This window comes from Patiria miniata, unplaced genomic scaffold (genome assembly GCF_015706575.1).
Source record: "Patiria miniata isolate m_02_andy unplaced genomic scaffold, ASM1570657v1 HiC_scaffold_13, whole genome shotgun sequence".
Lineage (NCBI taxonomy): Eukaryota > Metazoa > Echinodermata > Asteroidea > Valvatida > Asterinidae > Patiria > Patiria miniata.
Genome location: NW_024037051.1, coordinates 16,205,276 through 16,327,171, shown reverse-complemented (window position 1 = coordinate 16,327,171; position 121,896 = coordinate 16,205,276). Strand labels below are relative to the sequence as shown.

At 39.9% G+C, this 121,896-nt stretch overlaps 4 protein-coding genes and 2 long non-coding RNA genes across 9 annotated transcripts; 2 read left to right on the top strand and 4 right to left on the bottom strand.

The window, feature by feature from the left end:
• Positions 1-240: 240 nt before the first annotated feature.
• On the top strand, positions 241-8,806 carry LOC119721405 (eukaryotic translation initiation factor 3 subunit I-like). The gene is made up of 9 exons (XM_038191477.1): positions 241-357; positions 1,213-1,393; positions 2,527-2,592; positions 3,431-3,580; positions 4,871-4,998; positions 6,180-6,290; positions 7,268-7,357; positions 7,617-7,783; positions 8,073-8,806. The coding sequence occupies exons 1-9, from the start codon at positions 304-306 to the stop codon at positions 8,152-8,154; spliced, it is 1,029 nt and encodes a 342-aa protein (XP_038047405.1). The 5' UTR covers positions 241-303; the 3' UTR covers positions 8,155-8,806.
• A 71-nt stretch (positions 8,807-8,877) lies between these two features.
• LOC119721406 (armadillo repeat-containing protein 1-like) lies at positions 8,878-16,698 on the bottom strand. Its single transcript, XM_038191478.1, has 8 exons — positions 16,580-16,698; positions 15,022-15,184; positions 13,922-13,996; positions 13,607-13,698; positions 13,231-13,441; positions 12,462-12,578; positions 11,824-11,898; positions 8,878-10,972 (listed from the first exon to the last, which is right to left on the bottom strand). The coding sequence occupies exons 2-8, from the start codon at positions 15,094-15,096 to the stop codon at positions 10,775-10,777; spliced, it is 843 nt and encodes a 280-aa protein (XP_038047406.1). The 5' UTR covers positions 15,097-15,184; positions 16,580-16,698; the 3' UTR covers positions 8,878-10,774.
• A 29-nt stretch (positions 16,699-16,727) lies between these two features.
• Positions 16,728-23,174, top strand: LOC119721403 (mitochondrial fission regulator 2-like). Of its 3 annotated transcripts, none has more exons than XM_038191474.1 (9): positions 16,728-16,797; positions 18,042-18,168; positions 18,526-18,627; positions 19,209-19,354; positions 19,816-20,105; positions 20,804-20,958; positions 21,111-21,226; positions 21,719-21,911; positions 22,166-23,174. In XM_038191474.1, exons 2-9 carry the CDS (start codon positions 18,091-18,093, stop codon positions 22,244-22,246), a joined length of 1,161 nt encoding a protein of 386 aa, XP_038047402.1. In that variant the 5' UTR covers positions 16,728-16,797; positions 18,042-18,090; the 3' UTR covers positions 22,247-23,174. The 3 variants fall into 3 exon arrangements, with proteins under 3 accessions (XP_038047402.1, XP_038047401.1, XP_038047404.1); XM_038191473.1 differs by having other exon boundaries at positions 16,729-16,830; XM_038191476.1 differs by having other exon boundaries at positions 16,771-16,793.
• LOC119721407 lies at positions 23,121-23,563 on the bottom strand. The gene is made up of 2 exons (XR_005270188.1): positions 23,520-23,563; positions 23,121-23,213 (listed from the first exon to the last, which is right to left on the bottom strand). It is a non-coding gene; the product is annotated as an uncharacterized LOC119721407 (long non-coding RNA).
• A 2,554-nt stretch (positions 23,564-26,117) lies between these two features.
• LOC119721402 lies at positions 26,118-28,631 on the bottom strand. Its single transcript, XR_005270187.1, has 2 exons — positions 27,401-28,631; positions 26,118-27,348 (listed from the first exon to the last, which is right to left on the bottom strand). It is a non-coding gene; the product is annotated as an uncharacterized LOC119721402 (long non-coding RNA).
• A 2,433-nt stretch (positions 28,632-31,064) lies between these two features.
• On the bottom strand, positions 31,065-60,844 carry LOC119721400 (calcium/calmodulin-dependent 3',5'-cyclic nucleotide phosphodiesterase 1C-like). 2 transcript variants are annotated; one of them, XM_038191471.1, is made up of 14 exons: positions 60,788-60,844; positions 47,897-47,986; positions 45,614-45,771; positions 42,212-42,275; positions 40,640-40,735; positions 39,620-39,720; positions 39,243-39,374; positions 39,034-39,125; positions 37,786-37,867; positions 36,952-37,014; positions 36,078-36,174; positions 34,899-34,979; positions 33,012-34,385; positions 31,065-31,613 (listed from the first exon to the last, which is right to left on the bottom strand). In XM_038191471.1, the coding sequence occupies exons 1-14, from the start codon at positions 60,792-60,794 to the stop codon at positions 31,399-31,401; spliced, it is 2,652 nt and encodes an 883-aa protein (XP_038047399.1). In that variant the 5' UTR covers positions 60,795-60,844; the 3' UTR covers positions 31,065-31,398. The 2 variants fall into 2 exon arrangements, with proteins under 2 accessions (XP_038047399.1, XP_038047400.1); XM_038191472.1 differs by having other exon boundaries at positions 31,477-31,613; positions 33,004-34,385.
• Between the last annotated feature and the right edge of the window lie 61,052 nt (positions 60,845-121,896).

Sequence of the window (121,896 nt, the reverse complement as noted above, 5' to 3'; positions counted from 1 at the left end):
AAATGGGTAAACTTTTTTCAGATTTTTCCCCACATCACTGCACATCGTGCGCAACCTCCTCTGATCGTGGAAATATAAAATTCCAAATAATTCATGTCACCCCTCTTTTAACCCTGACCCCGCCCCTTTGTATAGTAACGTAGAAAAACCCTTTACCAAAGTGGGGCGAATTTTACCTTGTAATTGGGGGCGAAGTGTCACGTTGAATGGCGGGTGCTAAAGGAACGAGTTCCTGCAGCGTGGTGCATCGTGTACATACACTGTGTACACAGGCTAGGCGCTCAGGGCACCATACCTTTGTACATGTGCAATCTTTGGCGAACGCGAATTTCTCTTTCATCACGACTCAACAATATGGTGAGAATTCCTGTCTTATTTTAAGGGATCTTGAAACGTTTGTGGGGCGGATATGTTCTTAAACTATTTGTACATTCCTTGAGATTAAAAAAATCGTTGTGTTGCTTCTGTTTAAGTAGAAAAACTGCAGATTCGAAACTGTATCATGCCGGCAATTTGGAAATGGCCACCACTGACATTGACTGACTACAGTCTGACAATCATGACAATTAATACAATGTTTTTTGTACAAATCTGCCCGTCTAGCTCGGGCGTCTGCCTGATCGCGCGTGCTGAAATGAAAAATGTGACTAGGTCCCCTAATCCTACCAAATTTACTTGGGAATAAGGCCTAATCCTTCCTGGTATTCTCTTTGGCAAAGTGGACATGGTGGAAAGAATGTTGCAACCTGAAGCCACTTTTTTCTTCATGTCATCCCAATAATCATATTGACTTTTAATATAATAATAGGCAATATTAAAACTAGGTCAGTCATCGGTCATTTGCAAAAATGTTTGCCAAAAATTTGCAAAACATGAATCTGGCATGTCTGGGACTGAGAAACAGTTACAATTTTGTTAGGAAAATTCTTAGAAAATGTTCTTGCCTCTCCATCATGTCCATAGACTTTGTAAGATGTCTGGATGTCACATGATTTCCTTCTCTTTCCCCATAATTCTGACATTCAAATAGGCCTAGTTTGGGAGCTAGTCATACAAAATGTAAGTCAGCTAGTGAAGTTTTTATTTTACTCACCAACACGACAAATTTGACAATTTTTCACTTAATTTTCAATTCAGAGATCACCTTTTCTAGCACATTGGTCATTGGTTAATCATTTATTTTCATGTTTCTGCTTAATTTTTTTCCTTCAGAAACCGATAGCACTGAACGGCCATGAGCGCGCAATCACTCGTGTGCGATACAACCCAGAGGGCGACCTTCTGTTCTCCTGCGCAAAGGACATACACCCTACCGTATGGTTTGCATTGAATGGGGAGCGCCTCGGCACATATGAAGGACACACGGGGGCGGTGTGGTGTTTGGATGTCAACTGTATCCTTTTGAAAAGTTGGAACTTGCATCAGATTCTGTCATCTTTAAAGATATAGTCTATCATTTGTAATTTGTGCATTTTGTTCGTTTGAAGCAACAATCTAATGAAGGATACTGAACAACTAACCTGATGAAGCTCAGCTCAGCTTCAGCTGTATATTCCGAGAAAAACAGCATTCTAGGATCTCAATTTCAGATCAAAAGTTGCTGAGTCATATATTGAATTGGGCCTGAATTCAGCGTCCGAGACACGTTCTCACTGAGCCGATTGCAGCTATACGCGATGACGTGCACTGATCCGACGAATTATAGCAACCCGCGCGCGCGTGTGCGTCGTGCCAATGCTTGCGCGCACTTCGCCGAAGAACAAAACGAACTACTAATTTAAATTTTCCTACGGTGCATCTTAAGACGCACTGTTGGAAAGGCCTTCTTTCGTAGATAACTTCAAAATGACAGCTCCCAAGAAAGAATAATTTCACAGGGAGTTTAGTCCACTTACTAATACTATCTTGCAACCAAGTATGTTTTTCAACAATAATGACGCCAGTTATTCTTCGGATTGCTGCAAATGATGGACTATAGCTTCAAGAGTTGAAAACAGAAACAGTGTTATGCAACCATACATTTTTAAAAGTTTATGCTAGGGGTTTGTTAGCCCGTCTGCCTCTGGCCATACACTACTATCACAAGCTCTGTAGTACGGCCAGACAGACGATGCTCCCCCAAACGCTAAAAAGTGATGTAGCGATTTTGCTACCAACTTTAATCGAGAATATCTTCTCATCCAGGACAGAAATTTCCAAAGTAAGGGTACCTAGTCGTAAAGGAACTCATACCTGTTTGAAAACACGTTCCTTTATCTAGAAATCTTCATCCATCTGGCCAAAATACGACAATCAGCCATCAGCTCTCACTAATATCGTCTGAAAAATGTTCCTTCCTTGGGATTTCAAAATGGCGGACGCGTTGTAATGAAGTGGTCAGTCAGTGATTTCGAACGACAAATTGTTTTTTTTGTACTTAGCCTATTAGAGGAAGAGAACTTAATTTTGTTGGTATTTGGCCTGAGAAGACTAATGGTCCAGCAAAGAATGAAGGGTTTTGAATTAATTCCTTGACTTGAGATACAGGGGACACGTCCAAAGTGTTGACCGGTGCTGGTGATAATAGCTGCAGACTATGGGACTGTGAAACAGGTGCAATTCTAATCAGTCAATCAATTAAAGGGAATATACATCATTTGCTGTAAGTTTCAGAAATGGATGGAATTGGGGGGTTGGAAATATATAGCAAATATAGTTACACTGACTTTTTTGAGGTTTTGGGTTCGAAAATGCTATAAAAACCAAGAACAACAATCATTTTCCTGTAGTCTGGTTCCCTGACTCCATATAAGAAGAAACAGAGCAGTTTACATACATTGGGGAATTGTAAGGTCAGGGAACCAGTCTAGCTGGCTCGTACCCGTTCATAGGTTTGTAATCGATTGCAAACAAGTGCGATGGTCAATTGGGGCCAGTATTTGAAAAAAAGCCAGTTTTTTCCAACGCTGATCGGCCGATCAGCGTTGGAAATTGATACAAAAATACCACTTTTCTTGAAAATGACAGTATACCAGGTGCCATGATTTTACAGGATGCTTTTCACTGTAATTCACTAACAGTCCAGGAAGGTATTTCAAAATGATTTGGTAGTTTTATTTTTTGATGTTTGCAAATGTTGTATTTTCCCTTTAAGAAGTCGACAAAGGGCTAGTCGTTTGTCTTAGCAAATTTCCTTTTTAGCTAAGCATGAATCCATTTTTCGCTACTTTGGGAAATTTGTAAGTCTATAAATTTATATAAAAAAACAAGCACAAAAATGTTGGATTCCTGTTGAAAAAAAAAGAAGCAATTGGATAATTCCTCAAATTTTAGTCTTGAAAAATTATCCGTCCACCCTCCTACCATCCTACCTCTCCCCTCGACAAATAAAAAAAATGTTTCGTTGCCATTGACTGGACATAACTGTTGATTTTGAAATGTTTGTGTACAGGAAAATGCATCAACACGTTCGACACAAAGTCTGCTGTGAGGACTTGTGGTTTCACGTACAGCGGAAACACGCTGTTCTACTCCACCGACAAAGCCATGGGTAACATGTGCCAGATCTTCCTGTATGATGTCCGTGACCCCCAACAAATGAGTAAGTCTAAAAATAAAAAAAAAGATGTTGGGGAAAAATGGTTTTGAAACGAAACTGCCAATGTTTTGAGAAAAAAATCCTTGCTCAAAGTGAAGATAGGGATCGCACCAAATGCCCTGTGAAAGTAGTCCACTTGAAATGGTCATGTTCAGAAGAAACCAATCATTAACCCTAACTCCCTAGGCCTTTTTGCTAGGAAGTAGCCTCAATCCTGCAAAATCCTCCAATTGGCCTCATGGAAAAATAGCATATAACCTCTATCCTGCAAATTCCTCCGCTATTTCTTGAATATGGTCCATGGAGGGGTGACCACTGCCTGAATCCTGCAAAATCCTCCGGCTATGACTGTCAATAGGCTGAGGCAGAGGCAGTGACATCCTGGAGCAGTGCGGAGGATGTCAAGTATAATCAAGGACTAAATTTATGCACGGCTGAGCATAAACAACACAAGGTCGGGCCCAAGACCTTGACACAGTGCGTACTCCGAAATCAGCTACGCACTTTTGCCATGTAACCTCAATCCTGCGAATTCCTCCAATTTGCAAAAAGGATTTTGGAGGATTCAGGGCGGTTAGGGTTAACCCTAACCTCTTGGCCCTTTTGGCTAGGAACCATCCTCAATCCTGCAACATCCTCCAATTGCCGCCATGTAAACTTTGGATTCAGCCTCAATCCTCCAAAATCATGTTATTTCTTGAATTTGTTCAGTGGAGGGGTGACCATTGCCTCAATCCTTCAAAGTCCTCCAACAGTCACTGTTAATGGGTTGAAGCAGTGCCGATGACATTAAGAAGCAGTGCGGATGATTTCGAGCATAATGCAGGGCTCAATTATGCATGGCTGGACAAAAACAAGGCAGGGTACAGCCTACAAACTCGACACAATGCATCCTCCAAAATCAGCCGACACTTTTTGTCATTTATCCTTAGTCCTCCAAATCCTCCAAAACCATGAGGATTTTGGAGGATTGAGGAGGGTTAAGGTCATAGGTGGTTTTAAAAAAGTGTGTCCACTGGCAACTTTTTTTCAATTTGATGATATTCGTTTAATACTGTCCCAATAATTTTGGACCTCGACATCATGTACATCAACCAGCATTTGAGAGTCAATCACATGTCAATAACAAGTGCGGTCACAAAGTAAATCACAAGTCATCAGTAACAGCGGGTAACATTGACAAAGCAATGCTTGTGATGGACTTGTGATGGACTGGACGACGACACTGTACCCCACCGACATTGTTCTGGACGGCTGTAAAATTTAGTCCAATTTCATACTTTGATACAACAGAAGATAACGACCCGTACCTGAAGATTCCTGTCACAACGCCCAAGGTGACAAGTGCGATTGCCAGCGGTCTAGACAAATACATCCTGACTGGACACGAAGATGGATCGTTGGTAAAATGGCAAATGGAGGTAAGTTGTCTTTAACCCTAACTCCCTAGCGTCTTTTACTACGAACTGGACCAAGTCCATCAAAATCCATCAATCACTGTGCGTCCAATACAAAACTGTACATGTGACATAATGGAATCCACCACTGATGCACTGGTTGACATTCATGGACTTGCTACACATGGCTTTTATCACAATAGCTGTACAGGAAGCTAGGCAGAATCAATCGGATACCCCTAGCACTGCTTCAGGCCATTAGGCCCAAGTCCATCACACTCTATTAGTCACGCCAGGCCTTCTGGACCAAGTCCCCCAAAATCCACCAAAATGGGGGGATGGATTTTGATGGAGTTGGGGTGGTTAGGGTCAATGGAAGTCACTCATAACAAGTGTTTTGATTGAGGTACTTGTTCACAAGTCCAGTCACAAGAAACAAAGGGATGAACGATAACAAAGGAAGGCCTTTGCCATAGGTCATTTGAATGGCTTGTGAGTTGACTTGGGACTGGAGGACTTGTGATGGATGTGATTAAAGGGAATATACAACATTTGCAAACATCGAAAAATAAAACTACCAAATCATTTTGAAATACCTTGCTGGACTGTTAGTGAATGACAGTCTAAAGCATCCTGTAAAATCATGGCACCTGGTATACTGTCATTTTCAAGAAAGAGGTATTTTCGTATCAATTTCCAACGCTGGTCGGCCGACCAGCGTTGGAAAAAAACTGGCTTTTTTTCAAATACTGGCCCCAATTGACCATCGCCCTTGTTTGCAATCGATTACACACCTATTAACGGGTACAAGCCAGCTAGACTGGTTCCCTGACCTTACAATTCCCAAATGTATGTAAACTGCTCTGTTTCTTCTTATATGGAGTCAGGGAACCAGACTACAGGAAAATGATTGTTTTTCTTGGTTTTTATAGCATTTTCGAACCCAAAACCTCACAAAAGTCAGTGTAACTATATTTGCTATATATTTCCAACCCCCCAATTCCATCCATTTCTGAAAATTACAGCAAAAGCAAATGGTGTATATTCCCTTTAAATTCTGATGAAATGTGATCTGTCAGAAGTACATAGAGAGAGGCAATTGTAGTAAAGTGTCTTGCCCAAGGACACAGCACCTTGTTACTCGAACCCATGCACCTACAGTGTTCCATAGACGGCCCACTTCAATTTTCTAATTTTCTTTTCAGACGGGGGAGAAGATTCACAGCGTGCAGGAGCACAGTCGTCAAGTCATTGATGTCCAACCCTCCAAGAATAGCAAGATGGTGATCACGGCCTCTAAGGATAACACTGCAAAGGTGAAGAAGAAACTAAGAAATTCCTTAACCCTACCCCTCCTGAATCCACCAAAATCCTCCTGCCGGTTGTGGATGATTTTAGAGGATTGAGGATGAACGGCAAAGATGTATCGCTTTTTTTGTGTGGAGGATGCATTACGTCAAGCCAGTAGGCCATATCCTGCATTGGTTATGTTCAGCCATGCATAAATCAGCCCTGTGTTTGTCTCGTATTTCATCCGCACTGCTTCTAAATGCCATTCACACTGCCTCAAACCATAGCAGTAATTGGCATTTTGGAGGATTGAGGCAGTGGTCACACTCCACAGACTAAATTCAAGAAATAACGGATGATTTTGGAGGATTGAGGCTGAATCAAATTTTTCTTGGTGGCAATTGGAGGATTTTGCAGGATTGAGGTTGCATCCTAGCCAGAGGGACTAGGGGGTTAGGGTTAAAGGCATATAGGGTCATTTGCATTTATCCCAAAGTAACCGACCAAATTATTATCAAAATAATAATAATAATGAATATTTATAAGATGCCGGTGTCCGCCAAGCAAGACGCACACAACACAGAAAATACAAAATTAAAATTGTAACTGATATTTAATTTGATTAACAGAAATTAGTGGCAGAAATATTTGAACACCAACTCATTAAACACAAAAAAAACGCGAGGTAAACATGTCTACTTGGAAAACAAGCCTACTTGGATGAAAGATCAAACTGATTGTAAAGGCCCCGTGAAATGATTTCGTCTGGCTTGCTGTCAATTTTATAGAAGAAATCAAGAAATGTAGGTGATTTCCAAGGATCAGTCAATTGACTGATTTTTTTGGGGGAAAAAAAGTGCCATAAACCAAATCATGTGTCTTGATTGAAAGGTTGTGTGTTGTTTTTCCTCATTTTCTCAAAAAGTGTTCCCCAATTTGCTATTAAAACTCTGTATTTTTTAACAAGAACATTTTGTTTATTTTCTATTTATTTTTATGTTAGATGTTTGATGCAGACACACTGGAGTTACTGAAGACGTACAAGACAGAAAGACCGGTGAATTCGGCGGCGATATCACCAAATAAAGACCATGTGAGTTATCTGCAACCAGAATTCATTGTCCGACTAGTGTCACCGGATAACGACACCGTTATCACTGTAACAGTACTGCTATACAAAAACTGCTATACATGTACTTAATAATCTTGTGTGGACCCCATTATGTTTGTTATAATGAATTTTTTTCTTGTAAGTTCTAAGAAAGTGCTAAGCATAGATTGAGTACAACAATACGTTTGGGCAAAGGCAAAACCTTAGTATTAAAAAGTTTTCTGGACGTATTTTGCGACAGGTTGTTCTCGGTGGAGGCCAAGAAGCCATGGACGTCACGACCACTTCGTCCAGAATCGGCAAATTTGACGCCCGCTTCTTCCACCTCATCTTTGAGGAAGAGTTTGGCCGTGTCAAAGGTCATTTTGGACCAATCAACAGCCTGGCCTATTCCCCCGACGGAATGGGGTAAGTTTTATGAGTAATTGGGTTGATTTCTTTTCTATTATAATTGTCATTCGTAAAATATATATTTCGTAATGAATGAGACATTTCTCAGTACATTCACAATTCGGTATAATGTTAAAAAGTAAGTTTCTGTAACTGAAAGAGTATCTCTGTTTTTTTCTTTCCCAACAAAGTTTTAAGTACAACAGCAATATTCATTTCGTCAACTGCAGTTTATAATTCACTTTTTAAAATTCACTTTTTAAAACTTTCTTCTATTCATCATTTTTCTTCTTTTATTTCCGTACAGATACACCAGTGGTGGCGAGGACGGCTATGTCAGAATACACACGTTCGATGCACAATTCCACGAATTTGAATTCGAGTATTAAAACTAGGGTCTGAATTCATGTAAATGTAAATCACTGTAGAAACTTGAATGTCAATTTCTTTATCTTACAATGGACCTCGTACTAAATATTGGAAACAGATTGGATCAAACTTTATTTTTGTTAGCAGTTGTTATCCCCCTACTTTCCATGTATTGATAAGAAGCATCTTACAATGTCTGTCTTGTCGACTCAAAGTTGGCATTGCTCATTTGAGAAAAAAAGTGACTCATAACACATGAAGAGTGTTCTACTCTGTGGGACTGTTGCGCAAGTCTTGAGCCATTCAAAGATAAACTCACTGCGCTAATCAATCCAGAATAGAACGAAGATATTACGATGTCTCTCTGTTAGAGTGATCGACATAACAACGTCTCTCTGTTAGAGTGATCGACGTGATGGTACATGATCTGTTCTTTTGTATCAATTTTAAAGCATATTTCGATTTTCGTTTACAAGAGACTTGTTTTTGTGGGTACATGTAGCTACAGTTTACTTCTGAAAAAACGGGCCACAAGTTTACGAACGTCGCATACACCTATTTTGGGGTAAATATCCAAACAATATTCCAGATATTTTAGAAAACATGAAAAGCAGTATTTATATAAAGAAAAGTTGTGGTCAGTGTGAATAAAGAGACATTTTCAAGTCAAAATAGTTGATACTTTAAAGTTTATTATGCCTACTTGGTTAATAACCTTACTTGTATTTACAATTTGAAACTCCTGAAAATAATTAACATCTATTTACAAGTTTTTTTCCATTTCTTAGACAATAATATCAAAACTGTTAACAATATAAACAAAACAAAAAACTAAATCTTACAAACACAAGGAATACAGTCGACTCTCATTAATACAAACACTGTTAATGCAAATTCTAGATATAGCAAACATAATGCCGTGGTCCCGACTGTGCATTTAATGTATGCACAATGAATGGGATGGGCACTCTTAATACAAAATTCAGATATAACAAACATTTTGGCTAGGTCCGGCCGAGTTTGTAGTAACAAGAGGTGAATAAAGAATGTGTTTATTTCTCAAGCAAATCATGTAACGTCATTTGCAGTTAATGAAACACATTTTTAACGTTACCGTTTTCAATTACAAAAAAACTCCCAAACTTTGGACAGTGCAGCTTTGATACTCTTCAAACTTTACGCTCTCCTTCAATAGAATGATCCGTTAGGCCCCCTCCACTGCACACAAGCAACAACATGTGCGTCTCTTCAATGCTACACTGCACGTTCAAGATGCGTGTGTGTCATACGAAAATGCACGCATGTCGGACATTAACCCTAACTACCCAGCCTAATTTACTAGGAACCAAACCCATTCTGGCAAATTCCAACACCCACATGGGAAATCATACACACGCACTGTTGGACGTAGTTTCTGGAGGTATGCCAACCCCAGTGTAAAAGACCATCAGTTTAGGGGAACTGTACCTATCCCAACAGATTTAAACAAAACCTGCTGTTGAACTTTGTTGGGTTGAGTTTGGTTAGGGTTAATCACCGCTGCGGTTGGTCAAACCACCATGGGGCGGACCTTTATAGTGGACTGGTCCATTGTAAAAAAAAGGCTTTTGATTTCTTTCAAAAATGCCCATTTTAGTTTCAAAACTGTGAATGCTTTTCCTCATTCAAATGGACATATTCGCTGTCCCATCTTTACCAAAACTGCTCGTCAATGACAGCATGACAACTTTGCTTCAGTGAACTGAGGCCACCCTCAGGTCGACCTTGCGACGAGACAGAACAGTCGGTGACCGACTTTTCAGGATCAACCTGCGCCAAAGCTACCACCTTCGGGAACATGTAAGCTGCCGATTTTTTTGTGACCTGAGTTTAACTGCGGCGATATTGAGATGATCAGCATCGGTCTCAAGAGAAGAAAAACTTCTGCACCACGACTGAACGTGTTCCTGACAGGCAGGAAGCAATTGCGGTCAACCGGTGTGAAGTTTCGACATCGTGGGCGCATCCGGATTATCGCATTTCATTTTGTAAACCAATCAGCATTCAGCAAAAACGGTCGAATGAACAGGCGTGGCTGTGGATGATTGTCGGACAGCTATCACCATGCGCACCGACATTTTGAAGACGTCACATGACCACGTCTGTGCTGAGGAATCGTCATTACGTCGTGGATGACATGAGCATGGTTGCGATTATTTTGTGTCGAGATGCAGCTTCTTCCACAAGGTTAGTATCAAACAATTTCTCAGTTTTGAGACCCGAGCATTACTTTTCTGCTTGATGCCGACGGCTCCGTCGCGGCGCAAGCAAATCACAGGTCAACCCGAGGCTGTGCTCAGGTTGGACACCCGTTCTTTTGGGAACAGATTTTCATCCTTGCAATGGCTTTACAATGTAATAGATGGGGAAACACAGAAAAAAAAACATCTTACAAAATCACTCATTTACAAACATGTACAATAATACAGTCATCTAGAGGCGGACCCAGAAATTAGACCAAACGGGGCTGCATGACAATATCAAACACCAGACAGTCGGCTTAAAGGTGTACATTTGCCCGTGCCCCCCCATTTTTTTTTGGGGGGGGGGGGTGCTTCAGCCCAACAGCCTTTTCCTGGATCCACCCACTTTAATCCATGATCACCAGTAGAAGCTAGTTGAGATGAAGGATGCTGCGGTACTCAGCCAGCTAGATTTCTGTTGCTGGTCCATCTGTCCTTGACGCACCATCGCCTTGTCTAGTCCCTTGACTGGGCTGTCGTCTTCCGGTAGGTAGTCAGGTCGGGACCTGTTCTCTTTGTCGGCTGTCCCAGGGTCCGCACCGAAGGACAGCAAGACCTGTGGATGGAGATGTAATGAAATGGTAATTCACACTGAAATTACAGCCATATCTTAATGGTGTGTGTTGATGAAAAAAAATACTAGCCCCCCCCCCCCCCCCCTCCCCGAGTGGCTACGCGGATACAAATTGGGAGTAAGGTTTACTGAGGGCAACCAACCGCAACTCCGTTTATTTTGGGTAATCAAGCGTGACTCTGTTGCCGGCTACGAGGTAGAGAGATCAACTGGCGGGGTATTCTGCAATTGTGCCAAAGCATGCCTTCATAAGCGTTAGTGATGTAGCCGCGGAACCTGCGATGGTGGATCACAAGTTCAGTCACAAGTCAATTCACAAGTAACATGGAATGAACATGGAATGAACAATGACAAAGACTGTTTTTTTTTTCACAGTTCATTTGAATAGCTTGCAAGTTGACTTGGGACTGGAAGACTTGTGATTGACTTGTGATTGACTTGTGTTGGACTTGTGATGGACTTGTGTTTGACTTGTGATGGACTTGTGTTGGACTTGTGATGGACTTGTGTTGGACTTGTGCTGGACTTGTGCTGGACTTGTGCTGGACTTGTGATGGACTTGTGATGGACTTGTGATGGACTTGTGATGGACTTGTGATTGACTTGTGATTGACTTCTGTTGGACTTGTGATTGACTTGTGTTGGACTTGTGTTGGACTTGAAATGGACTTGTGATGGAATCGTGATTGACTTGTGATGGACTTGTGATGCACTTGAAATGGACTTGTGGCCTCTCACGAGTATCCTACTACAACACTGATCCTACATGTAGTGCTAGAGTTTGTGCCCCTCTTAAAATGTTTCTTCCAACTTTAGCTAATTTTTATACTTACTTCTTCTCCATATTCATTCCGGATAATTTGTTTAGCTGATACAGTCTCAGTCCGTGCAACTGCTGCAACAAGGAGCTATTGGGGGGAAACCATAAACATCTCAATCTTTTAAAATTCATCTGAGCAGTCAAGAAGTTTTTAAGAAACAGATTTTTTTTTTTCATCTGAAACATTTTTGTGAAACCGAACCTTTACATGATACAATTTATATTTCATAATTTCTGGAAGTTCTTTGCTTATGAGTGTCGGCAAAATGTGGGTCTTTTTTTCAAATTGCAAATGACCCGTAAGATTGAAGAAACTTGACGCTTGAAAAATGTCCAGTCAGGGGCTCAATTTGATCACATTTCTGGTGTTTTACCTGCATGTCCAAAGTGTGACATTTTTCCTGTCCCTGTTTTTGGTACTTAGGAATTTGCCATTCAAGTATCATTAAGAATGACTTCAAACAATTTTTTTTCGTTTGTTGGCTATAGGTAGCTTGCTTTTCATAATCAGTCTTTGAGGACAACTGCATCAGAATTATAAAATCAAAGATGTCATGGAACAGGGACAGGAAGAAAAAGTGGACTACAGTTTTATATAATGATCCGTGTACAAATTTCACATCCTCTTGTTGAACAGTTGAAGCTTATTACCTCCGGTCTGAGTTCAGCTTTGGTTCTCAGGATGCATCTCTTTTTGAAAAGGTCAAAGGTGAAACTGATGACCCCTTTGACCTTAAGAAGTTCTTCTTCGCAGGCTTTCCTTTGAGCCTATTTGGTAAAAAAAGGGGGAAATAAGTGTCTGTGCTATTTTTGAGTTTCACCTCCCAAAAATAAAAACAATATGAATTGCTATAATTCTAGCAATACAAAAGTTCGTCAATTCAAATTAGACGTTGAACGCACACACACACCAATACTCGTTGCGCAGTTGTTGGGACTACACATGAATTGTCCCATGGTACTATGGAGACGCTGTGGGGACAGCAGAAAATCCTCATAACTTGGTCCTAATTTGCCTAACAATAAAAAAACTTCCCCACAACGCGGTGACGGCCCGAGCCGCCCACACACACCGAGACAAAACATGGCCCACGTTAAATTGTGGTTACTTCAACGAATTTCAAATTATTTGCAGCCCAACAAAAACTCAGTTTGCGCAGGGTAGACTGGTTCCAATCCCTGTCGGAAGCAATAATGTAGAGTCCGAGAACCAGTCTATTCACAAGGCAGTTCAGTTTGTGTGCAAAAGCAACCAAAATAAATGCCTTGTTTAGAGAGTTGTAGACACCTGAAATAAAGTTTATTATTAAAATAAATCAAGTTGGAAATTCATTACGAGAAAAAAACAATGAATTTTCTGAAGAGCGCCGACAGTACATCTTGAAGAAAGTGTCCAGAGAGAGTTCCTTTAAGATCTTACCTGATCATTCAGCCCGTTCAATTGTAACATGACGACTTTTCCTTTCTTGTTGTTGGAACCCAGGAAGAATGCTTTATTATCTTTTGGTTTGGTCGAGGGTTTGTGCTGGGTTGTGTTCTGGGTTTCCTTCAGGGGGCTGGGGCTGGGCGGGGTCGTCAATGTGCCGTAAATGTCTCTGGCTAAGTTTTGAGCCCTCACGCCATACTTTGATCTGAGAAAAAAAAAATGAGTAATTTTCTAATAACTTGTTTGTGATAACATTTTAAATTGTGCGAAATTTTAATACATGTACTTATATAGAAACCGGAAAAAGGCCTCAAAACAAACACTAAACTAAATCTTTAATAGGACGAAAAAGCAAAACATTCAGAAATACTTGTCCATGATATCCTGAAGGCTGATGAGCATGCCCAGTTCCTTCTTCATGATTGGACGATTGCTGGGGCAATCAGCCAATAGCTGTAGAGTCTGCAGTGAGAAACAAAGTTTGAGTTGAAATTTACATCAACACGAAGGGACTGAAATAAAAATGAAATACGTGATTTTTGAACAACCACTGATGAAAATGAGTCTAGTTAAAAAAATTAACCATTATACTGAAACTAGATGCTGAAACAAAGACAACATTTCTGTCTTTTTTTTTGCAAGAGACCTAAAAATTGATTGAAATTTTTGACAAGCGTTAACTAACCTCCAATGCTGTAACCACCACACTGACATCATCATTGTCTAGGAATAGAACTAATCCCGGTAAACATCCTTGGTCCTGAGAAAAAGATAAGAATTTAATAAGCAAAATGGACATAATTTTGTAAATAGGAATCTGCATTAGAAAACGTGAAAAAAACTTATAAGCATGGACAGTCATGCCAAATCTTCCACACAGAACAAAGAGCCATGGACACCAGAGTTGTAGTGAAGTCAGTCACAATTCAATCGCAAATCCATCACAAGTAAATCGTAAGTCACCACAAGTCAATCACAAGTCAATCACAAGTCATCACAAGTCTATCACAACTGATAAGTCACCACAAATCACCACAAATCAATCACAAGTCAATCACAAGGCAATCACAAATCACTCACAAGTCACCACAAGTCAATCACAAGACAATCACAAGTCAATCACAAGTCAATCACAAGGCAATCACAAGTCAATCACAAAGCAATCACAAGTCAATCACAAGACAATCACAAGGCAATCACAAGTCAATCACAACTCCATCACAAGTCACCACAAATAAATCACAAGTCCATCACAATTCAATCGTACGTCCATCACAAGTCATCACAAGTCTATCACAACTGATAAGTCACCACAAATCACTCACAAGTCACCACAAATCAATCACAAGTCAATCACAAGGCAATCACAAATCACTCACAAGTCACCACAAATCAGTCACAAGACAATCACAAGTCAATCACAAAGCAATCACAAGTCAATCACAAGTCAATCACAAGGCAATCACAAGTCAATCACAACTCCATCACAAGTCACCACAAATAAATCACAAGTCCATCACAATTCAATCGTACGTCCATCACAAATCTTTCACAAGTCATCACAAGACTCGATCACGACAGTCACAAGTCCATCGCAAGTTGTTATACATGGATCACAAGTCAAATTACATGTCGCAGAGGATGAACACAAATTAAGGAATGTCTTCATCACAGTTCGTTGAAATACCTTGTGACTTCACTAAAGACTATATGACTTGTAATTAATTTGTGACTTGTGATAAACTTTATTACATATGTACATGTACATATCTCTGATGAACTAACCTTCACAATAGCTTCTCTGTTCTTTTGATCTGATGCCAGCTGACGGAGTTGTCGAACTACAGCACACACGTCCATTGTTTTCAGACCAAATATGTTTATAATGCAGTTGGAAGTTGTGCGCTGTTGAACAGCTACAATACCTGGTGCAGCAGCAGACTGGGACCTTGGGTGCAGAAAAACATGCAAAAAATATCAGACCAACTTTACTCACTCTAAGCTGACAAAATTCTCTAAAAATTTTATGAGGCAAAATCGAACCGGCAAAAACAAGGTCCTCAGTATTTCACCAGCCAAGTTTGAGGTCTCAATTAAATTTTTAAAAGAGCCTTATCTTCAACATTTTGCACCTAAGTAAAAGTGAAGTCAAGTTATTTCAAAGCCTACAGATGATCAGATTAACGTTAGACTGTACATGTCCAATTCACGCTTAAATAAATTAACACTATGAAAATCAAAAGAAAATTGCATTCGTGAATCATTCATACTAGGCCTATCGTCAGACCCCCTCTAGAACGACGTGGTCCTACAGTCCTATTTATGCTATTTCGATGGTTTGGTTTGGTTGGGTTTGGTTTTATTTATATAAATCTCGTGGCCTGACAGCCAAATTACATGTATCATGTTACAAATAAAACAAAAATATAAAATTAAAATAGGCCTACATCAACAAAAAAATGATTATTATGGCGACTCGATACATAAAAAAATTACCAAAGGCCTAATGCTAAGGAGTAGTAAGGCCGGCCCAACATGCCCAAGGCCCACTCCAAGATAACAGAAACCTGTTTGCATTAAACATGTTAAACTAGTATAGGCCAGCAATTATATTAACAGCAAAACAATGGACACCATCCTTTTTCTGTATTTTGTAAATGTCGCCCTCTACGACCAAAAAAACCCACCCCTTCTAAAATTCCCGTCATATTTTCACCCTTAAAAACACGTAAAAGATCCATATACTAACACGAACCCAGACACACATTTTACTCAGTATGTTGTAGCTGACTCAACTTTTACTCAAATCCTCTAATTTGTCCTACAGTCCTATTTATGCTATTTCGATGGTTTGGTTTGGTTGGGTTTGGTTTTATTTATATAAATCTCGTGGCCTGACAGCCAAATTACATGTATCATGTTACAAATAAAACAAAAATATAAAATTAAAATAGGCCTACATCAACAAAAAATGATTATTATGGCGACTCGATACATAAAAAAATTACCAAAGGCCTAATGCTAAGGAGTAGTAAGGCCGGCCCAACATGCCCAAGGCCCACTCCAAGATAACAGAAACCTGTTTGCATTAAACATGTTAAACTAGTATAGGCCAGCAATTATATTAACAGCAAAACAATGGACACCATCCTTTTTCTGTATTTTGTAAATGTCGCCCTCTACGACCAAAAAAACCCACCCCTTCTAAAATTCCCGTCATATTTTCACCCTTAAAAACACGTAAAAGATCCATATACTAACACGAACCCAGACACACATTTTACTCAGTATGTTGTAGCTGACTCAACTTTTACTCAAATCCTCTAATTTGTAAGAAACTCACCTAAATACGAGGCTCCAAAACTTCCGAAAAAGCACACGCACACACTCTATGCCAAGTTGCAGTCGCTTATGGCATTTAAAAATGGCCACCTCCAGAAAAATCAAACGCTGATTGGCTGATATTTATCTTAATCGCGTTTGATTGGCTGGCTGGCTTCCACACGGTCACTCATTTGCATAATATAACACAAGTCAACGGTGGAAGGCGAAGGAGAGTGCGTGAGTTTTGTCGACTTTTTCTTCATCAAAAGGGTGAACGATTACTTTGATTTTTGACAGAAGTATTCATTACGTTATTGTGCATTAATGTGTAAGTTTTTAAGCATTTATATTGAAAACAAATGAAATAATCTTCGCTTATTTGTTGTGTTTTGTGCGGAGTTCAGAACCGAGCCTCAACGTATTACGAACAGGCGTTGGGGGCGTATTTGCGCCGTGGTGGTGGTGGGGGGGGGGGGGGGGGGGGGGGGGAGGGAAGGTTGAGGGTGGGCGGGATTAGTGTAGGAATGGGGGTGTAGAACGGGATGTAAAAACAAGTAAAACAAAAAAAAACGGGGGCTAAAGTAAAGCCCCCCCCCCCCAACAGCCCAAAGAAATTGAGCAGCATGCATTATGGCAGCGGTTTCCAACCCAGATCCCCGTTATAATATTAAACATGTAGGCCCATAAAAAAAAGTATAATACTGAAGCGTTGTGGTTGGACTGGTTATAAAGATTCACAATGGTGATTTTGTAATACCGTTAGGGTAGCAGTTGAAAATCGCGTTACGGCTAGGCTGCCGTAACGATAGCCACTACGGTTAAAAAAAAACGAAGTGGCTATCGTTACGGCAGCCGTTGTTTAGCGCCCTCTACGATACTTTTTTGATACGCACGCAGGTACATAATTATTTGTTTCCCCACGTTTTAGCGAGCAGTGCGACAGCTCAGTCGATAGAGGGTAGGATTTTGCACCGCAAGGTTGCGCGTTCGAATCTCAGTTTTGCACTCAATTTTTTTTCCTTTTCTAACCTGAGGCTTTGAAGGATTTTTTTAAAAAGGGAAATAAAGTCCGAATTTCATAACATTCAAATTCACTTTTTTTCTTCAAATTTTATATTTTCTTCTCATGTTTTTATAAAAGTTGCAGTACTAACCACTGCGGAAAAAAAGGTAGGACTAGGCCTGAGTAGCCTAGCCTTGGTCATAGAACTTTACGATTCACTAGCATTATTTTATAGAGCAATGTTAGATCCAGTGGGCGCTAGAACTTATAGAAGAACTCCTTTATCCTTTTTATTTTATTTTTTTGCAAGCCAAAATTTCAAAAAAGGAGTTCTATACGTTAGCATCCCAGTTTAATGGGTCTAACGAATCACCTATTATTTACATTTGGCACTTTTTTTGGACATGATTTCAGCAGAAACATACCAGCTTACTATTCATTTGTAAACCAGTTTTGTGTCAAATTCCCTTAATTTCAGGACAAAGAAAGAACGAGAATACTTTTTCAGAGGACCAAAGTTGAGGCCAATGTCAGCCCGTTCTGTGGACTTGCTGGCGTACATCAGAATGGTGCTAAACTACATAGGACTAGACTCCAACTTCATGGTAAGATAAACAAAACAGTTTTCCCTAACCCTCCCAAATCCTTCAAAATCTATGAGAAGATTTTGTAGGATTTTACATAGGAATGAGGAAGGTAAAGACAAGCCTAGCTACATGTATGCTACTCTAAGACATTGTATAAATGTTGTAAGATTGATTATGTTGCCCCTCGATAGGTTGACCTAGTACTGGTATAGAAAATGTTCCACTAGTTTCCTATTATGATTACCAAGCGATGGATTTTATGGGATTTGGGAGCATCCCTTTCCCAAGCAAAAGTGCCTAGGGGTTACGTTTAACAAGTTTATCGTGTTTCTAACTCAGGAATGTTTCTCACTCACAATGACTTTGTTTTTTCAGGAGCATGTGAGCGATCATGGCAAGAAAGGACGACACCGAAGTATAGTGCGTCAAATTGGCACATCGCTGCCGCTCAAACCAGTACGAAGATCTCACTTCCAGGTAACTATAACTCTTAACACTGCTTGAAATAAGACTACCCTGATACACATACATGTACTTGTATCTTCGTCCCAGAATTTTTTTTTTTAATGCCCTCCAGAATTTTCAGTGAGGAAACTTTAATAAAGATGTAGTGTCAGTGGTATTTTTGACTTTCATCCCGAAAAATAGATTCCGTTTTTTGTTTTTTATTACTATTTTCTAGCAATTTAACAGTTATTCACTTTTGCACGTGACACCAACTGAAAAAAAAATGGGCCCAAGTTCAATTATGGAACAATTAATTCAAAAGTTCATATAATTTGTGCATCAACAATAAAGCAGTTCTCACAATGTAGACTGGTTCCCAACCACTTGATTTAATAATGTGGAAAATGGGAACCAGTTGATTCGCAGCACGTAGCTGTTTGTGCGCAAAAGCAACCCAAAAATAAAAGTGTTTTTTTTTTGCAGGATTTTTAGAAACAGAAAAAACCCCAGTTTTTTGGGTAAAAATAAAACACTCACAGGTCAAAATTTGTTGAGGGAAAAAGTTGAATTTGTTGAAGAGATCAGACATATATTTCTGAATTTTTATGCAGATTATCAGCAGCAAGCAACACGCTAGAAGGAGACAAAGCCGGGCTCCTCAGTTCATCGATGATGAGTGCGAGCCGGTGTTTATAGCCAGCCTGGCGGACGTACCATGGATCGAGGTCTCTAGTCCTGACAAGAACGTGCGTGGAAGGTAAGCTCAAAATAAACAAAATAAATAATGGGGGCTAATCAGCTTTACTCGCAACAAAAGCTGAATTGGGAAGGAGGCGGCTACAGCGTGGTTGAGCCGAAGGCATGTAAAGGCAACTCAGGCAGCCGCCATATGACCCATGCCTGACCACGGAGCACAACCAGATCGGACGTGTTGATATGTACATAGGAGAGAAAACCCTTGTGGTACATGAGAGAATTATTTGGGTTCACAATTTTAAACAGTAAACCCCTAAAACTGAAGAATGTGCGCCTTAAATGGCATCACAGCAACAGCACCGTTGGTTGTCAGAGAAAGCATGTAAATGTTACGTATAAAAGCACTTTAAAAAACTTTTTCACAAAAAAAGGAATTCTCTCATAGACTTGCGTCGTTAGTTTTCAGAAACTCTAAATTTAACTCCTTACTGAAACTTTTTGTTTCCTTATTTGTGTTGACAGATCTGAGTATCGACCTTTCATCAATCGGAGAAAATCCCTCCGAACGCCGCGCAGGAGGACGTGTTTCATACGTCGGCCGCGAGAGCCCGACATCAGCGAGCTGTCAGATGAACTGCATGCTACGCCGAGCGCCGAATCCTTTTCTTTTTCGCTGTCGACGTTAGACGCGTCGACTCCCGCCTACGACCCGACGGCTCTGGCCAAGATAGGCCAACTGGAGGACGAGTTGTCCAAACTCCGAGCACAAATTGCACAGATTGTGACCATACAATCCCAGCTACCACTACCAGGTACACAAATCTCTAACCCTAGGGTGAAAATCACGGGCACTTTACACAGAAGTATGAAAAGTGGCTTTCAGCGCAGTAGAGCAAACATTTATACATGTGTGGAAAACCTTGTGCAATTATGCAAATTAATGCAAATTTATGTAACGCAGTTACATTACGAGAAGCAATTGTGGCAAATTGTCCAGGATTTGAGGTTTGAGTTTAAACATCACAATTGAAGAGAAGCAATTGTGGCAAATTGTCCTGCTTAGGGACAAAGTTATCAGGATTTGAGGTTTGAGTTTGAACCTCACTCTTGAAGAGATGCAACTGTGGCAAATTGCCCTGCTTAGATACAAAGTTGTCAGAATTTGAGGTTTGAGTTTAAACCTCACAATTGAAGAGAAGTAATTGTGGCAAATTGTCCTGCTTATGGACAAAGCTATCAGGTTTTGAGGTGGGAATTTAAACCTCACACTTGAGGAGAAGCAATTGTGGCAAATTATGCTGCTTAGTGACAAAGTTATCAGGATTTGAGGTTTGAGTTTAAACTTGACCTCACAATTGAAGAGAAGAAATTGTGGCAAATTGTCCTGCTTAGGGACAATGCTTTCAGGAATTGAGGTTTGAGTTTATACCTCACATATGAGTCGACTACTGCATCAGATAAGTATGTTGCACCATCTAATCTCTTTGTTCAACCATTATCGTTACTGCAGGTGCTATGCAGGCTACCCCTGTCCCTCCCCCACCCCAACCGTCTGGGGGTCCGCCACCCCCTCCATGTGGGGGTCCGCCACCACCCCCACCACCCCCTCCTCCACCCGTGGCTAGCTCAACTCAGTGCATCAGTGTTGCTGAACAAATCAAAAAAGTAAGTTTCATCATTTTTTAACACCCACTTATGTAACAACTTTCTTCATTTCAAAAGTAGTGTAACTGCTAAACCTTACTGGCAGACCTTAGATATTAAGAAATGTTAAGCTTATTATCAAAGTACGCTATCCTCTTCTTTTTTCTTCTCAGAATCGTGCAAAAAAGGGGAAAGATGTTTCAAGTTCGTCCGTTGTGGATGGGAGCAAACCGGACATGGCTGAAGTTCTGAAGGGGATCGGGTCAGTCAAGTTGCGAACTGTGGCAAGGTAGTTTACAGCATTTTGATGGCCTGCATAATCGAGTGTCCTAGATAAAGCAACTGTAGTACGGTGTTGCCCATGTCACACAAAGCAATGTTCATGTGACTGTTCCAGGCTATCCCTAGAAGAAAACGACACGCAATCTTCAATTTTCTCTAATATTTGAGAGAATTGTCATACACGGTCGGGTAAATGTTCTTTCAGTTGCCTCCGAGTTGCGTGTGAAACTTTTCTTGTGAAAATTGTGGCTTGGCCCTTGTCCACATGTTTATTCAGATTAGCACCTGTACTACATTGTAATGCATTGTGTATATTCCCTGATGAACATGTGCAACCATGCACCATTATTAGGGTGGTTTGGGGCGGTACAGGTCATATGAACTGTCCATGTTGCAGATTATAATATAGCTTCGCCTGCATTGCGATATCATGTACTTTTCACAGCTACTGTAATAGATTAAAACTCAGAACCGGGAATCTCGTATTTTTATTGACCAGATCGCCTGGAGGAACTCCAATCCGTCAAAAACCGCGTCCCGCCACGGCCAACGACGCGGCGGCCTTGATTGCCCAGGCACTGAAGAGAAAGTTTGCGCGTCAACGAGCGGAAGATAGCCCTGACAACAAGGAGAACAGAGCTTGGGGAACCCCGTCGCCGAAGACAAACAGCCCAAGACATGCAAGCCCCAAGGTAGCCATTATTGAACATCATTCATTTGTCTAAAAAGAAGAATGTTTCAAAGCTAACCTGTTAAAGTTTCAGCTCAGAGGACATTACATTTTTGAGAAAACACCATGCACAACCTTTTGATCACGAAACACAATTTTGTTAATATTACACTTTGTTTCCAACGATGAGTCGGCTGACTGATCGTTGTATTAGTCGCATGGCATTTGGACTAGTAGAGTTTCATGTGTTTTATGTTTCTTCTTTTTATTCTGCAGTTTGGGCAGCATCTTCTGAAACCATCCAAGTTGGGTCAGGGTACCAGACCGAGCCGTCCTCTGGCTGAGATAAACGTATAACAGTCACTGACGCGACAGATCTATGTCAACCCATAGAGAGCTTGCACAATACAATGTATATCTAAACCTATGTATTGGGCTATGACTATGGATGTGCACACTGGCGAGTCAGTGTAAATGAACTTAAGCCACAGCCGCTCAACAGCTGATTTGGATGCAGCCGTAACAGTGCCTTCCCTTCATTCATGATAGACATTTTGATCATCAAAATCAGCTTATATTGGCTAAGATTTAAAGAGTGTTTAAGAACTACGGTGGACCTAAATTGCAGTTTTACTCAGTACATGTACATATTCTTTTAACCACCAGATATTGACTCATGATAGGGCAGTGTTGTAGATAAGCACATTCATGAGTACGAGGCCACAAGTATGAGTACAGTTACCATGCCATTAGTATGAGTGCGTGTATGAGTACTTTGCCATGAGTAAAATATAAGTTATCCCGCGAGTGCGAGTGGAACACGGAATAATGTAGTGCGTCTGTGTCCCACATACCACGAGGCCGAATGTGGGACACAGACACACTACATTTTTCGTGTTCCACGAGCGCGATAACGAATTTATCTTCAAGCAAACTTGACGCACACATGGAACACGCACGCTGTACACGATCTTTTCAGCGGTAATGCGGTTATCCTATTACACGTGCGTGTTGTACGGAATGGCGCTCGCATCTTAGAAAAGCGCGGAGTGCGGTATGGACCAAGGCCATGCTACATGGTTATATGTAGCACGGCTTGTTGCCATGGATCGACCAATCAGGATCGAGGATTCAAGTTTACTTGAAGATACGTACGAGTACCTTGCAGTGAAAGGTCATGTTCAAGGCATTATTTTCCATGAGTACGAGTACATTTCCATGAGTAAAGAGCACATTTCCACGACTAAAATTACCAGTACTTTCTACGAGTATGAGCACATTTCAGTGGGTACACTTTTTTCCCCAAGGACATTTTGCTGTCAAACTAGGCCAAGTTCGCGCAAGGACTATAGTTAACCATAGTCCGACTAACGCTTGCCCGAACTCTGTCTAGTCGACGGTGGTTGACTTCGCTAGTCGACTATTTGGAACCAGCCTACTGGGGTTGGTTGCTTCGCTGGTAACCAATAGCCGCGCGCATTCATAACGCTAGCAGAGAGCCAGGATCCAGACATGTTGCGATGACATTTTGACCAGCGTTTGACTAGAGACGTTCGCACGTCGCTATCAGTGCGCAGGCGTAAGGTACGTCACAAATCAACCACTAGTCGATTAATGGTCCTTGCATGACCTAGGCATTAATCCATTGGCACCTGTGCTCTGTTGTATTTTATACAACGCCTGAATACATCCTCGTCATCTGATTGGTAGATCGTTTATCATGTCATTGAAATATTCGTCCCAACCCACGGCCCGGCTGATGCAGTGTATAAAGTCCATGTACATAGATGTAAAATTGTTGTAACTGCGTAATTTTTTTTGTAACTACTTTGTTTATAATATTGATTTCTATAAGATTTGCTTACTTAATTTGTGGGACGTTTACTTAAAGTTGTCAGTCCTTGTTATTGTAAGATAGGAAGTACATGTAGAATATTTTAACCCTAACTCCCTGGGCCTTTTTGCTAGGATGTAGCCTCAATCCTGCAAAATCCTCCAATTGGCCTCATGGAAAAATGGCATACATGTATAGCCTCAATCCTGCAAATTCCTCAATTTTTTCTTGAATATGGTCCGTGGAGAGGTGACCACTGCCTGAATGCTGCAAAATCTTCCGGCTACGACTGTCAATAGGCTGAGGCAGTGGCATCCTGGAGCAGTGCGGAGGATGTAAAGTATAATCAAGGGCTAAATTTATGCACGGCTGAGCATAAACAACACAAGGTCGGGCCCAAGACCTTGACACAGTGCGTCCTCCGAAATCAGCAACGCACTTTTGCCATGTAACCTCAATCTTGCACATTCCTCCAATTGGCAAAAAGGATTTTGGAGGATTTGGGATGGTTAGCACTGGGAGGGAAAGGCAAAGTTGTTGCACACCGCCCCCGAAACTAGAAATTAAAAGGGGTTAATATCATGCATGCAACTGCTGATTTCCTGGTTTTTTTAACTTCTCATGAATGCCATTACACATCGCAAAATGCTGTACAAAGTTTCAGTGGTTTTGGAATGTTCTCGTTTCTTCTAAATTCCCAGTTGCATGCCTATAATAGTGGACAAAACGTTTCTTCTGATGATCCACTCACATGAAAACAATAATTTGGTGGATTTCAATTATTTTATTTCTCAGAATAACCTTTTTTTTCCAATCGATTTTTATTTTAAATAGAATATTAAGACATTCATAGTAACATTAATAAAAGAAATAATTCCATATACAAAAGACTTTGGCGGCCTGGTGAAGTTTTTATCGTCAAAAAAATTCTCTATTTGTACAAATGTGTCAACACACCAATACTCTCATAAATACACGTAATAAAATTTGAATGAAACACCTAAATACACTGAACTCAACGGAAACTTCTCTGAAATAAAAGAGGAAAAAGTTAGCACGTTGTTTAAACACTTGACGCCCAGATGGGAGAAAAAAAAACTTTGTACAAAAATTGAATGGCAAATTATTCAGTTTTTACTATACAAATACTGCAGTTAGAAGTTTCCATTTTTCTGTAAATTTTGTTTTGCCAACAGAAAGAAAACTTATTGCGAATTAAGAATAGGGAAAAACTCAATTCAGTTCTTTTCGTTTAGCTTAATTAACCCCCAAAATTGGGTACTGTTTTTTTCTTAAAGATAGTTATTGCAATACGTGTAAAGCACTTTACAAAAAATGAAATCTTAAAACAGTCAGCAGATACCTTATAGGGAAATTCTACACGTTATTAAAATGATACACATACAAAGTGGACCAGTTGAATTTTTGTTTTTTCTCTATAAATGCATGCAGAAAATACTAAAAAGAATCTGAATTTGAATCTGAGCAAATGAGGGCGCTTTAACTGCCATGTTGGGGGATAATGCTGCGTTCCAATCACGTCGTGTTTCTCATCGTGAACTCGAGAAACAAAATCCATCTCCAGTTCACCACTGGTGAATACGAGTTACCAGTGAACTCGTGAATGCGAGAAACACGACGTGATTGGAACGCAGCATAAACCGTGGTGAATCAGAGGTTATTGATGTACATTAATACACACTGCTAAAGCTCAGAAGTTATATTTTCACTATCTCTCATTTTTCTATGTAAGTGTTACAGCGCCCTCTTTTGTCAAAAATACGGTCAATTGCTACTGGCTCGCTCACCTTTCTCGACGTTTATTCTTAAAGGTATGAAAGGTAATATACAACATTTGCAAACATAAAAAAAAACTACCAAATTATTATGAAATGCCTTACTTGACTGTAAGTGAATAATATTTTGAAGCATCCTGTGAAATCGTGGCACCTTGTGACTGCTGTCATTTTCAAGAAAAGTGAAACTTTTTGTATCAATTTCAAACGATGGTTGCCGACCATCGTTGGAAAAAAAATGACTTTTTTCTCAAATACTGCCCCCAATTTACTAAATTTAGTTAGTCCACATTTTGTTTGCAATCGATTATGCACCCGTGAACAGGTGCAAGCCAGCTAGTCTGGTTCCCTGACCTGACAATTCCCCGACATCTATAAATTGCTCTGTTTCGTTGAACTTGACGCGTCTGAAGCAGGGTCAGTGATCCAGACTACAAGAACAGCATTTTTATTTCTTGGTGTTTCCAGCATCTATGAACACAAAACTTTAAACAGGTCAGTGTAACAATATTTGCTATAAAATACTAACCCCCAATTCCAAAAATTACAGCAAGAGCAAATGTTGTATATTATCTTTAACACACTGACAGCCATTTTCGAAAACATGTTTTTGTCTTCAGCTTTGACTCTCCAAGCAGTAGTGTTTGATCCAAATGGACAAAACTCCAAACTGGAGTTATGTAGGACATGGTCCCACGTTAAATTGATATCCCAAAGCCTTAAACAAAGTTTCAGAAATGGCTGCCAGTTATCCACAAACCAAACATGCTTGCATGCAATTAAAATCAATATACACGTACGCCTCATTTATAATGAAATTAAAACTTTCAGATTTTTGGGATATATCAATACATAAATTTAAAAAAAAAAATCATAAAAAAATATAATTAAAAACAAAAGTCCAGATTTCTTTGTAGTTCCTGGACAACTTTGCAGCTTACTGCAGCAATAATTCACGTTTCATTTATATTCGTCAAGAAAAAAATCAAAGTGAGGCTCACATTGCATTTATATTGTAAATGGACTTGCACTTTAAAAGAAAATGCCCGGGTCCCAATGGTTACCATTTGACATTCATGTCACTTGGACTCAAGGGGCCTGATTAAAATGGCAACTCAAACTGGCCATTTCTCGAACCACAACTCAGCAAAAATGAAAAGAAAAGAATTCCCAAACATTTTCTTATCTACAATGTGATGTCCCCGAAGACAAAAACGGACTCACATTGTACATTTGTTATATTAAACCGGAGTCATTATCTTGCCAGTTTTCTTTTACATAAAAAAAAATGTTTGCACGCTCTTAAGCCGATCTTTAAAAGAAATACTGCCGTGAGAATATGACATGGAAATATTTTATAAAGCATAAATAATTAAAGCAATTTCTTTTAGTGAATGCTGCATGCTTGAAAATGCTTAATTTACATGTAATCCATCACGGAAGGTGGTATTGTTCACAAGTTCTTTAATGCTGGCCAAAAAATGCTGAAATCTCAATTTATTAATTTTTTATAAATTTTATCTTTGCACTTTACAAGTTTCTTGGCAGTGATAAACTGAAACAAGAAATCATAAATACCTAAGACAGTTCACCCATTCCTACTGGTCGAGAGCCCGTCAGGTGGGATGGTTTTAAATGGTTGATAAAACACTAATTGGTTTGAAACACTTTTTTTCCCGGTGTCACATGAAATTTGGACTCCTATGAAATCTGGCCCCCTTTACCCTTTCATTAGTTGATCCCTCACACGTGACCAGTTACTCTCCTAAATTATCTTCACCTAGGCATGCGCCGTCAGTATTTCATCGAGTCCTAAATTCACACTACACCTGCACCGCTGCATTCTGTGCCACACCTGCACCGCTGCATTCTGCGCCACACCTGCACCGCTGCATTCTGCGCCACTCAGCGCAGTACGTGCAAGCCAGGCACATACCGTAAACAGCTAGAGTTGGTGTTTTACAAAACATGAAGTACAATTGTTGAACAAAATCGTTGGAAATTTGTAAGTTTGACTTGCTTGACTCTTTGACAGAAAGGTATTTATGAATGGGAATAAATATGTGCTAATGGCCGTTATTAAACAAGTACGTTTAAAACCAGCCGAGGGGCCTGGATGAGGATAGTGACCTTCGCCTTTGGCTCAGGCCATTATTCTTGTCCAAACCCCTAGGCCCTTGAAATTGACTCCTCATGCAAAAAAGGACTTCAAAGATAAAACATGCTAGAAATTTCCTAAGCTCGTTATTGGACAAATAATACGGCAGCATTTTTTTGAGCGATAGAAAATAGTCATTAGGATCTTAAACTTTTCAGGGAAAAACCTTGATCCATCTTGTTTTTGTTTCCGACAAGCTTACAAGATTTTACGGTATTGGTAATCAAATACTTAAGAAATAAATAACTCTAGCAGTGTTTATATACAAGGGCAGGTTTTTTTTAGTAAATTGAAAAGACAGTCTTGTAGCATCGGTCATTTCGATTACAAATATTACTTCTGCGATCTCGAATGATACACCACACACTTTTACAGCATGACAATCAGCAAAACCACTGTTGAAAAAGTGCATGAACTTGTAATACTAAAAAGGTATAATACCTCACCCAAAGACTATATATAATACTTATTACCAATTTTTCAATATTTACAATTTTTTTTGTCGATACAAAATGCCAAATATTAATTGTCAAAAAATTCCATGGAATGTATGCGATTGCGTTGCCCTGGGCAACAACCAGCCAGACGTTGTATAAAACAGTACAATCTATTACAAATAGTTCTCAGATTGTTTTTTTTTTCGTTCTAAAACAGCAAAAGATTGTTTTTGATTACACCAAACATTCAAAATCTGAGAAACGAGGCATCTACAACTTGCGTTAGTTTCAATATTCTATGAAGGTCTATGCATATTTTTGATGTTGCACTTTCAGATGCAATAGGGATATTTTCCCTAGAGTTTCAGTCAAGCCGATCGTGTTTCAAAGGCATTTCTTCCTTACCTGTGTTGTACATGTAATTAAAGGTACAGCAGATCATCTGTCGTTTGTGCATTTTTTTTCCCGTTTGGAGCAACAAAAATGCTCAAAATCTAAAGCAGGGTGCTTAACAACTAACCTGATGAAGTTTTAGCTCTGTGAATGCTGTATACTCCGAGAAAACAATATTCCAGGATCTCAATTTCAATTCAAAAGTTGCAGAGTCACATTTTGAATTGCGCCCGAAATCAGCATCCGGGAACACGTTCTCATTTAGCCGATAGCAGCTACGGGATGTCACGCACTGAACCGATGAATAATAGCAACCGCGCATGCGTGTGCTCCGTGTCAACGCTCGCCCAATCACAAACCAAATGCTAATGGAAATTCCAAAGATGTGTCACTTGACTCATCTTTGGAAATGACCTTCTTTTGTTTTCTTCGAAATGACAGCAGACAGGAAGGAATAATTTCACAGGGAGTTTAGTGTCATGACTATCGTTAAAACCAAGTAAGTTTTTTACAATGATTTGGTCAGTCACTTTTTGGATAGCTGCAAATGATCTACTCCACCTTTAAACTTTCAAGTTATTCTATGACCACTTTCTACCAGGTCTATGGATCCAACAAATACAAACATACAAAGCAGCAACTGAAGCGAAAATATAAAAAAAGTATTTTTCTTTTCATCAACAACACACAAGGCAGGTTTGTTACAAGGACTAAAATGAAATTATACCATCAATGACATTGAAAGCATCTGACCAAATCTCGCTTTTCAGAAACAAGAACTGAGGCAGTGTATCGAACTGGAAAGTTTCTGTCAATAGGGGGCCCCGTACACACAAAATCCCCTGCAGAGCTCAAAGTTTATTTGAATCTGACAAACTCTGTTCGATGTTTGATATCAAACAGAACAAAATGTGCTCCGACAATGGTTGACAGGCAGTTTTGACTTAAGGTGCACTTCAGTTTCAGGGTGCCATTTGTTTGTTGTGGGGAGTGTGGCCTAATGGTTAGGGTTCGTGACTCATGATCAGAAGGTCAGGGGTTTGAATCCAGCTGATGGCCATATGTTGTGTCCTTGGGCAAGCCACTTCACCCCAACTTGCCTCTCTCCACCCAGGAGTATAAATGGGTACTGGCATTAGCTGGGGAGTAACCTGCGATGGAACTAGCATCCCATTCAGGGGAGTAGAAATATTCTCTGTCCTTTCATGCTACTGAAACCGGAGATAAACGCTGGCCTGATGGGCCACATTGGCTTGTGACAGACTTTACTTTCTTTTTCTCTTTGCTTGTTGCTTGTTAAGTTGAGACTCAGACAAAAAAAATGTAGGACAATTAAATTTTCCATTAGAATTTGAAAATTTGAGCAATCACAAAAAAATTGGCTAGAAATGGGTTGATACCTTGAGTTTTCAAAACTCACAACAAATTCCGGAACTTCACAATAAACTGAATGAACCACAAGAGGATTAGACTTGAGCTCAATTCTGTGCATGTAGCATATAATATTAACAGACTTGAGTTCAAGTCTACCGCTGGACTCACATGTATTTTCCATTCAAAGGCTACGTTACTTAAGCAGTAAATCTCTTGAAACAAACACAGCTAAAAGTTTGAGACAAAATCTTCAAATTACTCGAGAGACACCACTGGAAACAAGCTTATGTCACTTTTGTTAACGACACACATGCTACTTCAAAATCAGTCTTTTAAAAAAACCGATACAAAAAAGCAAAGGAAAAAAACCACAAAAACTGCAACACTTTTTTTAACCTGTCGAGGGGAGGGGGAGAGAAATGTTTACAAATGTTATTTTTGTTTGCACGCAGTCGCAGTAATGTTTTGTGTAGCCATACATGCAGAATGAAAAGATGAAATATATTTGGCACAATGCAGATTGCTTTTTCATGAGAATCCCAGTTGTGTTTCTTTCCTTGGAGTAATACTACAGTGGAACGTCACTATACCGAACACTGCTGTACCGAATATTTGGCTATACCGAACATCATTCTTGGCTCCTACTTTTTGTGTACAAAACATACTGAACATTTATAATATGGAATTTTGCGTCAAAGTGATATAAATCTGCACTAGAAAGCAGGAGGTCGTGGGTTCGAGTCCCACCCAAGTGATTTTTTCCAACTTTCACTCGGGAGGTAACACACTGAGTATACAGTGTTTAAACGTCGGTGAAGGGCAAAACCTAATTTGATACTGAACATTGTTGTTAAAATGTGTCAACAGAAGAGTGACAAGTGGCTATTATTTCCCCAAGGAATAGAAGGGGAAAGCCACGCATTGCCGTATGTAGTAAGCTCAAAAACTGTGTAATTACATAATTCAATAGTCGGCACGTGTTCAAAGTCGTCTTTCAGTAACTACCAGGGCGTACAGGGTGAAGTTCTGAAGGGCGCTTTGTATTGAAATGTGAGTACCGGAGCACAGACAGCTTAAAATCGCTATACCGAACGATCGCTATTATGAACAATTTCTGTGGATCCTGCAATGTTCATTATAGCGGCATTCCACTGTAGTAACTTCAGATATATACCAATGATTGTTTTTTGTCTCCTATTTTTCTTTTCTTCGTTGATTGAAGGTTTCCGCGGCAATTACAGAATAAGTCGCCACCTTGACGACTATTTGTCAAGGAATGCCTCCTGTTCAACGGTACCCTGCTTTTTGGACACAGTTTGGCATTACAAGTGGCTACTGATAACCAGTGAAGTCTGGTCCCCAATGACTAACTTTGAAGTCAAATCTTCGAGATTCAGTGACTTTTAAGTCATTTGCACCACAGGGCAGTGTTCTAGGACTTCTGCGCAAATACTGAACAGCGCCCTCGTGCATGAAGCAAAACTCCTCCTAGCGAGAATACCAACAGCAAGATGGCATCATCCTAAAAATGTGTCTCCTTTCGTCGTCGGCTTCACCACAGTTTTGGACTGTATCTCCTTCGATTGCTTCTTGTGCTGTGCTATGGAGGCTAGCTGCGAGGACGTGAAATCCTGTATGACTGGGCCCAGCGCCGGTGGTACCGAGTACCAGCTACTGGTGGCATGGCCTGTCATACGGGGCGGGGGCCGTGGCGATAGACTCGGGGGTACACCTGGTGGGAGAAAGGGAAAGGATGTTCACTTCTTCAACTGTCATGGTTGAGCCCATTTTATGGCATTTTTTGTTGTATAGCGACAGTCTCATAATTCTTGGTTTCTTGTTTTTAGCCTTTTAAAAAAAAATGTCCATAGTTGTGTTTTACTGTAAACCAAAATTCAGCCATTGCCTGCAAATCATGGTGTTTTAAAAAAAAAAGGATTGAATTGAATTTATTTACTGTGACCATTAATTTTCATTGCGCAAAAAAAGTTTAATGGTGGTTTGTAATTCTAAAGCAGAATAATACCGGAGTCTTATATAGCGCACGTATCTACCAACAATTAGGTACTCAAGGCGCTGGAAATTATGTCTATATTATTAAAGACAGGTAAATGAAGTTGATGAGAAATGTGAGACCCATTATGTAGCACCTTATAAGGGTATACAAGGCGCTGCGGCGCATATTGCAGCCACTGCCAAAAACATTGGGGCAAACCCCTTCTCTTAGCGAGAATCGATACTGGGTTTGTTAACATGCATTACACAACACACGGGACCTACGGCTTTACGCCCCATCAGAAGGACGAAGCAATAATGGTAAAGTGCCTTGCTCAAGAGCACAAGCACCATGTTCCCACGGTCAGGATTCGAACCAATGTACCACGACACATGAGTCAAACACGTAACCACTGGACCACAGCACCCCACTCACAAATATGAAACTTGTGCGATTGACACCCAAATTCATGCCACTATATGCATACATTATTATTCTCCATGCAATAGAAAACTGGGCCCAATTTCATCGCAGTGCCTCTGTCTACATGTATTTCATGGAGACCGTAAGCAGTAAGCACAGCCAAAGCACGCTTAACCCTTTGAGATAAAAGTTGCTTAAATCAGTGACGTAACAATAGAAATCTCCATGTGCACGTAACTGTTAGCACGTCCACGCCATAAAATAGTATGTAAGCAGCCGCATGATTTTGTACTATAGTGAGCACAGCTTTTCTCCTAACTGTTAAGCAGCGTTATGAAATTGCGCACTGGTTTTATTCATCGACTACTGTATGCGCTAAATGTTAATAACTACATGACTTTCTCTTGCAACTGAAAAATCATAGTACGGCATTTCGGCCAATCAAAACACTGCACAGTGATATCATGAACATGCTTGGCTAATTTCATGATATGTGCTCTACTGTGTAATACTCTTGTTTCATTTGTTGAGTCTGAAAAACCGTTTAAATAGTGATTTAGTTCACTTATAGGCAATCCTCGGGCTTGTCGTTTTACGTAATGGTATTTTAAGTGTTGTTTAACTGTATAACTGAAAATTAATCAATAAATAAATCTGATGGATTCTCCGAACAAAACAAAAAGAAAAGGGGTCTGTACAGTACCTACTTACTCGAACTCTTGCTAATCTGTCGACGTTGATCTCTCTCTTCCATTCTTTTTCGTATCCATGGCGACCCCATCTCGGCTAAACTCCTGCCCGCCAACGGACCCCTTCCCGGTTCGCGATGGGGCACCTCCTCTCGTCGCGACACACGAGGGCTCACTCCGTGCCCACGATCCGTGGCAGAGCCGTAGTCATGGGTGACTTGTAACTGATGCGTGGAATGACTGAACTTGGAACTTGTGGAGGATGTCGCTAGTCGGCTGTGAGCGCCCAAACGATTACTTGGCGATGGCGACGGTGTCGGTGACGGAACCGAATAAAGACTATGCCCTCGCAGGGTGGTGGTTTCCAACCGCGGGGAACCAGGGATATGTACACTCAGATTGTTATTAATACCTGTGGTGAGCTCGTATCCCTTTGGGTTTGATCTGTCCTTCAACGTCCTTCCCCTATCGGAGCTAAATGGTTGAGTCCTGGGACTACCCAACTCCATAGGCATTGCACTCGACTCGGATGCTTCTATTTCCTGGCGGGGGCGACTGTTCATTGATGAAGAGGGACTAGTTCTATTGGTGTCGATACTCCTCAACAACCATGGATCTTCGTAGTTAGTGGGTTTCTTAACGGTCTGCTGGGGCGACCGGTATAAACGTAAACTAAACTGTCTGACAGTTTGCGTTCTGGGAACCATTGGAGAGGCGGGGTTACTATGCATTCTGGAGGAGGCACCGAGTCCGTGTTTAACATCTCGCGAAAGTGAAACTTCTTCTAGGTTTCCAACCGACAGCGGTCTCTGCCTCCGGTAATCTGATGATATCACACTCCTTGAGGGCGTCTCGGATTCTGGGGGATTCACTCTTGATACGACCCCCCTACTTGATCTATTCTGCGCCCCGCCGATAGCTTGACTGTCCCTATTTCCCTGAGTTAGGCTTGCCAAAGTCGGCTCCTCTGCAATACTACTAGTGGCACACGACGACGTTTTATGTCTGGTGTCCACATCCATTGCACTTGATAACTGTAAGTCTCTGACCACGGCGCCAGTTGAGCTGAGCACATTGGTGGCCGTGGTTAACCCAGCCGTAGTGGCATTGTTATTGTTGTTCAACTGCGCGTCTTTCGCGGCCGCGTCCGATTTGGCCGGCGCGGTCTCTTTCGCGACCACCACTCCTGTTTGGCCCTCCACTTTCCGCAGCTTGTTCCCCACTTTCTGATTGGTCAGTTTGCGGTCGTTCTCGGCGGCCGCCTTCTCCTGCTCCCCGAAGGCTTTCCACGACGCCTTGTTCTTGACGACGTTGCGGAGCATGCCTTCCGAGAGTTGGGTGGGCATGAAACGTTGCCACTCCGTGAAGAGTGGTTCCACTACAAACTGCATGAAGCCTGCGGGCAAGCGTGCGAAGGAAACAAAAGTTATCATTTATTAAGGATCTAAAATAGACATGTAAACAGATTTTGGAAAGTAAATCAAATTTAAGGGCACATTCTTAATAAAACAATATCTCCATTACAAGTTGTGATTGACAATGGGCGCAATCTGTACCCTACATTTGAAGATGCAAGTACGCGACATTGGGGGAAAAAAGAAGGAATATTTAAACCCCTATGCAGGATTGCCATGACACTGTGAGGGCCCAAAACTGTGGAACAACAGCGCACGCATGGCAGACACAAGGCAATCCATAATTGATCACTAGCGTCTTGAATAAAGACCAGGTCCTGATGGAAGAGTCAATTATCTTCTGAATGGTACAGTTGACAGGTGTTACTGAGCGCACACTCGGCCCAACTCTCGGCCCAAGAAAAATTCTTGTGTTTTCAGGCTACTCCCAGAGAGAGTACAGCCTACACATTCCTGATTTGAACAGATGAAATCACTTGTACTTTCTTCCTGACCTGCTTGTATTTGTTGAATGGTGTTCTTGTAACGATCACAGTTCATTGTCAGAGGTAGTTTCAGTCCCCGTTCGCGATCACCTAAAGAGGGCGAGACCAAAAAACAAACAGAAAAATGGAAAAAAAAAAAAACAGTTAGAAAAAGGAGCAAATATAGAAGTACAAGTGAAGTCTCCTAGTTTAAATTCTGATCGAAAGGCATATATAGGATCATTTGCTTTTCATGCATTTTCTTCATCTCCAATAATAACACCACTCAAAATCCAAAGAAGAATGCTCAAAGCCTTAAGCCTGTTGAAGTTTTAGCTCAGCGGATATTACACTTTCATGAGAAAACAGTGAAAAAGCACACAAGCTTTTGATCACGAAACACGATTTTGTCAATGGAACTCTTCATTTCCAACGATCAGTCCATTGACTGATCATTAAATCACCTACTTTTCTTGATTTCTTCTAAACGACAGCAAGCCAGACGGAATAATTTCACTGTTTTTGTTATTACCAGTATGATCTTCCATCCAAGTAAGCTTCATTATAATTTGGTAAGTCACTATTGTGATGAATGCAAATGATCCTTTATGCCTTTATTACAAACATTTTTCTTATTACTGAAAGCATAGCATGTTAAAGGGAATATACATCATTTGCTTTTGCTGTAATTTTCAGAAATGGATGGAATTGGGGGGTTGGAAATATATATCAAATATAGTTACACTGACTTTTTTGAGGTTTTGGGTTCGAAAATGCTATAAAAACCAAGAAAAACAATCATTTTCCTACAGTCTGGTTCCCTGACTCCATATAAGAAGAAACAGAGCAGTTTACATACATTGGGGAATTGTAAGGTCAGGGAACCAGTCTCGCTGGCTTGTACCTGTTCATAGGTGTGTAATCGATTGCAAACAAGTGCGATGGTCAATTGGGGCCAGTATTTGCAAAAAAGCCAGTTTTTTCCAACGTTCATCGGCCGATCAGCGTTGGAAATTGATACAAAAATACCACTTTTCTTGAAAATGACAGTATACCAGGTGCCATGATTTTACAGGATGCTTTACACTGTCATTCACTAACAGTCCAGCAAGGTATTTCAAAATGATTTGGTAGTTTTATTTTTTGATGTTTGCATATGTTGTATTTTCCCTTTAAATACATGTAGATTGGATCAGCAATTGAACGAACCCTGATTGTAAAATTCCTCGGTCACCATTTCGCTCCACCTTCTACTGATATTCCATGGTCTACACGGATTGCAGATGTCGGCACACTTTAACGCGATCTAGAAAGACAACAAAAAAGCCATAATAGGCCTTATTCTTGCACCATTGAGGGCGCTGTAGGGACCAATATTGAGGTATAAACAGACGTGGTTCAAAGGTTTACTTGAGTGAAGTTTACACATTGTACAGCTCAAAATTCACATTTGTTTTTAAACAATCTGTAGTTTTTTTAATTTAAAGGGCTCATGACATGAATTTTATTTGGGAACATATTTTGTGCAACTTTCTACTCCTCTCAAACGTATGAAAAATATTTGACATCCCTATTAGGTTAATCTTATTGAAAAGTGCAGTTCTTTGAATAGGAAGACACTGTTCAGTTTAGGGGTTTTCTGTTCAAATTTTGAACCTAAACTTTGCTCATTGAAAACATTTGTGAGAAAACTTTGCCCATAGGCCCGTGCCATGTACTGAAACAACTACAAATCCCCAAAGAACAGAACATTTACAACAGCGCTAAACAATATCCAAAATTCTGGCAAGTTTTTGGTGCTGAAATAGCTGTAAGATTGATGTTTTTGCCTGAAATGACATCACACTTTTGCTCATGAATACATGTGAAAATTTTCAATAGCATAACAAACCAAAAAGGCACCAAAAATGCCCTGAAATGGCACAGTGAAAATTGAAAATAAGGTTCAATGGGACACAAAGGTGCATTTAACAAGGACTGCATAAATAAACTATTTTTTTTTCTTCTAGTGTTGGTTCTCCATTATTTGATTTTTTTTTCATCCATTTTAGGGGCGGGGCTTAAGTGAGGGTGGTAACCTCACCTGTAGGATGAAGTTCTTGTGTGATGCGTCGTTCATATCAAAGTCACTGGCACTCAGGTGATTCTAGAAATTGAGAGGAATTGAAATTTAAAAATGTGTTCGTCCCAAATATTTTATCAAATAAAAATATATAATATAAAGTGAAGTCACAATTCCAAAAATGATTTCTTGAATGTCATCACTTTAACAATCATACCTGAATTCATTTAAAATATATACATATAATTGCTGACTTTTTATTTTGGGCTGTGAAGATTTTGGCTATATTTTTCGTATTAAAAGTACCGTAAGTAAAGTCTGTCATGAGCCAATGTGGCCCATCAGGCCAGCGTTTATCTCCGGTTTCAGAAGCATGAAACGACTGATAATATTTCTATTCTCCCTGGATGGGATGCCAGTCCATCGCAGGTTACTCCCCAGCTAATGCCAGTACCCATTTATACTCCTGGGTGGAGAGAGGCAAGTGGGGGTGAAGTGGCTTGCCCAAGGACACAACATATGACCAGCAGCTGGATTCGAACCCCAGACCCTCTGATCACGAGTCACGAACCCTAACCACTAGGCCACACACTCCACATTATTCGTATTAAAAGTACCTTTTTTTTTTCATCATTGTTCATTTTCTTTTTTTTCTTTTAGGTTGCTTTTAAAAAATTTGCAAAAATATGAGTTATCATTTAGTTGCAAAAAAGTATTCATTATGGAGTATAAGTAGGTTTATATTTAATGATCACTAAACTTGTTTTTGAGTTGAAGCAAAACGCCTGGCCAGGAAAGACTAAGAAAAATGTGAAAACAAAAGTGACGACAAAGTAAAAGGAAAACGATAAATACCTTGAAATTCTGCAAGAATTCCTGTTGTCTGGCAATGTCTGTAGCTAGAATGAGTGAACTGATCTGTCCAACGATGAAGTCCCTACATATCGGGTTAAAAAAAACAAGAGGATGTTTTACATGTACTTGAAATACAGCAACACTGAAAAAAATTAAAAATTTTCCCAGAAAATTCGGCCTGCTGGTCCCAGAGAGCCAGCCTGGTGTCCTCTTCGTATCGAACTGACAGACTTACTGACCGAGTGTCACTTTGAGCCGGGCAGTGCTATTGTATAGGATCCCCGGTAACGCCAATGAATGGGCTGAATCTGGGCCACTGTGTAGACCAGACGCCATTCTGAATCAAGTGAGTAGAATCTTGTGACCTCTTTGTCCCTATCTCACTGATTGACTCACTCCCTGACTGACTGACTGTCACTTGTGAGCCGGGCAGTGCTATTGTATAGGATCCCTGGTAACGCCAATGAATGGGCTGAATCTGGGCCATTATGTAGACCACATGCCATTCTGAATCAAGTGAGTAGAATCTTGTGTCCTCTCTGCACCTATCTGACCGATTAACTCACTCCCTGACTGACTGACTCCCCGTCACTTGTGAGCCGGGCAGTGCTATTGTATAGGATCCCTGGTAACGCCAATGAATGGGCTTAATCCGGCCCATTGTGTAGACCAGATGCATGATTAGACTTCCAGTGAATAGCCATTCTGAATCAATTGCATAGAATTTTGAACACTCTAACTTAAACTGGTCTAGGGCCATTTTTACTAATTTTTAGGTACATGTTGACTGTTATGTTGTGTCCTTTTACTAGTTTTGTTTTATCGACACTTAGAAAAACTTCTTTGCAGTGCCATAAAAGAGGCATTCGGGGCTGAAATCCCCAAACATTTTATGTTTTGGATTGTTTACTCATCCTATTTCAAAGGTCTGCTTGAAAGGAAACTAACCTAATGTCTTTCCGTTCCCAAGAAAAGACGGAAAAACCTGGTTGTTTACATCGGACACGGCAGACATTTTGTGGCATGTATTTCCAGCCGTGTCCATTCAATGTACGGCACACGTTGCGTGTGTGTCACATTAATACCCACAGCACCAATACATAAATGTTGTTTGTCGCACATCTGCAGAATGCGATGCACTGGTGGAACATGTACGGCAGGTTAACAACTAGCACTCAACAGCTCGATTTTTGAGTGTCAAAATTTTGAACCTCCCCCCCCCCACCCCGAAATTTTTTCTTCGTTTACCATAATTTCTTGTCCAGATGATCCATCAGCTTGGACTCCCTGAGCACTGATATCGCCGCACGCCAATGGTGGTTCTCAAGCACCGAGGAATTCTGCAAAACAAAAATTAGTAGGGTAAACATTTCTTGTCTAAAATTATCGAAAAATCAAAGATCATAAATTATCATTAATAAATAAAAAGAATGACAGCATATATGCCAGAAACTCACCCCATACAACCCTGCTAAATGATTACTGGTTGCTATTAGAAACACCTGGTTGACTCCTGGGTGATCGAGGTCATGGGTCGCAGAGGCCAAGATGGCCGACATGACCTCAATAGGTGTCAGAGCCTCACGAAGCTGTTGAAGATTGGGGGGGGAAATTTTGAAATGAGAAAATAAATGGAGTACGGTAAATGGGGACAAATTTGGCAGGTCAAATCCTAGTCACTCATACCGTGTACATGTAGGTAAAATCACTAGTCAATCACAGGACAAATCACTTTTCAATCACAGGTCAAATCACTATTCAATCACAGGTCAAATCATTATTCAATCACAAGTCAAATTATCACATCACTGACCAGTTGCCAACGAAGGCTTACCTTCTTTTCTTGAAGATAACAAAACATAGCTTGTGTGACGTCTGCAGCATGTAATGCATTATGGTAGGGATTCCCATTGTGGTAACCAGTTTCAATTGCAACTGTCCGGGGAAAAAAGGGTTTACTCACTGTTACCAAAATGTTCTTTTTAATAAGCCACACTGTCCAGGCTACTCTACAGAAATAACATGTCATATATATGTAAGAGGTACATGTACAAGTTCTAAATGTATAGAAAAATAAAGAAAATGTGAAATAACTTCACTAACGTCATGTTGTACTGTGCTTGCAGGGTTTAAAGCTATAGTCCATCATTTGCAGCTATCCGAAAAGTAGCTGGCGTAATTATTGTTGAAAAACATACTTGGTTGAAAGATAGTAAGGGGACTAAACTCCCTGTGAAATTATTCTTTCTGGCAAGCTGTCATTTTGAAGTAATCAACGAAAGAAGGCCTTTCCAACGGTGCTTCTTAAGACGCACCGTAGGAAAATTTAAATTAGTAGTTCGTTATTGCTATTCGGCGAAGCGCGCGCAAGCATTGGCACGACGCACACGCACCCCTGGTTGCTATAATTCGTCGGATCAGTGCGCGACATCGCGTAGCTGTAATTGGCTGAGCGAGAACGTGTCTCGAACGCTGAATTCAGGCGCAATTCAAAACATGATTCAGCAACTTTTGATTTGAAATTGAGATCCTAGAATGCTGTTTTTCTCAGAATATACAGCTGTATTGCATGATGTCGTGCAGAATGCAGCTGTCGTGGTGCGTTGTGAATTTAGGACTATGAAATACTGACTAACTGGTAGTAGTGCGCATGCGTATGTGAGGATTATGAACATTCAACCGGTAAAAGGCACTGGATTTCATAGGAGTCCAAATTTCATGTGACACTGGAATAAGTGTTTAAGACCAGCCAGCCATGTCTTTATCATCCATTTAAGACCGGCCACGTGACGAACTCTTGACCAATGAATCAGAATTTATGTGTCCAAAAATATGTCATTTTATTTGTACTTACCTAAACATTTGTACAAATTTGTAGGGTCTAACTGGAACGTGTTGATCAAATCGTACTTCTGAAAGAGCTGCATGCCCAAAAACCTCAAAGAATGACCTAAACAAAAGTTTCGAAAAACAAACAAAGATGAGAAAATACCTGTGAAACAAAAGGAGAGTGCATGTTTAAACAAAATGCATGTCGGGGAAAAAAAATGCTTAAGTCCAAGAAGAGTTTTTCCATGAAATATCTCTAATAAGTTGCATCAATTTTATCCGCGACATACCCACTGTATCCGTCACTAGTTGCAAGATTCCAAACAACTTCCCTGGAATCGGCACCCACTGGGGATAAATTTGCCAATTGCGGGAAAGAAAACTGTCCTCGACTGTTCCAGAATTTTTTAATGAGACTTTACTCATATAAACCAAATAATTGTATAGTGGATTCCTTAAAAGGTTTACATAAAGACAAAGATCAGCCTCATCCAAAAATAATGTCCTGCATAAAGTAGGAAAATTGCAACATCCCGGCATGGACAAAAAATCATAAAAATAGAAGAGGAAAAATTGAAAGTGGTAGGCCTATTGATTATTCCCCAGAGCCCAGCGGCTAAATTCCTTAAATGCGGGCAGCACTTTACCTGCCGTCATTTTTTTCTATTCCATTCCATTATATCACCTGTCCGCGTGAGTTTAATTTGGCCCGGTGCGCCTGTTTTACCAGCTGCTACGCATGGCTGAGCCCGACGCGGCAAATCGGGAGGAAATTAAAAGACGAAGATGTCAAGTTGGCATCCCGCTAAATGAAACTCGACAAGCCAGCCGTAAATTGCAATTCCGGAAGAGGGGTTTATTTTTTTTATTCTCTGCTGTGCCACTAAAGATTCCGGCATTTTTTGGGTTTTGAAATGCACGGCGGGGTTCTGTTCTGACATTTTCTTTCTTTTTTTTAAGAACCTTCAACCCACTTTTGCTGAAAGCTGTTAAATATGCATGTATGTATTTAGTAGAAAAATGGTGAAATTGTGCCAACATTTTTTGGCTTTTAAAGGTAGAATACATAATCATTTGTGCATTTTCTTTGTTTGAAGCAACACAAGTGCTCCAACTCTAAAGACGGGTGCTTAACAACTAACCTGATGAAGTTTCAGGCACGCAACTGGGAATTTAGAAAAAAACGTGGAAACTCTAAACCACACAAGACTTTGAACAGTATTTGTAATTGCTAATTCAATTCAAATTTTAATGGCATTCGTGAGAAAAAAACAAAAAAAACCAAGCATATCAGCGGATCATGGAAAAGTTGCATGCCTGATTAAACCATACTAAATCAAATGAAATGATCTGAAGTGGCCATAAATTGTGGCAAATACTCGTAATTAATGGATTTTAGTCGTAAAAGCACAGCACAGACTTCCAACACTTTCAACTTGATTACACTTTCAAGATAATCTGTTCGAGTCAATAACCTGAAAATGTGATCTCTCCCTACGCCGTAAGGTATAAAAATTGCAGTTGAATTAAGTACGTTCGTTTTGTTCTTGCACAATAGAAGAAGAAAAAAGAGCAGAAATGTTCTTCATTATCTTACCTCCTGTGACTTGCTCTAAGTGGAAAATGTTGAAATCCCAACTAGATAGTCTGTTCAGAAGTTGCTGTAACAAAACAAAAAAGGGAAAAACAAAAAGGAACAATTCAATAACAGATAGCACAGCTAATGTCAACGGGGTTTACTCAAAGAAAAAAAAATGCCGACGGCAGTGTCTCTCACTAGTCTGGTGCAAATTGGTGGAGAGAGTTAATGGAGAAATTCCCAGGTGTTTCAGAAGGTGGAAAACCCCACGACAGATCTCGCGATCTTGCGAGTTTGTCAGGGAATTGTGTGAGTCTTACTAAGGCTGAAATGTCATATCCGTGTACACAAAAAAGCCAAAGTTGTTTTGAAAGTCAGGTTACTGAGGTGGGAGAGAAAATGAAAATGTCACTGTCCTCACTTGATCCTCAGAAGTCCCGACATTTTTCCCAATTAGCCCACGGAAATTGACCCAAAATGATAGCTTTAATTCTGTCTCTCTATGGGCTCCGTGCACAAGTACCCCTTCAACGGCCAGAAAAGGAGAGTTGGGGGAGACCTAGACTGGTTCCTGGTCCATCCACTGCGTATTTCCAATGATGCAAAGTTATTGGGGGCAGGGATTAGTCTGGGAGACCCATCACATATTAATTCCGAATGTATTCGAGCGCCAACGACGCCTGATGCTTGCGTGCGAAGACACTATGTGCACTATCAGGATAAATAAGTCGCACGTACTTTGCGTGCGAACCAGTACAGTATGCACACGCTATGTCCCGTCCAAGGGGCTCTCAAAAGTGGTAAAAACGCGCCCTCTTTTGTTGGCGCACAGTGCCCATAGACCAATCTACATGTAGATACATGTACACTAGCCCTTCTATCACGAAGGCCCCCTTCAATGGCGAGAGCATTGTGCTAGCTATTGTTCAGATAATCTGCCACTGGGCAGTTGCTTTGTACAATAGCGTGCACAATGGTTTCTCCATTGAAGGGGGCTTCGTGCGTAGGTACAGAGATCTTGTGCCTGGATTTTATTCACAAAGTTTTGGCTCCGTTCCATCAAAATTCCATCAAAATTGCAGACGTGTCAGAAACCACGAACTCCCGGTATGAGGCATTTCTCAATATTGATTGATAAAGATTCCAAACCGCTGTACCGTAATTCAAGTCGCGTTATCAACTTCAACTATCGTTCTCAAGGCCATCTCTCTCTTCTGCAGGGAAAAATATTTCCAAGTAAAAAGATAAAACAACTCTTCGGTTTCCATTGTTACCCCCAAAAAATTCACCCAGGAGGTCTGTGGGACTGACTGGAAGAAAGCAAGCCGTAGAAGTAAGAACTCATAACAAAAACATTGTGTAAAAGAGATGCTGCAACTGGATAATGATTGTTACAATCAATTTTTTTCAGGGTTGAGGGGGGGGGTGGTTAGAGAATCAAAATTTCACATCATCAAAACAACTTGATGCCTTTTTTTTTTTTTTTCCCCGTCGTAAACACAGATTTCATTATTCATAACAACATTACAAAACTGCGCTAGTAGCAAGCTCTGCAACTGATTGTTGCAGAGCTTGTTATTCTTTCTTGGGGGAAGGGTGTCCACAAAACAGAAATTCATAATATTTGAGGAAAGAAATGCCTTGTTTTAAGATCTTGAACACAGATTTTTTGAAAAATGCATAACATATTTAAACAAATGTTACATTGTTTGGCCGAGTAAAAAAACAAATTAAAGTAGTTTCTTGTCCTGGTTTTTTGAAAAAATGAAGGAGGCAGGTGCTTTTTTTGGTTCTCTTCTTTTTGCCCAAGATGGCGGATTTTCCAAGATGGCGAACGGATTCTTCAATTTTCTTGACAATTTTGCTGATACAAAAGGAGCCATAACCCTTTCTACATTGTAACTACAAGTTTGTTGGAAACAAATAAAAAGATAATATTTTGACAAAATATACGTGCAATATATACCGGGTATTGCAAATGTATGATTTTGTTACTCGGCCTTATATTTTTGAGTTATGAATAACAAAACAATGAACATGCTAATACAACGACAATGTACAAGTACATTTGTTCACAAACATGTACCGGTGCATGTATGTAATTCACGATCCATGGAATGTTTTACATTTTGCAAAAGAACAAGTAAACACTTCTGGTGTCCTTCACGCATCAATCTACGTCTTTTTGCATTGCCAAGAAAAAACAAAAGACCCACTTAATGGGCAATTTGACTAGCGGGTCTATGTCGCACGTGCAAACACCTCGCAGCCAATTTGCAACGGTCCAACAACATTCTAGTTACCGTCAGAAATTGATTTTTGTGTGTTTTGACTTCTGCTGTTTTTACGGTCTGGCGCCTAAGAATCACATTGCCGCGGGGTCAGACAAAACAAGACGTGAACGCAAGCACAACAGCGCCGGGCGTACATGCCCGGTAAATGAAGGAACAAATAGTGCTGCAAATACTCAGGAGATTCGGGGAATGAAATGCCTAAAGAGGGGCCCTAGAATGTGATATTTACTTATGTTGTGGACCTAAGCTACTAAACGGTTTAAATACAAACAGATATCCAGTGATTTGTTTGAAGGGAGGGGGAGGGGGAAAACAGGAGAAACAGGCATATTTTGGGGCTAAACTGTTTTTCCAAAGGGAAAAGAATTGCCTAAGTCGAAGAAATTTCTCGGAACAAAAGAGATTGAGTACCATACAGAAAACAGGCACTTGTTATCCCAACTGAATATAACTTGTGTGACTTTAATTAAAGAGGTTGTGGAATGCTCAAAGACATTTCCGTCATTTTTCGGGTATATATGTAGCCTAAGGTGTGATGAAATAAAAACGACTATTGTGTCTGTCATGAAATGAGTACAAAAGGTACTTTTGAGAGCTGTTTTCAGGTCCTGTTTCGACCCGAACGTGCAATTCGTGTAAAAGTCGTCGTTGGGGGGCAGCGAACAGAACATAGTAAATCGTGACGTAATAAACAGGACTCACTTATACTACGCTGCACCTCTTTAAAATACAGTCAGAGAACACGATCAAAAAGTACTTCCTCATGAATAAGGTCTATAAGACGAAAGTGGCATTATCCTGACCCAGGCGCATTTGGTGGACAAGTTGTAAGACATCTGCACCGGCATGAAGGTTGTGCGTTTTAAGTCACAAACCAAACAATTGCGAGTGCACAGTAAGCTCTGGCCGTGTTGCAAGAAGTCTTGCATGAAAGTCTTGCAATGAAATCGATCAAAATGATCCCTGCCAGAGCTTAAAAATGTGACGCCCAAAAATGTGACGCTGATGGCACATATGGAACACCATACTTTTGGTCAATTTTCGGGACAGACAGACAGACAGACAGACCAAGTGACATGTAGAAGCTGCCAGAGCTTAACAAAAAAAATTTCAAAAACTAACTTACGTTTGCCTGTCCGCAGTACCAGGTATCCAGATGTGACGAGGATTCTGGTACGATCGATCGACGTGACCTGGTGTTGGTTGGTTGAAGGTACGATACCCTTGGCAAGCTCAATCCTCTGGAATGCTGCAAACTGGTCCGTCTTATATTGTTGTCAATTGCTGGCAAATCAAACAAAATCAAATAAAAACAGATGAATGAATAGATGAGTTTCAAGTTAGCATTGACATTGAGTGCATCTTTAATTTTTGTTTTTGTTTTTAAGGGACTGCGCCATTATCAAAATGCTTACTTGGATTAAAGATTGTACTGGTATACAAATAATGAATGTTTGTGAGTGCAATGGTAAGAATAATTTCATGAGGTGACAGATGAAATGTTCGCCTCGTGTGGAATGAAACATTTCATCTGTCACCGAATGAAATTGTTCTTTCCATTGCATGAACGTGAAACATTCATTATTTGTTTTATATAACACCTGAATAAATCCTCGTCATCTGATTGGTTGACTTTTAATAGCCAATTTATTCAAGTTAAAAATTGTTTACAAGTTTGACGAGTTCAGAGTTATCATATTCAATTTTTCTCAATTTAAAACTTTTCCATAAGTTTAGAACTCAAACAGTTCAATAAGTTCAGAACTTTTATTGCCAATTTAAACACCACAGCACCACCATCGGCAACATGTGCAGTGACAGTGCAATGGTACTTCTAATCACAGTGCAATAGTTCTTCCATTGCACTGTGCGCTGCGCGCCACGCGCATGCCGTGCATTGGTACGAATAATTCAATGACATGTGATCAACGATCCACCAATCAGATGACGGGGATTTATTCAGGTGTTGTATAATACTAAACATTCCGTGAAATGATTCCATCTGGACTGCTGAAATTTAGTACAAATCACGAAATGTAGGTGATTTCCAATGGTCAGTCAATTGACTAATTTTTGGAATTTAAGAATGCTATCATGGCTATAGGTAAACTTGTGTTTCGTGATCAAAAGGTTGTGCATGGTTTTTCACTGTTTGCTCAAAAAGTGTATTACATTTTGTGTATATATTCACCGAGCTGAAACTTCAGCAGGTTAGGTTTTGAACAGTCTTCTTTGGATTTTCAGTGACGTTTTTACAAGAAACAAACAAAATGCATGAAAAGCAAATGGGCAATTCCACGGTTACTCACGTTACATTTTTGATGTACTTTTGAGTTTCCTTGGGCTGTAATTACCTTACGGAAAGTTTTTAATAACTGTTACCCCCATGGTAGATAGAGTAGACCTAGACCTACCTAAGCACCAAAGATGACATCCAGAAAAATGTGTTATGTATGATAAACAAGACGCACAAAATCGGTTACTCACGTTACATTTTCGTAACATGAGTAACCGTGGAATTGCCCAAATGATCCTATATGCCTTGTAATCTACATGTAAGTGTTATTTTTGCTGGTCCCAGAGGGCCAGCCTAGTAAGCTGGTGAAAAGAGCCGGGCAGTGCTATCGTATAGGACTACCTCATTACACCAATGAATGGGCTCAATCCGGCCCATTATGTAGACCAGATGCACAAACGGACTTCCAGTGAATAGCCATTCTGAATTAATTGAACGGAATTTTTTGCACTCTGGGACCAGTTTGTCTAGCCTTTCCTGGTCTAGTTTAGATTGTCACATTTGAGTTGGTTATGGCTATGCTGACTTCCTGTTTTTATTATCTTCAAGCAAACTTGAATCCTAGATCCTGATTTGTCGATCCATGGCAACAAAACATGCTACATTATCATATGGAGTGCCGAAGTGAATACGTCACGTGCACAAAATGAGTGTGAAAGACATTAGCGCGTGATTCAGACCGCGAACCAACACGCGCGCGTACTCCATTCGTTTGCACTACACCTTCCTATTATTATTCCGTGTCTCACCAAGGGCGGATCCAGAACACAATTTTTTGGGGGGGCCAAAAAAAAATTGGACCCCCAAAAAAGTGGGCCAAAAAAATTACGACGTGGGTTTCGGGGCCCGCTTAAGGGCCCCGAAATTTTTTTGGATTCTAGATGCTCTGTGGTGCGATCTGAGGCAATTTCTGACCACTTTATCCAATGTTTTTTTGAGGAAAAGATGGTGGTGTACTCATTGCCTGCCTTTATTGCGATGTCACATAAAAAAAATTAAAAAAATTTGTCTCGTTTTGGGTGGGGGGGGGGCATGGCCCCCTTTGGCCCCCCCCCCCCCTGGATCCGCCCTTGTGTCTCACTCGCATTCGTGGGATAACTAATAACATCTTACCTTCAATTATTTTGTATTCATTGTCGGGAAGGGAACTTCTCCTGCCATCAGCACGCGACACCAGCTGCTTGGATTTAACACGGACATCCCCTGCAAACCAGAAAGAAAAAAACACACACAGATTTCCTTGTTAGCTACAATATCACCGGAAACTGTTGCTATAGCAATGGCAAAATACTGTTAACCCTATAGAGGCATCCAAGTAATTGGTGTCTCGCTCCATCAAAAAATAAAAAATGTCCTTGCCGAAGCTGTTTTGAGAAATATCTTGGACTCCGCGAATCTCTGGAAAATTGTACAGCACAAAATCGAACTGAGCTCAATCAATGCTGTTCAGACAAACATGACAAAGATCGTTATGAAAAAGTGTTCGATGTCTCACTGCTAACATCAAATTCTCTGTCTTGTCATATTAAAAAAAACTTGGAACAGCAAACTAAAAAAAAGGGAGACTAGCGTTCACTCACAAGAAGAAAGATATACAGAGATTGTATCATGACCTGCGGCAGAATTCCTGGAAAAGACTTGGCCAATTTCTTGGCTTCCCTGGCCAAAATCGATCGCGATTGATTTCAAGGAATTCCGACGTGCATACGCAGGGAAACATTGAACAGTTTCAGAAGGTAGCACGCAAAGTACCTAGAGGCGTATGAATATTTAAAACCCTCTCAATCCGAATTAAAGTGATGACATGTTTCGTTTTCACCCATTAGTTTTTTTTGGGTTTTTTTTTTGTAGATACAATATTCACAGCTTTGCTTTTTAACACAATGCAGGTACCACTTTCAGAATCATGATTGGTCTGTGTACATGTTAAACAACCTTCACACATTTCTTCATGTCCTTCGCACGTTTCGTAATTAAGAAATAATCCAACCAACATGGACTTCTGCATATAATTTAATATTTTAACAAGTTCAGTACATGTACATGTACATGTACATGTAGCTCTCCTTGCAAATGTGTTAAAGCACACATGTCCATGCATGTATTTCACACGCACATGTATGGGGGTGTTTCTTTTCTCAGACTGAAACTCACAACGTATTATAAGTCTGAACAGAATGAATTAAATATAAATTTTAAACAAGATGTTGTCAAGTCAATATTTAAGCTGTAATACCGTATCTACTCTTTAAAGGGAAGATACAACATTTGCAAACATCAAAAAATGAAATGATCAAATTATCACAAAATACCTTACTGAATTGTTAGGGACTGACAGTCTAAAGCATCCTGTAAAATCGTGGCTCCTGGTGGGCTGACATTTTCAAGAAAAACTGTATTTTTCCAACGTTGGTCGGCCGACCAGCGTTGGAGAAAACTGGCTTTTTTCAAAAACTGTTCATAATTTTTCATATTTAGTTATTCTGACTTTTCTTTGCATTGATCACACACCTGTGAAGGGGTACAAGCCTGCTAGACTGATTCTCTGACCTTACAATTCCCTAAAGTGTATTAATTGCTTCGTTTCATCTTAAGTGGGGTCAGGGAACCAGACTACAAGAACATGATAGGTTTTCTTGGTTTTTCCAGCATCAACAAGCCCAAAACATGAAACAAGTCAGTTTAACAATATTTTACATAACATACTAATCCTCCAAATCCATTTATTTCTGAAAATCGCAGCAAAAGCAAATGTTGTACATTCCCTTTAAAGGTAATATACTGGTACATTTGTTTTTGCGTGAACTACATGTAAACTATGTCGGGCAACAAATAATTTGAAATTTTTGTAAAAGTGTTTAGTCCATAACTACATTGTAACCTTGTGTAGATTTGTTGTTCAATGTCTCATGCTGTATGTAAGTGAATAACTTTTGTTTTGCTTAAAAAACAGCTATTTTAGCCACAAAAAAAATAAGTTGGTCTCTGGTCAGCGCGCGCATCTATTTTAATCATGCGCGTCAATCTTTTTTTTCCCCAAAATGTTCCGCGGTGGCTCCAACAGCGCCCTCTATTGCCGCACCTCCTCATTTTCTTTCACCAAAGAGCACCAAGGAATGGGAAATTGCACCAAGGCAAATGATCGAGAGCACCAAGGCAAATTATGGAGGACACCAATGTACATGAGGACACCAAAAAAGCAAAATAGTACCCCACCTTGTCTGTACAATCCAAGCTTGAAGGGAAAAAAAAAAAAACCAAAAAAAAAAATTTGTTTTTTGCCTTAATGAATTTTTTTTTTTTTTTCAGAATAAAACTCGAAAATAGTATGGAGAGTACATCTTTAAACGAGCATCTGCATAAAGCAAACAAGTCGGCCCTTCTCAACTCACTTTTGAAATCTATTCTATATTATTACGGGAGGGGCAGACGAAGCATACGCAAACATACAATGTATGACTGTGTGCATTAAGGAACACCTGCGCGACAGAGTACGACAGGAACTAACACTTTCCTTGTTTGGATTGGACCAGGAAAAAGTGACAGCTGCAGCCTGCAAATTATGAAAATCATCTGCAAATTTATATTAAAAAAAAAATTCATCAAAATTATATGTATTTGGAATGAACATGTACATTTTCTGATACAATATTCATAAAACTCTATGAATTCATTAGTATTCATGTTTTGAAAGATATTGTGGAGACCCGGGCATGATACGGAACAAAAGATTGTTAAGGTCTCCACAAGGCAATTTCTAAAGGTGAATATCGGTGGGTCTCCACAAGGATTTCACAAAATAGATACTGTATATTGATTTACTCAAAAACTAAGAATTTTTAAGGTATAGGCCTACTTATCTGTTGCAAATTAAAGTAATGTATTTTATGTAAGGAATATCTGGTCAGAATTTCAAACCAGGAAAGTAATTCTGGTTAAAATAGGAGCATTTTGAAAATAGCTTTCGACTCTCTCAGGATTTTGTACACGAGAACAAAGCGATGTCTCGCTGATACAAATTTGAGTATGGGTGTATACACATAGAGTTTGTATGGTACAGTGCCTAAAACAGGCACTCATAGAAACTGCACTGCAATTCTAATTCTTCCATATAAACTTTTGAACTGAAAAGGAAAAAATAAAGAGTGATATTATAATAGCTTCTCATTTAGGATTTGAAAATATCTACGAATCTGAAAAAAATACAGAAATATCCAACCTCTAATATGTACCGGTACATGTACCATTTGATGTACCTGCAGTACCGATACATTGTACACATGTACATGTACAATTGTAACTATTTTAAAACCAAAATCTACATGAAACTTGGTATGAATATAGTTCTCAATTTTTTCCTCTTTTTTTTGGCACACTGCCACTTTAAATGACACAAAATATATGTAGGAAGTGCTTGATTCTAATTACTACTCTATTAGGAGGTTTGACAACCCGTGGACATGCAAAACCACCAATTGGACTCCAAGAAACCAAACCAGGAAAAGAGGGAGACAAAACAGAAGATGGAGGGATGAACTAAGAACACATAGTGGCACTGCATGGCAACAGACAGCTCAAGATAGAGTGAGATGGACAATTGGTGAAGAGGCTTTTCTCCTGCAGTGGAGCGAAATAGGCTAGACAGACAGACAGACAGACATGTATACGGACGTTCCAGCCAGACGGAATTGTGGGGTGATAGCATTGTGTTCCCATTATCCCTTTTTCTAAAGATTCTCTTCTGGGGTGATGTTTTTCTGTTGTGAAAATAGTGGGGTGATGTGTCCTGAAAGGAACATCACCCCACAAGGGTGGTATGATCAGAACGGACACACCGACCGACAGACAGACAGACAGACAGACAGAATTATTACAAATCTAAAATGCCGATGTAGAATTCTGAGGAAAACGTGATTATAGGAATCCCTTGTACGGGTTCATGCAGCTTGAAAAATCCACCTGACACATGTACATACAGCGTTCCCTCTTTTTGACGATTCTCTACCCTACAGGTATGTCTACGTGTAAAAAGCAGAGCGGAGAATCAATTCGGATCCGCACAAATAAGGACAGTGCCTGTGTTGCCATGGAAACATCCCCAGTGAAATAACAGGAAACGGCGGAGCGGGCAAAACGGGGCAAATGAAGCAATTAAAGCGGGCGCGTTCGACGATGGATTCTATTCGGAAATTCTATTCCGATCAAAAGGGTTGGTTGCGTAGTCCTGTATCTGTCCGTCGGACTGCCGAATGGAGACAACTTCGGGTACTGCGTCCATGACCAGGGGATGTAATATAAAACTCAGTGTGCATACATATAAATGGACGTTTTAGAATTTCTAAGGAAAAAAAACACGCTGCACAAAAAGGCTCGTACACGTACCGGCACACCATGTGCATGTACATGTACATGTACAAATTTATAAGTGGGTTATTCCCGACTATAAAAGGGATACAAATGTGTGACATGGAAAACTTTGGGAAAGGTACCAGTATCATGTTGTTTGTCCTCTTTTCCCCATGTACATTCCCACCCCGTTGTTGAGGATTGTGCTCACCAAGAATTTAAGACTTTCCAGGCAGATTTTACAAAATATGTACCGGGTATTCTCAGAATGTTACGTATAACATCAATGCAAAAAAGTCTGTTAATGTTGATAGCAAGTTGTAATGAAAATAAACTGCAAAATACTGTGCCTTTTCATTCTTATCCCTAAAGCATTTTTAACTGTAAAAACCAAGATAATCTACTGTGTATTTAAGATGTCACAGGGTATTATGTTCAGAATGTACGAGTGTAAATGGACAGAAATTTGTCACAAAGTTTCTGTCCACGTTACGAACATTACATGTATTAAGTATCTTAAAGACCAAGAAAATTGTGTTTATTTTGGCTGTAATAGCAATCCTACATGTACATGTAAAAGGGTTATGAATATATACATGTACATGTAGATGAGATGACATTTGGGTAAATTCATGTAACGGTAACTGTACAAAATTAACGTCCTCACAATTTATAGTGAAAATGCTGTCCATGTTTAAATACAGTCGGTATACTTCCGTAATGATTTACAATGATCCCTGTAATTTATGAAGAACACAGACAGTCCTCTACATTTTTTGTATGCATGATCTCTGAGGCCGCACAAATGAACAGGGAAAAATTGAACAAAGTGTCTTGCTTTGTTTCCATGGTTTTACCTTCCATGTCTCACTCTTAAACCCCAAATTTGCTGTCACTTGTAGGCCATTATAGTGTACCTGTAGAAAGACCTAAGGTTGCAGACCAGTAAATCGGTCCGAAATTGCCTACGCCGGCCAAATCACGATTTGCATGCCCTCAAAATCTTCAGTATTTGAGCATGCTGTGGGCCATGAACTTGAGGGTTTGTACAAAATATGGGTGGAAGCCGTGCACAGGGCTGTGAACTTGTAGCTCCATTCAATTTGGATGAAATTGGGGCCCTTAAAGCGCTCTATTTTGCAATGGAGTGTAGGCATCGTTTTTCAAATGGCGATGGGCTTCAGGACTATTTTCAGGGGTGATCATCTTCGGATGGAAATTTCTCCTAAAAGTCATCAGTTGACCCCCCGAAAATTGAAAAGAAAATGAAAGATGATGAAATAAGCTTTAATTTGATGTGTGTCTCGAACACCTTGGAGAGTTGTGAGTATTTTTCCCGAATTTCTAAAGTGGAAGCATTTACCATTGGGGTCTATGGAAGTTTATTTATTGGTCTGTAACCCTAAGTAAATGTACACAGTCTCACCATAGTCTCACCAAATACTTGATCCATTTTATGTGCAGTACATGGTTTAATAGGATAATGTCTAATCAATTGTAATGTTTATTTAGTTTCTGTGGGCCAGTGTGTACAGTTTAACTGTTAACAGTTCGGACCAGCCCTCTAAAAGGATAACAAGAGTATGATTTGCTCTTCTCATTTGTAGCTATTGGCGACCAGCAGTGGAGTGAATAGGGTGTCAATGTTGACAGAGTGGCCAAGTTGATAATCTGAATCAATACAGGGGGGTTTGGGTATGGGCTGGCCTGACACTTCATCAGTTATTTCCCATGGGATTAGTTTCAGGATGGGGCTGCTGTGTGATATGCTTTTAAAAATTTATTGAAGAATGAACAAGAAGTTGTTGACAATCTTATACAATATTTTGACTGGACAATGATCTTGTATTCAAAAAAGAAGAAGCCATTTTAACAAAGGTATACTGGCAGCCTGTACCGTACATGTACAAACAAAAAATGTTGCAGCTCATGTTACACAATCTAACACTACAAAAATGTTTTAGGCAAATGTGAATCTTTTTTTTATGATTCGAGGAGCATATTTGTGAAGCATTCTGGCAAAAATGAGACAGAACTGGGCAGAGATCAAAATGAGAGTTTGAGGTTACTATGAAAGAGAATATAATTTCCTTTTACAATACTGTTTGTTGCACTTCAATCGAACATTCCGTTGACAAGTTACGACTCTTTAAAGTGCGCATTTATCGACATGTCCAAAAGTAAAACACCGAGAAAACGGCCTTAAAGTTTCAAGTTCTGAATTCATTCGCGACAAATGACAGATGCCAATTGCTTTTCCTTACAAACAATTTCATTCCACAATTTTTATATTATTTCTTTGAAATATATGTGTAGTACATATCAGAGATTATATCAAAAACTTGAAAATCCAAAGAAAAAAAACCACTTCAGATTTTTAGCAATTTTCTCTACTACGGCCTGTGCCCAGTTCTGTCGCATTTTGCCAGTGCGCCTCACATTTAGGGTCTCTTGTTGAGACTTTAAATAAAAATTTTAAAAACATTGGTGTATTTTCATTCATTCTTTCCATGTTGAAAGTTAGAAGTTTATAAGTTCCTCATTATTTTATCACCTAACAGACCACATGTATTGTTTACACACCTTTACTGATTTGTGTATTTAAAAGCAACACTGTTCCTTTTTCCTCTTTTGTTTTCACTTATTTATCAGTATTACAGACGGAGAGCTAGACAGTGTTTTGACGATAACATCCCCAGCAAACATTCGAAATATTTCTTGTTTCCAAATGTTACACACATGAACGTGTAATGTGTCGCATTCTTGCCATGGCATCCGAGCCACCACCATCGCGCACCGGTCGCGTGAATGCGGACCACATGTGCCTACACAAATGAAAAGAAAGTCTAGCAATGTCCAATTGGCCGGCGCGTTACAAGCTTCGTTAAACCAATCACTGACAGCAGCTCCCGAGCAATTACACGATATTGAACACGACGCGGTCGGCGTGCCAAAGGCTTTATACCCGGCAAGAAAAAAAAAATAAATTGTCTATCCAAACGAACTTGAGAACCTTGGGCACGAGAACGTGAGACACCGGCAAATATTCTCCAAGAATTCCTGGAAGGTTTTTTTTTTTATTTTTTATTGGTGGGTTGAGCGGGACTTCTAAGCATGGTCCTGTTTTGATCTGACGAGAGTGGTAGGGGGTGGGGATTTCTGTTTGGGGTAGGGGTAGGGGTAGGGGGTCACTCAGGAGGGGTAAGGGTGGGGTAAGGGTGGGGTAAGGGGGTAGGGATAGCGGTAGGGGGTAGGGATAGGGGTAGGGGATAGGGCTTGGGACAACATTACAATTACATACAAGTAGTAGAATGTTTCACAAAATTATCGTAGATGTCCAATATTTTTTTCAATTGAATACAGGATGCTACCGGTATACATTTTGTAAACTGCCATACTGGTATACGGTATGTGCATATTTTAATTGGCCTTTCCATTTTCCCCCCGTTATTTTACATGTTAAGACAACTACTGGAGAACATTACATGTACCGGTACATGCATGTACTGCTGAATCAAAAATATTGTCTATGAAAATGCATAGTTGTTTTTTCAATAAAAACATTGTTACTTCAAAGTTATATAGGACAGAAGATTGAAAGTGATAATAAATTAAAATAGAAAGGTTCAACTAATACGTACATGCATCACAGATTCTCTGTAATTCTCAAAATACACTGCTGTAACATTGTGCACATATCCACAAACGCACAAAGGCGGTTCACAATTGATTGATATCCTGGTTGATTCTAGCATACTGGAATTCACCAAACAAACTTAGATGCCATTTCTGAGGTGGCACGATGCTCTCACGCATGCCGCATGTGTTCTTAGAGACGAGGCAAACGCGCATCTTGGTTACCCAATCGGTCTAAGGAGTCCGGAGTGCATGTGTACTACAAGTGTGCAACTCATGCGAGCCTGGTGTCACCGCGGAAGAACTAAACCGGTCACTTATCAGTAGCAAAATTTCTGAGGCTGTTTGGTGTACACATGCATAAATTCGCAAATCAAAAGTTCAAGTTAACCAATGATAACTGGCAGTGCAAAGTTCATGTACCGGTAACACATGAATTATCCTAGAAACACTGACCCTGAGTTTATTAATAAATACGTACTTGGCTTTGTTTTCATTAAGGATTTCACCGGCATTCAATTATTGAAAACGTTTTCCCCATGAATCCTATGCCTTTACATAGGTAACGTCCTAAATGTATTTTAAGGTGTTGTCTTCATTCATAAATACCTTAGACGGTTGACTCATTCCTATTGGTCAAGAGCCCGTCATGTGGCCGGTTTTAACCGGTTGATAAAGCCATGGCAGGGTGGTCTTAAACACTTTTCCAGCGTCACATGAAATTTTGACTACTGTGAAGCCCAGTGCCTTTTACCGTTTTATTGGTTGAACGTTCACAATCCTCACATACCGGTAGGCATGCGCAGTACTACCACTTTGAGTCAGTATTTTATAGTCCTAAATTTACACTACACCGGTACATCTGCGTTGTGCGCCACATTACGCAGTACGCGCGAAGCGCGCGCCAATCTCCATAAATAAGGAGTTGTTTACCAGAGTGCCTTACCATTGTACAGCTAGAGGGGTGTATTATTGATTAAAATTGAGTAATTTTTTACTTTTGGACTGAAGAGTTTGTTTTTTTTTACCGCTCGGGTACATGTAATTATCAGCATCAAGACTCCAACCGGTCTTAAAAAGAGTGTTTAATACCTCCCAAGCATACATTTATTCCCTTGTAAAAAGTCAAAAGTAATTACCGGTACATGTATACACAATGTATGTTTGCAGCAGTTTTTCATGTTGTCCTGGCCAAAAGCCATGAAGAAGAAAAAGCATCAGGGATTTTTGCAAAGTTGCATCACTGTTCAAAAAGACACAAATTTCAGACAAAAGAGGTGACTTACCAAACACTTTCATACCTGCGACAAGCTGTCCCGTCGGAACACACACGCACAACATTAGCGTAGAGGAAAAATGGTAAAGTTTTACGGGTTCACTGTATCCAATTCATTCAGCAACAAGCGGGTTTTTTTTGGTGTCAACGAAGAGTCGACCTTTCCTATTGTGCACAGACACACACAATTCAGAAAAACCTGCCAAGAGATTGTCCCGTGTCTATGGAAAATCCAACGCTTTGCAACTCCCATAGAATCTGTGTTGCACAACTGCTCTAACAATGTCCATAGACTGTGCACAGTGCCTGCAACTACGCATGTACACTGCAATGTAAATTTAAGTACACGTACATTCGTACCCTGCACAGTGTGTAATTTCTATGGGTCTAAACGTGTACTCTTGATATATTTCTTCCACCTATTAGGGGAAAAGCGTGTTTCTCCAAGATGTGGAAAAATCAATGCTGTGCTGTCATTTCCGCATGCTCATTTTTCCAAGAAACCGTAGCAGAAACGGCAAACAGTCATGACCAGCACGTAGACGAGCGCATCGGCTTAGAAGTAATTACACCTGCTCCTCAGAATTCTTTGCCTGTGTTGGCTAAAAACCATCAGCGTGTTCCCCAGTTGATGCGATCGTTAGAATACTCCTCTGGAGATAAATACAAGTCGTTATAATCTTTTGTTTCAGAGTATCGGTGTGACGAAGTTCAGGTTGATAATGTCCGGAGCGGAATAGTTGGCACAACTCTGAAATGGTTTGGCATTTAGTGTTGTCTTTTCCCGAAAGAGAATGTTGATTACGAACGGGAGTGGGCGGACTCTCGGGGTGCGTATGCCGCTGAGAGAGATCTCATTCACTGCTCACCGATGAAAGCCTTGTAAAAGGTCGAGTCCACAGAATTGCATCTGCACAGTATGACATCACAGCCTGAACAGAACAAGTCCAATCTGATACCATCTGACACACTGAACCATAGATCCCAAACCGATTTCTCACTAAACCCCTGCCGTTGCCGGAAACCAGTGCGACGTCAGTCATGCATTGAGAAGTCACTTTCCATCCATTATAGAAAGAAAAAAAAGGGCCCGCCTTTTTAAAACGTGTCGCGGATGATCGCACCTGTGGCCTACTTTTTTATCGCTGTTGATCACGGCTGCTCCCTTACCTTGCCCACAGGTGTAGCACGACCGGATTCATTGTGTTGTCAGCGATCACCTATCTTTGTCATTTTGCGATACAGTTATCACGGTTTGTGCCATTCACATGTAGAATCTAAGGAACTGAGACTGCAGCGATATTGGCAAACCTTTAGCAAACACTTGATGGTCGACTGAGAGTCTGTAAAGTGCGAATCTGTTGGCACAGAAGTACAATTACGTGCATGGTTCCACGCCACTTTTGTGTAAAATGCCAAGTTGTTGCGCTCAACTGATCCGTCCAGTATTCTTGATTACGTCAGCGGTGATATCCAATCGCAGCGGCCATTGTTGCCAGTGTGCGTGCAAGCCTTTGTGAGTTGTAACGCGATTCCGGGGTAAACGATCGCAACTTGATGGAGGCCGCAGCCCTTCAGATATGTGCTGTCCCTTCTCAAAAAGAAAAGTCTGCATTCAGATGCCTCTGATGCAACGGATACCCGTACACTTTCTCGGGAATTTGTCCTGTAAACACGTCACTTGCTCGAATGGGGTTTGAAGCACTGGATACTTTGTTTTCGCTAGCACGCTTACATGTCGTGACACACGTCTACTTCAGACTGTCCCATTGTCACCGCCACAAGCTAACTTATTGCAAAACCGCACTCGGCAATACCCTCCTAAACAGACTTGAACCTTTGTCCAGTCCAACAACGATTAAGTCAATATGTTTATTGCGAAACTATGCAGATTTTGGTAATTGGTTGACAATGGCGCGACCTCACAGTCTTTCCCAGTGATGACGCCATACGGTGTTTCCCATCCAGCGCGTGGGCAGGAGGCAGATATATAGCACAGGCGCAAACTCATATTGATCTGCGCCCCGCCGTGTTTTTCTAACCCAAATATCAACGGTTACAAGTTTCTGACGGGTTTCGAGAACTGCGCTTGAAGCGCCAGCGTGTTCGTCACTACAAGCCAAACAAACGGGAACAGTGGAAATTGTATTGTCAGACAGACATGAAAAATGAATACATGCGGGAAAGGACCTCCCATTCCAATAGGAAGCAGAAAATGAGGGGGGGGGGGCCAGGAATTTGTAAACAAAATCATTAAAAAGCTTGAACAAATATACATGTATTATTTAATGCATCCACTTTCAGAAATGTCTGTCTGTTCCCTTGGTTTTTTTTTTCATTATTTAGTAGAGGAATCTTCCCAAATCCTCCAAAATCCATTACTGTGTACATGTAGAAAACCAATGGCACATGCTTTGTACTTGAAACTTTCAAGGTGCATCGAGCCACATTCCAAACTTTACACGACCTCATAAAGTGTTTTTCAATTTTTTAATAGCTAAGAGGCCATTCAGAATAGTCAATATTTAAAAATTTTCGATCTAATTAGCCCCATGTTTTTTTAATATTGATACATCTGTCGGACCAAAAAGGAAAATACAACAATTTGTTCAGGATCCAATTTGTGAAATTGACTCCAGTAACCGACACCGCCAATTGATGTCATAATGTCGTCAATGTGCTATCAATTCACCAAGTAAAACATACAAATTATTAAATTCAGGCTTTTTCCAATTCATTTCTGTGGTTGGCATAAGAAATTAATCGGCAAAGGGGATGGGTGCAAGTGAGCATGACGGACTCGAACGTACACAAAACCGATACCGTTATGCAAATTTGCTTCTAATGTTACATATCAATATGAGTCATTCGATACATTTTGGGTCCAAAGTGTGACATTTTCCTGTCAATGTTACCTCGACATGTACTTTGTAATTTGCCATTCAAGTACATGTATCATTAAAAAAAAATGATTTCAAATGATTTTCTCGTTTAATAATAATAAATAGCACTTATACAGCGCACAGTATCTGACAAAATGCCATTCAAAGGCGCTTTTTTGTTGGGTAGGTATAGTATTTGCTATTCATAATCACTCTTGGAGGACGACTGCAGTGTGCATCAAAACTACATGTATAACATCACATGTCAGACGTAACAAGGACAGGAAAAAAAGTGGACCCCGAATTTATAGAATGACCCACGTAAATTGTGACCTGTTCTGTCAAAAGCAGACGCTTCTGGGCTGAGGTTGAAATTAAGATAGGGCCAAAAAAAACGCTGTGGGGGTGATTTTTTTCGATTTTCAAATGTTTGCATATTTGTAATCCTAAACATGTCTAAAATATATTATAAAAGTTTGAAACCCTAATTTGAACTCTAAATATAGTATTTTTGATGATTTGTAAAGGTATATCAGTTTTAAAAATTACTGTTTTGTGACGTTCGTGGCCATTTTCTCCGTTTTTTACTTTTCAACACAATGAACTTCAAAATAGCATAACTCTGCCCAGGAATGACCGGTTTCGAAAATTGAATCACCTATTAAAAGGAAAAAGAACATATTTTAACAATATGCAAAAATCTCATTTTTGACATGATGCCCAGAAAAGTCTGATTTTGACAGAACAGGTCACAATTATGCATGGTATGGCGCGCGCACCTTAACATACGGTACGCTATGACATCCTCACATAAAGATGAAGTATGCTGCATTTATTGAACTAAGTACAATTCTAAACACTTACCGAGCATCCGAACATAGATAGCCGCTTTGTCCGTCCGATCAAACGATATGCCTCCCCTCCTCTGTAAAAACAAAAACAAAACACAAAAAAGAGAAATAAATCTTTTGAATTGTCACAATTAAACCGTGAAATCTGAGAAGCACATGACTCTCAAGTGTAGTGGACAGTTTCCATTATTGAAATCCAAGCTGAAAATATATGCCCAAGTTTCCACCTTTACTTTAAAAGTTGAAAAATTCAATACAAGTACATGCACATCCAGCGGACCTCAACATAACATTATTTCTTACCCTACTTAATCCAAAGGGATCGAACTATTCTAGAATTTTGGAGGATTGAGGATGAATGGTGTTTGAAGAAGAGGAGGATGATTGAGGATGAATCCATTTTTTTAAGGGAAGAAGTGTCTGATGATTTTGAAGGATTAAGGCGTTGGGTATCCTTCACTTGAACATAAGTGCAACATTTTGGAGGATTGACGATGGTTCCTATAGGGGTTAGGGTTAAGCAGAGTAGTCCTGGGAAACAATTACATGTAGGAGGTATCCGCTCCGTTCACAAGTACCCCCTCACCGGCAAAGGAAGTACAGTTGGGGGTGCGCGGCCACTGCGTGTACATGTACAAATCCCCTGGTGTACGCGCGTCACACACAAGGAACGGTGCGTGTCAACCAGCTAAATGTACATGTACCGCCCATGGGACGTCGTTGCTAGGTAAAAGGGCGCCCTCTTTTGGTAGCGCACGGAGCTCATAGAATTAGGCATGTACACATTTTCATAAGCAAAAACAGCACAGCAATAACATCTGAAGTTCATCACAGTGTACTGCCATTAAAATTAAATATTTTCCCAGTGAAACTAAAACTTCTTTAGCACTTGTCAAATTATTTCAAGTGTCCATCGGGCAGCTTGAATAACTTAAGGTCACCGATCCATACTCCACTGTCGGATCCATTTTGAAGTGGTTGACACTAAATACGCCAAATGCATTTCCCATTTACAATGCAAGCACTTCTCATTGATTAATCAATTCTGTCCCCAACGATATCGTCGTGTCTTACGTAGCCTCTCGACTGTCGCCTTTCGTTCTGTTGAGAATTGAGTCAGTTTCAGGGACGCTGGCTTTATCAAAACTGCCACAAAGTTGGTCGGCGATCACAATCAGACTTTCCCAATGACAAAGGGAAACCGAAGGTCACTCAAATCCTGGCTTTAATGATGTTGTTAAGCTTGATAAATCCTTCCGAAGGGCTAAGTAATTACGATAAATGTACATTTTATACCATCATGTCTCCATTTGGAATGATTTCGGAGTTCAGAAAGTTACGGATTATAAGCAAGTGCTTGGGACTGCAGACACAGCTTCCGAAGTATGAATTTGAGACACAGGATCCTCAAAATGTCACCATGTTTCGGATCCTTTAGAATTTTAAGGTTATAACGCCGGGAAACTGACTTTGTGAATCCTCACTCTCTGGCTGGCAAATTCAACAAAGCCATCCCAGCAGTCAAACTAAATCAAGTGACTGTTTTTAACAGTTATGAGAGCCCCCTGCTCATAGCATAAAGCATGATTGACTTGCAATGAATGTTTATGTATAAAACTTGATGCATCTTTGCTTGACATTGTACTTACAAGTACTGTACCAGTTACTTGCTTTTGTCTGTTGATGGAATTTGACTAGTCACAGTGTTTACAAGAAATACGATCTGACTGTTAAAGGCTAACGGTAGCTTGTGTAAAAACGCATGGCAGGGCAAAACGGATTGGTGTTGTGATTGTCTGTGACTGCTCTGACAGCAGGAGGGACAAATTTATGTGTTTGAACATAGAATTAGAAAGTGTGGATAATCTTCACATTTTTTTTTTTTTTCCCTTAGGCATCAACTAAGTTTTTTTTTTCAGTGCATGTCAAGAACATGAAACTTACAAGGACAAGATACAACATACAATGTATCACTATTGTACATAAATCACACCACACATCTAATACTAGGCTTGGACTACATTGTCTCATTGTACTTTGATGACATTAAATGTTCCACTCAGAAAAGGACTTGATACCGAAAACCGTGATATTTTGGCAACGGTAAACCGTGGACTCTCAAACTCCAATATACCGCTGCAAAAGTATACATGTACAAATGTAGGCCTACTACTATGATCCGGTACATGCAACTCATTTTAATATAAATATGCAGGTCAGGTCATTCATGTACTTAAGTGTGAACTCGATAATATCGAGCTGGCTCTAAATGAACATCACGAGGCAGTATATGGCCTAAATACAACAAGGGCTGAGAATGTTTTGCATCTAGCGTCTATGTGCAGTCAGTCTGTGAACATCATCGATGATTCCAATCACGTTTGAGTGTATCGGGGACCCCTATTCCAAAAAGAACATGATCACGGCCGCGCCGGTGCACGCTGCTAGAATAAAAACTCGAATGTTGGAGCTCCGGAGGGGAAAGCTGGTATGAGATTACAACTGCAGCTACTTGGATGGCAATCAATGCGCCACAGGTACCGCAATCAATGCCAGGTAATAACCAGAGACAACGGCCGGGCGGAAAGTGGGGCTTCACGAAGTGAATATTAAGCAATCGTTTGAGGGCAATAATTGGCTTTGCCTTAAAATGAAAGCTAACACCGTAGGGTGGTACATAGATAGGAAGGTGTAGGGTTGAAAAAAGGTTGACGTTACAAGACAAGACCGGACAAGACGAAACAAGATGAGACAAAAAAGAGACAAATCAAAAAGACAAACTGACTATCTTCTAAAGAAAATGCAATGCATTCTGGGTACATATGTTGATGTGTTGACCTCGGGTAATACTGGAAATAGTCTAATTCGTCGATCGCACCACGAAGTGACGTATCGTGGCACAAATTCCATAGACGATACCGGTACGTCACTTCGTGGTGCAGCCCACAAATTTATCCATTGAAATCTCCAACTTAAAAAAAAATAATCAAAAGTGCTCTTCGATAACAAGGTTGGTATACAAGTATTTAGGGCTCTGGATTTTTCTAATAATTTCATATTCGATTATTGGAACTTGGATTTGATCAAAAATGTGAACATTTGAAGTTAACATTGACATTGTATTTGACAGAATATTTGAATATTAACATTGAGGTAAAAACTTTTCATTAATGTCGTGTATGTACCCGCAGCTGGTTTTTTTAGATTGCTGATTAGCTGAAATTTAACTGATTGTAAAGATGTAAATTTGGGCTATAAAATCACTCAACTGATACCATGGATACAGTTAAATTTACATCACAGACTTTTTTGGTCATCTTTCGAGACGGCTCTCATCTTTCAAATACATTTTATTTGGTAAAATACTATTCGGATGTTAATTGGGTAGATGATCAAATATTCAAATACAGCTCTACAACTATTTCAGATGTGTACATGTACATGTACATGTACCGGTATATACTTTAAAAAAATTCCTAATTACTGTGACACCAAAAGAATGTTATCCACCATCACTTTCTAACACCGCCCTCTATAGTTGACGCATAAGGCCAATGATCTACCAGTGAGAGTATCAAGGCTATGGATATCATCCAGACACGCAGCTGATGAAATCTTTAATTGCCACTTCTCCCTGCACTTGAAGGAAATACATCTGTCACCGAGGTCGTTAGCGAACAGAAAACAGCCGCTGATGTTGATGATAGCAATGAGAGTGATCATTGAGCTTGTTTTATGATGTTTTCATTACACGAGGGCTCAGGGGGGAATTAGTCTTGTTTCCAGCAGTTTATTGGGTCCTCAATCACAAGATGGCTACTTGCGCTGTACTTGTATTACATGTATCGGTCCGGTGCCTGGCTCTTTACATGTCATTGCATACCGGTCGGTACATGTACATGTAGTACATTTGGAATACCGGTACAGAGAGAAGACAGCCTATTTCACAAGGAAAGGCTCATAGGGAGTTAACCTTATTTCCAGCAGTTTATTGGGTCCTCAAAAGCTCAAGCACAAAAAGTTACATGTACGTGTACATGTGCGTGTACATGTGCATGAATGTTTCATTGGGCCAATGAAACATTCCGAAGACAATCTCAGCTCCCTGGGGAGTGTACCGCTGGATGCTGCCATTTTGGGGCAACACAACTAAAACCGACCACAAAAAAAACATCTCTGCCTCCCTCACAGGTACCCATTTACTCCTGGGTGGAGAGAAGCAATGAGTGACAAAGTGCCTTGCTCAAGGGCACACTGTATGCACCATGTACATTGTAGCCCTAGGCTGGACTCGAACCCACAACCTGCAGAATTAACCCACAGACCACAAATTCAACGTTCCAGAAACATAGGTTCCAAGGAAGTACCGATACACGTATGCAGTGACCCTTAATTTTAAACAACCCCTATTTCAATTACAAATGTATGATCAATGATTTTTTATTTGCTTATTTATGTACAAAATACATGCAAACAGAATTTTTACACTGAGTGATAAACCACACAATCACGGGTTATCATAATGACTACATGCCACAAAGCACGACCTTAAGTGTGCAAATAGTCCCAGCTATGTTTGTACCGTACTTTGTAGGTCGGCCTTTATTCAACACAAATGTTACTCAAGCGTAGACAATCATAGTGATTTTATTCATTGAATAAAACAGAATGAAATACTTTTTCTGGGAACAGCTGAAGTTTTTCCAAAAAGTTGCTTTAAGTTTCACTGACTCTTTCACAGTTTTGCTTTCTGTAGTGTGCGTCAATGCTAATACATACATGTACAAGTACACTGGTATACTTATGTAGACGCAACTTCAATACTTGGAATCAATTCTTTAGTTAATTTATTATGTACACGATAAGTAGTACCTGTTTTTGCTTGCACGGTGACCGTACTTTTACTCCGCATGTCATTACTATTCATAACGGACAATTTATAATCTATTACCGGTAATACTGCAGATTTTAAGTATTTCCAAAACACAAGGCTTGCAACTGGGATTTAAAAAAAAAAAAAAAAAAAAACGAGGAAATTCTAAACCAGACAAGAGTTTGGTAAATTGCACAGTGTTTTTCAATTTGTAACATTTGGCATTCATGAGAAGTAAAAAAAGGAGGAAATCAGCGGATCAGATGATAAAGTTGCATGCCTGATGAGTGTGGTTAATCTTGATTGATGTGGTTTGAATTGTACAGTACAGAGTACATGTTCTTGAGTTTGAATTTCAATAATTAAAGCTATAGTCCATCATTTGCAGCCATCCGAAAAGTAACTGGCGTAATAATTATTGTTGAAAAACATACTTGGTTGAAAGATAGTAAGGGGACTAAACTCCCTGTGAAATTATTCTTTCTGGCAAGCTGTCATTTTGAAGTAATCAACGAAAGAAGGCCTTTCCAATGGTGCGTCTTAAGACGCACCGTAGGAAAATTTAAATTAGTAGTTCGTTTTGTTATTCGGCGAAGCCCGCGCAAGCATTGGCACGACGCACACGCGCGCGCGGTTGCTCATAATTCGTCGGATGAGTGCGCGACATCGCGTATAGCTGCAATCGGCTCAGTGAAAACGCGTCTCGGACGCTGAATTCACAACATGATTCAGCAACTTTTGATTTGAAATTGAGATCCTAGAATGCTGTTTTTCTCGGAATGTAAAGCTGAAGCTGAGCTGAAACTTCATCAGGTTAGTTGTTCAGTATCCTTCATTAGATTTTGAACACTTTTGTTGCTTCAAATGAACAAAATGCACAAATTACAAATGATGGACTACATGTATATCTTTAATGTCAATAATCTGGCAATAATTTCAGTCGATAATTTGCACAAAACTGAAACAGGAACATGACAAAATTAATACATGTAAGTCCACATGTTTAATGCACAGATGTTTACAGATCCCGGGATTAAAGTTCAGGAACTGGTTTATAAATTTATCTTGTTCAAACTGTTGTCATTTATATACAAGTATGTTTGTAAGTTACTGGTACATGTAGACTTTTTAAAGTAAAACAGATTAAAGATATAGTCCATCATTTGTAATTTGTGCATTTTGTTCGTTTGAAGCAACAAAAGTGTTCAAAATCTAATGAAGGATACTGAACAACTAACCTGATGAAGTTTCAGCTCAGCTTCAGCTGTATATTCCGAGAAAAACAGCATTCTAGGATCTCAACTTCAAATCAAAAGTTGCTGAATCATGTTTTGAATTGGGCCTGAATTCAGCTCAGCGTCCGACACACGTTCTCACTGAGCCGATTGCAGCTACGCGATGTTGCGCACTGATCCGACGAATCATAGCGACCGCGCGCATGTGTGCATCGTGCCAATGCTTTCGCGCTTCGCCGAATAACAAAACGAACTACCGGTACTAATTTAAATTTTCCTACGGTGCATCTTAAGACGCACCGTTGGAAAGGCCTTCTTTCGTTGATTACTTCAAAATGATAGCTTGCCAGAAAGATTAATTTCACAGGGAGTTTAGTCCACTTAGGCCTACTATCTTTCAACCAAGTATGTTTTTCAACAATAATACGCCAGTTACTTTTTCGGATGGCTGCAAATGATGGACAGTGGACTATAGTTTTAGGTTGATATTTGGGCATCTTAATTTGTTATTTTTGGGTAGAATTCAGTGTTTGAAACAAATGCTACGTGTGCATGTAAATTGTGATAATTATTTGCCATCAGTTGGCAAAAACTACAGCTACCGTACACTGCAACTTGCTCTATGGTAAAAGAAATGTCTATAACCTTCTAATGCAATGCAATTGGAAATGCACAAGTTGTGTCCCATTCAACCTTATTTTCAATTTTAGTTTTGGCATTTTAAGAGTATGGTGAATGTAACGGTATCTTGGTGCCTTTTTGGATTTTATGCTAATGCAAATTTCCATATTCATGAGGAAAACTGTGATGTCATGCCGGGCAGAAACCTCAATGTTACAGCTATTTCAGCGCAAAAAGTTGCTAGAATTTTGGATTTCTTTTTTTTTTGCAACTCACTGTTGTGCAATAACAGTAAAGTCAATTATGTCTATGAGCAACCCTTTTTCATCAATATTTTCAATAAGCAAATTTTGGGTTCACAATTTGAACAGATAACCCCTAAACTGAACAGTGTCTTCCTTGAATGACATCACAGCAAGTTCAGCAACAGTGCCCTCAGTTGTCCGCAAAAACATGGATTTTTTTTTAAAAATGTTTAAAGAAGTGCACTTTTCAATCAAATTAACTAAAATGGGATGTCAAATAGTTTTTATACATTTAGGAGGAGTAGAAATTTGCACAAAATACATGTATGTTCCTAAGAAAAATTCACCACATGGATCATTTAAGACTTAATTGTTACATGGCACTGGCAGAGTACCATCCAAACATGTACACTACACGTGTACATGCTGTACATGTGTATACCTCATTGGCAATTGATGCACTGTGTACTTCTTCACTTGTTAGACAACCAAATAAAGAATCATGGAAACAGACAGACCGAGGCTCAAAAAAAAAAAAAAAACCTCCAGGATTTGTTGACTTTACGATTCGGGACTGAAACTGAATCCAGGTGTGTAAATTTGCGTCCAGTCGTAGATTGCAAACGGCTGCAGAAGGCCGTGAACGGATGCGCAAATAACGACGGGGTCACAACGGGGGTACGGTATCTCTAAACAACAGATCAGAATAAAGTGCGTCGGGAAAAAAAAATGGGGAGAAATGAGAAAGTCAGTGGGTTAATTGCAATTGCTTAGACTGCCACTACGGAGTTAAAAAGAACCGTAGGCCTATAGTGCAGATGTGAAAAACAGGGTTGAATAAGGACAAAAGACTACAATGCAAGGGCATCACAGTTCTTGTGTCACTTAGCATGACACTTTACTCTAATATTTATCAATGAACAAGCAGTACATGGCTTTTAGTGTTAAGATTGCATGCACACACCCAGCCTTACCTTATATACATGTACCTACTGTTGACATTCCTTTGTATTCGTGTAGTTAAGAAAAACTGGAGAAAAAAATCTCATTTTACTCCCACTATGAAACTCGTTCAACCAAATTTTTTTTAATCATGATTTCCTTGAGTGTTCCTCTTCATTTTGCGAAATATAAACCTAACACAAAAATGCCTCTGAGCCTGTTTTCCCGAAAGGGGGAACCTAGTGTGGATGTGTGCAAATCCACAAAGCGTTCACGCTTCCTGTGGACCTCTTTTGTTGACAGGTCCACAAAGAGTATGTAAGGTTAGAGTACATATCCACACTCGTTCCGTAGTTGTGGGACAGTACACATGAGTTGTCCCATGGTACTATGGGGACCGAAGACGCTGTGGGGACAGCAAAAAAGTCCCCACAACTCGGTCTGAATTTGCCCAATAAAAAAACTTCCCCATAATGCGGTGACGGCCCGCCCACACATACCGGTACATGTGCTGTAGGGAGTTGATGTCCATGTTCATGTATACCCATGCGATCATTTTCATAAGTGATGTCGACAATACTTTAGGGTCCGTGCATGAGACAAAAACAACGTGGGCGCACAGCGGCCAAGGCGCAAGGGGCCTCAATTATCTTAGCGCTCCGCTTGATTTTGCCAATAAAGGAATATTTGTGCACAGAGTTCACTGAAACAAATAGATTTGTAGCCCTCCTGCTATTTAGACAGTCACAGACAGTCAAAATTCACTTCCACTTCCCTGCTATACTTTTATAAACAAAGGCTAGTCACCAGCAGTCAGTCATGTAATTTGTGCAATTCTTGGTTTAAGCAGATTTTTGTTAAATCTAGCAGACTTTTGAAATGCATCTAGCAGAACTTTGCGATTTTCGACAGGTCACCCTGTACACAAGCCAACCTTTTAAAGGGAATATACATCATTTGCTTTTGCTGTAATTTTCAGAAATGGATGGAATTGGGGGGTTGGAAATATAAAGCAAATATAGTTACACTGACGTTTTGGAGGTTTTGGGTTCGAAAATGCTATAAAAACCAAGAAAAACGATCATTTTCCTGTAGTCTGGTTCCCTGACTCCATATAAGAAGAAACAGAGCAGTTTACATACATTGGGGAATTGTAAGGTCAGGGAACCAGTCTAGCTGGCTCGTACCCGTTCATAGATTTGTAATCGATTGCAAACAAGTGCAATGGTCAATTGGGGCCAGTATTTGAAAAAAAGCCAGTTGTTTCCAACGCTGATCGGCCGATCAGCGTTGGAAATTGATACAAAAATACCACTTTTCTTGAAAATGACAGTATACCAGGTGCCATAATTTTACAGGATGCTTTAGACTGTCATTTACCAACATCCTATTAAGGTATTTCGTAAAAAGTTGGTAATTTTATTTTTCGATGTTTGCAAATGTTGTATATTCCCTTTAACTTATGATACAAATAATGTGTACCGCATGTACAGACAAAACTCAACCACTTTGGGTTTTTCCTCCGATGAACTTCCATACATGTATCAAGACATTCACCAATTCCTTTTAAAGTCTGCACCTTCAATTAAATTTGCCAAGGTATTCGCAGAAAGGACAACAATGACTCAGACCAACAGCCATGCATACAGCTACCAAATTCCTGACAAACAAAACAATCCTGAGTTTTTACATAGATGTACAAATTGCTCGTTACAAACAAAGACAGAATGTTGATTTATTTCTGACGATCCTCTGACTCTGAGTTCCAAGATAGAGATACTCTTCATACTCAAGCGCACCGAGATCAGCCCACTAATTCCTGTTTTCCGGCAAGTCCATTTTTAGAAGAAAAAACAAAAATCTCGGTGTTTTCCGTCAAATCTGTCTTGAACTTGCGACAGTAAAAGCTTTAATGCCCAGACTAGGCAGAACTCAAACAGCTTCGGAATGTAACATTGCGGGCCTTCGAGTGGAAATTACACAAACGCCGCTAAGGAGAAACTCGACGAGGGGCTTTCAATCCACTCCAGGATTCTGGGATTGATGCCGCGTTCAAAAGGAAAGGTACGACGCGCAACGATCGGGAATTCTCTTCAGCATGGGTTGGTTAGTCGTGTTGACTCTGCATACTATTATTAAAGTGCACAAAGACACTGACGGACAGAGTGGCACTGCCAGACTGATAAAAGACAAAATTAAGTAAAATGCTCTCACTACGTCAACAAAATAAACTGGAGTTCTTGACACCTGATTTCCTTTCATCCTAGCAGACATTTCTTGGAGACGTGGTATGTATCGGTACCGTTTGACGGACAGAGGGTCATGTTTCCTTTTAGTTGCTTTGTTAGTTTTGTATAAATTTGTATCGATTCCGAGACGGAATGGGAATGCAGATGACATGTGTGTGTCGGGCTGCTTGCCGATCTCTGACTTAATAAACTGAATTATCCAAACAAATTGAAGGTGTTTACTACTGGCACTAAAAGCATCTGTCAGAGAGAGACGGCAGCTGCCAAGCGGAGAAAGATTACAGACGACATCAATTTTTAGTGTCATCCTTTTGGGTTTGAGCCGGTTCCTGACACAAAAAAACAATACGGAATGCGGACGTAAAGTACCGTACAATGAAACACTGCTATAACAAACATTTATGGTAGCTACAACGAACATTCCTTTTGGCTCCCGAAATATTAACTTTAATGCACTATCAATGTGTTAGACTATTTAATGAACTTTTTTTTTTATTGTCCCCATCATGTTCGTTATACTGGCGTTCTACTGTACAGGTACAAATTTGAGTAAAGACATACTGTACAAAATCCACTTACTGTAAAACATCCATTTCCGAATAAATTAGTGTTCAATTATTAGACCGAACATTTCAAAACTCCCTGATCAAGTTTCATATACGCCGGCTTGCTGCGCTGGTCAGAAGTTGTACGCAAAGAGCTTCAGCTAAAATTTGTGTGCTGCGGTGATATCTGCTCCGTCCACAAGTACCCCCTCACCGGCAAAGCAAGTACAGTTGGGGGTGACCGACCGACGCCATCTTGCCTGACTGCAATTCATTGCTGCGCGGCGCGGCCACTGCGTGTGCATAGTACAAATCCCCTGGTGTACGTGCGTCACACACAAGGAACGGTGCGCGTCAACCAGCGAAATGTCCCGCCCATGGGACGTCGTTGCTAGGTAAAAGGGCGCCCTCTTTTGTCGGCGCACGGAGCCCATTATGGGCCGCTGGAGTGCTCAGCAGTAGGCCTAAGTACCACTATGTAATAACCATCAAGGACTGTCAATGATCAAATATTCAAATATTTGATATATACCAGACATCCCTAGCATACATGTACATGTAAGGGGAATTGAATAAAATGTAGCACTCCTGTCAACAATACATACATGTACATGTACGTGTATGTGCAGAGGAAGCATGAAAAATGGATGAATGAAAAACAACATCATGACTTAACTACCTGTTTTTTTATCTGTTTTCTTGTACCATGTTTTTCTTGTCTATGTTTTTCTCTCTACTAGATGCATTTCCTTGATTACCGGTAGGCCTACTTTTGATTACCGATTTTCAGGAACCTGATTTGTTGCAATGGTTCTTGTTCTTGAAGACAACATGTCTTACTTCTTCCTCTCAGTAATCCAACAGCCATTTCTAAAATGAGAATACTTGTACGTCAAACTAATTCGGGCTATTCTGAGAACTCGGCTTTGGTTTGAGGAATCCAGTTTCATTATTTTTGGCGCCCGACTGTATAAAGAATATATGTCTTGATCCAGATCTGTTTTGGATAAAAATAGACTCTGTGCACATGTACACCCCCCTCAACCCCCCCCCCCCCCCCCATGAGACAGAAAGAGAGGGTTAGAGACTCGAACTCCTTGCTTGAACCATGGAGCTATAAACACACCCAGAGCTGTATTATGTTGAGAGGATTAAAAAAAAAAAAGGTCCTCAATTCATACAATGGTTTAGCACAGATAGACTCAGATTTGTCTATGGTTGCAGACTAGTAAATAAAATGCCATAGACCCCAGTGAAAATACGCCCACTTCCAAAATTCGGGGAAAATACTCACAACTCTCCAAGGTATTTGAGAATTGAGACACACGTCAAATTAAAGCTTATTTCATCATCTTTCATTTTCTGTTCAATTTTTTGGGGGTTAACAATGATTTTTGGGAGAACAGTCCATCCAGAGATGATCACCCCTAAAAGTAGTCCTGAAGCCCATCGCCATTTTGAAAAATGATGACTGTGCTCCATTGCAAAATTAGAGCAATTTTAGGATTGAGCAGGAAATTCACATGAGTGCCCTGCGGACTCTGTTGGATTTTAGCATGGTCGAGTTGGGAAACTACTAGTGGGTTAGGGTTATTGCTTTGCTTTCATTTTTTTTTTTTAATCTAACTCCCTAGGCCTTTGCTAGGATGTAGCCTCAATCCTGCAAAATCCTCCTATTGGCCTCATGGAAAAAATAGCATATAACCTCAATCCTACAAATTTCTCTATTATTTCTTGAATATGGTCCGTGGAGGGGTGACCACTTCCCGAATCCTGCAAAATCCTGCAGTGACCGTCAATATGTTGAGGCTTGGCCAGTGACATCCTCGCGCAGTACGGAGGATTTCAAGCATAATCCAGGCCTATGGCTGAGCAAAAACAACACAAGGTCAGGCCCAAGACCTTGACAAAGAATTCAGTAACGCCCATTTTGCTATGTAACCTCAATCCTCCAAATTCCTCCACTTTGGCAAAGAGGATTTTGAAGGATTCAGGGCGGTTAGGGTCTTAAAATTTTAAAAATGGTGATAGAATGTAGGACACTGCCAAAGCCTGTGCCGACTTTTCAAAAATTAAAAAAAAAAAATCACCTGCTGCCTCTTTATTCTCAGTTGGGCAACAGTGTGCATAGAGCTCCATGACTGTATATGTAAAATATGTATGCCATGAAAGTCAGAGTAGCGTTACAAGAGGACCCAAATGAGAATTACCGCCCAGAGACAGTCAGGATGAAGGATGCCTCTGTTTGCTGGGCTGGGGCCAATGGTACTTGACATCCACGAGACCACACAGACGATGCGCCAAGATACTTCAAAGGGTAGTCCAAATCTTAAAGGGCATGACATGAATTTCACACTGGAAGAAGAACATATTTTGTCCATACCCATTCCTCTGCAATGTATGCGCCGCAATCAAAGCGTAGTTTCCCTACAGCCACTTAAAATTTGGTGTGACTCGCAAGTATGTCGCGAAAGGAAACACGCGGATGCAACGGAACTGTGAAATGTGTCATGTTTAATTCACCGATCACTCGTTATAAATTTTTTCCGCAATTCGGGTGCCAGGACCTGTTATATCATGAACCCAGCTCCACGGCTAATGGATATTGATTAATGTCCAAGCCAGAGAAAGCCAACGTCGAGTGTCACCCTTTTCTTTTTTTTGAGTGGGAGGTTGTTACTTCAACTGGCAGTTTTGCCGCCAGATATGGCATGTTTTTTTTTTTTTTTTTTTTTCAAGTCACCTCTTGACGGGAGAGTACTCTTCAATTTCCGCATGACATTCTAGATTTCTCGCGAATATCCAATCAAGTTTCGACGACTCAGTTCCTAGGCAACCGTGTAGCATTTGAGATGAAAATGTGCGAGTGTCGGCCGAGGCAAGTTCAGGGATGTTGTGGCCCCGACTTGAACTTTTAATCACAAAGCATGAGGAACAAAAAAGATAAAACATCCGACAAATTCAACAAGGTGGCTCGGTGGTGGGTTGTCATGGGAATGCGAATGTCCATGTCAAAAAATGCAGTTTACATGGAATACATTCACGCAATGGAAATGTACAGTATCAGCTAACACTGTAAGAAATGAACTTTGAATGATGAGTGTCTCAAGTTCAGTTTTCGAAAATAGTCTGGTGAACAGCAAGATTCAGCCATTTTTATTTTTTTTCGGGATAACCGTGGCAGCTACCGGTACATTGTAAATTGCATAGGAGACGTACTGCACAATTGTTGGTGCAATCAAGAGATGGAACGTTCGTTCGCACCAAAGTTTTGACACACCAGACACCCAAAAACACTTCGCTGTCCAAAAGTTTTTTTGCATTTGAAATGTTATACTTAAGAACACGATGATCTCTATATTGCTGGTATCCCCTTGTGCTTTTGCACGCATACGATGAAACTTTTTTCCTGAAATAAAAATCGGCTGATCTTGATGTGCACATGCGCATTGGAACACTGAACTCCCTTATTGTTTAAATTGGTAATTTGGATTTTTTGAAGCAGAATTTTCAAAAATCCATTATGATTCAATTTTACAATGTATGTATCTTCTTCTGATTCAACACCCAATCTCCATTAAAACCCTGCTATGCCAGTGCAGTTGGCAAAGAGAATTATCAGACCTTTCAAAACATTTTAAATTTGCCTGACTAAAAGGGTTTTGAAAGGTGAAATAGTGCTGGAACTTTGGGACTTTTCGAAAGGTTTCGAAAGGTGAAGCAAGTCTGTGGGCAAATTCAGTAATTTGCATTTCAATATCTTTCGAAAGGAATTGAAAGGTGAGGTAGTGCAGTAACAACAAATTCTGGAGGATTTTAAAAGGTCCAGCATTTTTTTCCTCCAATTTGCCAGCACCCAGATTTTGAGGTGTTTTGAATGGTCCAACTACAGGAGAGTTAACAATCAGAAGTATTTGTACACATGTAGGTTCAAATTTATGCGTAAAAATACCAAATTCTGCATTCATCTTTTTAAAGGTGTAAATTCAAAAACAAAGATCACCCCACATGTATGTTCACAAATCCACAAAGACATGCCAGGAGGTATGCACTTAGGCAAACGCAAAGGTTATCTTGACGTCTCTCCCATGTCTGAAGGGACGTTCTCTGGAGATACTTTGAAGAGACCATTAGATTTGACACTTTGACCAAAAACAAAAAACAAAAAAAAAACCTGCCGGACAGCCTGCGATGATAATGGACGAAAATACCGGTACACAGAAATGCTATCCCAACATAGGGCAAACTTTTACGGCCCGAGACATCGCGTGGGTTTAGAGTTTCGATCCCCACGTAAATCTAATCTAATGCATATCAAATGTTCCCTGGACGCTTCTTTCGTCGCGGTCCTTCTAGGGTAATGCTGGTTCAACATTTCCACGGCAATTTCGGGGTCCTTCCCCACTTTTGAGTCTTTATTAGTGTTGGTTATTTTTAATAAAACCAGATCGCACAGATTGACCTGCATGATAGTCGGCCATTAATTCGTACAGTGTGCATTTTGTAAATGTATGCATTTGAAATAACATCTAACTGCTTTTCGGTTTTACAGACATGTGCATGACAAATGTAATTTTCCCTTCGATGGAAAAATTAACAAATGGCACAACTTTTAACATTTTTTACACCTAATTTTAATGGATGTCACACTTTTTGATCAGAAACTGACATGCTGCTCTTGACAATTTTAAATTTCTTTCATCAATGTGCATATTCATAAACATTTGACAAACTTGTTTATAAATCCATATTTATTTCATAAGTTACACACTGTTTTCCCCTCCAATTTCCATGAGTCCTGAAATCATGAATCCTAAATTTTCATGTAAAGTAGCGAAAGCCCATCAAGTACGACGCAGGAACACTACATACATATCCAGGTTAGTTTACATGTATTTGAATACTAAATTTTCGGGATGCAAAAACAACTTGCTGATTTTTGAGAAAAACAATTTTCGGACTCCCACACTCTTTACATGTATTAGCTGTCTTCCAATTACTTACCCCGGTATGTACAATGTACACTGCAGTGAAAAACACCGCATTAAATAAAAGGTTTAGACATAACAAGCCTTTAGGTTTGTAATAGCCTTGGGCTTGGAAATTGCAATTGGGCAATTCCACGGTTACTCACGTTACATTTTTGATGTACTTTTGATTTTCCTTGGGCTGTAATTACCTTACTGAAAAGGTTTAATAACTGTTATCCCCATGGTAGATAGAGTAGACCTAGACCTACCCAAGCACCAAAGATGACATCCAGAAAAATGTGTTATAAATGTATGATAAACAAGACGCACAAAATCGGTTACTCACGTTATGAAAATGTAACGTGAGTAACCGATTTTGTGCGTCTTGTTTATCATACATAACATGTTTTTCTGGATGTCATCTTTGGTGCTTAGGTAGGTCTAGGTTTACTCTATCTAACATGGGGATAACAATTAATAAACCTTTTCAGTAAGGTAATTACAGCCCAATGAAACTCAAAAGTACATCAAAAATGTAACGTGAGTAACCATGGAATTGCCCAATTGCATGTTGATAAAATAATTTTGGGTTTTTCAGTGTCAGAGGTGGACGGGGGGAAGGGGGGGGGGAATGATGCAAAGAATTAATACTAATATTGACTGATCTTTAGAAATAAAGAGTTCTAAAGTGACAAAATTGTGTTTCGTGATCAACAGGTAATGAATATTTTCTTTTAACCCTAACCTCATCAAAAGCTACAAAATACTACTAGTAGAACTGTTGTATGCAGTACTTCAGCATGTAAGTGGGCACTAGTATTTTTTAGCATTTGGGTACTGCATACATAATTTCGGTATACTCAGAGATGACACCAAATACAAAATGTATCAATAAAAAGTCTGAAACACTACTAAAAACCTTAAACTACCCTTAACCACTTTCAAAAATGTGTTTTCTGCACTTTTAATTTGTCACATTTTTGGGGGGAAAAAACAGAATTCAGGTTAAAACCTGTAAAGTACATGTGGTACTTTACTCCAAAGTAAGCTTTTAAAGGGGGTTAGGGTTAAACTGTTTTCTCGAAAAGTTTGATATCCCCTGAGCTGAAACTTCAACAGTTTAAGCAGGCATGTGAACATTTTCTTTGAACTTTGAGTGGTGTTATTATTGGAAACAAGCAAAATGCATATGAGGAGCAAATGACAGGCCTTTAGGACAATGATACACGATACTGAATTTCATGGATTTCATCCAAACTCATTTCGGTAAAAGGTGCACATTTCTTGAACAAAATCATTAGCAAAAAACAAGTCCCACGCACGTCTCTGCAAAATAACAACGTCAGAACCCATTCCAAATATAATTTTTCGGGTCTAAAAATATGAAACTAATTTGATTAACTACCATCAAAAGGCTTAAATTGTCTCATATTTGGAGGGGGGGGGGGGATTTCGACCAAGTCTTTTCCGGCACCTGGCCCCTCAAGCATTTTGTCCTGACCTTTGACCTGACCCAGGCTCAACTCTTGGCGACATCAATGAAAAGTCCCAAACAAGTACGGTAACGATTGTACATCCTAGGGGCAGAAACTATGGATCAATACTGTTCTTGTGGATTGGTGACTGAAGTGAGAATGTGTTTTTTTTTCTTTTTTTAAAGAGACTTAAGCACTAGGAAGACCTTTGCTTTTTTTTTTTTACATGTAATTCATCGGAAAAACATTTTTTTTTTACTGAAGATTTATAAATCAGACAGATCATCCGCAACTAAATGTTTTGACTGATTACTCAGTTTAACATATTAATTAATATTATTGATATTATGTTGATAAAATAATTGTAATATTGTTAAGGGGATGAAAACACTACTATACGTATTACATGTAAGTTTATGTAAGTTTATTCATAAATACCTGAGACAAGTTGCCAATTCCTATTGGTCGAGAGCCCGTCACGTGGGTGGTTTTAAACCGCCGATAAAAACACCGCTGCATTCTGTGCATTTCCATATCAGTAGATTTTTAGCACTACGCGCCCGAGACACATGCACAATACCATAGACATGGCCAGAGGGGTGTGTCACAAAACATGAAGTGAAATTGTTGAGCAAAATCATTGGAAATTGTAAATGTTTTACTTGTTTTGACTTTTTGACCGAAAGGTATGAATGGTACATTACATGTGCATGTATAAAGGTAGATTATCACCCTCACCTTCGGCTCGGGCCATTATCCGCGTCCAGGCTCCTAGCCAGTTTTAAACGTACTTGTTTAAAACCCGCCAAGCACATACATGTATTCCTTTAATCAAATAAACTGACACGAGTGGGACTCAAACCATCAACTTCCAGATTGCAGGTTCACGTTTTTTTTATAACCTAGACTTTTACAGCTCAATCATCATTCATTCTGAGTGCAACTGTAAACTTGCCACCAATGCAAATCACAAATGCACACGTTTACAGATGCTTAATTACGTGCACAAGTTTGTGTACAGCCGGACAACAAACTTTTTGCGATTGTTTGCAGTATTTTTCTTCAAACAAAAATTAAATGTGCTCAGTCAAATTCTGACCTGTTGTGCAGCAAAATAAGTGGAGGAATTTCGCAGTCTGCACGGGCAAGCTGAAGACTAATCATGCTCGTTTATTTCGCCATTTAAAGGGAAAATACAACATTTGCAAACATCAAAAAATAAAACTACCAAATCATTTTGAAATACCTTGCTGGACAGTTAGTGAATGACAGTGTAAAGCATCCTGTAAAATCATGGCACCTGGTATACTGTCATTTTCAAGAAAAGTGGTATTTTTGTATCAATTTCCAACGCTGATCGGCCGATCAGCGTTGGAAACAACTGGCTTTTTTTCAAATACTGACCCCAGTTGACCATCGCACTTGTTTACGATCGATTACACACCTATGAACGGGTACAAGCCAGCTAGACTGGTTACCTGACCTTACAATTCCCCAATATATGTAAACTGCTCAGTTTCTTCCTAAATGGAGTCAGGGAACCAGACTACAGGAAAACGATTGTTTTTCTTGGTTTTTTATAGCATTTTCGAACCCAAAACCTCAAAAAAGTCAGTGTAACTATATTTGCTATATATTTCCAACCCCCCAATTCCATCCATTTCTGAAAATTACAGCAAAAGCAAATGATGTATATTCCCTTTAAGCAGTTTTTGTGTCCAGATTCACCTGCCATCCACATGAGGATAACCCAACATTATGAGTGCAGTTCAATCCTACCACATTGTTGGGACAGTATCAGCCGTTTGCGATGCATATAACTCAAATATATTGGCATCATCCGTATAATCTCCGCGCTTATGCAAAACGACACGCGCCTGTATGTACAGCGTGTAGTCGATCCCGTTACCATTGGCAACAAATCCGCGGGAGGACTAGCATGCCTCTGCATCCTGAACACTCCGCAGATTGCACCGTGGAGGCTTGTCGACGGTGCAAGATATTTCCAACTTTGTAATTCAGACTGAAGGAACCACTTGGGCATTACAGGTACCGGTGCATCCGCTTTTTAATTAATACTGCCGGACGTAATCTTCAGTGAACGACATATCATAGCACACCCGAGGCGTCCTTAGACTTAATAGTAGTCACCGTGCACGCTTGTGTAATCATAACCGTGTACGTGTATGTGGATTTAGCGAATTCCCATCTGATATGAAAATTACAAAAACAATATATGCAGATCTTCAGAACTGATTAACAGACACTGAATTTATAACATGGTTGAGAAAGCTTTAATTTTATATCAGGCGATTCCCAATACAGTTCACCACCAGTTACCACGGAGCGTTCACTTTTCACAGTGCATTGTGACAGACAATCGACAAATTTGCCAGGATGGCGCAGGACACTTAAAATTGTTAGTTTGTCCGGTCAGTAGTTTCGTAAGCGTATGATTCGAGTATCTTTTTCTTTCCTTTTATCAAGATGGTGTATTTTGTGAGGCGGAAGAATGCTTTGCCTCGATCTATCAAAAATTTCGTCAAGTTGTCTGCTTCGTCCAAATCGCGGCAATTTGGCCATGTTTTTTTGTCGACCGTAAACTTGAGAAATGGACTCTCTGCGGTAACCTCTTGCTGGAGAACTGCCTTGAGAATCATCCATATTAAACCTTTCTCATCCATGCTATAAATTCATTGTGTGTTAATCAGTTCTAAAGATTCACAAAGTTTTTCTGAATTCCAAGAATTGTATGTAATGACTGAAAACCCTACGTGTATGGTTTTGGAGACATTATGAACCTGGGTCAAAGTAAAAGGCAACTTGCATTTTATTTTTACTTTGTAACCAGAACCCTTCCACTACGAAGAAACCTAATGGCTGCAGCAGTGGTCAATGACCTCTGAATTTGAGTAACTACCGTATAAGCTGACAGTGGGTGGTACAAGAATACACAACATATTGATTTGTTAAGCTTTTCCTTGGAAAAAAAAACTCTAGCAGAGAATGACAAGATATCTACAAATGTGAATACTTGTGGGTCTTCAAATGTGCACTTTGTTACTATACATGTTTGTCCAGTAACTATTTTGACTATCAAAATAAGGTTTTACAAGTAAGAACAATAACTTTAGTCAAAGTGGCTATGTAGGTCACACAGAATCTTTGTGAAAGATGCTGTTGGGATCTAAATGTTAGGCTGTCCAATTTGGTTGATTTCAATATTTCAGGTCAATTCAGTCAATAAGCAGTTAGCAGCAGCTTTATCCATTTTCAGCAAGACGTGACAAATGTAAATGTACATGAACATGTATCTTATAAATGTCAGCCAATCTACATTTGTGAATTCCCTGGTCCCCATTCCCTGGTTACCCCAAGGGAGTCACGCAAAACGTGCACCCCGTTGGCGGTGCTGTCTCCCAGCGTACATGTCGAGCAACCTAACTAGGTTATTACTGCGTAATGAACATTAGCGTCCACAAGAAGTCCTAGAAGGGTTCTGTGCGCGGAACACCGCCGCAGCTGTACGACATAAAGCCATGAGACTACGGTATCTTAGCCCCCCCCCCCCCTCTTCCCCCACCCACCCTGGGGCAAACTCTTGGAAATTCAATACAGGTCTAGTTCGATGAGAGTGGGGGGTGAAAAGCAGGGACCACTACTCAGGAAACTAGCCAAGGAGCGCCCCGGAGTACTGATTCGGATTAAAGACGTGCCGTGACGACGGCCTCTTCTCTCATGGTTCCACCATGGAGGCACCGACTCCGTTTCTCTCTCGTGTGTCTCTTGTGAGGGAAACTATATACTCTCAATATGCCCACTCGGATGCGGATGGTGTTACATCGACTACCTCTCAGCTATGGTTGTTGCCATGGAAACCAACCATTCTGCCTCCTCTGCTCATGTTTTATGAAAGCATTCGGGATACACCCCCCCCCCCCCCAAAAAAAATCTGTATGAACTTGCCCTGGGTTCAAACTAAAATAATAAATGTTTGATACAGAAATGACTTGATACAGAAATGTTGGATTTAGCTGGGTAGTCCTGGAGAACTACATGTACTAGGGGGGTTAAGGGTTAAATAAAATTAATACAAGTACCGTAAGTTAATAATTTGGTAGGTTACTTTTGGGATACATGTAAATTATGCAAATGATCCCACATTGTACAAAATGCACATTTATGTATCATGTGTAAAGGCCAAGAATACTAAGACTGAAGTATAACTTAACAAGCGTTTCTTATTCCCAGGAATAATGTACATTGTACATGTAAACAGTGTATATGGTACAATGTAGTTTTTTCTTGTACATTTAAAGCTACATGTATAGTCCATCATTTGCAGCCACCCGAAAAAGTAACTTGCGTATTATTGTTGAAAAACATACTTGGTTGAAAGATAGTAGGTGGACTGAACTCCCTGTGAAATTAATCTTTCTGGCAAGCTATCATTTTGAAGTAATCAACGAAAGAAGGCCTTTCCAACGGTGCGTCTTAAGACGCCCCGTAGGAAAATTTAAATTAGTAGTTCGTTTTGTTATTCGGCGCAGCGCGCGCAAGCATTAGCACGACGCACACGCGCGCGCGGTTGCTATAATTCATCGGATCAGTGCGCGACATCGCGTATAGCTGCAATTCAAAACAATTCAAAACATGATTCAGCAACTTTTGATTTGAAATTGAGATCCTAGAATGCTGTTTTTCTCGGAATATACAGCTGAAGCTTAGCTGAAACTTCATCAGGTTAGTTGCTTAGTATCCTTCATTAGATTTTGAACTCTTTTGTTGCTTCAAACGAACAAAATGCACAAATTACAAATGATGGACTGTAGCTTTAAACAATACAGGTACATGTACGTATGAATGTGTTCATGTACATGTACCTATATTATGTACACTGTACATGTATGGTGTACATGTACATGAACATTCTACAGCAAATACTTGTTTTCGAAATGGAGAACAGGACAATTTAAATACAAAGCTCAACTGTTTATGAGCTCAACTGTTTATGAGCTCAGGGTTAAGAATTTGGAAAGATTGTTTTGCTGGAACCAAACCAGCAAACACAAAACATGGATGGGGGGAGAAGTTATCACTGTGACAATACACGTACAAGTCAAAGCAAAGGTCAAAACGTGTCAATCATGTGATCTCATTGGAAGCGATTTCCCAGGGTAAGAAATATATATGCAAAACGCAGACAAAATACCGTGCGCGCTTGCCAGAAAAGTCAACTCGCACCGATGTAAATCTCCTTGGCAGAGCGAAGCTAAGGTGAGAATTCAAGCGTAAGAACGCTTCGGCTAGTGGGCTGGATGACTCAATCAATTACTCATACACGACTTGGGTTCCCTCTAAATTTTATTTGATTTTTTTTTTTCAATTCCAGCAAAATAAGATGCGATATCACTTCATGTACCGGGTAGTTGATGGAATCAAGTATGTTTACTGTACACATGCACAGCACTATATGCTCTGTTGCATTTTTCAGGTTTTTTTCGTACCGGTACTTTATTTAAAAATAAACGTTTGTTTGAAGTCGTTTATACTTGACAGTACATAAATTACTATAAGCACCAAGGCACATGTAACAGGGACAGGAAAAATGTCACACATTGGACCCTGCATGTTCAATATTAATTTGTACATGAATGTAGTTATACATACGTACAGCTGTACCTCAATTTATCATAACATGCCTTTAATGTTTCAAAAGAAAAATAGTTGGACACTTGACATTTCGGTCAAGTCGCATTGTATATCCCCCACCGCCGCACGGGACAAAATGTCAGGCAACAGCAGGCAGACTAGCCTGTTACTCAGACAACGTATTCAAATGACTGTGGTGAACCACAATGCCGTCTGTTTCTTCTACAAACAATCTCTTGTGGAATTCGGAGAGGAGATATAGGAGATGGGGGGGGGGGGGTAGTTTGCCCTTTACCGTGAACTCGACGTTTTTAAATGACTTGAGAGTGTCACCAGGCTAGTCATAATTAAGATATCTGGGACCTTTTCTCTATTTTTTTGCCCTACAATAGTTGTCTGGGCAGACGACCTGTGGCACGAGAGACTAGTTCGTTCCCTCGAGGGACTTTGACGAGCAAGCCTTAGCCGCCACGGCTCAGCGACGCAAGCGGCAAATCGTCTTCAGAATTTATGACCAGCGCGCGCTCTAAACGGATTAATAAATTCCTCACTGATAGCGCTGCCTTGTGTTTAAAGTGTAATTCTTTATCGGCGGCCGGTGCTCTTTTATTGATAAAAAAAAAAAAAAATCAAAGTGGGGAAGATAAATGCGGTTTAGGTGACGACAGGGATTGGGACTCGGCCAGAAACCAATAATGATGAGATTGCCTTCAAGCAAAGGCAGTCTGCTAGATTACACCCATCATAAATAGGAAATATATGAAAATAACGTATTAATTTCATCTCGGTGAGTTTACAAATTGGATGGCAAACTAGAGTTTCGTCGGATCCACTTGGATAGAACCTGACAGACTGGGACTGGAAAGGATTGCTGATCGTGCTTTGCACAAACAGGAATTTCACAAGTTGGGAAACGTTGGGAATGATACATTTGCATGTAGTTCACGTTCTCTCATGATTACACGGAGTTCGTTCACTCTCAACAGCCCACATGTAAGATTATTCATTCTTCAACTGTAGAAAATTATAATCCAATTAGATCTGAAATGAAACGGGATCCAGGAAGATTCAGCCAAGGAGAAGCTGCATGCATGAAATATGAATAAGAAGTAGTTTCACGTACATTGCCCTATGTATGCACTTTAGTAAGAGTGCAATTATATGTAGATGAAAGCACATAATTATGCAATCTCCAAAATTGAAAGAACTTAAAAATAAGTAATCTGTACAATTTGGAAGGAGTTTCTTCAAAAGTGCAAAGATGAGAATTTGTAGTTTCGGATAAATATTTTGACAACAGGGCAGGATAATTACCATGTGACTGAATTGTAATATTCAAGGCTTTTTACACTTATTATAAGCAAAATGTTGCACACTATGTACTAAACTGCTACAATGAGTTTCCTGCGGCAATATTGATTTTTATTTTTCGAGTTTTCTATGGTACATGGTTGAAACTAGTCTTGGCCCAAGTGATCGATAGTGGATCGTGCAAAGGGAATATACATCATTTGCTTTTGCTGTAATTTTCAGAAATGGATGGAATTGGGGGGTTGAAAATATATAGCAAATATAGTTACACTGACTTTTGAGGTTTTGGGTTCGAAAATGCTATAAAAACCAAGAAAAACAATCATTTTCCTGTAGTCTGGTTCCCTGACTCCATATAAGAAGAAACAGAGCAGTTTACATACATTGGGGAATTGTAAGGTCAGGGAACCAGTCTAGCTGGCTTGTACCCGTTCATAGGTGTGTAATCGATTGCAAACAAGTGCGATGGTCAATTGGGGCCAGTATTTGAAAATAAGCCAGTTTTTTTCCAACGCTGGTCGGCAGACCATACAAAAATACCACTTTTCTTGAAAATGACAGTATACCAGGTGCCATGATTTTACAGGATGCTTTACACTGTCATTCTCTAACAGTCCAGCAAGGTATTTCAAAATGATTTGGTAGTTTTATTTTTTGATGTTTGCAAATGTTGTATTTTCCCTTTAACAAGAGAATTACATGTAAAAACAGTCACTGGATTCTGACTGATGCGATGGCGTAGCTGAAATTGCCAGCCATGTATACGGTACGTGAACAATTATTTTCCAATTTTTTTTCACATTTAAAGCTCGTAACAAACCCTGATTTTAATTTGAAAATTCTCGGAGTGCACTGCACTTGTTCATTTTACATGTAATGGATGTACATTGTAGAATGCATTCTTTCCTTTGAAATTTATGTCCTTGAACTTTCAATTAAATTCAATGCATGGGGTCAGTTAAGGACTTAAAAAACAGGCTCATTATCTTGTGGAGAACTTCTTAAATTAGGAAGTCTTACAGTTTCTCAGAAAATCTCACGGACATGGAAGAAAAACATTTGATGAGTGGTTTTGCTATTGACCAAAGGATGGTGCCATCAGATTTGAAAAACATCCTTGAAGAAAACAATTAATTGTCACCTAGCCATATAGCATGAATTGATGAAGATAACCTTTTCTTTATGAACCCTCCTACATGTATACAACCATACGGTATAGTCTGTGCCAAGTTGTCATTTAAGTCCAAATCAATCAAGTGACAATGTTTTCAACAGTTAACAATTCCCAGTCTGCATATAAAGCAGGATTGACTGGCTGTGACTGTTTATGTAACTTGAGACAGCTTTGGTTTGACTGTGGGTAACTGATAAGCCAGCTGTGCCCACAACGTGCCTGCTTTGTCAGAAATATAGGCTATGTGTGCAGCTTTCCATATGGTGTTGGAATTTGCCAGGATGGGTATGGTTCCTACGATAGTAAATCATGCCAGGGAGTTAGGGTTAATCCTAACGTGCCTGAATCCATCAAAATCCATACTCTTTTTGGAGGATTTTGGCGGATTCAGGATGCATGTACCTCCATACTGAAAAAGTTGGGGGATTTTGATGGATTCAGGATAGTGGTTACCTCCATATTGAGCAGTTGGGGGACTCTGATGGATTCAGAATCTCAACAGTTTAACTCCTTGGCTTTATGTTTGGTGTGTACGGGGTACATGTACCCCTGTATGTACTACTCTGGTGGATTCTGATGGACTCAGGACACCAATTTTTTTTTGCATGACAAAATTAGTGTGTTTTGGTGGAGCCAGGAAACTTTCTCGGAATAGCAACTACCAGTACATGTACCTACCGGTACCCAACAAATAAAAGTCATTTGAAGTCATTCTTTATGATATTAAATGACAAATGGAAAGGACAAATGTCACACTTTGGACACCAAATTTATAGAATGACCCAGTATGTACATGTATGTACGATGTATTCACTTTTGTATGTTTTTCACAAAAAAAGATCCAATTCAATGAGATCCAATAGTTGCACGGTTCTTTTGTAAAAACATTGCCTCGTTGAAAGCTTTACAAGCTCTACTGATATCTGTTTCTCTTTCCGCATTATTCCAATCAGGTTTTGATGGCAATTGTGATTTATTTGTAGAAACGGCAGCTCTCCCAATGTCCTCGGGGAGAGACAGGAGTGGTATCCGTGCCGACAATGCTCAATGTTTCACCGCTATGAACGGATCAGTCGCCCGCAGGTCGTCAGGCCAACTGGGGATTGCGAATCACCATGCAATCACGATAATTACGATTCAGCCGACAATTTGAAACTGACTTGTCAAAAATAAAGGCGCCGAATATGCATGATATCAAATATAGATCTTTGAATGAGACTTAAAAGGTTTGCATGGTGGACGTGAACAAAGAATGGAGGGTTTGCGGTAATGTGAATAATATCTCTTCTATTGAAGTTGTATGGTTCTGAGATGAAGCAGAACTCTGTATTAACTTGACGTTTCAAATAACGTGCTTTGACTCTGATGACGAACAGAGCACATTGTTCGAAACGTCAAGTTAAAGGGCGTATGTAATGTAGCTTTTTCTAATGCAGTCCTCATAACGACACTTTTGTGTACCATTGAACCTTATTTTTCATTTTCATTTGAAAAATGAACTTTAGAAACAGCTGTTATTATACTACCGGTACCGGTACTTTTATTTTTTTTAAGTTTTGTAATCTTTCAAACTATTACTTTTTTGAAATGGATATATCGTGTTTTTGAAATAAACTCTTCAAATGTAAAGAGGATGAGACAATACAGTTTTGTTTTGAAGTTTTTGATGTTTTTTGCGATCAATTTGACAAAAAAAACAGACAACTTGTTGTCACTCATAAATATTTGAAATATTCAGTATTGTATGCAAAATCCTATAAGATAACGACACAAATTTGTTTTCATTCAAATGCATGCACACATGTACACAAAAACAGGGCGAGTAAAAAGAAAAAGGTAACCTAAATGGCACCCCCTATTTTTTAAAAGAAGTTCTGCATGTAGCGCTTTCCGGATCTAGGATGTGAAAGCCCAATTAATAAACTTTCTTTTTGTAAAAAGAATAATTCATATTGCTCAAGTACTTTTCAAGTTATGGCCTTTTAAACACACAGTTTTAAAATATGGTCCACGGATCATAGTAAAGGTAAGTGAAATTTCAGCAAAGTGAAAACAATTCACATTAAAAAAAAACATATCAGAACACTCTCATAACCATGATAACTCGCACTAATCACAACCATTATTTAAACACCTTCTGCTTCCAAAGTTAAAACAAAACACTTTATAATGTCAATAGTTCATAGTCTTGCCCTGCCTTCTACTTGGCAACCCGCCGGGACTTATGGGATTATTCTGATATCGTTTTCATGATACGACGTGGTTTCATTTTACTGAAATATCACGTACCTCAAATGTGATCCGTGGACAAATTTTTTAAACTTTGTGTTCAAAATTCCATAACTGGAAAAGCACATGAGTGATTTCAATTATTCTTGTACTAAACGAAAGCTTATTAATTTGGGCTTTCACATGCTAGATCTGGAAAGCACTAAATGCAGAACGCCTTTACAAAACAGGGGGCGCCATTTTGGGTTTCTTTTTTCTGACTCACCCTGAATTCCAATTTAAAACGAGTTGTGACAGCAGTATTTTCACCTGCAACAACAAAATTCTTCTGTTACACAACTGCCAAAAAAAAAAAAAAACCTGGTGCATGCGCCTCTTCATGTGGTGTGCGCATGGACCCCGGTACGTAATCTGATTTTGGACAATTCCATTGATTGACCGACTTCTTCTAGGGGCTGATTGTAAAGGCTGGCGACGACAAAACGTAATTGAATGCTCGCGTGAGTTCCCCCCCCCCCCCCCCCCCCCACCTCCAAGACTCTCTGAGACTGAAGTGTAGGATGCACAGTGATGTTCACTTCTTTGCACGCTTTGTTTGGAAAGCCTGGCTCCCCTTTGTTGGGAGACACAAAAGAAGGATTTGGGTTGACCAAGGGGTATCAGTAATGTGGAAATGTACACGGACAAATTACATGGATGTTTGGAGACAAGGTTAGACTTTAGAACAAAGTTAGAACCGGCCAGAAGTGTTCCAAACTAGAACGACAATGGCAACCCCAGCCACAGCTGACCAGCATTTCACCTTCTATTTTTGTCAGCAAAAACACGACTTGAAAGTATTTCAAGCTGACCGTTCACGTCAACAGCTTTCAGAAAGTTACTGGATTTATGTCTGTTGCTTTTTCTGACAATGATATTATTTTTTTTAAATTATATTTTGGACAAAATTTACCCTGTGCACCGTGTACGTTTTCCTTGCTCCATGCTTAAACTAAAAGAAAAAAAAACCGCAAAAAAGAAATCAGAGAATGAAAATAACAGAACACAGGTGCCATGATTTCGCAGGATACTTTGAGACTTATATTCCCTTTAATACAGTCAAGTAAGTTATTTCATAATAATCTGGTAGTTTTGGTTTTTTGCAAATGTTGTTTATTACCTTTAAATGTATTCTTTTTTAGGGGGGGTATGGCACCCTTTGTTATCCTTGTGAACTACCGTTATGATAAGAGAAAATTCCATCTTCTTTTGGGCCTCGGCAATCACTTCGACAGGATTGTTCTATTTTTTTTGCTTTTGCTTTTTTACTCCAGCCCAAAATAGTTTTTTTTCGGAAATGTAGTACTTTCCACTGTGATAAGGATACATACACACGTATGTCGTTAAAAAACAATTTAGTGGTCACTAAATTGCAACCAACCCAGGTATTTTTGAGTACTTGGATGTTAACAACTGTGCAACAAGTTTTGCTAAATTTAGAAAACTCTTGGGAATGTGCATTCCCCAGCTAAAGAGGTGTGGAGATTACATAGGGTAGCCCTCCCCTTATCTTAACATCAAATCTAACCTAGAACAGGACAGGTAAAGTGTTCATTAACTTAGAGTAGGGGTGTGCTCTTACGTGTAGTACGGGAAACGGTTACCCTATCAAAGTAAAACACCGGGTACCCGTAAAAGCAACCCCACCCCATAATTCAAATCCCGGAAGTTGTCTGAAGGGCTTATAGCTTTACGGTGTGAACTGCAACTTTCGCGAGTTTCATCGGCTGCGCAATATAATACACTATACATGTATATATAAGAGCAAGTTTTAATCGGCCTCAGAGACGATGTTTGCTCCTGAAAGGATCCGAGACCGCGGTCTCCCGCGGCGCCAAAATCGCTCCAAGTCCGTGGAAAAATGCGGAGGGTGTCTTCCGCCGGGTCTGACATTTCGGGTCATCCTAATTTTCCCGTACGGACCGGCGATCCGTTTCGTCGATTTTTCGTGACTGCGTTTTGCACAGGAATTTGCTCAGAATACATGTAGCTGATTCAATTACTCCAAACTCAAAACTAAAGATCTTTTGCTTAAATTGGTTTTAGTGGTCAGAAATTGCCTAAGATCACACCACAGAAATTGCTTTTCTATAACTGCATGTCTCCCCAACTATATCCCCCATTTACATTTAACTCCCCACATTTTCATCCCCAACACTACGCCCTACCCGATCTATGATCGGGTAAATCAGCTTGTACTGTATAAACGTGAAATCTGTTTTAGTTTTCCCATGTACGTGTAGCCTGGTTTTCAGTTTCAAAATTCCCCACAAATGGCATTCGAAACATTTCCTTTTTATTGTCTGAGAAGTTAGTTACTACACTGTATAAAGTAATTTGTACAGTTGGTTACGGGTACCCGATCCCATAATCTGGAACCGATTCCTGACATCAGTGGTTGGGTACTCGGGTTCCGTAATACACGTTATAAAGACACACCTTGACAAACATCACACCAAGAATATATTATATACGTTTCGCTCAAACAAAAACGCAAAGCCGCCCAACTTTTCCTCTGTGAACATGCATGATGTGAAATCGTTCACAAACGATGGGCAAAGCGATTGAGTTATTTGTTTTTATAGAACCCGTCCCGAGCGCTCTGGGCAACAACAGACTCCATTTTCAATTCATGCAAATCGTGCAGCTATACAAGTAGGACTTCAAAGCCGAAAGATAAACAGAACACCCAACGCCACACTCTCCCTCTGTATTGCTGTGAGATATCAAGATGGTAATCTATAATCCATTTAATACCGGATAAACAAAAGCAGGTGATAGTTATCGTCATCTATAACACCATCTTCCTTGCCCTCCAGAGACATGCTGCGTGTGAATTTGTGAATTTTGCGGCTGCCGCGGCGCGTCCAAATTACTTGGCTGCGGCTTGCACATTCTGCATGCGCCTATGGAAGCGGCTGCAACCACTTTCCATAGACATGTGTAATACTGCAGCCGTAGTCGCAGCCATCAATCAGCGTTTACTTTCTGTCTTTCCCTCCGGCATACCCACAATTTCTATCTTTATACACAACGAGCATCGATGTTGAAAAATTATTTTAACAAGGCATGCAACTTTTAAGCCACACACTTCAGAAGACTCTTTGTAGTTTGTTTTTGTTTTCTTCAATTATTAACCCTAACCCCTAGGCCCTTTATGCTTTGAGCCATCCTCAATTCTCCAAAATCCTCCAAAATGTTGCACTTATGTTCAAATGAAGGATACCCACTGCCTCAATCTTTCACAATCCTCCACCAGCCCTGCCTCTCAAAATGCACTCAGCTTTAATCCTCCAATATCTTCCTGTTCTTCAAACACCATTCATCCACAATCCTCCAAAATCGACCGATACTGAATGTCCATGTGCCCTCAATCCTCCACAATCCTCCAAAAATTGTATGTTGCATTCAGCCTCAATCCTCCAAAATCCTCCAAAACCGCCCAGAGGACTTTGGAGGATTGACGAAGGTTAGGGTTAATGGCAGACATAGGAATTAAAAAACGAGCACATCAGCTGACCTGAGGAATAGTTGTGTGCTTGTAAAATTAAAAAAAAATTTGTGGAAAAAGCCGTTTCGGGTAAAATGCATGATTTATGACTGGTACCCTTTTCTGGTTACCAGCCGACCCCTTATTGTCCAAAGCAAATCCACAGCAGGGAGGGGTTAGCGGGGAATTGTAATTTCAGCACGAAAAAAAGTTGAGTAAGAACTTTCTAGAAGAAACAAACAAAATCATTCCCTATTCAACAAGTGAATTACGGTACCATCGGTTCGACAATACATAATGTAGAGTTATTATTAAGTTTCTCCAAATTATGCAATTTTTGAGATTTTGTTTTCCAACAGGAAATGTCCCCATTTGATGTACCCGGTAGCAGGCCTACATTTTCAACAAAATTCAAAGGAGTAAACGGCACATGGAAGTGTGTGATTTTATTTAACACTTTAACTTTAGTTACGTCAATCAAAAACACAATTGGACATAAAATGTTGCGACCTCGATAAAATTTCCCAAACACATCCTGGTACTGTGTGTGAATTTAACCATTTATTTGAGAGACAGTTACATAAAACTGCTTTTAAAGTTATGTAATTAATGATTGCACACCCACACATCCTTCAAGTGGTGCGTGTCCTTGTCAAGTGATTTTACTGGTAGTCAAAAAATCGAGGTATGTACATGTGTGTTCACGAATAAAACTGTAAAAGGAATTCGCCTGTAATTGTTTTTGGAAGTCTATAAAAATGTTGTTAAAATGAATATGAAACTGCCCAAAATCACAACTCAATTAAGGTGTTAAAGACAATCAGAGCACGATAAACAGAAAATCATAGCGAGCTTAGAAAGTGGAACTAGAAGAGAAATGAAGGATTTATCTCATCAACTGAAAAACCAGGGTGTATTCGACAAACACATTAACGTGTAAAGAAAAGAATATTCGTGTTCACGAATAAAACCGTAAAAGGAATTCGCATGTAATCGTTTTTGGAAGCCTATACAAATGTTGTTAAAATGAATACGAAATCCCAACTCAATTAACATGTTTAAGACAATCAGAGCACGATAAACAGAAAATCATGGCGAGCTTAAAAAGTAGAAGAGAAATGAAGGATTTATCTCATCAACTGAAAAAGCAGGGTGTATTCGACAAACACATTAACGTGTGAAGAAAAGATGGGAAATAAACAAAACAATGAATATCGTTGTCGTTTGTTTGAAGAACACAGGTGCAATTGTAGATGCTTCAGCCAGGCAAAAGTATGGGGTAATGTGGTCAAGTGGCAAAATTTTAGAATCACAAATTGATGTAAGATTTCAAAGGGAAAAATATTATTTTAGACTGAGGGGCGGTTCAGAATAGTCCATGTTAAAATATGTTGATCTTTTTTTCGAAACAGTTTTGACCCACCCACCCAACACCCCCCCCCCTAAACTTTGATTTTTTAATGTTGAATGACTATTCAGTATATATCCTTTACACTGAAGAGCAAAGTAATGCTTCAAATGAAGCAGATGTTTTAGGTCAATGCTCTCCCAGCTAAGGTCGTTTCCAATAGCGTTTACAGGCTTCCAGCATGCAACTTAAATTGTAGTTGGACCAGAAGGAAATTGCCAAGCACACGCAACTTTGCACAATGTTTTCAGTTTCTAAAAAAAATTTAAAAGGGTTATTTCTGCTTCGGTATGATTAGCTTTTGCTGTGTCCAAAAGTGTTGTAGATCCGCAGGATCTCACACAAAAATACACGCGTGATGGCGGCCATGTTTATCCAAAAAAATGCGTCAGTGCTGCACTAGTCTTCAATTCAAGCCTGGTTTCACTGCTGAGTGAGTGCCACCGACATACCGAACCGTGTTGTACTGCCTTATTTGGCCTGCGCGCTTTGTACCGAAAAGAAAAAAAAAACAGACCATTCCAGACTTGTAATTAAGTCTACTTAATTGAAAACTGAATTTTGATTTTCCGTTATTTCCTTTGACCCACCTACCGGTACCCACAATTTCGAAAAAAGATCACAATTTTTTTAACATTGACTATTCTGAATGGCTCCTAGAATAAGAAGAGCTTTAATTCCTACCAAAAAAAAACCCCAAAAATGTACATCACAAATGTGATGGAAAAACCCAAACGAAACAGTCAACTTACCCCATCTTCTTCGTTGTTCATATTTTCCCTTATGACCATCAATGACCATCCCATGAGCAACTTGAAATGACCGGAACAATCCAACGGGCCGCTTATCGACTCGGTCTGACTACAGATGGTCGGATCCAGACTAGCGTGAAGCTCACTAAAATCAGTCTTTTTATATTTAGTCCAAAGCCTCCAAAGAATGTATTTTGCAAGGCTTTCGTCCAGGTAACAATCTTGTACTTTGCAATCTCATGATGTATCTGGAGAATTGAACTTTTTGCTGCGCTGTCGAGAAGTACCCAATTGTTTGTGACGAAAAAATCCACACAGAAAAATGTACTGGTACACTAGGTTCCAAGAATCAATGAATATACGGGGGCTGTGCGAATTTGCCGCGCACCGCTTGAAACTCTTCAGTACTTAAAAGGAAAGGGTTGATTCCACTGGGGAGGCAGATCTATAGTGACACCGAGAGTTTCCTGACGGCAAACACGACTCGGCCCTGAACCAGAAGGAGCAAGGACCTGATGCGACTACCCACACACACACACAGCACACGGAGATGGACGGTAAAAATACCTCCGCGGGTTCCAACGCCGAGCAAACACGGAGAGAAACCTGAACACACAATGCACATGTATACAGCCAACCTGTGGCAGTGCACAGCAACAACAACAACGACGACGATTGCTATATCAGGATCCCGAGAATCCCATCCCCAATAAAGCCACCGGAGTCAACCCCTCTTATCACGTCGCCACGACAACCGGGCATTTCTTAGCACTGAGAGAGAACAGGAAGACGATCCGGAGGCCAAAGTCAGATTCAAGGCTCCTTCCGAGCTGAGAGTTCAAGCACGTACTGAAGAAGCGAAGGGGGAGAGGGTTGGGGGGGGGGGATGACGGATGATACTACAGTGAGATCTACAGGGTACTGTATGCTGATGTTAGGCAGGTGCACTGGTAACTTGAGTAGCACGGCGAAATTCTCACATTGTACGCCAAGTTGTACGTGACAATTTTTGAGTCAGCAGTTGCATGTAAACCTGAAGAGCAAAATCCAGGATATTTCAAATGTGCACCGGCAACAGAATTTCAAAGCTGAAGGATCCAAATTGTGCAAATCCTGAATTCAGTTGACTTCTACAGGGCTGATCTCTTTAATTTCCAAAACTGCATGTACACTGTAGCACATTGCATGCTTGCAAAGGTAATGCACCGGTACAACTATAAACACATGTAACAGGCAAAACTACGGCCTATTGACATATACGCAGTCTACATTCCACTGCCTCAGTCTGCAGCTTGCTCGGACGGTCATCGCACAATAACAAATATCAGCTGCCTAACTCGGCTACCGTTGCCCCGTCCACTGTAATCATGTAACGGCAGGACGTCTGCTCAAATTCCCACCAATATACACACCATCCAAAGAAAGAATAGAAAAAAAAGTGGTTTTGAATAATATGGACCGGACAGTGGATCCCTGACAACTGCACTATTGTCACATAGCATCTGTGGTAACTGCTCTGTTTGTAGAAGAGATTAAGCAACAGACTATGAAGCATATACCCTGTTACATGCATGTAGCTTGACCACTCAATGTGCACTAACAGCTCATCGCCATCCGTCCGTGCGTGCATAAAGAGGGCTTTGGGCCGCTTGGTCCAGGACAATAGGGTTCAGTCGTCAAGTCACAAAGTACAAAAACCACTGTATATATACCAGTACATGCACACTGGCCCCAGGGTTGAAATGTGGTGGGACAAAATACGGTTATCTGACCTTGGATTGACAATGGGAGCGCATTACTACATGTTCTGCACATGGATTTTTTTGTGTGTGCTCTGGACTTTGGAGGAATAATCCTCTTGTTTGGGTGAGGGAAAAATAACACACAAGAGCTGTATACATGTACCGGTACATGCACAGTTAGGTTCACTTCTAATAAATTCTTTCAAAACGTCTATCGTTCCAACTCTCCCTCTCTGGCTGACAGTGACAAGTTCAGCTGCGCCATCACAGCAGTCAAAATCAATCAAGTGACTGTTTTTAACAGTTACAAGAATTCCCTCCTTGATCTTATACAGCCATGCTTTGACTGGAGGTGATTGATATGCCAACTGTGCAGCCAGTTAGGCCACACAAAAAAAAGTCTCCGGTTTCTGGTATGGAACTTGCCCAAAAAGTGGTGCGGCGACGAGGCTTTTTTTTTTTTTCCTGATTTTTTTGCTACAAATGTCGGCTGATGACTGCAAATGGTGCCCGACTAAACTTAGTGCAAATATATGGGAGTCCAGAGAGGCCACATAAAGCTTATTCTCGACCATAACCCAATCTAAAAACACGTTAAAGTTGTGCAGCAGCAGGATTCTAGTCAAACCAGTGAGTTTGGCGGTTTTGAGACATCATCTTCCATTGAAAAAAGAACTTTTTCATTTTGCCGACGCGCATGGCTACGGTTTTTTCTTGGCCTTACCTCTTGTGTCTGTTGATGAAATTTGACTAGTTGCAATGTTTACACGAATGTGATCGGACTGTTTTTTTTACACAAATGCATGGCAGGGGAAGTGGAAGAACTTTTTTGACTGTTTGTGACTGATCAAGCAATCGGAGGGAAAATTGATTTTTGATTAATAATTATTTTGATTTTGAATTTTTTTTTCTTCTTTATCCTGGGTGATCCATTCAGTGAGAAAAACTTACTGATCTCCCATGAATCCCAGCTCACACAAAACTATAGGTAAACTGTTAGCTCAACCAGATGTGCTTGACATGAAGATTGATAATTAATTATGTAATGCCCCAAAATTGGTGGCTACCATGTTGCATCAAAAATAAATTGAAGAACATTTTATATCCAAAATTTTTGTAAATTCATCCAGCCCCAAAAGACTGTCCGTCACAGAAAACATGGGAGAAAGGCCAACAGAGGGCGCTGTTTCAAGGTAACTGGTCACTAAAAACCATGAAGGCAAAACAGCTACACAGCTGACCACAAGAGGGCGCCCTGTTAAATAGAGAGACCACTTGATATAGGCCCCTATTATTGTTTTCATGGGCTTCTCCATAACATTTGAAGCCTTGCTAAAACTAGCGGTGTGCATGTACGGTACCTGGAGGAACTCAGGGTACCCGACCGCTGATGTCACAAACCGGTTCCAGATTATGGGATCGGGTACTAGTAACCAACTTACAAATTACTTAGTAACTTTTTAGACAACGAAGGTTTACATAAAAATGTACAATGTACAGCATTTGCAAACATCAAAAATACTGGTAGACTACACAAACAGCATTCTTTCTTAGTTTTTCCAGCATCTACACATATGAACACAAAACTTTAAACAAGTACCAGGGGAAGTGGATGGAAAATATATGGAAATATATCAGGGGAAGTGGATGGAAAATTTGACTGTCTGTGACTTTTTAAATAGCAGGAGGGTTAGTGTCACATTTCTGAAAATAACAACAAAACTTTCAAAAGCAACTGTTATATATTACCAAATTAAATGTAATAAAATATTGCAAAAAAAATATCCACACTCTACATGATGTGTGTGTACTGGCAAAGATTTAACAACAATGATTTAAAGGCCATGACATTAATTATACACTGAAACATACCGGTATTTTGTGGAAATGTATGAAAAATATCAAACTTAGTACCAATTTTTTGGTTATAATTCTTGTCAAGGGCACTTTTTAAAACATTTACATGTTTTTTCCCCTGACAACTGAGGGTGCTGTTGTTGTGATAAGGGCCTAAAAGCTACATGTACTGGTAGCTCTCTCTTCAGTTTACAATGGTTTAGGGGTTTCTGTTTTTAAAAATTGTGAACCAAAAGTTTGCAAATTGAAAACATTTGGGCATACAAATTGACTATGGACTTAATGTTATGCACAGAACAGAAACTACCCGAATTGGTCATATTTAAAAAACAGAAATTTTACCAAAGCAAAACATCCAAAATTCTGAAAAATTCTGATGCCCAACACCTGCCTTGAATGACATCACAATTTTGCTAATGAATATGGACATTTTCATAAAGTACAAAACCAAAAAGATGTTGGACACAATGGTGCATTTTTATGTATTACATTAAAAACATAATTCTATTTCACATGCCCTTAAAAAAGTTCTTTAGTACAAGATGACACTTATTGTAGTAAGGTGTACAATGTACTTTTCCAACAGCGACAATACAATTTTTTTTGCACAATATCTTCATGAAAAGACAGTGTCCTTCTACTACATTGTACACACACAACGGATCCATTTTTTTTTACGAGCCAATTTTTGTATGGATCATGTCTCGCAACGGGACCCATAATTCAAGGATTCGTGCCGAGTTAATAATGACCAATTGCCGTGGAAACGATGCCAGCCAGTACTTAATTGCAGACCCGTCAGTGTCAATCATGCCACGCAATGTAATAAACCGAGTCTCGGTTGATCTGCGGATTCATTAACATGTCATGCTCAGTCGCACAGCCCGCATTCAATCACTTAGCCTGACCCATTCATGTGTGTGTGGGGACGGTTATTAAAAATCAAACATGCATGAAACATTGATAAGAAAGAAGCTACGTACAATCAATCAACCTGCATCTATTGTGTCTTCCATTTTATTCCATTAATTAATATTCATCACTAATTCCAAGTAATATAAAAAGTAATGTAAACAAAACGAAAAACCAAGCAAATTTATTAATAAATTGCAGCACTTTACGACTATGTATCAGACTGGATTCTGCGCATACGTACGGTAAATGTAGGTTTAGACGAAACCTTAGGTCTAGTTAGAAAACCTGATATTTCTTTAAAAAAAGGTACAGAACTTTGTAATTTTTGTTTCAATTCAGAATTTTCAGATACATATACCGGTACCATGCATTCAAGTCTAAGAAAATAGGATTTTGACCTTCACAACGGAATAAAGCAAGTGCTGTAACAGTGCTGTATGAGCTTACGAGCCCATAACCTCATAAATTAATTAACTAATTAATGCAGGTGTCCATTTGACCACTGATCTTGCCGGCATCTTATGCCCCCCCCCCAAAGATATTTTTACATTCATACAATGTACATATAACAGTGGCAAAAGTGGGATACAGACTATAATGTGTACAAACCCCAAGGAGAAAAATAGAAAAAGAAGGGGGGGAAAAGATCGAGAAAAAAAATAAATCTGAACAAAAACAAAAGCTGTTCTAGCTGTGTGTAAAGCCTAGCCTGCCAAAAGTGGGATTGCAAACCTGTAGTTCAAGTACCGGTGTATTCAAACCTTATGGAGATAATTAGACAAAAACAGAAGAAAAATGCACTTTTACAGAAAAAAAAATTGTAACAAAAACAAAAGCTGTTCATGCTGTGTGAAGAACCTATCCTGACTTGTAATACTGAAAAGCATGCTGAACACTGTGTGATGCAAGACAACATAAACATGTACGCCGGCGTGTAGGCATAGACAATTATAATGATTGAGTACAGTACGTGCACTCATATTTAACATCAGTCCACATGTATTTTTGTACCTTCAGTGCGTGCGTTTGGCGTACCTGCACGTGTGTACTTTTCCAATAAAAATGACAAAACTTGATGCATTTCAAATGAGGCGTGCATATCGAGTAACTGACATTTGGATGGAACTAAACTGGCTGTATGCAGGAACATGTTTCATTCAACTACATACTTTTATAATGCACATGTGCGCCCAGTAAAAGGAACAATTTTCCCATGTATTACACTTGTACACGTACGGTAAATTGTGGGTAATACTAATGGGGTATTTGCATGACGAGATGAAATTTTTTAACAATTGGTTTTGCCCATCACCCACATATGAAGAATGCATTTTTATAACAATTGAGGTTTGGAGAAAACTATGTTTATGCTTACTTAAACTTCTCAGAAAACACTGGGCAATACAATTACACAAATGCAGGCAAAACGTAGGCCTATTATTGGAAAGGGAATTTCCCAAACCGTTGTGCTGTTGTGCACACTTTATGTACCGGTGTCACATGAAAATCCGACTCTTATGAAAATCGGACCCCTTTTTCCCTATTATTGGTTAATCCCTCGCACGTGACAGGTCACTCTCCCGAAACGATCCTAAAAATAGCATAGTATCATACTCACGCGTGCGCAATACTACCAATGAGTCCACATTTCATGGAGTCGGATATTCACGCTACACCGGTACATGTACACTAAAGAGTACAATGTACTTTTCACAACATGAAATCCATTAAAACCCAACCTCCCCAACTCCATCAAAATCCATCCCTAAAACTTTGGTGGATTTCGGGGGGCTTGGTCCTGCAGGCCTGGTTTGAGTAAATATTGATGGAGTGTGATATGGACTTGGGCCTGGGAGGCCTGAAGCAGTGCTAGGGGTACCCCATTAATTTTGCATAGCATCCTGTCCTGCTGTTGTCATATTTAAGCCATGTGTCCATCAATATCCACCAGTAACGTACTTCAGTGGTGGATTCCATGAAGTTGTGTATTGGAAGCAGCGTGAGTGATGGACTTTGATAAAATTGTTACAGAACATGTACAAGACAGTAGGGATTGAGTGTCACTTTTTTGAAGATATATCATTCCCCTGTAATATGAATTGTCACATTTTCATGACAACTGTCATTATAGAATGGATTTAAAGGGAAAATACAACATTTGCAAACATCAAAAAATAAAACTACCAAATTATTTAAAATACCTTGCTGGACTGTTAGTGAATGACAGTCTAAAGCATCCTGTAAAATCATGGCACCTGGTATACTGTCATTTTCAAGAAAAATTGTATTTTTGTATCAATTTCCAACGCTGGTCGGCCGACCAAATACTGGCCCCAATTGACCATCGTATTTGTTTGCAATCGATTACACACCTATGAACGGGTACAAGCCAGCTAGACTGGTTCCCTGACCTTACAATTCCCCAATGTATATAAACTGCTCCGTTTCTTCTTAAATGGAGTCAAGGAACCAGACTACAGGAAAATGATTGTTTTTCTTGGTTTTTATAGCATTTTCGAACCCAAAACTTCAAAAAAGTCAGTGTAACAATATTTGCTATATATTACCAACCCTCCAAATCCATCCATTTCTGAAAATTACAGCAAAAGCAAATGATGTATATTCCCTTTAAGGAACATGAAAATTTACAATGCAGCCTCATTCATTAGTGGTAGGAGAAATTGGAGATTGCAAAATCCGATTGTTCTAATTTTTTTTTTTAAACCGAATAACAGTTACATCTGATTTCACAGTCATGCCAGCGAACAGTGACCAGTGAGATGTCTAATGCCCTCCTGAGGTGTTATGTTGAAAAAAAAATGGGTGAGAGCTCTCAACTCTCTGATCCGTCAAATGGCAGGTTATTCATGAACCAACAACATCACTAGCGCGTGAATGCAGTTACAACCAGAGACCATGGAGCAAATTGGGGGATATGTTCCAATTGTTTTCGTTATCCACTGTCGCCAAAAAAAAATGGAAGGCTTAATTTTGGTTTCGAATATCCGGTTTCCAAAATGCAAACCGAATAGTGGAATTCAAACCGAATATTAGAATATCCGGATACAAATCCCAGCACTAGTACGTATGTGTGCTTTCTTCAGTTTTTCTCCGTTTGAGCAAAACGCCTTCCAGGCAATTTTTTGGGTTGATGAAGACGATGAAAGGCTGGCCAAGATATCAATGATTAAACCAGCGGGCGCATGAACACTCAAGGCCTTTCAGATATCTCCTGGACGGATAAAAAAATAAGAAAGGAGGCAGGGGAAGTAATTGCTGAGGGAGAAGCAACGCTTGACAAGGGAGTCCATTTGACTTCATTAAATTTCTTCCCGATAATGTCAAATGTGCAACATTTGGATGAGATGCACGATTCTGCGATTTTTTTTTACTGAGGAAATTATTAAGTTTTTGTCATAATTTTCCCAGAGTCTGATGAAATTTATGGCTGCATATTTCAACCAAGCAAGACAACATGTAAACAAAAAGACAGGCCCAAACTCCAGACTAAATAAATTATAAATGTGTTTTATTTGTTTATTTTGATTTACAGCTAAAAATATATAAAAGACTCAGTTTTTATGCAAGTTTGGTCAAAATCTCTTGCACTGGAACTTCCAGTAACAATTTGTACACTGTAGACGTTTGCAATATTTTATACTTTCTTGAATACAATTTGTATACAGCTACCCCATATGTATTACAATACATGTATGTTTTTGAAAAGCTGTGAATTGCAGACATTTCAGAAGAAAAACAAGAATTTACACAATTTATTTTCTTTCGTCTTTTTTGTATTTCTGCCTACACCCATTTCGAAGATTCCTTCCAAGTTCGGTCAACACCTCTGTCATTTTCAAATATTAAGTTGTAGATGTTTGTAATTTTTACACTTTATTGTTTTTTGGGTTTTTTGAGTCTTTCTTCCTACCACTATAACCTCTTGCAAGTTCGAGTTATAATTTTTAGACATAATCGTTGACACATGTACATGATGTACGTTGTATTACTACATGTACATGTATGTGTTTCAACAGCTGTGAATTGCAAAAATTTCATACAAAAAGAATTAAATGCATAATTTTTTCTTTTTGTTCTTTCTGCCTACAGAATGTAATAATTTGTAGACATTTGTAATCTTTTTACACCTAGGTAGAATGGGTGTACTGGGCACAGTATGTACATGTACATGTATGTGCTTCAAACAGCTGTGAAATATTGTACATAAACTTTCGAGGAAAATAAGGTATGCAAATGTACATGTACATTTTTTTTTTTTCTGCCTACACTTTCATTTATACCGGTACATGACCTCTTGCAAGTTCAAGTAATAATTTGTGGTCATTTCTAATCTGCTACACTTTGTCGAATAGGGTGTATACATGTATCATTGCATTACCGTGCATGTATTTCAACAGCTGTGAATTGCAGCTACCTGTTAAATAAATGACTCACTATCACACGAGGGAGCTAGCAGCAGAGGCAAGCCCGCGACCGCCGAGGAAATCGTGATTATTAATGTCGTGATGTGATCAGTTGGGGAATTACATTCATGTGCACGCTCAAAAGCCTCCGCGGGTCACATTATTCATTACTCATGAGTCCGACGCGACCCAGATCCACCCCTTTACGGTCTTGAAGATGTACTGTCTGCTCTATTTTGAGTTTCACCTTGCAAAACAATTGATTTACCTTTTAAGTTGCTATTTTCTATCGAAACAGAATTTATTCACCTCCTGTATTAAATTTATAAAAATAAAACATTTGTACAGTCGAGTCTCGTTATAATAACAAACTCGTTCGGACCTAGCCAAATTGTTTTGTTATATTTCAGAATTTTGTATTAAGAGGAACATCAGTCCCATTCATTGTGCACATAAATGCACAGTCGGGACCAACGCTTTATGTTTGTTATAAATAACCAGAATTTTGTATTAACAGAGTTTGTACTAACGAGAGTCGACTGTATTGACTATAAGTTTCAGAAATGGATGGATTTGGGAGTTAGTATTTTATAGCAAATATTGTTACACTGACAGTCTGTTTAAAGTTTTGTGTTTGTAGATGCTGGAAAAAGCAAGAAATAAATGCTGTTCTTGAAGTCTGGTTTCTTGACCCTACTTTTTTTTTTAAAAATCAGCCCAAATTACGATTCGAATTACAATGTACATGTGCCGGGGTATTTGCGGCCTGACAATAATTCAGTTCTCAGAAGGTTGACCGGTTCCCGCCACACTACCATAATCGATACTGTTCCATACATGAACTTGTATGCAAGGGTCCAGGACAGTCTATACGCTCATGCCAAAGGGCAAAGCCAACCCCCAAACAAGCCTTTATTCAGAGGGTAGCAGATGCCGAAAAGAAAGAAAGAAAAGGTCTTTCATACAACATTCAAAGGTCACAATTCTTTAGGCCTAACAGAAAAAAACTATGGAATTTGTTGAAGAGCCAGACACTGTATCAAAGAATGGCCTTATAGCCCCAAACTCTGCTCAATCCAACAGGATCCAACTATTTTATATTCCTGTTGAAAATCTGTTGGATTCAGCAGGCAACTGAAAACATTCAGAGTGGGATTCTGTTGGGTGCTGGTTCATAAGCCAAGTTGGACTCCAGCAGAAGACAGAAAAAGAAGGCACAGTTGGATTCTGTTGGATTGAGCATGCCAGTCATTTTTATATTTTCAGGTACCCGACAACTTGGCAAGTCGGGTTGTGTGCGACTGTGTTGGATTGAGCAGGAAACTCATATGAGTAACCGTCGGACACTGTTGGATTTAGCAGGGTGGTCCTGGGCAAATACTAGGGGGTAAGGTCAGTGATGTCCGGTTGTGTGAATTTGAATATCGAATCATCATTCAACCGAACTCTACTCAACTTAATGTCAAGGGGTGACACGTTTCTGCGTTACCAGCCTGCGGCAATTGTTTTTGTAAGTTTGCCAAATTGTCCCCTAAGCCAGACAGTATTTGATTCATTTTTGGATCTGACCTTGAGGTCACATGACAAGGTCACATGACTTTGCTGCATCCCGTTATGAGCTCTTCCTCAACGCACAGACCTTTCACTATGAGTACAGGATTCGAGATCTAGGTCAATCTGTGACCTTCACGGGTACATGTAAGAGATAGGAGCACTTCAGGTTGCAGACTAGTAAATAAACTGCCATAGACCCGCGTGATAAAAATGCCCACTTCCAAAAATCAGGAAATTCGAGACACACATCAAATTAAAGCTTATTTCATCACCTCTAATTTTCTGTTCAATTTTTTTGGGGTTAACCAATGACTTTTGGGAGAAATTTCCATCCAAAGATGATCACCTCTAAAAGTAGTCCGGCTGCCCATTTTGAAAAATGATGACTGCTCTCCATAGCTTATATCATCACCTTTAATTTTATGTTCAATTTTTTGGGGGTTAAGTTAACCAATGACTTTTGGGAGAAAATTCCATCCAAAGATGATCATCCTTAACCCTAACCCCCTAGGTCCTTTTTGCTGCGAACCATCTTCAATCCTCCAAAATTTTGCAACTCCGCCTGAATTTTTCAAAATTGTCAGTCCTGCCTCAAAATGCATTCATCGTCAATCCTCCAAAATCCTCCTTATCCCAAAATTTTGCACTCGTGTTTGAATGAAGGATAACCAACACCAAATCCTTCAAAATCATCAGACAGTCCTGCCTCAAAATGCATTCATCCTCAATCCTCCAAAATCCTCTTGTGCTTCAATCACCATTCATCCTCAATCCTCCAAAATCCTCATGTGCTTCAATCACCATTCATCCTCAATCCTCCAGAATCCTCATTTGATTCAATCACCATTCATCCTCAATCCTCTAGAATCCTCCAAAACCGCCAGGAGGATTTTGGAGGAGTGAAGTGGGTTAGGGTTTTAAAAGTAGTCCTGCTGCCCATTTTGAAAAATGATGACTGCGCTCCATTGCAAAAGAGAATGCAAAATTCAATTTAAGGGCCTGATTTCATCCGAATTTCACAGGGATGTGAGCTCGCAACCCTGTTCACGGCTTCCAACCTACTTTCTTTTCTTTTTTAGAAAATGGAAAAATCCATCAGCCATCTTGGAAAATCTGCCATCTTGGGGAATAAAAAAAAGGCCTCCTCCTTCCTTTTTTCAAAAAGTTCGGAAGAGAAACTATATTTTTTTGTTTACTTGGCATAATATGAAATACACAAAACTAAAATAATATTAATTTGTACATGTCATGCCATAATTTGGCTCGATTGGCTGTCTCCTCTGATGGATGACAGGTAATTGCAACTGGCAAGAGGGCTCCCTTGAGTGATGATTTCATGAAAGGGCGAGAACCGTTCCCGTTGGGCTGATGTCATCATAAGAACACGACACCTCATCTTGTTGCGAACGGACAATCACAGAAAGCTATTCGGAATGATCACGTATCGTTCTACAACAATACATTATGAGTCATGGGCATAAACGATCGTGGATAAACCTTTTTGAAAGAGCTATAAAAAAAAAAAAAACTAAAAAAAAAAAATCCTCTTAGACATGATTTTCTTTGGAATTAAATCTCTAACCCTGCTCAATCCAACATGATCCAACTACTGTTGGATCCTGTTGGATTGAGCAGTAAAGACCTTGTGTATATATTTATTCCTGTTGAAATCCGTTGGATTCAGCAGGCAACTAAAAGCATTCAGAGTCGGATTCTGTTGGGTACTGGTAAATAACGCCAAGTTGGAATCTGTTGGATGCTCAGCAATCAGAAAAATAAGACACAGTTGGATTCTTTTGGATCGAGCATGCCAGCCATTTTAGGTACCTAACAACTTGGCAAGTTGGGTTGTGTGGGATTGTATTGGATTGAGCAGGAAACTCATATGAGTAAACCGTTAGCAGCGTAGTCCTGGGGAACTACATATATTAAGGGGGTAAGTTTTAAGGAAAGGGTTTACGTTTACGTGTACATTGTTGATTAACATACTTTTCGCAAAACAACAAAAAATTAAAATAATTTTGGCAGTTCTGGGCAAGCAGTGATAATGGGCAGTCTTAGCACTTGTCCAATATTCCGTAGTTGAATAATTGTTTACATGAAGGTTAAAGGGAATGTACATCATTGGCTTTTGCTGTAATTTTCAGAGAGGAGTATTTGAGGGGTTAGTATAATATATAAAATATTGTTACACTGACATGTTTGAAGTTTTATGTTCGAAAATGCTGGAAAAACCAAGAAAAACAAAATTGTTCAAGTAGTCTGGTTCCCTGACTCCACTAAATATGAAATGGATCAATTTATAGTTGCCAGAAAATTGTAAGGTAAGGAAACCAGTCTAGCTGGCCTGCACCTGTTCATGAACAACATGTAACCAATACCAAACAAAATTTGGACTGAAAAAAGGTAAATTTGGAGCAGTAGTTGAAATTAGGTTTTTCCAACGGTGGTCGGCCGACCACCGTTGGAAATGTATACAAAAATACCATTTTCTTGAAAATGACTTCACACCATGAGGTGCCATAATTTTACAGGATGCTTTAGACTCTCATTTACCAACATCCTAGTAAGATATTTCTTAAAAACTTGGTAGTTTTATTTTTCGATGTTTACAAATGTTGTATATTCCCTTTAAAAAAAAAACCTACCGTATACATCCAGTTTACTGTTCTACATGTATGCATGCTTGGGTTTATACGTGTACTACATGTATACATGTGTGTACCTTGATCTTCAAACCTTTTTTATTCGCTGGAATGCAGTATGCATGATTGCCTTTGGACCCAGTATGTGGGTACAGGCCCAATCATTTACACTGCATTTAAAGAGATACATGTATCCATTTTTCAGCAGTTCTGGAGTTGTGGTGGGAGTTTTTGTAAAGGATTTGTACCCGTGTGTGGGAAGTTTACCAAAACGGTGGAAAATGTTGGCACAGTACCGGTTAACCTCCATGTAGCATGCAAATTTCATGTGTGCCTCCATGCACTACATGTATGTACCTCGTAAGTCTATCTGTACCTGTACCGTGTGTACAGTCAACAGTACTGCACAGCCGCATGTACAGATTGTAGTGCCAATGGGTGAAATGAGCACTGCACATGTGCACAAGTGTATGCCAGCATTTTTGTTAATTCACTGTGCATGTACATGTCTGATGGACAACTTTTCAATTGTTTGCATCATTTTGATCAAATCTATTTCGGAGGTTTTCTGACTGCTGGACAATTAGGCCTAGATGCCACATTCAATTAATGTCTTTTTTGTTCAACTGCATATCTGGGAAGACTCACAGACCATGCACAGACTCACATACATGTATCGAATTGAATAAACTAACAAAATATCCACATTAACCCTAACCTCTTTGAGTGATTTCTGATATCTTCCTCACTCTTGCAAATTAAGTCCGATTCATACTTCACGCGAAAACGAAACGAAATTCGTGACGTCAATAGTACGTTCGAAGCGCGTCCACCATTGTTGACGACATGAATTTCGCTTCGCACTTGCTTTCGCGTGAAGTATGAACCGGGCTTTATGATATGGCAACTCATACACCCAAACTGTTGGACTCTGATTATGTTGGTGTGTCTGACCCAATGTATGTATACAAAGCCATAATCAGTTTACTAGTGCAGTCCTCACTCCAACAGAATCAAAACAAAACATGTAGTTGGATTTTGAAGGGTTGGGAGAATAGGGTTAAATACCGGTACAACCCTAAAAATGAATGCCAATGATCCCACATTTAAAATTGGATAAGCCCTAACCCTCCTCAATCCCCCAAAGTCCTCCGGGCGATTTTGGAGGATTGAGGTTGAATGCAACATATACAGTTTTGGAGGATTGTGGAGGATTGAGGATGAATGCACATTCAGTACCAGTTGATTTTGGAGGATTGAGGATGAATGGTGTTTGAAGAAGAGGAATATTTCGAGGATCATTGAGGATGAATGCATTTTGAGAGGCAGGACTGTCAGAGGATTTTGAAGGATTGAGGCAGTGGGTATCCTTCATTGGAAAACTTGTGCAAAATGTTGCAGGATTTTGGAGGATTGAGGATGGTTCCTAGCAAAAAGGCCCTTAGGGGTTCAAAATTGGATTCAAACTTTTAATAAATGTTTGCATTATTCTAGATTTACAATAACAATAATTACAAGTACCAGTACGTGTAGATACCAGTAAATATAATATTTGATATTTATTCCCACTCACTCTTCCTTTACAATGAAAATACTGAGTTTTTTTCCTTTTCCTTTCAATATATTTTTAAAATCCCTATGAAAATAGGAGTTTGCAACGTTTTTATTGTTGGTCAAATGTAAATAGTAAGATTTGAAAATTCACTACCTAAAAGCTACACAAAATTAGCTTTCTTTGTTACGTAAAGGTCAAATTCAATAGTCAAATAATGCTAAATTCTACTCATCGTAAAAATTGCCCAAGAGCGTGACAGAATATACTGGTAGATGATATGCATTGCAGTAAAATCAATGAAACCCCACCCAAGACCAAAAGGTCACGGTGATGTGTGTTACCACGATTTCTACCCTTCATTTCCAGCTAGGATCGATATCATAATAGAGCCAGTAAAAAGCAAAAAAAAAAAAAAACTGCAAAAAAAAAAAAAAAAATCACAATACCGCCCTGTCCTGAAAAGTCAATAAAGAGCAGCTTGGTTGCTAAGCAACGCATCAAACATCTGAGCGCTACGATGTCATGCTATTGTTGCCATCTTTCGTCCAATTTCATAGTCGGGCAATCCATTAATGAAACCTGGTGCACGTATACAGGTACCTTTTCCTGATAATAACCGTGAAGTCAATTCATTGAAATGGCCTTCCATATAATTTCCCTTTCATTTCAAACAGGATGAATGATTTCATCGTGACTGGTTCATGTTTTAATTTCAAACACAATGTCAATCCAATTTGTCTTTGCGTGTACACTTGTACTGAGCTGGTCTGGTAAATGATTTCAATTTTTTGTTTTTATTAGAAATTTTTTTTGAGTTCGTCTTTTTAGTTTCTGTGAACTGACAATTGACTTTTGCATTCAGCCACAGTTTTACATCAATCCAATTAAATAATAATCCCAATTTTAAATCAAAACTTTATTAAAATTATCAAACAAGCAGGATCAGTGGCTTTGCCATCGCCTCTACCCATAGAGGTGGTAGAGGCCTCTACCCGTAGAGGCATTTTTGTTGTTGTCATACTTGTAATTGGCAGGCGTTTTGGCAAAATGAGACAGAACTGGGCAGAGGTTGAAATGAGGGTTTGCAAGTTATCAGGACAGAGAATAAACTTTTCCTTACAATACTATTAATTGGACCTCAATTGGACTATTCTGTTGACAAGTTATGGCTGTTTATAGTTCGCATAATTTACAAACATGTCAAAAAAAGTAAAACAATTAGAAAAAGGCCTTTCGGGTAAAAGTTTTGTATTCGTGAAAATGAAAGATGCCAATCGTTTTTCTGTAAGAACACTTTTACTCCAGGATTTTTATATTTGTTATAGATTTCAAATACCAATAAATCTGAAAATTGAAAAAAAATGTACCCACATTCGGTTTGATACATTTTTTTTCAATGCCATTACCGCTTGTGCCTAGTTGATTCCCATTTTGCCAGAAATAGTGGTTTGTAGAGGGAAGTTTATGTACCATATCTGAAATTGTTTTTCAAAAAGCTCTTTGATTTTTATAGTCACTGGTATTTTTTACTGTTGGCTTACATTTGAACAACACTATACAATCTGCACTACACTAAACATATTCACACTTACACATTGTACGGTATATACTGAGATCTGTAAGCTCAAATTAGTGGTTTCGTAAAACTTACACAACTTCCTGCGAAATCATATAAATGTAATGACTACCGTACGTAACGTCCAAGGTCCAACAATATATACTTGTCCAAGTACTTTGCAGAAGCCATATACATGTATATTGTTGTGTCTTGGAAACCACACAGGAACAATTCAATGGAAGATACATAAGACTTTGACCTTTTCAAAGGGCACACATGAAAAGTGAAAACGGGGAAAGGGGAAAGTTGAAACCCAGGAAAATTTACTTCTGTCACAATCTTTCAAATGATCTCAATTGTAAGGGATATAATTTAATCAACGTTTGAAAGTTTGTATGCACTGTGGTGAAGTTCCCTTCTCCAAATATCTACATGATAATCATTTCTACAGAAAAACAAAATTGATCACTTGTAAAAGTCAAAAGTGAAAAAAATAAGCAGTTTTATTTAGTTGTTTTTTTTTTAAATACTTTTTATAAACTATGGTCGAACAGTACGCTTTAACTTTTATTGGTCTTGTAAAAATTTTAAAAAAAACTACTTACTGACCTAAAGCCCAGGGGATTTTATAGGACGTCAACTGTCCATTAGAGGCTGGTTTTTAAAAGGCTTTACTCAAGACATTGCTAATCCTATACAATTAGTAGTCCTATGCACTTTGATACTAATGCTACCGTTAATTAATATGCAGTTAGCAAAAAAATGGAAAAGATTTATAAAAAAAAGAAGGAAATAAATATTGACATTGTGGGTGGGAGAGGACAGCCAGGAAAATGAGCCACACGCGACTGACGTCCAGGCGAGTTATTTATTATGCAAACTCACTTTTGTGTACACAACAATCAGCAATTTTGTACTGCTATAATACGGATCGTTAATAAAAACCATTTCCAGGGGTGTACCGTACATATTTTGCTCATCTAAAATGTGTGTGTACATAGCGGGAAGAGCGTGTACCAGCACATGCATGTTGGGTATTAGGATACCAGTCGCCGAAATACGGACAAAGGATATAAAAACTGGCTGCTAGATTTTTCAAAAATCAAGGATTTTTTTTCCAATGCATCTACAATTAGGCAGCTCTACAGCGTGAATTATACGTCCAACTTTTTTGCTGTACAGTTGAAATTGGCTCGAAACAGCATGGTGGGTGATTTACTGGGGCAAATTTACTTTTGTGTATTTATTAATTAATTTTTCAGTTAAAAACCTATAAACAACGGAAACTAATGAACACTATTAGAAATACACTAAATTTCAATACAGATAATATGCCAAAAAAATTGATAACAATGTTTTCATGTGTGGCATTTGGCTATCTAAAAACAATTTTTTCAAATGAGGTTTTCAAATTCCATGCTTTTGTGTATTTATTAATTAATTTTTCAGTTAAAAACCTATAAACAACGGAACTAATGAACACTATTAGAAATACACTAAATTTCAATACAGATAATATGCCAAAAAAATGATAACAATGTTTCATGTGTGGCATTTGGCTATCTAAAAAACAATTTTTTTCAATGAGGTTTTCAAATTCCATGGAATGTCCCAAATAATATATTAACAAAAACTGCACCTACATAGATTTAAAACTGCTTTCTGCTTAATTGGTACCGGGTTTTAAAACATATACTGGACAAAGGTTGCGTCCATCATTTGTAATTTGGGCAAAAAGCACCAAGGCAAATTATGGAGGACACCAATGTACATGAGGACACCAAAAAAGCAAAATAGTACCCCACCTTGTCTGTACAATCCAAGCTTGAAAAAAAAAAAAAAAATGCTGCGTCGCCGCGTCAATTCCGGAACTTTGGTCTGACCAGAGACCAAATATTTTTTTTTTTTGGCCTAATAGTTGTCAATCAAAATATCAATCTTTTCTTTTGTATTTCAACAGATTAGAAAGCAAACATTAATATAAAAAAATAAATTCAAGGTGCAGGTACCGTATACAGCACATGTAGACATAAAACAAGACTTATTACTTCAAATAAAAAGAGATATTCTTTGGAGGAAACTAAAGCTTTAAAAAAATTAAAACTACCGGTACATGTTCACTCATTAAATATAAAAAATCTTGGGGAAAAAAATACATCACAAAATGGTAAAAAAAAGTACATGTTCATATTTTCATAAATTATCTTGTTAAATGTTTAAAGAGGTGTTCTAAACGGAACATAGGTATGTACATGTGGGTTTGTTGATAAAATGTAAATCATTAAATCTTGTCAAGCATTTTTCAATCATTTGACCGATTAGTGATAGGAAGGAACTATACGGATGTATATCGACCTGCAGGTATAATAAAACAACAATGTATCGTTCGTTGATTACGAGTTCGTGTTTGAGTTCATCAAGTGCGACCAAGTTCGTTTTCGAGCTCGAGTGCGAACAATGTTAAAGAGTAAAGTACGTACAAGACGAATAGTATACGACTACGAGTGTCTGCAGATAATTAATATAGGGCCATGTGAAATTATGATTGGAGCATGCATGTGTGTGATTGGGCCATTTGCTAAAACTACGTAGCACCTGCTATCTAGGAAGGATTTTATGTCGAAATCGTGATGGGGCATGTGATAGTACTCGTTCTGCTTCTCTTCCAATCTGCTGCATCTGTACTTTTTGTTTAATCATGTCTACTGCTTTTCCGTTTGTAACATTCGTGTAGATATTTAGGGCCATGTGTACGAATCAACTTCTTGAAATTCTAGTCGCGTCTATCATGCAGTTTCTCATTCGGTTCCATATTATTGTCATCGTAAAAAAAATCCTAGGCCATGTGTACAAAACTGTCTTTAGACCAAGAATTGTGGAGAAAATGCAAGACGTAGTCACTCACATCCCGCTAGTTGCGTTTTATGCAGTACATGCCATAGCAAGGCCTGTCAGCGCCATGCAGCACCGCCTCTCTATGTCTCGATCAAAACTACCTTAACATAGGATTCTAGACAAACTCTACGTTGTTCGGAAGCTGCTGATTAGCTCTACAACCTGCAAAACAAGTAAGTCTTTAAAACTCAGACTTGTGGAGAAAATGCAAGACTAGCCACTCAATCCGCTGTTGCGTTTTGTGCAGTACATGCCATAGCAAGCCTGTCAGCGCCATGCAACACCGCCTCTCTATGTCTCGATCAAAAGCTACCTTAACATAGGAAATTCTAGACAAACTCTACGTTGTTCGGAAGCTGCTGATAAGCTCTACAACCTGCAAAAACAAGCAAGTCTTTAGACCCAAGACTTGTGGAGAAATGCAAGACGTAGTCACTCAATCCCGCTAGTTGCGTTTTGTGCAGTACATGCCATAGCAAGGCCTGTCAGCGCCATGCAACACCGCCTCTCTATGTCTCGATCAAAAACTGCCTTAACATAGGAAATTCTAGACAAACTCTACGTTGTTCGGAAGCTGCTGATTAGCTCTACAACCTGTACAAACAAGCAAGTCTTTAGACCCAGACTTGTGGAGAAAATGCAAGACTTAGTCACTCAATCCCGCTAGTTGCGTTTTGTGCAGTACATGCCATAGCAAGGCCTGTCAGCGCCATGCAACACCGCCTCTCTATGTCTCGATCAAAAACTACCTTAACATAGGAAATTCTAGACAAACTCTACGTTGTTCGAAAACTGTCTGATTAGCTCTACAACCTGCAAAAACAAGCAAGTCTTTAGACCCCAGAATTGTGGAGAAAATGCAAGACGTAGTCACTCAATCCGCTTGTTGCGTTTTTGTGCAGTACATGCCATAGCAAGCCTGTCAGCGCCATGCAACACCCGCCTTTCTATGTCTCGATCAAAACTACCTTACAAAGAATTCTAGACAAACTCTACGTTGTTCGGAAGCTGCTGATTAGCTCTACAACCTGCAACAACAAGCAAGTCTTTAGACCCAAGACTTGTCGAGGAAATGCAAGACGTAGTCACTCACACCGCTAGTTGCGTTTTGTGCAGTACATGCCATAGCAAGGCCTTGTCAGCGCCATGCAACACCCGCCTCTCTATGTCTCGATCAAAACTACCTTAACATAGGAAATTCTAGACAAACTCTACGTTGTTCGGAAGCTGCTGATATAGCTCTACAACTGCAAACACAGCAAGTCTTTAGACCCAAGACTTGTTGAGAAAATGCAAGACGTAGTCACTCACACCCGCTAGTTGCGTTTTGTGCAGTACATCCCATAGCAAGCCTGTCAGCGCGCAATCAACACCGCCTCTCTATGTCTCGATCAAAAACTACCTTAACATAGGAAATTCTAGACAAACTCTACGTTGTTCGGAAGCTGCTGATTAGCTCTACAACCTGCGAAACAAGAGCAGTCTTTAGACACAAGACTTGTCGAGAAAATGCAAGACGTAGTCACTCACACCCGCTAGTTGCATTTTGTGCAGTACCTGCCATAGCAAGGCTTGTCAGCGCCATGCAACACCGCCTCTCTATGTCTCGATCAAAAACTACCTTAACATAGCAAATTCTAGACAAACTCTACGTTGTTCGGAAGCTGCTGATTAGCTCTACAACCTGCAAAAACAAGCAAGTCTTTAGACCCAAGACTTGTGGAGAAAATGCAAGACGTAGTCACTCAATCCCGCTAGTTGCGTTTTGTGCAGTACATGCCATAGCAAGGCTTGTCAGCGCCATGCAACACCGCCTCTCTATGTCTCGATCAAAAGCTACCTTAACATAGGAAATTCTAGACAAACTCTACGTTTTTCGGAAGCTGCTGATAGCTCTACACCTGCAAAACAAGCAAGTTTTTAGACCCAAGACTTTGTGAGAAAATGCAAGACGTAGTCACTCAATCCCGCTTGTTGCGTTTTGTGCAGTACATGCCATAGCAAGGCCTGTCAGCGCCATGCAACACCGCCTCTCTATGTCTCGATCAAAAACTACCTTTACATAGGAAATTCTAGACAAACTCTACGTTGTTCGAAGCTGCTGATAGCTCTACAACCTGCAAACACAAGCAAGTCTTTAGACCCAAGACTTGTTGAGAAAATGCAAGACGTAGTCACTCACACCCGCTAGTTGCGTTTGTGCAGTACATGCCATAGCAAGGCTTGTCAGCGCCATGCAACACCGCCTCTCTATGTCTCGATCAAAAACTACCTTAACATAGCAAATTCTAGACAAACTCTACGTTGTTCGGAAGCTGCTGATTAGCTCTACAACCTGCAAAAACAAGCAAGTCTTTAGACCCAAGACTTGTGGAGAAAATGCAAGACGAAGTCACTCACACCCGCTAGTTGCGTTTTTTGCAGTACATGCCATAGCAAGGCTTGTCAGCGCCATGCAACACCGCCTCTCTATGTCTCGATCAAAACTACCTTAACATAGGAAATTCTAGACAAACTCTACGTTGTTCGGAAGCTGCTGATTAGCTCTACAACCTGCAAAAACAAGCAAGTCTTTAGACCCAGACTTGTGAGAAAATGCAAGACGTAGTCACTCAATCCCGCTAGTTGCGTTTTGTGCAGTACATGCCATAGCAAGGCTTGTCAGCGCCATGCAACACCGCCTCTCTATGTCTCGATCAAAACTACCTTAACATAGGAAATTCTAGACAAACTCTACGTTGTTCGGAAGCTGCTGATAAGCTCTACATCTGCAAAACAAGCAAGTCTTTAGACCCAAGACTTGTGGAGAAAATGCAAGACGTAGTCACTCACACCCGCTTGTTGCGTTTTGTGCAGTACATGCCATAGCAAGGCCTGTCAGCGCCATGCAACACCGCCTCTCTATGTCTCGATCAAAACTACCTTAACATAGGAAATTCTAGACAAACTCTACGTTGTTCGGAAGCTGCTGATTAGCTCTACAACCTGCAAAACACAAGCAAGTCTTTAGACCCAAGACTTGTGGAGAAAATGCAAGACGTAGTCACTCACACCCGCTAGTTGCGTTTTGTGCAGTACATGCCATAGCAAGGCTTGTCAGCGCCATGCAACACCGCCTCTCTATGTCTCGATCAAAAACTACCTTAACATAGGAAATTCTAGACAAACTCTACGTTGTTCGGAAGCTGCTGATTAGCTCTACAACCTGCAAAAACAAGCAAGTCTTTAGACCCAAGACTTGTCGAGAAAATGCAAGACGTAGTCACTCACACACCCGCTAGTTGCGTTTTGTGCAGTACATGCCATAGCAAGGCTTGTCAGCGCCATGCAACACCGCCTCTCTATGTCTCGATCAAAAACTACCTTAACATAGGAATTCTAGACAAACTCTTACGTTGTTCGGAAGCTGCTGATTAGCTCTACAACCTGCAAAAACAAGCAAGTCTTTAGACCCAAGACTTGTCGAGAAATGCAAGACGTAGTCACTCACACCCCTCTAGTTTGCGTTTTGTGCAGTACATGCCATAGCAAGGCTTGTCAGCGCCATGCAACACCGCCTCTCTATGTCTCGATCAAAAACTACCTTAACATAGCAAATTCTAGACAAACTCTACGTTGTTCGGAAGCTGCTGATTAGCTCTACAACCTGCAAAAACAAGCAAGTCTTTAACCCAAGACTTGTTGAGAAAATGCAAAGACGTATCACTCACACCCGCTAGTTGCGTTTTGTGCAGTACATGCCATAGCAAGGCTTGTCAGCGCCATGCAACACACGCCTCTCTATGTCTCGATCAAAAACTACCTTAACATAGAATTCTAGACAAACTCTACGTTGTTCGGAAGCTGCTGATTAGCTCTACAACCTGCAAAACAAGCAAGTCTTTAGACCCAAGACTTGTGGAGAAAATGCAAGAGGTAGTCACTCACACCCGCTAGTTGCGTTTTGTGCAGTACTGCCATAGCAAGGCCTGTCAGCGCCATGCAACACCGCCTCTCTATGTCTCGATCAAAAACTACCTTAACATAGAAATTCTAGACAAACTCTACGTTGTTCGGAAGCTGCTGATTAGCTCTACAACCTGCAAAAACAAGCAAGTCTTTAAACTCAAGACTTGTTGAGAAAATGCAAGACGTAGTCACTCACACCCGCTAGTTGCGTTTTGTGCAGTACATGCCATAGCAAGGCCTGTCAGCGCCATGCAACACCGCCTCTCTATGTCTCGATCAAAACTACCTTAACATAGGAAATCTAGACAAACTCTACGTTGTTCGGAAGCTGCTGATTAGCTCTACAACCTGCAAAAACAAGCAAGTCTTTAGACCCAAGACTTGTGGAGAAAATGCAAGACGTAGTCACTCAATCCGCTTGTTGCGTTTTGTGCAGTACATGCCATAGCAAGCCTGTCAGCGCCATGCAACACCGCCTCTCTATGTCTCGATCAAAAACTACCTTAACATAGGAAATTCTAGACAAACTCTACGTTGTTCGGAAGCTGCTGATTAGCTCTACAACCTGCAAAACAAGCAAGTCTTTAGACCAAGACTTGTGGAGAAAATGCAAGACGTAGTCACTCACACCCGCTAGTTGCGTTTTGTGCAGTACATGCCATAGCAAGGCTTGTCAGCGCCATGCAACACCGCCTCTCTATGTCTCGATCAAAAACTACCTTAACATAGCAAATTCTAGACAAACTCTACGTTGTTCGGAAGCTGCTGATTAGCTCTACAACCTGCAAAAACAAGCAAGTCTTTAAACCCAAGACTTGTCGAGAAAATGCAAGACGTAGTCACTCACAACCCGCTAGTTGCGTTTTGTGCAGTACATGCCATAGCAAGGCTTGTCAGCGCCATGCAACACCGCCTCTCTATGTCTCGATCAAAACTACCTTAACATAGCAATTCTAGACAAACTCTACGTTGTTCGGAAGCTGCTGATAGCTCTACAACCTGCAAAAACAAGCAAGTCTTTAGACCCAGACTTGTTGAGAAAATGCAAGACGTAGTCACTCCAACCCGCTAGTTGCGTTTTGTGCAGTACATGCCATAGCAAGGCTTGTCAGCGCCATGCAACACCGCCTCTCTATGTCTCGATCAAAAACTACCTTAACATAAGAAATTCTAGACAAACTCTACGTTGTTCGGAAGCTGCTGATTAGCTCTACAACCTGCAAAACAAGCAAGTCTTTAGACCCAAGACTTGTGAGAAAATGCAAGACGTAGTCACTCACACCCGCTAGTTGCGTTTTGTGCAGTACATGCCATAGCAAGGCCTGTCAGCGCCATGCAACACCGCCTCTCTATGTCTCGATCAAAAACTACCTTAACATAGGAAATTCTAGACAAACTCTACGTTGTTCGGAAGCTGCTGATTAGCTCTACAACCTGCAAAACAAGCAAGTCTTTAGACCCAAGACTTGTTGAGAAAATGCAAGACGTAGTCACTCACACCCGCTAGTTGCGTTTTGTGCAGTACATGCCATAGCAAGGCCTGTCAGCGCCATGCAACACCGCCTCTCTATGTCTCGATCAAAAACTACCTTAACATAGGAAATTCTAGACAAACTCTACGTTTGTTCGGAAGCTGCTGATTAGCTCTACAACCTGCAAAACAAGCAAGTCTTTAACCCAAGACTTGTTGAGAAAATGCAAGACGTAGTCACTCACACCCGCTAGTTGCGTTTTGTGCAGTACATGCCATAGCAAGGCCTGTCAGCGCCATGCAACACCGCCTCTCTATGTCTCGATCAAAAACTACCTAACATAGGAAATTCTAGACAAACTCTACGTTGTTCGGAAGCTGCTGATTAGCTCTACAACCTGCAAAAACAGCAAGTCTTTAGACCCAAGACTTGTTGAGAAATGCAAGACGTAGTCACTCACACCCGCTAGTTGCGTTTTGTGCAGTACATGCCATAGCAAGGCCTGTCAGCGCCATGCAACACCGCCTCTCTATGTCTCGATCAAAAACTACCTTAACATAGGAAATTCTAGACAAACTCTACGTTGTTCGGAAGCTGCTGATTAGCTCTACAGCCTGCAAAAACAAGCAAGTCTTTAAACCCAAGACTTGTTGAGAAAATGCAAGACGTAGTCACTCACACCCGCTAGTTGCGTTTTGTGCAGTACATGCCATAGCAAGGCTTGTCAGCGCCATGCAACACCGCCTCTCTATGTCTCGATCAAAAACTACCTTAACATAGGAATTCTAGACAACTCTACGTTGTTCGGAAGCTGCTGATTAGCTCTACAACCTGCAAAAACAAGCAAGTCTTTAGACCCAAGACTTGTCGAGAAAATGCAAGACGTAGTCACTCACACCCCGCTAGTTGCGTTTTGTGCAGTACATGCCATAGCAAGGCTTGTCAGCGCCATGCAACACCGCCTCTCTATGTCTCGATCAAAAACTACCTTAACATAGAAAATTCTAGACAAACTCTACGTTGTTCGGAAGCTGCTGATTAGCTCTACAACCTGCAACAACAAGCAAGTCTTTAGACCCAAGACTTGTCGAGAAAATGCAAGACGTAGTCACTCACACCCGCTAGTTGCGTTTTGTGCAGTACATGCCATAGCAAGGCCTGTCAGCGCCATGCAACACCGCCTCTCTATGTCTCGATCAAAAACTACCTTTACATAGGAAATTCTAGACAAACTCTACGTTGTTCGGAAGCTGCTGATTAGCTCTACAACCTGCGAAAACAAGCAAGTCTTTAGACCCAAGACTTGTCGAGAAAATGCAAGACGTAGTCACTCACACCCGCTAGTTGCGTTTTGTTGTACATGCATAGCAAGGCTTGTCAGCGCCATGCAACACCGCCTCTCTATGTCTCGATCAAAAACTACCTTAACATAGGAAATTCTAGACAACTCTACGTTGTTCGGAAGCTGCTGATTAGCTCTACAACCTGCAAAAACAAGCAAGTCTTTAACCCAAGACTTGTTGAGAAATGCAAGACGTAGTCACTCACACCCGCTAGTTGCGTTTTGTGCAGTACATGCCATAGCAAGGCTTGTCAGCGCCATGCAACACCGCCTCTCTATGTCTCGATCAAAAACTACCTTAACATAGGAAATTCTAGACAAACTCTACGTTGTTCGGAAGCTGCTGATTAGCTCTACAACCTGCAAAAACAAGCAAGTCTTTAGACCCAAGACTTGTTGAGAAATGCAAGACGTAGTCACTCACACCCGCTAGTTGCGTTTTGTGCAGTACATGCCATAGCAAGGCTTGTCAGCGCCATGCAACACCGCCTCTCTATGTCTCGATCAAAACTACCTTTACATAGGAAATTCTAGACAAACTCTACGTTGTTCGGAAGCTGCTGATTAGCTCTACAACCTGCAAAAACAAGCAAGTCTTTAACCCAAGACTTGTTGAGAAAATGCAAGACGTAGTCACTCACACCCGCTAGTTGCGTTTTGTGCAGTACATGCCATAGCAAGGCCTGTCAGCGCCATGCAACACCGCCTCTCTATGTCTCGATCAAAAACTACCTTAACATAGGAAGTTCTAGACAAACTCTACGTTGTTCGGAAGCTGCTGATTAGCTCTACAATCTGCAAAAACAAGCAAGTCTTTAGACCCAAGACTTGTCGAGAAAATGCAAGACGTAGTCACTCACACCCGCTAGTTGCGTTTTTGCAGTACATGCCATAGCAAGGCCTGTCAGCGCCATGCAACACCGCCTCTCTATGTCTCGATCAAAAACTACCTTAACATAGGAAATTCTAGACAAACTCTACGTTGTTCGGAAGCTGCTGATTAGCTCTACAACCTGCACAAACAAGCAAGTCTTTAGACCCAAGACTTGTTGAGAAAATGCAAGACGTATCACTCACACACCCGCTAGTTGCGTTTGTGCAGTACATGCCATAGCAAGGCCTGTCAGCCCATGCAACACCGCCTCTCTATGTCTCGATCAAAAACTACCTTAACATAGGAAATTCTAGACAAACTCTACGTTGTTCGAAGCTGCTGATTAGCTCTACAACCTGCAAAAACAAGCAAGTCTTTAGACCCAGACTTGTTGAGAAAATGCAAGACGTAGTCACTCACACCCGCTAGTTGCGTTTTGTGCAGTACATGCCATAGCAAGGCTTGTCAGCGCCATGCAACACCGCCTCTCTATGTCTCGATCAAAAACTACCTTAACATAGAATTCTAGACAAACTCTACGTTGTTCGGAAGCTGCTGATTAGCTCTACAACCTGCAAAAACAAGCAAGTCTTTAAACTCAAGACTTGTGAGAAAATGCAAGACGTAGTCACTCACACCCGCTAGTTGCGTTTTTGCAGTACATGCCATAGCAAGGCCTGTCAGCGCCATGCAACACCGCCTCTCTATGTCTCGATCAAAAACTACCTTAACATAGAAAATTCTAGACAACTCTACGTTGTTCGGAAGCTGCTGATTAGCTCTACAACCTGCAAAAACAAGCAAGTCTTTAGACCCAAGACTTGTGGAGAAAATGCAAGACGTAGTCACTCACACCCGCTAGTTGCGTTTTGTGCAGTACATGCCATAGCAAGGCTTGTCAGCGCCATGCAACACCGCCTCTCTATGTCTCGATCAAAAACTACCTTAATATAGGAAATTCTAGACAAACTCTACGTTGTTCGAAGCTGCTGATTAGCTCTACAACCTGCAAAAACAAGCAAGTCTTTAGACCCAAGACTTGTTGAGAAATGCAAGACGTAGTCACTCACACCCGCTAGTTGCGTTTTGTGCAGTACATGCCATAGCAAGGCCTGTCAGCGCCATGCAACA

Excerpts from the sequence above, each read along its gene's own strand:
- LOC119721405 (XM_038191477.1), top strand. The coding sequence starts at position 304 with ATGTGCAATCTTTGGCGAACGCGAATTTCTCTTTCATCACGACTCAAC. Across the intron at positions 3,581-4,870 it reads CCGTGACCCCCAACAAATGA|AAGATAACGACCCGTACCTG; the intron begins GTAAGTCTAAAA and ends TTGATACAACAG. Across the intron at positions 7,358-7,616 it reads TATCACCAAATAAAGACCAT|GTTGTTCTCGGTGGAGGCCA; the intron begins GTGAGTTATCTG and ends ATTTTGCGACAG.
- LOC119721406 (XM_038191478.1), bottom strand. The coding sequence starts at position 15,096 with ATGGACGTGTGTGCTGTAGTTCGACAACTCCGTCAGCTGGCATCAGAT. Across the intron at positions 13,442-13,606 it reads CTTCAGGATATCATGGACAA|ATCAAAGTATGGCGTGAGGG; the intron begins GTATTTCTGAAT and ends TTTTTTTCTCAG. Across the intron at positions 11,899-12,461 it reads AAGCTGAACTCAGACCGGAG|CTCCTTGTTGCAGCAGTTGC; the intron begins GTAATAAGCTTC and ends TCCCCCCAATAG.
- LOC119721403 (XM_038191474.1), top strand. The coding sequence starts at position 18,091 with ATGTCAGCCCGTTCTGTGGACTTGCTGGCGTACATCAGAATGGTGCTA. Across the intron at positions 19,355-19,815 it reads GACAAGAACGTGCGTGGAAG|ATCTGAGTATCGACCTTTCA; the intron begins GTAAGCTCAAAA and ends TTGTGTTGACAG. Across the intron at positions 20,106-20,803 it reads ATCCCAGCTACCACTACCAG|GTGCTATGCAGGCTACCCCT; the intron begins GTACACAAATCT and ends TCGTTACTGCAG.
- LOC119721400 (XM_038191471.1), bottom strand. Across the intron at positions 45,772-47,896 it reads TGAATACAAAATAATTGAAG|CAATTGACAACAATATAAGA; the intron begins GTAAGATGTTAT and ends TTGATTTGCCAG. Across the intron at positions 36,175-36,951 it reads ACAAGAACTTCATCCTACAG|ATCGCGTTAAAGTGTGCCGA; the intron begins GTGAGGTTACCA and ends TTGTCTTTCTAG.